Source organism: Pristiophorus japonicus, chromosome 9 (genome assembly GCF_044704955.1).
Source record: "Pristiophorus japonicus isolate sPriJap1 chromosome 9, sPriJap1.hap1, whole genome shotgun sequence".
In the NCBI taxonomy this organism is placed as follows: domain Eukaryota; kingdom Metazoa; phylum Chordata; class Chondrichthyes; family Pristiophoridae; genus Pristiophorus; species Pristiophorus japonicus.
In genome coordinates this window covers 201405626-201530734 of record NC_091985.1, presented here as the reverse complement: position 1 = coordinate 201530734, position 125109 = coordinate 201405626, and the positions used below count along the sequence as shown (strand labels likewise).

Here is a 125109-nt window from a genome sequence, read left to right as displayed (position 1 = left end):
CCCCTCAGTATAGCTCGCTCTCTCTCTCCCCAGTCTAGCTCTCTCTCTCCCTGCCAGTCTCGCTCTCTCAGTACCCCACACCGTCTCGTTCTCTCTCTCCCCGCTGCAGTCTCGCTCTCCTCTCTCCGCCGCCCACCCCCACCACGGTATCGCTCTCTTTCTCCACCCCCTGTCTCCCTCTCTCTCCACCCTCCATCTCCCTCTCTCTCTCCACACCCCGTCTCCCTCTCTATCTTCCCCCAAGTCTCCCTCTCTCTCTCGCCCTCAGTCTCCCTCTCTCTCTCGCCCCCAGTCTCCCTCTCTCTCTTGCCCTAGTCTCCCGCTCTCTCTCGCCCACAGTCTCCCGCGCTCTCTCGCTCCGAGTCTCCCGCTCTCTCTCACCCCCAGTCTCCCACTTTCTCTCGCCCCCCAGTCTCCCTCTCTCGCTCACCCCCAGTCTCCCTCTCTCTCTCACCCTCCAGTCTCTCTCTCTCTCCACCGCCCCAGTCTCTCTCTCTCTATCTCTCTCCCCCCATCCCCCAGTCCCTCTCTCCCTCTCTCTTTCTCTCTCACCAAGTCTCTATCTCTCTCTTTCCCCACCCCCAGTCCCCCTCTCTCTCCCCCAGTCTCTCTCCTCTCCAACCCCCCAGTCTCTCTCTCTCTCTCTCTCCCCCTAGTCTCTCCCTCTCTCTACCCCCCAGTCTCTCCCTCTCTCCCCATCCCAGTCTCCTGTCTCTCCCCCCCACCTCAGTCTCCTTTCTCTCCCCGCCTAGTCTCCCTGTTTTTCCCCTCTAGTCTCCCTTTCTCTACCCCCAGTCTCCCTCTCTCTCTCTCCCTGCTAGTCTCGTTCTCTCAGTACCCCACACCGTCTCGTCTCTCTCTCCCCGCTGCAGTCTCGCTCTCTCTCTCCGCCGCCCACCCCCACCACGGTATCGCTCTCTTTCTCCACCCCCTGTCTCCCTCTCTCTCCACCCTCCATCTCCCTCTCTCTCTCCACACCCCGTCTCCCTCTCTATCTTCCCCAAGTCTCCCTCTCTCTCTCGCCCTCAGTCTCCCTCTCTCTCTCGCCCCCAGTCTCCCTCTCTCTCTTGCCCCTAGTCTCCCGCTCTCTCTCGCCCACAGTCTCCCGCGCTCTCTCGCTCCGATTCTCCCGCTCTCTATCACCCCCAGTCTCCCACTTTCTCTCGCCCCCAGTCACCCTCTCTCTCTCGCCCCCAGTCTCCCTCTCTCTCTCGCCCCCAGTCTCTCTCTCTCTCCACCACCCCAGTTTCTCTCTCTCTATCTCTCTCCCCCCATCCCCCAGTCCCTCTCTCCCTCTCTGTTTCTCTCTCACCTAGTCTCTCTCTCTCTCTTTCCCCACACCCAGTCCCCCTCTCTCCCCCCCAGTCTCTCTCTCTCTCCAACCCCCTAGTCTCTCTCTCTCTCTCTCTCTCCCCATGTCTCTCCCTCTCTCTACCCACCAGTCTCACCCTCTCTCCCCATCCCAGTCTCCCTGTTTTTCCCCTCTAGTCTCCCTTTCTCTCCCCCGCCCAGTCTCCCTGTTTTTCCCTCTCGTCTCCCTTTCTCTAACCCCCCAGTCTCCCTCTCTCTCTCTCTCCCCCCAGTCTCTCTCTCTCTTTCTCTCCCAGTCTATCTCTCTCTCCACCCAGTCTCTCTATCTCTCCCCCCAGCCTCTCTCACTCTCTCTCCCCCCAGTCTCTCACTCTCTCATCCTCAGTCTCTCTCTCTCATCCCCAGTCTATCTGTCTTTCACCCCCCCCCCAGCCTCTCGCTCTCTCTCTCCCCCCAGTCTCTCTCTCTGCCCCCAATCTCTCTCTCTCTCTCACTCACTCAGTCTCTCTCTCTCTCATCCCAGTCTCTCTCTCGCTCTCAACCGCAATCTATCTCTCTCTCTCCACCCAATCTCTCTCTCTCTGCCCCCAGTGTGTGTATCTCTCTCTCTCTCTCTCTCCCAGTCTCTCTCACTCTCTCGCTCTCTCTCTCATTCTCTCTCTCCACCAGTCTCTCTCTCTCTCTTTCTCTCCCCCCAGTCTCTCTCTCTCTCTCTCTCTCCCCCAGTCTCTCTCTCTCTCTCCCCAATCTCTCTCTCTTTCTCTCCCTCCCCCCGTGTCTCTCTCTCACTCTCTCTCTCCTCCCCCCAGTTTCTCTCTCTCTCTCCCCCAATCTCTCTCTCCCCCCCAATCTCTCTCTCTCTCTCCCTCCCCTCAGTCTCTCTCTCTCTCTCTCTCTCTCTCTCTCTCTCTCTCTCTCTCTCTCTCTCTCTCTCTCTCTCTCTCTCTCTCTCCCCAGTCTCTCTCTCTCTCTCTCTCTCCAACCCAGTCTCTTCTATATCTCTCCTCCCCCCACCCCTACCCCAGTCGCACTCTCTCTCTCTCTCTCTCAAAAGAACATAAGAACATAAGAATTAGGAACAGGAGTAGGCCATCTTGCCCCTTGAGCCTGCTCCGCCATTCAACAAGATGATTGCTGATCTGGCCGTGGACTCAGCTCCACTTACTGGCCCGCTCCCGTAACCCTTAATTCCCTTATTGGTTAAAAATCAATCTATTGTGATTTTAATACATTCAATGAGCTAGCCTCAACTGCTTCCTTGGGCAGAGAATTCCACAGATTCACAACCCTCTGGGAGAAGCAATTCCCTCTCAACTCGGTATTAAATTGGCTCCCCCGTATTTTGAAGCTGTGCCCCCTAGTTCTCGTCTCCCCGGCCAGTGGAAACAACCTCTCTGCCTCTATCTCATCTATCCCTTTCATTATCTTAAATGTTTCTAAAAGATCACCCCTCATCCTTCTGAACTCCAACAAGTAAAGACCCAGTTTACTCAATCTATCATCATAAGGTAACCCCCTCATCTCCGGAATCAGCCTAGTGAATCGTTTCTGTACCCCCTCCAAAGCTAGTATATCCTTCCTTAAGTAAGGTGACCAAAACTGCACGCAGTACTCCAGGTATAGCCTCACCAATACCCTATACAGTTGCAGCAGGACCTCCCTGCTTTTGTACTCCATCCCTCTCGCAATTAAGGCCAACATCCCATTCGTCTTCCTGATTACCTGCTGCACCTGCAAACTAACTTTTTGGTGTTCATGCACAAGGACGCCCAGGTCCTTCTGCACCGTAGCATGTTGTAATTTCTCCCCATTCAAATAATATTCCCTTTTACTGTTTTTTTTCCCAAGGTGGATGACCTCACACTTTCCGACATTGTATTCCATCTGCCAAATCTTAGCCCATTCGCTTAACCTATCTAAATCTCTTTGCAGCCTCTCTGTGTCCTCTACACAACCCACTTTCCCACTAATCTTTGTGACATCTGCAAATTTTGTTACACTACACTCTGTCCCCTCTTCCAGGTCAATTATGTATATTGTAAACAGTTGTGGTCCCAGCACCGATCCCTGTGGCACAACACTAACCACCGATTTCCAACCCAAAAAGGACCCATTTATCCCGATTCTCTTCTTTCTGTTAGCCAGCTTATTCTCTATCCATGCCAATACATTTCTTCTGACTCTGCGTACCTTTATCTTCTGCAGTAACCTTTTGTGTGGCACCTTATCGAATGCCTTTTGGAAATCTAAATACACTACATCCATCGGTACATCTCTATCCTCCATGCTCGTTATATCCTCAAAGAATTCCAGTGAATTAGTTTGTTAGTGTTTGTGTTTTATCAGAAGAATCACTCAACACTCAGAGTCGGTTCCAACGCCAATGCGGCCTTTATTAACGCCAGCGGGGAGGAAGCCTCAGGACTGGATCCAGGCACTCCTCTCCGCAGAACAAAGGGTTTCATGGATCTTTATATACTATCCAATCATATAGATTATGAATTCAATTAGACCAATAGATAGAGTTTGTTTCTAAACATAAAGTGGCTCATGTGTTGCTAAGAGATGTGTTGCTAAGAGATGTGTTGCTAAGAGATGTGTTGCTAAGAGATGTGTTGCTAAGGAGTGTGTTGCTAAGAACGACTCATGTATCCTGAAACATGGTCCAGGCTCCCCTTATCTTATTGTCCTTGGGTGCTGTCTTTGGGAAGCCTCCTTATCTTAATCCTGTTACAGAGTCGTATTGTTCTTACATTCACAGAACATTCTCCTTCGGAGGCCAGGCTGATTAGAGACATCTGCAGAATTTGTGTGTGGGAAACAACAATTATCAGTTTCCAGGAATGCGGTCCATTTCAGCTAACATAAATCCCTTGAGGCTTCACGGGTAGCCATGTTATGGTATTAGAGTTACATTTAGTTCTAACCTTATACTACAGGTGTAGTTCTAACCTTATGCTACAGGTGTAGTTCTAACCTTATGCTACAGGTGTAGTTCTAACCTTATGCTACAGGTGCCGCTGCCCTAGGGGAGAATTTTCGCTATAACATAGTTAAACATGATTTCCCCTTCATGAATCCATGTTGCGTCTGCTTGCTTGCACTATTCCTATCTAGATGCCCTGCTATTTCTTCCTTAATGATAGCTTCAAGCATTTCCCCACTACAGATGTTAAACTAACCGGCCTATATTTACCTGCCTTTTGTCTGCCCCCTTTTTTAAACAGAGACGTTCCATTAGTTGCTTTCCAATCCGCTGGTACCTCCCCAGAGTCCAGAGAATTTTGGTAGATTATAACAAATGCATCTGCTATAACTTCCGCCATCTCTTTTAATACCCTGGGATGCATTTCATCAGGAACAGGCGACTTGTCTACCTTGAATCCCATTAGCCTGTCCAGCACTACCCCCCTACCGATAGTGATTGTCTCGAGGTCCTCCCTTCCCACATTCCTGTGACCAGCAATTTTTGGAATGGTTTTTGTGTCTTCCACTGTGAAGACAGAAGCAAAATAATTGTTTAAGGTCTCAGCCATTTCCACATTTCCCATTATTAAATCCCCCTTCTCATCTTCTAAGGGACCAACATTTACTTTAGTCACTCTTTTCCGTTTTATATATCTGCAAAAGCTTTTACTATCTGTTTTTATGTTTTGCGCAAGTTGACTTTCGTATTCTATCTTTCCTTTATTTATTGCTTTCTTAGTCATTCTTTGCTGTCGTTTAAAATGTTCCCAATCTTCTAGTTTCCCAGTAACCTTGGCCATCTTATACGCATTGGTTTTTAATTTGATAATCTCCTTTATTTCCTTGGTTATCCACAGCTGGTTATCCCTTCTCCTACCGCCCTTCTTTTTCACTGGAATATATTTTTGTTGAGCACTATGAAAGAGCTCCTTAAAAGTCCTTCACTGTTCCTCAATTGTGCCACCATTTAGTCTGTGTTTCCAGTCTACTTTAGCCAACTCTGCCCTCATCCCACTGTAGTCCCCTTTGTTTAAGCATAGTACGCTCGTTTGAGACACTACTTCCTCATTCTCCAACTGTATTACAAATTTAACCATGCTGTGATCACTCATTCCGGGAGGATCTTTTACTCGGAGATCATTTATTATTCCTGTCTCATTACACAGGACCAGATCTAAGATCGCTTGCTGCCTTGTAGGTTCTGTAATATACTGTTCTAAGAAACAATCCCGTATGCATTCTATGAATTCCTCCTCAAGGCTACCCTGTGCGATTTGATTTGACCAATCGATATGTAGGTTAAAATCCCCCATGATTACTGTCGTTCCTTTTTCACATGCCTCCATTATTTCCTTGATTATTGCCCGCCCCACCGTGAAGTTATCATTTGTGGGCCTATAAACTATGCCCACCAGTGACTTTTTCCCCTTACTATCTCTAATCTCCACCCACAATGATTGAACATTTTGTTCATTAGAACCAATATCGTCTCTCACAATTGCCCTGATATCTTCCTTTATTAACAGAGCTACCCCACCTCTTTTCCCTTCTTGTCTATTTTTCCGAATTGTCAGATATCCCTGTATGTTTAATTCCCAGTCTTGGCCACCCTGCAACCACGTTTCTGTAATGGCCACCAAATCATACCCATTTGTAATGAATAGTGCCGTCAACTCATTTACTTTATTTCGAATGCTGCGTGCGTTTTGGTAGAGTGTTTTAATACTAGTTTTTAAACCATGATTTTTAGCTTTGACCCCTCCTCAAGCCCCTTTATATTCATATATATTGTCCCTTCCTATCACCTTGTGGTTTACACTTACCCCAGTGCTACTCTGCTCTGTTGCCTCCTGCCTTTTACATTCTTTCTTGGGATCCTGTTCATCTGAGCTCTCACGCATTCTAACTAGCTGAGCCCTCTCCTGTGTTCCGAATACTTCTTGCATTGAGGCACCGAGCTTTAATGCTTGTCTTTCTATTACACTTTGATCCTTTAAAATTTTGCTGTACAGTGGCCCTTTTTGTTTTTTGCCTTCGGTTTCTCTGCCCTCCACTTTTACTCATCTCCTTTCTATCTTTTGCTTTCGTCTCCTTTTTGTTTCCCTCTGTCTCCCTGCATTGGTTCCCATCCCCTTGCCATATTAGTTTAACTCTCCCCAACAGCACTCGCAAACACTCCCCCTCGGACATTGGTTCCGGTCCTGCCTAGGTGCAGACAGTCCGGTTTGTACTGGTCCCACCTCCCCCAGAACTGGTTCCAATGCCCCAGGAATTTGAATCCCTCCCTGCTGCACCACTGCTCAAGCCATGTATTTCATTTGAGCTATCCTGCGATTCCTACTCTGACTAGCACGTGGCACTGGTAGCAATCCCGAGATTACTACTTTTGAGGTCCTACATTTGAATTTAGCTCCAATCTCTGTAAATTCGTCTCGTAGGACCTCATCCCTTTTTTTACCTATATCGTTGGTACCAATGTGCACCACGCCAACTGGCTGATCACCCTTCCTTTTCAGAATGTCCTGCACCCGCTCCGAGACACCAGAGAGGCAACATACCATCCTGGAGTCTCGGTTGCGGCCGCAGAAACGCCTATCTATTCCCCTTTCAATCGAATCCCCTATCACTGTCGCTCTCCCACTCCTTTTCCTGCCCTCCTGTACAGCAGAGCCAGTCTCTCTCTCTCTCTCTCACTCTCCCCCCAGTCTCTCTCTCCCTCTCCTCCCCAATCTCTCTCTCCACCCAGTCTGTCCCTCTCCACCCAGTCTCTCTCTCTCTCCGCCAAGTCTCTTTCTCTCTCCGCCCAGTCTCTCTCTCTCTCTCTCTCTCCCCCCGCCAGTCTCTCTCTTTCTCTCTCCCCCAGTCTCTCTCTCTCTCACTCTCTCTCTCCCCCCAGTCTCTCTCTCTCTCTCTCTCTCTCCCCCCCGTCTCTCTCTCTCCCCCCCCCCCCAGTCTCTCTCTCTCTCCCCCCCAGACTCTCTCTCTCCTCCCCCAGTCTCTCTCTCTCCCCCGCCCCTGTCTCTCTCCCACTCTCGCCCCAGTCTCTCTCTCTCCCTCCAGTCCCTCTCTCTCTCGCCCCAGTCTCTCTCTCTCGCCCCAGTCTCTCTCTCTCTCTCTCTCTCTCCCCGCCCAGTCTCTCTCTCTCTTTCACCCCAGTCTCTCTTTCTCCCCCAGTCTCTCTCTCCCTCCTCCCTCACCCCAGTCTCCACCTCTCTCCCCCCCCCAGTCTCCCACTCTCCACCCAGCCTCCCTCTCTCTCCCACCCAGCCTCCCTCTCTCTCCCACCCAGCCTCCCTCTCTCTCCCCTCCAGTCTCCCTCTCTCTCTCCCCCAATCTCTCTTCCCCATCCCCCCAGGCTCTCTCCCACACATCTCTCTCCACACTGCCCCCGAGTCTCTGTCTCCCAGCCCAGTATCTCTCTCCCCCTCCAGTCGCTCTTTCTCTTTCCCCCATCATTCTCTCTCCCCCGTCTCTCTTTCTCTCACTCTCCCCCAGTCTCTCACAATTCCCCACTGTCTCTCCCTCTCTCTCTCTCTCTCCTCCCTCCGGTCTGTCTCTCTCTCTCCCCCCCCCCCCAAGACTCTCTCTCTCTCTCTCCCCCCCCGGTCTCTCTCTTTCTCCCCCCCCCCGCCCACAGTTTCTTTTCCTTTACTGCCTCTTTCTCTCTCCCCCCACAGTCTCTCTCACTCCCCCAGTCCCACTTCCCCACACCCCAGTCGCTCTATCCACACCAGTCTCTCTCCATCTGCCCCCCACCCAGTTTCTCTCTCTCCTCAACCAGTCTCACTCTATCTCTCCCCCCAATCTCGCTCTCTCTCTCTCTCCAATCTCGCTCTCTCTCTCTCACCCACAGTCTCGCTCTCTCTCCCACCCCCAGTCTCACTCTCTCCCCCGTCTCTCTCTCTCTCTCCGCCCCAGTCTTGCTCGCTCTCTCTCTCACCCCCTTAGTCTCGCTCTCTCTCTCTCGTCCCCCAGTCTCGCTCTCTCTCTTGTCCCCCAGTCTCGCTCTCTCTCTTGTCCCCCAGTCTCGCTCTCTCTCTCGTCCCCCAGTCTCGCTCTCTCTCTCGTCCCCCAGTCTCGCTCTCTCTCCCGCCCCCAGTCTCGCTCTCTCCCACCCCCAGTCTCGCTCCCTCCCATCCCCATCTCTCACTCTTTCTCTCCGACCCAGTCTTGCTCGCTCTCTCTCTTGCCCCCCAGTCTCGATCTCTCCCCCCACAAGTCTCGCTCTCTCCAGCCCCCCCCCCAGTCTCGCTCTCTCCCCCCCCAGTCTCGCTCTCTCCCCCCCCAGTCTCGCTCTCTCTCACCCACAGTCTCGCTCTCTCCCACCCCCAGTCTCGCTCTCTCCACCCCCAGTCTCGTTCTCTCCCTCCCCAGTCTCCCTCTCTCCCACCCCCAGTCTCCATCTCTCCCACCCCCAGTCTCCATCTCTCTCACCCCCAGTCTCACTCTCTCTCTCCCACCAGTCTCTCTCTCTCTCTCACCCCACAACACCCCCGAATCTCTGTCTCTCAGCCCAATCCCTCTCTGCCCCTCCAGTCTCTCTTTCTGTTCCATCTCAGTCTCTCTCTCTCTCCCCCGTCTCTCGCTCTTGCCCCCAGTCTCTCTCTCTCCCCACCAGTCTCTCTCTCTCTCTACCACCCCCAGTCACTCTCTCCCTCAGTCACTCTCTCGTTCTCTCTCACCCCCCAGCCCCAGTCAGTCTCTCTCTCTCCCCCCTAGTCAGTCTCTCTATCCCTTCCCGCCAGTCAGTCTCTCTCTCTCTCTCTCTCTCTCACCCCGCTCAGTCTCTCTCTCTCTCTCTCTCCCCCCGCTCAGTCTCTCTCTCTCTCCCCCAAACAAGTATCTCTCTCTCTCTCTCTCTCCCTCCCCGCCAGTCTCCCTCTCTCTCTCCCGAAGTCTCCCTCTCTGCCCCGCAGTCTTTCTCTCTTCCCCGCAGACTCTCTCTCTTCCCTGCTGTCTCTCCCTCTCTCTCTCCCCCCAGTCTCTCTCTCTCACCCCACCCCCCCCCCCCGCCAGTCTCTCTCTCTCTCCTCCCCAGTCTCTCTCTCTCTCTTTCTCCCCGCCAGTCTCTCTTTCTCTCTCTCTTCCCACCCCTCAGTCTCTCTCTCTCCCATCCCAGTCTCTCTTTCTCTTTCTCTCTCCCACCCCCAGTCTCTCTCTCTCTCTCTCTCTCCCCCTCCTGAATCTCTCTCTCTCTCCCCCCCCAGTCTGTATCCCCAAACTCTCTCTCCCCACTCCCTCCGAATCTCTGTCTCCCAGCCCAGTCTTTCTCCCCCTCCAATCTCTCTCCCCCTGCCCCCGAGTATCGCTCTCTCTCCCCACTCTCACCCCCACCACAGACTCTATCTCTCTCTCTCTCTCTCCCCCCAGTCTCTCTCTCTCTCTCCCTCTCTCTCCCCCAGTCTCTCCCGCCAGTCTCTCCCTCTCTCTCTCCCTCTCCCCCCCAGTCTCACTCTCTCCCCCCCTCCCCATTCTCACTCTCTCTTCCCCCCATTCTCTCTCTCTCTCCCTCCCCCAGTCTCTCTCTCTCCCACCCCCCAGTCTCTCTCTGTCTCCCCCCAGTCTCCCTCTCTCCCACCCCCAGTCTCTCTCTTCCTCCCAGTCTCCCTCTCTCTCCCAGCCCCCCAGTCTCCCTCTCTCCCACCCACAGTCTCTCTCTCCCCCCCCCCCCCAGTCTGCCTCTCTCTCCCCCCAGTCTCTCTCTCTCTCCCCCCCAGTCTATCTTCCCCATCCCCCAGTCACTCTCCCCCAACTCTCTCTCCCACTCCCCCCGGATCTCTGTCTCCCAGCCCAGTCTCTCTCTCTCCCCTCCAGTCTCTCGTTCTCTTCCCCCCACTCAGTCCCTCTCTCTTGCCCACCGCCCCCCCCCCACATAGTCTCTCTCTCTCGCTCTCTCCCCTCAAGTCTCTCACTCTCTCTCTGCCACACCAGACTCTCTCTCTCTCCCCAGTCTCTCTCTTTCTTCCCGCCAGCTGCCACTGTCTCTCTCCCTCCACCGCCTCTTTCTATTACTCCCCCAGTCTCTCTTCCCTATGCCCCCAGTCTCTCTCTCCACCCCAGTCTCTCTCTCTGCCCCCACCCCAGTCTCTCTCTCTCTCTCTCCACCCAAGTCTCCCTCTCTTCCCCCCCCAGTCTCTCTCTCTCTCTCTCTCTTTCTCCCCCTCCCCCAGTCTCCCTCTCTCTCCCCTCCCAGTCTCTCTCTCTCCCCCCCCAGTCTCCCTCTCTATGCCCCCCCAGTCTCCCTCTCTCTCTCCCCGCCAGTATCTCTCTCTCCCCCAAGTTTCTCTCGCTCTCCTCTGCAGTCTCTCTTTCCCATCCCCGCAATCTCTCCGAATCTCTGTCTCCCAACCCAGTTTCTCTCTCCCACTCCAGTCTCTCTTTCTCTTCCCCCCCCCCCACCCCCTGAGTCTCTCTCTCCCCATCTCTCTCTCTTGCCCCCCCCAGACTCTCTCTCTCTCTCTCTCTCTCTCTCTCTGTCCACACCAAGCTCTCTCTCTCCCCCAGTCTCTCTCTTTCTCCCGCCCTCTCCAGTCTCTCTCCCTCCACTGCCTCTTTCTCTCTTGCCCCAGTCTCTCTCACTCGCCCAGTCTCTTTTCCCTATTGCCCCCGTCTCTCTCTCCATCCCAGTCTCTCTCTCCCCCCCTCTCCACAGTCTCTCTCCCTCCACTGCCTATTTCTCTCTTGCCCCAGTCTCTCTCACTCGCCCAGTCTCTTTTTCCTATGGCCCCAGTCTCTCTCTCCATCCCAGTCTCTCTCTCTCTCTCTGCCCCCAATCTCTCTCTCTCTCTTTCTCCCCCCGTCTCTCTCTCTCTCTCTCCACCCCCCAGTCTCTCTCTCTCTCTCCTCCCCCCAGTCTTTCTCTCTCTCCTCCCCCAAGTCTCCCTCTCTCTCCCCACCAGTCTCCCCCTCTCTCCCCACCAGTCTCCGCCTCTCTCCCCACCAATCTCTCTTCCCCATCCACCCCAGTCTCTCTCCCTCTCCCTCTCCCCCCCGCCAATCTCTCTCTCTCTCTCTCCCCCCACTCCAGTCTCTCTCTCTCCCCCCCCCCAGTCTCTCTCTCTCTCCACCCCCCAGTCGCTCTCTCTCTCTCTCCACACCCCAGACTTTCTCTCTCTCCCTCCTCCCCCCAGTCTCCCTCTCTCTCCCCACCAGTCTCCCTCTCTCTCCCCACCAATCTCTCTTCCCCATCCCCCCCAGTCTCTCTCCCCCATCCCCCCCAGTCTCTCTCCCCCAACTCTCTCTCCCCACTCTCCCTTGTAAAGTCCTGTCCCCTCAGTACAGATTCACATGAGGCATGTAGTGAAGTCAAGGTCACTCTGGACCTGCACCTTTATTTCACAGCTCTGGAATGCTGCACTTGCCTGAGACCTGTCCTTATATACCTGTCTGGAACAGGTATCCCAGTGTCTCCTGCAAGTGCATCCCTGGTGTTAAGTTATGCTGGAGGTTACAGGTAATATCCTATTACAGTCATGTATAGCATGTTAGGATACAGTTATATATAATAATGTACGATACATGACATCACCCTCCCCCAAGGTCTTATTGTCTTTATAGGTTCAGTCTCGCAGGTTGTCTACGCTTTCGCATGGAGTGTCTGAGTTGTGGTTCAGTTGTTTGCCTTGGTGTCTGTTTTTCTTTGGGTGTGGTTGCTGGTATCTCGCCTGGGCTGTCTGTTTCGATTGCTGTGATTGTTGTTGACTCGCCTGGGCCGTCTGTTGGCATTGCCCTTTCCTCAGGTTGTTCCCTCTGTCCACTAGGTGTGGTGCGAGTTCCACATTGTAGTCTGCCTCTGGTTCCACAGTGTTGTTGGTAAATCTGCTTTTGACTTGGTCTACATGCCTCCGGCAGGTTTGGTCATTGTCCATTTGTACTACCAGTAGCCTGTTTCCTTCCTTGCCCGTTACTGTCCCTGCAAGCCATTTGGGACCCCTGCCATAGTTTAGTACAAACACTTTGTCCCCTATCTCATTCCATCTCCCCCTCGAATTTCTGTCATGGTACTCAGTCAGCTTACGGCGCTTTGCCTCAACGATTTCGTACATGTCTGGGAGGATTAACGAGAGCCTTGTTTTTAAAGTCCTGTTCATCAACAGTTGTGCAGGGGGAGTCCCAGTCAATGAGTGCGAACGAGATCTGTATGCCAGCAGCAGTCGCGATAGGCGACCCTGCAGCATGGGACCTTGGATTTTAAGCATGCTTTGTTTAATGATTTGCACTGCTCTCTCCGCCTGGCCGTTGGAGGCCAGCTTGAACGGTGCCGTCTTAACGTGATTTATGCCGTGGTCAATTATAAAATCTTGGAATTCTGCGCTGGTGAAGCACGGACCATTGTCACTGACCAATATATCAGGGATTCCATGCGTTGCAAACATGGTTGCGAGGCTCTCCACAGTGGTGGAGGTTGTGCTCGAGCTTAAAATGGTGCATTTGATCCACTTTGAAAATGCATGTACAACTACGAGGAACATTTTGCCCATGAATGGGCCCGCATAGTCTACGTTCATCCGCGACCACGGTTTGGTAGGCCAGGACCAGGGGCTCAGGGTAGCCTCTCTGGGGGCATTGCTGAGTTGGGCATAAATGGTGCACAGTCGGACGCAGAGCTCCACGTCTGCGTCAATACCAAGCTCTCGGTGGAGCTCCCGGACAAATGCCTCTCTGCCTCATAGCCTCATAGAGGCATGACTACTCAGCTGCCCCACATCAGGCAGTCCGCTTGTAGTGATAGCTCATGCATGCGCCTGTGAAAGGGTTTGATTTCCTCGGGGAAGGCATCGCGAGCCTCTGCCCAGTCACCGGTTAGGACACATCTTTTTACTAAGGATAACGTGGGGTCGCTGGCCGTCCAGGCTCTGATTTGGTGAGCCGTCATGAGCGAACCTGTGGACTTAAAGGCATTGATTGCCATGACTATCTCACAGTCCTTTTTGTCAGACCCTTCCGTGGTCGCCAGGGGTAGCCTGCTGAGCGCATCGGCACAGTTGTCTGTGCCTGATGGTATAGTCGTAGGACGCCAGCATGAGTGCCCACCGTTGAATTCATGCCGAGGCACTGGTGTTTATTGCCTTGCTCTCGGATAGGAGGGACGTGAGGGGCTTGTGGTCGGTTTCTAACGCGAACTTGGCCCCAAAAAGGTATTGGTGCATCTTTTTGACGCCGTACACGCATGCGAGCACCTCCTTCTCTACCATTCCGTACCCGTGCTCCGCCTGTGAAAGTGACCTGGAGGCATAAGCTATAGGTTGTAATTTACCCGCACTATTGACATGTTGTAAAACGCACCCGACCCCATACGCTGACGCATCACATATGAGAACTAGCTTTTTACCTGGATCAAAGAAAGTCAAAACACTGTTGGAACACAGAAGGTTGCGTGCCTTATTGAAGGCGCATTCCAGGGTGTCCCCCCAAAACCAATCGCACCCCTTCCTGAGTAGCACATGGAGAGGCTCCAGCAGCATGCTTAAGTTCTGCATAAAGTTCCCAAAGTAATTGAGTAGCCAGAGAAAGGCGCGCAGTTCCGAGACATTTTGGGGCCTGCGTGCCAGGCGAATTACTTCGGTTTTGGACGATGTTGGGTGGATTCCGTCAGTGGCAATTCTTCTGCCCAAAAATTCAATCTCGGGTGCGAGAAATAGGCACTTGGATTTCTTAACTCTTAGGCCTACCCGATCCAACCACTTTAGTACTTCCTCCAAATTACGGAGATGGGAGTCGGTGTCCCTGCCCATGATAAATATGTCGTCTTGAAATACAACTGTCCTCGGGATGGACTTGAGCAGACTCTCCATGTTGCGCTGGAATATGGCAGCTGCCGACCTGATGCCGAACGGGCATCGATTGTACATGAAAAGGCCTCGATGTGTGTTGATGGTGGTGAGTAGCTTGGATTCCTCGGTCAATTCTTGCATCATATACGCAGATGTGAGGTCTAGTTTTGAGAAAAGTTTGCCTCCAGCCAATGTGGCAAATAAGTCCTCCGCTCTGGGCAGCGGGTACTTGTCCTGTAAGGAGACTCTGTTTATGGTAGATTTGTAGTCCCCACAGATTCGTACGGATCCATCAGGCTTCGTGACTGGGACGATGGGACTTGCCCAGTCGCTAAATTCCACAGGTGATATAATGCCTTCCCGCAGAAGCCTGTCTAGTTCGTGTTCAATCTTTTCCCTCATCACATAGGGTACAGCTCTGGCCTTGTGTTGGACCGGTCTAGCATCCTGTGTGATGTAGATTTTGACTTTGGCACCTTTGAAAGTGACCACACCTGGCTGAAAGAGATGTTCAAATCGCTTTATAACGGTTGAGCAGGAGCTCCGTTCCTCTAATGACATGGCATGGACATCATCCCATTTCTAGTTTAGTTTTGCCAGCCAACTTCTCCCCCAGCAGTGCTGGGGGATCTCCGGGGACAATTCACGGGTGAAGTCGGTTCACTATCCCTTTGTGTGTGATGGAGAGCATCGCGCTGCCGAGGACTGGTGCGATTTCTTTGGTATAGGTCCTTAGTTTGGTGTCGACCCTTGTGAGTTTTGGTCTGTCTCTTTTATGCAGCCACAGTTGTTCAAATTGTTGAGCGCCCATGAGAGATTGACTCGCTCCCGTATCCAGCTCCATGTTGACAGGTATCCCGTTGAGTAGGACCCTCATAATTATAGGAGGCGTTTTGTTGTAGGAGCAGCGGCCATTGATCGTGTTGACCCGCTGTATATCGGTGTCCCGGGTACTGTCCCCACCATCTTCTGATCTGCTTTCTGACCCATCTGATTCGTGTACCAGCTGAGCTGCCGTTTTTTGCACATGCGGGCCAAATGCCCTGTATATTCACAGTTCCTGCAAACAGCCTGCTGAAATCGACATCTCCTTGATGATTGCCCAGCTCCACACCTCCAACACAGACCACTTCCATTGTTTCCAAAGAATGAGCTGCGTCTGGCTGATCTCACTTGAGCTTCTCTCAGTTTGTAGTTGATTGCTCGCATTGTGGGTTGATGAGGTGTGAACGGCCGTTCCTGTGGCCCTTGATGGCTTCTGGCGCCACTGCCTGCTGTCGAGGGCCTGCTCTCCCGCTTTTGTCTGTGTGTGTGGGTAGCAGCTTGTATCACGCTGTGAACCCCTTGTTCCGATATTTCGTTAGTTGTCGTATCTGCATTGTAAATCAACCTCGTTTCTTCTTCCTCTGCCAAGAATGTCTGTGCAACCAGTGCTGCTGCCTCTAAGGTCAGGTCCCTGGTCTCTATGAGCTTTCGGAATATGCCTGCGTGGCTTATTCCTTCAATGAAAAAGTCTCTCAGCATTTCTCTCCTCAGTTCATCGAAGAACTCACATAAACTAGCCAACTCCGAAGTCGGGTATGCTCTGGCCCACACAGTGTCTTAAGTTGTAGAACCTGTGTCTGGCCATGTGTAGGCTGCTCGCTGGCTTCAGGTGGTCTCTTACCAGTGTGCTCTATTCTTCAAACGACTTGCTTGCTGGTTTCTTGGGTGCCAGCAGATCCTTCATTAAAGCGTATGTTTTCGAGCCACAGCTGGTCAAGAGATGGGCTCTTCTCTTGTCTGCTTTGTCGTCTCCTAACCAGTCTTTGGTTACAAAGCTTTGCTGGAGCCTTTCGATAAAGTCCTCCCAATTGTCTCCAGCATTGTACTTTTCATCTGATCCATTGTTCGCCACTCTGTGGATTCTGTAATCCCGTAACTTGTCGCCACTGTAATGTCCTGTCCCCTCAGTACAGATTCACACGAGGCATGTAGTGAAGTCTAGGTCACTCTGGACTGGCACCTTTATTTCACAGCTCTGGAATGCTGCACTTGCCTGAGACCTGTCCTTATATACCTGTCTAAGACAGGTATCCCGGTGTCTCCTGCAAGTGCGCCCCTGGTGGTAAGGTATGCTTGTGGTTACAGGTCATACCTTATTACAGTCATGTATAGCATGTTAGTTATATATAATAATGTAAGATACATGACACCCCTGAATCTCTGTCTCCCAGCCCAGTCCCTTTCTCTTCCACCCCCAGTCTGTCTCTCACCCTGTCTCTCTCGCTCTCGCATCCCCCCACCCCCCCCCGCAATCTCCCTCTCTCTCCCACCAATCTCCCTCTCTCTCTCCCACCAGTCTCCCTCTCTCTCTCCCACCAGTCTCCCTCTCTCGCTCTCTCCCACCAGTCTCCCTCTCTCTCTCCCCCACCAGTCAATCTCTCTCTCTCCCCCACCAGTCAACCTCTCTCTCTCCCCCACCAGTCAATCTCTCTCTCTCCCCCACCAGTCAACCTCTCTCTCTCCCCCACCAGTCAATCTCTCTCTCGCCCCCCCCCCCCAGTCACTCACTCTCACTGCCCCCCCAATCTCTCTCTCTTTACCCCAGTCTCTCTCTCTCTCTGCCCACACCAGGCTCTCTCTCTCTCTGCCCACACCAGGCTCTCTCTTTCTCCCTCCCCCCAGTCTCTCTCCCTCAACCGCCTCTTTCTCTCTTGCCCTCAGTCTCTCTCACTCCCCCAGTGCTCTCTTCCCCACGCCCCCAGTCTCTCTCTCCACACTAGTCTCTCTCTCCACACCAGTCTCTCTCTCTCTCTCTCTCTGCCCCCCAGTCTCTCTCTCCCCCCGCCCCCCAGAGTCTTGCTCTCTCTCTCCCCCCGAGTCTCGCTCTCACTCGTCCACCCCAGTCTCGCTCTCTCTCCTCCCCAGTCTCGCTCTCTCTCCTCCCCAGTCTCGCTATCTCTCTTCTCCCTCCCAGTCTCGCTCTCGCTCCCCCCTCCAGTCTCGCTCTCTTTCCACCCCTCAGTCTCGCTCTCACTCGTCCCCCGCACAGTCTCGCTCACTCCCTCCAGTCTTGATCTCTCTCCTCCCCAGTCTCGCTCTCTCTCCCCCCCAGTATTTCTCTCTCCCCCTCAACCCTCTCTCTCCCTTCCCGCCTTCCTCTCTCTCTCTCCATTCCCGCCTCTCTCTCTCTCCCCTCCCGCCCCTCTCTCTCTCACTATCTCTCTCTCTCTCTCCCCTCCTGCCTCTCTCTCTCTCTCTCTCTCTCTCTCCCCTCCCACCTCTCTCTCTCTCTCTCCTCCTGCCCCTCTCTCTCTCTCTCTCCTCCTGCCTCTCTCTCTCTCTCTCCCCTCCTGCCTCTCTCTCTCTCTCTTTCTCCCCTCCCGCCTCTCTCTCTCTCTCTCCCCCCTCCCGCTTCTCTCTCTCTCTCTCTCTCCCCTTCCGCCTCTGTCTCTCCCCTCCCCCTACTCCTCCCAGTCTCTCTCTCTCTCTCTCTCTCCTCCACCAGTCTCTCCCTCTCGCTCCTCCAGCAGTCTCTCTCACTCTCTCCTCCACCAGTCTCTCTCACTCTCTCCTCCACCAGTCTCTCTCACTCTCTCCTCCACCAGTCTCTCTCACTCTCTCCTCCACCAGTCTCTCTCACTCTCTCCGCCTCCCAGTCTCTCTCACTCTCTCCGCCTCCCAGTCTCTCTCACTCTCTCCGCCTCCCAGTCTCTCTCACTCTCTCCGCCTCCCAGTCTCTCACTCTCTCCGCCTCCCAGTCTCTCACTCTCTCTGCCTCCCAGTCTCTCACTCTCTCTGCCTCCCAGTCTCTCACTCTCTCCGCCTCCCAGTCTCTCACTCTCTCCGCCTCCCATTCTCTCACTCTCTCCGCCTCCCAGTCTCTCACTCTCTCCGCCTCCCAGTCTCTCACTCTCTGCCCACCCCCAGCCTCTCTCTCTTTCTCCACGCCCAGCCTCTCTCTTTCTCTCACACCTCCCCCCCTGTCCCAGCCTCTCTCTATCCCCTTCAGCCTCTCTCTCTCGATCTCTCTCTCCCCTCCAGCCTCGCTCTCTCTCCCCCTCGGCCTCTCTTTCTCGCTCTTCCCCCCCACGATCAGTCTCTCTTTCTCACCCTCCTCCTCCTCCCAGACTCTCTCTCTCTCTCTCTCTCCTCCTTCTGCCAGTCTCTCTTCTCCTCCTCCCAGTCTCACTCGCCCCACCCCCGCCTCTTTCTTCCCCCCCACCGCCTCTCTCTCCCCCCCACCGCCTCTCTCCCCCACCACGCCTTTCTCTCTCCTCCCAGTCTCTCTCCCCCACCCCCACTCTCTCTCCCCGATGCCTCTCTCTCTACCCCCCCCGCAGTCTTTCTCCCCCCCCGTCTCTCTCCCCTCCTCCCCTCCAGCATCTCTCTCTCTGTCTGTCTCTCTCTCTCTCTCTCTCTCTCTCCCACCAGTCTCTCTCAATCCCTCCCCACCCTCAACAGCCTCTCTCTCTTCCTCCAACCCCAACTCTCATTCTGCCGCCCCCCTCAAGCCTCTCTCTTTCCCCCCGCCCCCAGCCTCTCTCTCGCCTCCCACCAAGCCTCTCTCTCTCCTCCAGTCTCTCTACCCACAATATCTCTCTCCCTATCCCCAATCTCTCTCCCTCCCCAGTCACTCTCAATCCCTCCCTCCTCCCACAGCCTCTCTCTCTCCCTCCACCTCCAACTCTCACTCTGACCCCCCTCAATCCTCTCTCTTGCACCCCAGCTCCTCTTTCTCTCCTGCCTCCCCTTAAGCCTCTCTCTTTCCCCCACGCCTCTCTCTCTCTCCTCCCCCAAGCCTCTCTCCCACCAATATCTCTCTCACTCCCCCAATCACTCTACCTCCGCAGTCTCTCTCTCCCCCACCCCCCAGCCTCTCTCTCTCTATCTCCTCCCACCCACCAGCCTCTCTCTCTCTCTTTCTCTCCCCCTCCCGCCTCTCTCTCTCCCCCTCCCGCCTCTCTCTCTCTCTCCCCCCCCCCGCCTCTCTCTCTCTCTCTCTCTCTCTCTCTCCCCCTCCCGCCTCTCTCTCTCTCTCTCTCCCCTCCCACCTCTCTCTCTCCCACCCCCAGCCTCTCTCTCCTCACCCCCTCAGTCTCTTTCTCTCCCCACCACCCCCCCAGTCTCTCTCTCTTTGTTCCCCACCCCCCCAGTCTCTCTCTCTCTGCTCCCCACCACCAGTCTCCTTCTCTCTGCTCCCCACCCCCAGTCTCCCTCTCTCTGCTCCCCACCCCCAGTCTCCCTCTCTCTGCTCCCCACCCCCAGTCTCTCTCTCTGCTCCCCACCCCCAGTCTCTCTCTCTCTCTGCTCCCCGCCCCCAGTCTCTCTCTCTCTGCTCCCCACCCCCAGTCTCTCTCTCTCTGCTCCCCACCCCTAGTCTCTCTCGCTCTCTGCTCCCCACCCCGTCTCTCTCTCTCTCTGCTCCCCACCCCCAGTCTCTCTCTCTCTCTGCTCCCCACCCCCAGTCTCTCTCTCTGCTCCCCACCTCCAGTCTCTCTCTCTGCTCCTCACCCCCAGTCTCTCTCTCTCTGATCCCCACACCCTGTCTCTCTCTTTCTCACCTTCTCCCAGTTGTTGTGTATCTGTAAAGCATGCACTTCCATGTTCTGCCACCAAGGAGCTCATCCCCTGAAGTCCCTGGGGATACCAGCATCCCTTGGGAGCACTGTATATAAGCCTGCCCCAAAGGCCTGTTCCTCACTCTGGAGTGTCTTATTAAAGACTAAGGTCACTGTTACTTTAACCTCCCAGTGTGCAGCCTCATCTGTGTTAGGGACACAATACCACCCCCATCCCACCAGTCTCTCTCCCCCCCGCTGCCCCCCCAGTCTCTCTCTTTGCCCCCCCAGCCTCTCACTCTCCCAATACCACCCAGCCTCTCCTCCCCAGTCTCTCTCTCCCCCGCCCGTTACACTCTCTCTTCCCCCCACCCCTGTTTCTCTCTCTCTTCCCCCCCACCCAGTCTCTCCCCCCCCACCCCCAGTCTCTCTCTCTCTCTCTTTCCCCGCCCCCCCCGCCCCTGCCCCAGTCTCTCTCTCTCCCAAGTCTCTCTCTCTGTTGTGCGAGGCCACTTGGGGAAGATTGACCATCATATGGTGGAATTCTACATTAGGATGGAGAATGAAACAGTTAATTCAGAGACCATGGTCCAGAACTTAAAGAAGGATATTTTTGAAGGTATGAGGCGTGAATTGCTCGGATAGATTGGCGAATGATACTTAAGGGGTTGACAGTGGATGGGCAATGGCAGACGTTTAGAGGCAGCATGGATGAACTGCAACAATTGTACATCCCTGTCTGGCGTAAAAATAAAAAAGGGAAGGTGGCTCAACCGTGGCTATCAAGGGAAATTGGGGATAGTATTAAAGCCAAAGAAGTGACATACAAATTGGCCAGAAATAGCAGCGAACCCAGCGACTGGGAGAAATTTAGAACTCAGCAGAGGATGACAAACGGGGTTTGATTAGGGCAGGGAAAATAGAATACGAGAGGAAGCTTGCAGGGAACATTAAGACAGACTGCAAAAGCTTCTACAGATATGTAAAGAGAAAAAGGTTAGTAAAGACAAACGTAGGTCCCCTACAGTCAGAATCAGGGGAAGTCATAACGGGGAACAAAGAAATGGCAGACCAATTGAACAAGTACTTTGGTTCGGTATTCACTAAGGAGGACACAAACAACCTTCCGGATATAAAAGGGGTCAGAGGGTCTAGTAAGAAGGAGGAACTGAAGGAAATCCTTATTAGTCGGGAAATTGTGTTGGGGAAATTGATGGGATTGAAGGCCGATAAATCCCCAGGGCCTGATGGACTGCATCCCAGAGTACTTAAGGAGGTGGCCTTAGAAATAGCGGATGCATTGACAGTCATTTTCCAACATTCCATAGACTCTGAATCAGTTCCTATGGAGCGGAGGGTAGCCAATGCAACCCCACTTTTTAAAAAAGGAGGGAGAGAGAAAACAAGGAATTATAGACCGGTCAGCCTGACATCGGTAGTGGGTAAAATGATGGAATCAATTATTAAGGATGTCATAGCAGCGCATTTGGAAAGAGGTGACATGATAGGTCCAAGTCAGCATGGATTTGTGAAAGGGAAATCATGCTTGACAAATCTTCTGGAATTTTTTGAGGATGTTTCCAGTAGAGTGGACAAGGCAGAACTAGTTGATGTGGTGTATTTGGACATTCAGAAGGCTTTCGACAAGGTCCCACACAAGAGATTAACGTGCAAAGTTAAAGCACATGGGATTGGGGGTAATGTGCTGACGTGGATTGAGAACTGGTTGGCAGACAGGAAGCAAAGAGTAGGAGTAAATGGGTACTTTTCAGAATGGCAGGCAGTGACTAGTGGGGTACCGCAAGGTTCTGTGCTGGGGCCCCAGCTGCTTACATTGTACATTAATGATTTAGACGAGGGGATTAAATGTAGTATCTCCAAATTTGCAGATGACACTAAGTTGGGTGGCAGTGTGAGCTGCGAGGAGGATGCTATGAGGCTGCAGAATTACTTGGATAAGTTAGGTGAGTGGGCAAATGCATGGCAGATGAAGTATAATGTGGATAAATGTGAGGTTATCCACTTTGGTGGTAAAAACAGAGAGACAGACTATTATCTGAATGGTAACAGATTCGGAAAAGGGAAGGTGTAACGAGACCTGGATGTCATGGTACATCAGTCATTGAAGGTTGGCATGCAGGTACAGCAGGCGGTTAAGAAAGCAAATGGCATGTTGGCTTTCATAGCGAGGGGATTTGAGTACAGGGGCAGGGAGGTGTTGCTACAGTTGTACAGGGCCTTGGTGAGGTCACACCTGGAGTATTGTGCACAGTTTTGGTCTCCTAACTTGAGGAAGGACATTCTTGCTATTGAGGGAGTGCAGCGAAGGTTCACCAGACTGATTCCCGGGATGTCGGGACTGACATATCAAGAAAGACTGGATGAACTGGGCTTGTATTCACTGGAGTTCAGAAGAATGAGAGGTGATCTCATAGAAATGTTTAACATTCTGACGGGTTTAGACAGGTTAGATGCAGGAAGAATGTTCCCAATGTTGGGGAAGTCCAGAACCAGGGGTCACAGTCTGAGGATAAGGGGTGAGCCATTTAGGACCGAGATGAAGAGAAACTTCTTCACCCAGAGTGGTGAACCTGTGGAATTCTCTACCACAGAAAGTTGTTGAGGCCAATTCACTAAATATATTCAAAAAGGAGTTAGATGTAGTCCTTACTACTAGGGGGAATCAAGGGGTATGGCGAGAAAGCAGGAATGGGCTACTGAAGTTGCATGTTCAGCCATGAACTCATTGAGTGGCGGTGCAGGCTCAAAGGGCCGAATGGCCTACTCCTGCACCTATTTTCTATGTTTCTCTCCCCCCCCCAGTCTCTCTCTGTCTCTCTCCCACCATCTCTCTCTCACCACCGTCTCTCTCTCTCCCTCCCTCGAGTCTCTCTCTCCCCCACCTGTCTCTCTCTCTCTCTCTGCCCCTCTCGTCTCTCTCTCTCCCCCCAGTCTCTTTCTCTCCTTCCCTCCCAAGCCTCTCTCTCTCTCGTTTCCCAGTTTTTCCCCACCTCACCCCTCCCCCCCATAAGCCTCTCTTTCTCCCCCCATCCCCATCTCTCTCTCTCCCTCTCCCCCAGCCTCTCTCTCTCTCCCGCCAGTCTCACACTCTGTCCCACCACCGCCAATTTTTCACTCTTCCCCACCCCCAGCCTCTCTCTCCCCCTTCCACCCCCAGCCACTCTCTCTCCCTCCCACCCCCAGCTTCTCTCTCTCTCTATCCCCAAGCTCCCACTCTGTCGCCCCCCCCAAGCCTCTCTCCCTCTCTTCTCCCCCCCCCAAGTCTCTCTCTCCCTTTCCAGTCTCTCTTTCCCCCCACAGTCTCTTTCTCTCTTCTCTCCTCCCTCCCCCCACCCACCCCCCAGCCTCTCTCCACCCGCTCCAGTCTCTCTCTCTCTCTCTCGCCAGTCTCTCTCTCACCCCCCACCTCCCATCTCCCACCTCCCCCGGTCTCTCTCTCTCCCCCCCTCCCCCCAGTGTCTCACTCTTCCCCCATCTCTTTCCCTCCGCCCAGTCTCTCTCTCTGTCTCCCCGCAGCCTCTGTGTCTCCCTCCCACCCCTGCCTCTCTTTCTCACTCCCACCCCCAGCCTCTCTCCCTCCCAGCTCTCACTCTGCCCTCCCCCAAGCTTCTCTCTTCTCCCCACAAGCCTTTCTCTCTCCCCCACTCCAGTCGCCCTCTCTCTGCACCCCCCCAGTCTCTCTCTCTCCACCCGCCCCCAGTCCCACGCTCCCTGCAACCTCTCTCTCTCCCCCCTAGCCTCTGTCTCTCCCTCTCCCCACAACTTTCACTCTACCCCCCACAAAGCCTCTCTCTCTCTCTCTCTCCTCCCACCCCCTCTCTACCCCATCCCAAGCCTCTCTCTCCTCTCCCGCCTCTCTCTTTCTCTCCCCTCCCGCCTCTCTCTCTCTCCCCTCCCACCTCTCTCTCTCTCCCCTCCCCCTAGACCTCCCAGTCTCGCTCTGTCTCCTACTCCTCCCAGCCTCTCTCTCCGCCCCCCCAGTCTCTCTCTCTCTCTCTCCTGCCAGCCTCTCTCTCTCTCCTCCTCCACCCCCCCAGATTCACTCTCTCGCTCTCTCTCCACCAGCCTCTCCCTCTCTCCCTCCCCATCCTCTCTCTTTCTCTCTCCCACCGGCCTCTCGTTCTCTCTCCCCCAGCTCTCACTGCCCCCAAAAGCCTGTCTCTTCCCCCCCAACAAACCTCTCTCTCTCTCTCCGCCCCCCGCCAAGCCTCGCTCTCCCCCTCCAGTCTCTCTCTCTGACCCCCCCTCAAATATCTCTCTTCCCCCCCCACGCCTCTCTCCCCCCAGTCTCTCTCTCTCCCCCCCACCCCTAAGTCTCTCTCTCTCTCCCCACCCCCAGCCTCTCTCTCTCTCTCCACCCCCAGCCTCTCTCTCTCTCCCCTTCAGCCTCTCTCTCTCTCTCTTCCCTCTCGCCTCTCTCTCCCCCTCATCCTCTCTCCCCCCTCAGCCTCTCAATCTCTCCCCCCTCAGCCCCAGTCTATCACTCTCACCCTCCTCCTCCTCCTCCCAGTCTCTCCCTCGCCTCCTCCTCCCAGACTCCCTCTTCCTCCTTCCAGTCTCTCACCTCTTCCTCCCACACCCGCCTGTCTCTCTCTCCAACCCCCCCATCTCTCTCTCTCTCTCCCCTCCCAGTCTCTCTCCTCCACCCCCAGCCCCTCACACTCCCCCACCCCCCGCCTCTCTCTCTCCCCCCAGCCTCTCTCTCTCTCTCTCTCTGCCCCCCCAGCCTCTCTCCCTCCCTCCAAACCTAGCTCTCACTCTGCCACCGCCCACCCCCGTCAGGCCTCTCTCTCTCTCTCCCCTGCAAGCCTCTCTCTCTCCCCCCCAGTCTCTCTCGCTCCCCCATTTCTCTCTTCCACCCCCCGTATCTCTCCCCCCAACCTTTCTCTCTCTCTCTCCCCTCTCAGCCCCCCTCACTCTCTCTCTCTCCCTCCCCCAGTCTCTCTCTCTCCTCCTCTCAGTCTCTCTCTCTCCTCCTCCTCTCAGTCTCTCTCTCTCCTCCTCCTCTCAGTCTCTCTCACTCTCCTCCTCCTCTCAGTCTCTCTCTCTCCTCCTCCTCCTCTCAGTCTCTCTCTCTCCTCCTCCTCTCAGTCTCTCTCTCTCTCTCTCTTCCTCACAGTCTCTCTCTCTCCACCTCCTCCCCCCAGCTTATCTCTCTCACCCCCCAGACTCTCTCTTTCTCTTCCCTCCCAGCTCTCACTCTGCCCCCTCTCAAGCCTCTCTCTTCCCCCTCCCAAGCCTCTCTCCCCCTTCAGTCTCTCTCTCCACCTTCAGTCTCTCTCCCTCCCTCACCACCCCCCAGCCTCGCTCTCTCCCTTCACGCCTCTCTCTTTCCCCCTCAGTCTCTCTCTCTCTTCCCCCCCCCACCAGCATGCAATCTCTATCTCTCCCCCTCCTCCTCCCAGTCTCTCTCTCTCCTCCTCCTCCCAGTCTCTCTCTCTCTCCTCCTCCTCCTCCCAGTCTCTCTCTCTCCCCTCCTTCCAGTCTCTCTCTCCCCCCCACCCTCCTCCCAATCTCTCTCTCCCCCCAATCTCTCTCTCTCCCCTCCCAGCTTCTCCCTCGCCCCCAGTCTCTCTGTCTCTCCTCCTCCTCCCAGTCTCTCTGTCTCACCTCCTCCTCCCAGTCTCTCTGTCTCCCTCTCTCCTCCTCCCACTCTCCCCCTCTCTCCTCCTCCCAGTCTCTCTCTCTCTCCCTCCCTCTTCCCAGTCTCTCTCTCTCTCCCTCTTCCCAGTCTCTCTCTCTCTCCCTCCCTCCCTCTTCCCAGTCTCTCTCTCTCTCCCTTCCTCTTCCCAGTCTCTCTCTCTCTCCCCCTTTCCAGTCTCTCTCTCTCTCTCTCCCCCTCTTCCCAGTCTCTCTCTCTCTCCCCCTCTTCCCAGTCTCACTCTCTCTCCCCCTGTTCCCAGTTTCTCTCTCTCTCCCCCTCTTCCCAGTCTCTCCCTCTTCCCAGTCTCTCTCTCCCCCTCTTCCCAGTCTCTCTCTCCTCCTCCCAGTCGCTCTCTCTCTCCTCCTCCCAGTCTCTCTCTCTCTCTCCTCCTCCCAGTCTCTCTCTCTCTCTCCTCCTCCCAGTCTCTCTCTCTCTCTCCTCCCAATCTCTCTCTCTCTCTCTTCCTCCCAGTCTCTCTCTCTCTCTCTCCTCCTCCTCCCAGTCGCTCTCTCCCGCCGCCCCCCCCCGCCTCTCTCTCTCTCTCCCCCCCTGCCTCTCTCTCTCTCTTCCCCCGCCTCCGCCTCTCTCTCCTCATCCACCCCCCCAGCCTCTCTCCCGCCAGCCTCTCTCTCCCCCCAGCCTTTCTCTCTCTCCCCCCCCAGCTCACACTCTGCCCCACCCCCTCAAGCCTCTCTCTTCCCCCCCTCACCCCCCCAACAAGCCTCTCTCTCCGCCCCCCCCAGTCTCTCTCTCTCTCCCCTCCTTTTTTCTCCCCCACCAGCCTCTCTCTCTCCCCCTCACGCCTGTCTCCCCCTCCTCCTCCTCTAATTCTCTCGCACTCCTCCTCCTCCCAGTCTCTATCTTCGCCCCCCCACCTCTCTCTCTCCCCCCCGCCTCTCTCTCTCTCCCCCCCGCCTCTCTCTCTCTCTCTCCCCCCACAGTCTCTATCTCCCTCTCGCCTTTCTCTCTCCTCTCTCTCTCCCCCCTCAGCCTCTCTCTCTCCCCCCTCAGCCTCTCTCACTCCCACCAGTCTTTCTCTCTCTCCTCCTCGCCCCCAGCCTCTCTCCCTTGCTCTCTCCCCCACCAGCCTCTCTCTCTCTCTCTGCCCCCATCCTCTCTCTCTCTCCCCCAGCCTCTCTCGCTCCCTCTGTCCGCTAGTATGTCTCTCACCCTCCACACCACCCCCCTCCAAAGCCTCTCTCTCTCCCTCCACCCCCAGTTCCCACTCTGCCCCAGTGCGTCAAGCCTCTCTCTTCCATCACCCCCCACCCCAAGCATCTCTGTCTCCCCACCCCGCAAGCCTCTCTCTCGCCCCCCTCTCCCTCTCTCCCCCCAGCCTCTCTCTCTCTCTCTCTCCCCACCAGCCTCTCTCTCACCCCACTCCAGTCTCTCTCTCCTCCTCCCAGTCTCTCTCTCTCTCTCCTTCTCCTGCTCCCACTCTCTCTCTCTCTCTCTCTCTCTCTCTCCTGCTCCAGTCTCTCTCTCTCTCTCTCCTGCTCCAGTCTCTCTCTCTCTCACTCCTCCCCAGTCTCTCTCTCTCACTCCTCCGCATCTCACTCCCCCTCATGCCTCTCTCCTCCCCAGTCTCTCGCCTCTCTGTCTCTCCCCCCTCAGCCTCCCTCTGTCTCTCCCACTCCCCCACCAGTCTTTCTCTCTAACCCCCAGTCTTTCTCTCTTCCCCCCTCCGTCTTGATCTCCTCCATGCAGCCTCTCTCTCTCTCTCGCTCTATCCCCCCAGCCTGCCTCTCCCGCCCCCCACTCCAGCCTCTCTCTCCCTCCACCCCCAGCTCTCACTCTGCCCCCACCACCGTCAAGCTTCTCTCACCGCCCCCCCAAGCCTCTCTCTCTGCCCCCCAAGCCTCTCTCTCTCTCTCTCTCCACCCCCCAAGCTTCTCTCTCTCTTCCTCCAGTCTCTTACCCTCCCCCCAGCCTCTCTCTCTCTCCACACCCCCATTCTCTCTCTCACCCCACCTCCAGTCTCTCTGCCCCCACCCCCATTCTCTCTCTTGCCTCCTCCCCCAATCTCTCTCTCTCTCTCCCCCCACCCCCCAGTCTCTTCCCACCCACCTCCTAGTCTCTCCCCCCCCCCATCCCCCAGTCTCTTTCTCTCTCTCTCCCCACTCCAGTCTCTCTCTCCCTCTCCCCCTTCCAGTCTCTCTCTCTCTCCACCCCCCCAGCCTCTCTCTCTCCCCCACAATCTCTCTTTCTCTCCCCCCAGTCTCTTCCTCTCTCCCCCCCATCTCACTCTCTCTCTCCCCCTCCCAGTCTGTCTCTCCCCGCCCCCTTCACTCTCTCTCTCCTCACCCAGCCTCTCTCTTTCTCTCTCTCTCCAACCCCCCCCAGAGCTCGCACTCTGCCCCCTCTCAAGCCTCTCTCTTCCCCTCCAGTCTCTCTCTCTCTCTCTCCATCCCCCCAGCCTCTCTCTCCCCGCACCCCCCCCCCCCCCGGCAGTCTCGCTATCTCTCCGAACTCACGGCCACTCTCTCTCCTCTCTCTCCCCCCAGCCTCTCACTCTCTCTCCCCCCCAGCCTCTCCCTCTCTCTTTCTCCCCACCCCCAGCCTCTCCCTCTCTCTTTCTCCCCACCCCCAGCCTCTCTCTCTCTCCCCAGTCTCGCTCTTTCTCTCTCCCCTAGCCCCTCTCTCTCTCTGCCCCCCCAGTCTCTCTCTCTCTCTCTCCCCCTGCCCCCCCAGTCGCTCTCTCTCTCTCTCCCCCTGCCCCACCCAGACTCTCTCTCTCTCCCCTGCCCCCCCAGTCTCTCTCTCTCTCCCCTCAGTCTCTCTCTCTCTCCCCCCCCAAGCCCCTCTCTCTCTCCCCCCCAAGCCACTCTCTCTCTCTCCCCCCCAAGCCCCTCTCTCTCTCCCCCCCCAAGCCTCTCTCTCTCTCCCCCCAAGCCCCTCTCTCTCTCCCCCCCAGCCCCTCTCTCTCCCTCCCCCCCAAGCCCCTCTCTCTCTACCCCCAAGCCCCTCTCTCTCTCTTCCCCCCCCAAGCCCCTCTCCCTCTCTCATCCCCCCAAGCCCCTCTCCCTCTCTCCCCCCCAAGCCCCTCTCCCTCTCCCCCCCAAGCCCCTCTCTCTCTCTCCCCCCCAAGCCCCTCTCTCTCTCTCCCCCCCAAGCCCCTCTCTCTCTCTCCCCCTCCCCCCGCCCAAGCCCCTCTCTCTCTCTCCCCCCCCCCGCCCAAGCCCCTCTCTCTCTCTCCCCCTCCCCCCGCCCAAGCCCCTCTCTCTCTCTTCCCCCGCCCAAGCCCCTCTCTCCCCCCGCCCCCCAAACCAGTCTCTCTCTCCCCAGTCTCTCTCTCACTGTCAGGCCCAGGACCACCAGTGTCGGCTCTCGGCCTCCCCACACCGGCCGGGGGTGAGAGAGACAGAGCCTCAGGTCCTCCTTCTCGGCACCCCCTGCATGGAATGATTCGGCCGGGAGGGGGCAGAGCTTGTCGCCCGGTGGTCAAAAAAGTGCAGTCCGGGCAGTGGGAGGCGGGGCTGGACAGATGGCTGTCTGTGAAAGAAAAGTGCAGTAGAAATAGTTACTTCAATATAATGTACCATTTAATTTAACATCACACGATAACAATTCCATTAAGTTACAAAACATAATCCTGAAGGCAATGATACAAAGGTACTGTGTCATAAAGTCGGAACCGTTTCCAAGTGTCAGTCATTGTACAAAGCCACTTAGAGCGGGTGAAAGCAAATCTGTTCATTGGCCCCTCAGTTTCCTTAAGACGTTTCGCAGGTTATCAGGCCTTTTCACAATCTCTTGGTCAGAAACCGCATTCCCAGCTAATTCCCATTCATTGAGTCAGTATTAAGTGCACATGGTTTCCTTTCCATGGTAACACCACTATCTGTCCTCGTTTTAGTTTCACGAAAAAGGAAAGTTGAGGGTGAGAAACACTGATGCTCAAGAGCACCCGCACAGAATGGCGGGAATCCCAGCTGGCTCTTTTCCAATGTTTCCCCTCCTTGTGCCGACCAATCCTGGAGACTGATTCCACAGGTGCACTGTTCTCAGGAAACTTCCCGGTAGGATACTCTCCATGGGTAACTCCAGACATTGGATGTTGGTCCTTATTGGGCGGTGGGATCCATTCCCGCTGAGCAGACCCTGTCCCCATCCTGAACCCACACAGGTTCACTTCCCAGCAGGGTCATTGGCACTGATACTGAGCGGGACCCCTGGGTAATGTTACTCTTTAACCCAGGAATACTGAGTGCAATTGTCAGTGTCGCACTGCGGCCCAGACTGAGCCCCACCCTGGGCCCTTCCTGTCTGTTTATTTCCCCAGTGCCCCATTGGGGAACATTCAGCCCTCGGATATCCTGCAGAAGCAGCGCTGTGGGGCGGGGCGGCTGAGTCATGTGACCGTGTGGCTGGGCCTCTGACCTCACAATGGGAGATGATGCATGCTCAGCTTGAGCGGGAAACCCTAAAAGGGCCGTTAGGATTTAAACCTGGAGCGCGGGGGGGTTAAACGGGAGGTGCAGAAAATCAGCCCAAAATAATCATATAATGATGTTTCTAAATAGAAATGTTCACACTTCCACTCTCAGTCCGCATCTTGTATCCTGCAGCGACTTCAGTTGATTCCTTCCGGTTAAACTGAACTGATTTCCCCCTAGCCTGAAACAGATTAAAGATTACATAGAAAATAAACAGATTGCACAACAGTGTAAACAACAGCAAGACTGGGATTATTATTTCAATAATAAATACAGAAAAAAATTGTCCATAAAAGCGACTGAATCCCATTTGTATTTTATTTATTACTTTAAACATTGACACAAGCACTCACCAGATACACTCCAGACTGCTACAGGTCAGTGTGAGGTGGCGGAGAGCGGAGACAGATTGGTCTGTGAAGGAGTTTGATGCCAGGTTCAGATCGATCAGTAAGCGATTTGTACTGAGCGCGGAGGTGAGATCCTCTGTGCAAGAATCTGTGAGACTGTTATTGTCCAGCCTGGAGATCAGAGAGGGAAATAACAGGTATCAGAGTAAATCCCCAGTGTTTATTAATAATACGATTGTTAATACTCATAACAATATACAGTGTTTATTAAAATCAAGAATCCTGATAATAATAATATACAGTGTTATACATCCAATTATTATAAACACAATCTCAGAGTCAGGTACTTACCCAAGTTTCTGTATTTTACAGTCCGGTTTCCCCAGAGCCGCAGACAGTAGTTTCACTCCTGAATCTCCCAGTTTTTTATAACTCAGTTTCAGGATCGTCAGCGACTGGTTTGTACAGAGAGCGGAGGCGAGATCCCCGGAAGAAGAAGCTGTGAGACCAACAGCAGCAAACCTGGGGATGGGAGAGAGAGAGAGAGAGAGAGCGCAATATCGGGAATTAGGGTAAATATCCAGTGTTTGTTGGCAACAATATTACTGATACTAATAATATTATAGTGTCAGAGATCCAATTATTATAAACACAATCTCACACAGTCTGGTACTTACCATAGTTCCTGTATATTACAGTCTGGGTTTCTCAGAGCTACAAGCAGGAGTTTCGCTCCTGAATCTCCCAGTTTATTTTTACTCAGGTTCAGAAAGTTCAGTGAGCAGTTTGTACTGAGAGCGGAAGCGAGATCCTTGGTACAAGAAGCTGTGAGACTGTTATTGTCCAGCCTGGGGATCAGAGAGAGAAATAACAGGAATCAGAGTAAATCCCCAGTGTTTATTAATAACACTATTACTGATAATAATAGTAATGTACAGTGTCAGACATCCAGTTATTATAATCACAATCTCACACAGTCTGGTACTTACTCCAGTTCCTGTATTTTACATTCCGGGTTCCTCAGAGTCGCAGATAGTAGTTTCACTCCTGAATCTCCCAGTTTATTACAACCCAGGTCCAGAATTGTCAGTGATCGGTTTGTCCTGAGAGCGAAAGCGAGGTCCTCGGCACAAGAAGCTGTGAGCCCAACATTATCTAGCCTGGGGATCAGAGAGAGAAATAACAGGAATCAGAGTAAATCCCCAGTGTTTATTAATAACACTATCACCGATAGTGATAATAAAATATATGTTTGTATTAATATAACTGATATTAATAAACTGTACATTAGTTAGTATCTGTACTAGTGTTAATAAACGCTGTGCATTATTAGTAACAGTGTTACAGAAACTAATAATAATGACATTATTTCTGATACCAGAAGATCTCACAAAGTCTGGTACTTACTCCAGTTTCTGTATTTTACAGTCCCGGTTCCTCAGAGCCGCAGATAGTAGTTTAACTCCTGAATCTCCCAGTTCATTGTCACTCAGTCTAAACACAAACAGACAGAGAATGAAAAACAAAGTGATTAAACCCCAGGTCTGATACAAATTCTGGCACTCGAATATTACAGGGAGCACAGAAAATGTCAGGAAATTAATAACCAGAATTTGCTGTCACTCTGAATCTCACTCTGTCCAATTCCCCATATATTCAGGGACTGGCAGTAAATATATTTATAAAATAGAGTGCTGTCTGTGTGCAACATTTAAATGTCCTTCAGTCCAGTCTCATTCCCTGATGATCAGAATTACCCTCCAGGAGCTGTGACCGGACCTGTCATGTTTGGGGAAACTTGTCTCATTTCGGCAGCTCCTTAAATCCCGGGTTTTATGGGAGTGGGGCGATTTTCCCAGAATTAAATGAAAAAGCGGAGATTCCTTGTACTTTATAGTCAGTGCATTATATTAGTCTGTGTAATATCTCGGGGTGAGTTATAGTGTGAAATGGCACTCACTGCTGCTGTAAAATCCGTCCCCAGGATTTTCTATAAGAATGAAAGTTTATTCTGTCCCATTACAAGGTTTAAATATCCCTGTGCTCCTAGTTTATAGGGGAGGGGAGTCTCTCACTTAATTCCCAATTAAACCGGCTTGACATTTATTTCAGGTGTAACTGGCCCGACAGTTTCTGGGGAATATTCGGAAGTTTCCTCCCCGAGCGGGACCTCTTACACAAGGGGCGGATTATGTGGAATTCCTGGGCTCACTGCCCCCGAATTACCCAAGGTCCCACCGCTGGCCGGTGTGTGTCTCTACTCTGGGGCTAATACTACCAACCCGCTATATTTGAAACAAGAATTCCGTCTGCTTTAACTCCCAAATGCCGCAAAGCTTCACCTGGGCTACGAGCGTGGGGCTTGAATCCACAACCTTTTGATCAGAGGTGCGAGTGCTGTCAGGTGAGTGAAGAGATGGTGGATGTATTGGAGAGTGTGAAGGGCTGGGTCCCTGATGAGTTGAGATAAGGTACCGATGCCCTACGGTAAAGCTCAGCTCGTCCACTGGTGGCTCTCTGCCTAAAAGCTGTGTTTTGCTCTGATTTACTGAATGTTTGGTGTTTCTGCTTCCCTCTCCTACACCCGCTGACTGTCGCTTGCTGCTGCACCTCAGGAATAGGTTGGGAGGCTCCAACATGGACTGCTGCAGTTGGTTTGAGCCTACGTGTGAGTAACAGTAAGAAGGAGCTTCTTCAATAGATGTATTTTCGGCAGGGAGAAAAACAGCAATAAATACAATTGATTTCAATTAAGTTATCAGTATCTTTAAGTGATCTGTGTTTGTTGATTTAATAAAGCCTATACAGTCCCTACTTTTCACAACGATCTGTTTTAAATTCTCACGTGCTTGGGGAATTAATAATCGATCTGATTTTTCATCATATTTGTGTTGGATCTACTGCTCTCTGGTCTAACTAAACTGTTTTCTTCCTTCATTTCGTAACAAATCAGTGATTGTTCTACAATTGACCCCACAGTTAGACACAAATAAACAGTTACCTCAACACCTGGCATTTGTGCAGTACGGGTCCCAGCCGCTGGAGTCCTTCACACTGAATACAGCACTCCCGTAGATCGAGGTCGTTTACTGTATCACAGAGTCCAATGACATGAGACAGGACCGCACAGTCAATCGGGGTCAGTCGCAACCCGACAAATGTAAGTGTTTCCATATACCCCACTGTAGTCCGAGCCAGGGCTTTATTCTGAGACTCAAACAGGTAGTGGAATGTGTTCAGGAGGTTTCTTTTACCAGTTTCACTCTCTATGTTCCCAATCTGTCCTTCAACCTTCTCCTTCACCCAATCAATCACTCGGCAGGTGGTTTGATGAAGAAATGGGCCCAGAAACTCCTCCAGGGGCCGTGCTGACTGAGGGGAGGAGAGACCAGCAACAAACCGGAGAAATATCTCAAATCGCCCATCGTCCTTGCTGTGTGATTCACGGAGGAGTTTCAGGATGTCCCCGGGATCGGGAGTCAGGAATTGTGCAAGTCCGGCTACAAACTCTTGGATGGTGAGGTGCGGGAATGTGTACACCACGCTCTGGGCAGAATCATCTCTCTCCAAAAGCTCCATCATGAACCCAGACAGGAACTAGGAAGGTTGCAGATTGTACTTGATCAAATCTCCATCTCTAAACACAATCTTCTTCTCAGAGACTCCTGTGAAGGCCATCTCACCGATCTTCAGCAACACATCTCGGGGGCTTTCAATCTCTCGGCCATGGTTTTTCAGAATGTTGTAAATATAGTAGGAATATAGTTGGGTGATGGTCTTGGGAACTCGCTGATGTCTCCTGTCCCTTTGTGTAAAGAAGGGACCCAGTGCCAGACCGAGGATCCAGCAGTAGGAAGGGTTGTAACACATAGTGTACAGGATGTCGTTCTCCTCCACGTGTTTGAAAACAGCTGCTGCCACCGCCTGATCTTCAAAAAACTTGCGGAAATATTCCTTCCGTTCTTCACCAACAAATCGCAGGATTTCAGCCCAGACACTGATCTCAGCCTTTTCCAATAAATGTAATGCAGTGGGGCGGCTGGTCACTAGCACTGAACATTCTGGGAGCAGCTTGGGCTGTATTAAACTGTACACAATGTCAGACACTTCACACCAGTCTTCGGGATCTGTGCACCGGTGTTGAGGTTCTGTATTTCTCCGATTGTCAGCAAAATCGATCGTGTCCTTGAATTCATCCAAACCATCGAATATAAACAGCAATCCCTCTGGGTTCTTCCAGAGCTCTCCCAGAATATTCCCAAAGTAAGGATACAGATCCAGTATCAGATTCCTCAGGTTTATTCTACAGTTAATGGCATTCAAATCCCGGAATTTAAAATTGAAAACAAATTGAAAGTGTGGGTATATTTTCCCAGTGGCCCAATCATAAAAAATCTTTTGTATCATTGTTGTTTTTCCAATCCCCGGGACTCCGCTCACTGTTGCTGAACTCCCGGATTTGGATTGCTGGAAGAAACTCCTCATTTTCTGGATCAAACTGCCCCTCCTGGAAAAACAGCTCTAGAACAATTGATCAGTTCGGATTTTCTCCAGTTCTCTCCGGAGATGTTTCTCTCTCCACTCTTCATGGTCTCGCCCTCTTGCCAGCAGTTCATGTTCTACAAGTGTCCGATCTCGAACAGTAGAAATGATCGTTAGCTCAGCGTATCGATCAACCAGCTGGAAAATCCTAACCTTCTCCTTTATTAGAATAGTGTTCACTCTCATTGCTTTAGTTTGTACCTGGAGTGTTTCCTTATGTTTCCGTTGAACATCTTCAATTAGAACAAACAGAAATTGGTTCTCAATGTTAGTTGTCAAAAATAGCTCCAACGTACTACTCTGCTTTTCAGAAATTTTATCGAGGCCTATAAAAGGCCAGGAGCAGCAGTCGGGAGCGGGAGGTCGAGGATTGAGGCCTATAAAAGGCCGGGAGCAGCAGTCGGGAATGGGAGGTCGAGGATCGAGGCCTATAAAACGCCAGGAGCAACAGTCAGAAGCGGGAGGTCGAGGATCGAGGCCTATAAAAGGCCGGGAGCAACAGTCGGGAGCAGCAGTCAGGAGCGGGAGGTCGAGGATCGAGGCCGATAAAAGGCCAGGAGCAGCAGTCAGGAACGGGAGGTCGAGGATCGAGGCCTATAAAAGGCCAGGAGCAACAGTCGGGAGCGGCAGTCAGGAGCGGGAGGTCGAGGATCGAGGCCTATAAAAGGCCAGGAGCAGCAGTCGGGAGCGGCAGTCAGGAGCGGGAGGTCGAGGATAGAGGCCTATAAAAGGCCAGGAGCAGCAGTCGGGAACGGCATTCGGTGCAGGAACAAAAGTAAACAAAGAAATAAAAAGAAATAGAAGTGTGATGTCACAGCCAGTAAGTGGTGGATTGGTGAGTATTTTATCTTTTACTTTTTCTTTTCTGATCAGTAAGAAACCTTTGGCATTGTTGCCAAATTAACTTAATTTAAGGGTTAAGTCATGGCAGGAGAGCCCAGACCTGTTTCATGCTCCTTCTGTGCTATGTGGGAAATCAGGGACACTGCTATGTGCGGGAAGTGTGTCCAGCTGCAGCTCCTGTCAGATCGCATTGAGGCACTGGAGCTGCGCATGGATTCACTCTGGAACATCCACAATGCTGAGGATGTCATGAATAACACGATTAGTGAATTAGTCACACTACAGGTAAAGGTTACAAAGGCAGATAGGGAATGGGTGACCATCAGGCAGAGTAGGAGTAGGAAGGTAGTGCAGGAGTCCCGTGTGGTCATCTCCCTCCAAAACAGATATACCGCTTTGGATACTGTTGGGGGAGATGGCTCATCAAGGGAAGGCAGCAGCTGCCAAGTTCATGGCACCATGGGTGGCTCGGCTGCACAGGAGAGCAGAAAAAAGTGTGGGAGAGCTATAGTGGTAGGGGATTCTATTGTAAGGGGAATGGATAGGCGTTTCTGCGGCCACAATCGAGACTCCAGGATGGTATGTTGCCTCCCTGGTGCAAGGGTCATGGATGTCTCGGAGCGGTTGCAGGGCATTCTGGAGGGGGAGGGTGAACAGCCAGTTGTCGTGGTGCACATAGGTAAAAAATGGGAGGAGGTCTTACAGGCTGAATTTAGGGAGCTAGGAACTAAATTAAAAAGTAGAACCTCAAAAGTAGTAATCTCAGGATTGCTACCAGTGCCACGTGCTAGTCAGAGTAGAAATAGCAGGATAGTTAAGATGAATACGTGGCATGAGGAATGGTGCAAGAGGGAGGGATTCAAATTCCTAAAACATTAGAACCTGTTCTGGGGGAGGTGGAACCAGTACAAACCGGATGGTCTGCACTTGGGCAGGACCAGAACCGATGTCCTGGGGGGGAGGGGGGAGGGAGTGTTTGCTAGTGTTGTTGGGGAGGGTTTAAACTAATATGGCAGGGGGATGGGAACCTATGCAGGGAGACAGAGGGAAGTAAAATGGGGGCAGAAGCAAAAGGTAGAAAGGAGATAAGGAAAAGTGGAGGGCAGAGAAAATCAAAGGCAAAAATCAGAAAGGGCCACATTACAACATAATTCTAAAAGGACAAAGAGTGTTGAAAAAACAAGCCTGAAGGCTCTGTGTCTCAATGCGAGGAGCATTCGTAATAAGGTTGATGAATTAACTGCGCAGACAGCTGTTAACAGATATGATGTAATTGGGATTATGGTGACATGGCTCCATGGTGACCAAGGCTGGGAACTCAACATCCAGGGTATTCAATATTCAGGAAGGATATACGGAAAGGAAAAGGAGGTGGGGTAGCATTGCTGGTTAAAGAGGAGATTAACGCAATAGTAAGGAAGGACATTGGCTTGGATGATGTGGAATCTGTATGGGTAGAGCTGCGGAACACCAAAGGGCAGAAAACGCTAGTGGGAGTTGTGTACAGACCACCAAACAGTAGTAGTGAGTTTGGGGATGGCATCAAACAGGAAATTAGGGATGCGTGCAATAAAGGTACAGCAGTTATCATGGGTGACTTTAATCTACATATAGATTGGACTAACAAAACTGGTAGCAATACCGTGGACGAGGATTTCCTGGAGTGTATAAGGGATGGTTTTCTAGACCAATATATCGAGGAACCAACTAAAAAGCTGGCCATCCTAGACTGGTTGTAGTGTAATGAGAGGATTAATTAGCAATCTTGTTGTGCGAGGCCCCTTGGGGAAGAGTGACCATAATATGGTAGAATTCTTTATTAAGATGGAGAGTGACACAGTTAATTCAGAGACTAGGGTCCTGAACTTAAAGAAAGGTAACTTCGATGGTATGAGATGTGAATTGGCTAGGATAGACTGGCGAATGATACTTAAAGTTGATGGTGGATAGGCAATGGCAGACATTTAAAGATCACATGGATGAACTTCAACAATTGTATATTGCTGTTTGGTGTCAAAATAAAACGGGGAAGGTGGCTCAACTGTGGCTAACAAGGGAAATTAGGGAAAGTGTTAAATCCAAGGAAGAGGCATATAAATTGGCCAGAAAAAGCAGCAAACCTGAGGACTGGGAGAAATTTAGAATTCAGCAGAGGAGGACAAAGGGTTTAATTAGGAGGGGGAAAAGAGTGTATGAGAGTAAGCTTGCAGGGAACATAAAAACTGACTGCAAAAGCTTCTATAGATATGTGAAGAGAAAAAGATTAGTGAAGACAAATGTAGGTCCCTTGCAATCAGAATCTGGTGAATTTATAATGAGGAACAAAGAAATGGCAGACCAATTGAACAAATACTTTGGTTCTGTCTTCACTAAGGAAGACACAAATAACCTTCCGGAAATACTAGGGGATCGAGGCTCTAGCAAGAAGGAAGAACTGAAGGAAATCCTTATTAGTCAGAAAATTGTGTTAGGGAAATTGATGGGACTGAATGCCGATAAATCCCCAGGGCCTGATAAGTACACTGGGATGCAGACTAAGGAAGTGGCCCTAGAAATAGTGGATGCATTGGTGGTCATTTTCCAACAATCTAGACTCTGGATCAGTTCCTATGGATTGGAGGGTAGCTAATGTAACACCACTTTTTAAAAAAGGAGGGAGAGAAAACAGGGAATTATAGACCAGTTAGCCTGACATCGGTAGTGGGGAAACTGTTGGAATCAATTATTAAAGATGTCATTGCAGCACATTTGGAAAGCAGTGACAGGATTGGTCCAAGTCAGCATGGATTTATGAAAGGGAAATCATGATTGACAAATCTTCTAGAATTTTTTGAGAATGTAACACGTAGAACAGACAAGGGAGAACCAGTGGATATGGTGTATTTGGACTTTCAACAGGCTTTTGACAAGGCCCCATACCAGAGATTAGTGTGCAATTTTAAAGCACATTCTATTGGGGATAATGTATTGACGCGGATAGAGAACTGGTTGGCAGACAGAAAACAAAGAGTAGGGTCCTTTTCAGAATGACAGGCAATGACTAGTGGGGTACCGCAAGGTTCAGTGCTGGGGCCCCAGCTATTTACAATATACATTAATGATTTAGATGAAGGAATTGTATGTAATATCTCCAAGTTTGCAGATGACACCAAGCCGGGAGGCAGTGTGAGCTGCGAGGAGGATGCTAAGAGGCTGCAGGGTGATTTGGACAGTCTAGGTGAGTGGGCAAATGCATGGCAGATGGTGTATAATGTATATAAATGTGAGGTTATCCACTTTGGTGGCAAAAACAGGAAGGCAGAATATTATCTGAATGGTGCCAGATTAGGAAAAGGGGAGGTGCAACGAGACCTGGGTGTCATGGTACATCAGACATTGAAAGTTGGCATGCAGGTATAGCAGGCGGCGAAGAAGGCAAATGGCATGTTGGCCTTCATAGCTAGGGGATTTGAGTATAGGAGCAGGGAGGTCTTACTGCAGTTGTACAGGGCCTTGGTGAGGCCACATCTTGAATATTGTGTAAAGTTTTGGTCTCCTAATCTGAGGAAGGACATTCTTGCTATTGAGGGAGTGCAACGAAGGTTCACCAGACTGATTCCCGGGATGGCAGGACTGACATATCAAGAAAGACTGGATCGACTAGGCTTATATTCACTGGAATTTAGAAGAATGAGAGGGGAGCTCATAGAAACATATAAAATTCTGACGGGATTGGACAGGTTAGATGCAGGAAGAATGTTCCCGATGTTGGGGAAGTCCAGAACCAGGGGTCACAGTCTATGGATAAGGGGTAAGCCATTTAGGACCGAGATGAGGAGAAACTTCTTCACGCAGAGAATTGTGAACCTGTGTAATTCTCTACCACAGAAAGTTGTTGAGGCCAGTTCGTTAGATATATTCAAAAGGAGTTAGATGTGGCCCTTACAGCTAAAGGGATCAAGGGGTATGGAGAGAAAGCAGGAATGGGGTACTGAAGTTGCATGATTATATTGAATGGTGGTGCAGGCTCGAAGGGCCAAATGGCCTGCTCCTGTACCTATTTTCTATGTTTCTATGTTTACAGGCATCTCATTACAAACCACTTGCAATTCTGGTATATGGTTGTAGTGGTTATAATGGATAAATGATTGAACCGCCCTCCCTAGCAGTGATGAGCTTTTGTATAAAGAACAAACAGAGCATTGGGCAGCAGTAAGAGAGGGACAGGCTAACAATGCGCGGATGTTCCCAAATTATTGAATCAGGTCTTGGGTGGGCACTCGGGGAATTCTATACAGTTCTGATGAATCAAAAATTCCTAGAAATTTGCAGCATGGAAGGAGGCCATTTCGGCCCATCGTGTCCACGCTGGCCAACAAAGTGCTATCCAGCCTAATCCCACTTTCCAGCTCTTTGTCCGTAGCCCTGTAGGTTACGGCACTTGGAAGCACATTCAAATACTTTTTAAATTATAAGAGGCTTTCTGCCTCTCCCACCCTTTCAGGCAGAGTAAAATACCCCCAGAAGACATTTCCCCTCAAATCCCCTCTAAACGTCCTACCAATTACTTTAAATCTTTGTCCCCTGGTTTATGACCCCTCTGCTAAGGGAACTAGGTCCTGCCTATCCATTCTATCTAAGCCCCTCATAACTTTATAGACCTCAATAAGGTCACCCCTCAGCCTCCTCTGTTGCAAAGAACGCAAACCCAGCTAATCCAATCTTTCCTCATAGCAACAATTCTCCAGTCCAGGCAGCATCCTCATAAATCTCCTCTGGACCCTCTCTAGTGCAATCACATCTTTGCTGTAATGTGGAGACTGGAACTGCACGCAGTACTCTAGCTGTGGCCTAACTAGTGTTTTATAGAATTCAATCATAACCTCCCTGCTCCTGTATTATATGCCTCAGCTAATAAAGGCAAGTGTTCCGTACACCTTCTTAACTACCTTATCAACCTCTCCTGCTACCTTCATGGATCTGTGGACATGCAATTTGTTCCTCTACACTTCTCAATGTCCTACCATTTAATGTGTATTCTCTTGACTTGTTTGCCCTCCCCAAATGCATTACCTCACACTTCACCAGATTGAATTCCAATTGCCATTGTTCTGCCCAGCTGACCAGTTCATTGGTATCTTCCTGCAGTCTACAGCTTTCTTATTCATTAACAACCACACAACCAATTTTAGTATCATCTGCAAACTTCTTAATCATACCTCCTACATTCAAGTCTAAATCATTGACATATAGCACAAAAAACAAAGGTCCTAGTACTGAGCCCTGCGGAACCTCATTGGAAACAGTCTTCCAGTCACAAAAGCAACCATCAAGCCTTACCCTTTGCTTCTGCCACTGAGCCAGTTTTGGATCCAACTTGCCACTTTGCTCTGGATCCCATGGGCTTTTACTTTCGTGACCAGTCTGCCATGTGGTACCTAATCGAAAGCTTTGCTAAAATCCATATATAAAATCCATCAAAAGCACTACCCTCATCGACCCGCCTTGTTACCGCCTCAAAAAATTCAATCGAAGTTAGTCCATACAAATCCATGCTGACTCTCCTTGATTAATCTGTGTCTTTCCAAATTAAGATTTATCCTGTTCTTCAGAATGTTTTCAATAATTTTACCACTACAGAGGTTAGGCTGAGTGGCCTGTAATTACTCGGTCTATCCCTTCCTCTATTTTTAAACAATGGTGCCACGTTAGCAGTCTTCCAGTCCTCTGGCACAACACCTGTAGTTAGAGAGGATTGGAAAATGATGGTCAGAGCCTCTGCTATTTCTCTTTTGCTTCGCTTAACAGCCTGGGATACATTTCATCCGGGCCTGGGCATTTATCCATTTTCAAAGCTGCTAGACCCCTTATTACTTCCTCTCTCGTGATGTTTATTTCATCTAATATTTCACACTCCTCCTCCCTAATTGCAATGTCTGCATTGCCACTCTCTTTTGCGAAGTTATCCTTTTGCTCTTATGGTATTTATAAAACATCCTTGGATTTTCCTAGATTGTACTTGCCATAATTTTTTCATGCTATCCGTTTGCTTTCCTAATTTCCTTCTTATTTGCACCACTGCACTTTCTATACACCACTAGAGTTTCTGCAGTATTGAACCCTCTGTATCTGTCATAAGCCTCCCTTTTTTTCTTTATACTACCCTGTATGGCCCTTGACATTCAGGGGGCTCTAGATTTGTTAGTCCTACCTGTTTTCTTTAAGGGAACTTACTTGTTCTGAACCCTCTGGATTGCCTCACTGAAGATGTCCCACTGCTCCGACATTGATTTACCTTCAAGTAGCTGTTTCCAGTCCGCTATGGCTAAATCACCTCTCAGCTTAGAAAAATTGTCTTTTCCACAACTGAGAACTTTTATTCCTCGTCCATTTTTGTCCTTTTCCATTACTACCCTAAATCTAAGTGAATTATGATCACTAGCACCAAAATGCTCTCCCACGGATACCCCTTCCACCTGCCTAGCTTCATTCCCTAAAACTAAGTCCAGAACAGGCCCCACCCATCTTGTTGGGCTTGGTACATACTGGCTAAAAAAGTTCTCCTGAATGCATTTTATGAATCCCCCCCCCCCACCCCGCTCTATACATTTCACACTAATGTTTTCTTAGTTAATATTGGGGTAGTTGAAATCCCCTACTATTACTGCCCTTTAGATTTTGAACTTCTTAGAAATTTGCCTACATTTTTGCTTTTCTATGTCCCTCTGACTATTTGGGGGTCTATAGTACATTCCCAGCAGTGTGATCACCCCTTTTTGTTTTCAATTTGACCCATATTTGACGATCCTTCCAACATATCATCCCTACTCACCGCTATAATTGCTTCTTTGATCAATACTGCGACCTCCCCTCCTTTTTTACACCCCTCTCAATCCCGTCTGAAAACCCTGTAACCAGGAATGTTGAGCTGCCATATCTTCCCTTTTTTCAGCCATGTCTCAGTAATAGCTATAATATCATACTCCCAAGTGACTATCTGTGCTATGAGCACATCTGCCTCACCTTGCATTGAACTATCATCATCATCATAGGCGGTCCATCGACCGAGGATGACTTGCTTTCACAAGAGTTCACAGATGTTTCAATGAAGGACCTGATGTTCCAGTCCTAAACTCCAATTGAAGGGGTGGAAAATGCCTGTGCATCGATTTTTTTAAGGTGTGGTGACCGTTGCACAGAAGCCACCACACGGGCTTGGCAGAGCTAGGCCTTTATTCTGTGCCAAGGATTAACCAGGACAACTGGAGACCTGCTGTGCTGCATGGACCTAGTGCGCACACATATTGCAGTGTGGGAAGGCCCGTGCTGCCCCTGGGCCCTCGGCTCTTCTGAGTCCCATACCCTCATTTGCTGTGCCTGCACCATGATTTCCCACTGCACCTCTGCACCATTGAAGTATATACCATTTAATACTGCCAAACTTCATTGTTGTCTATTTTCTAGCCCTCGTTTCCTCTGTTCTTCAAATTTACTTTCTACTTTTCTGCTTTGAAATTCCAGCTTTGCTTCTCTCCCTGCTGAATCCCCTGCCAAGCTAGTTTAAACCCTCCTCAACAGCACAAGTAAACCCTCCATGTGAGGATATTGGTCGTGGCTCTGTTGAGGTGCAAACTCGTCCAGCTTGTACAGGTCCCACCTCCCCCAGAAACGGTCCCAATGTCTCAGGAATCTAGAGTCCTCCCTCCTGCACCATTATTCCGGCCACGTCCTATGCTCCTATTTCTGTACACACTAGCACATAGCACCGGGCATAATCCAGAGGTTACTAACATTGAGGTCCAGCTTTTTAATCTCTCTCCTAGCTCCCTAAAATCTGCCTGCAGGACCTCATCCCTTTTTGTCATTGGTACCGATATAGACCACAATCTCTGGCTGTTCACCCTCTCCCCCTAGAATGCCCTGCAGCCGCTCGGTGACATACTTGACCCTGGCACCATACCATCCTGGAGTCACATCTGCGGCCGCAGAAATGTCTCTCTGCACCCCTAACTATCGAATTCCCGTCCCCTATTGCTCTTCCACTCTACTTCACAGGGTTATGTCACAGGGATATGTTACTGTAATTGTGAAGGTTAAAAACAGGATTAACTACAATAACCTGACAATGACCCAGTAACATCGTAACTTACATTTGGAAATTATCAATGAGCGAGATTTAGTTAACAGCCTAACTGTGTGTGAACATTTACATAAGAACATAAGAAATAGGAGCAGGAGTAGGCCATTTGGCCCCTTGATCCTGCTCCGCCATTCAATACGATCATGGCTGATTTGATCATGGACTCAGCTCCACTTCCCTGCCCCCCTCCCCATAACGCTTTACTCCCTTGTCGCTCAAACATCTGTACCTCCGCCTTAAATAGATTCAATGACCCAGCCTCCACAGCTTTCTGGGGCAGAGAATTCCACAGACTTACAACCCTCTCAGAGAAGAAATTTCTCCTCATCTCAGTTTTAAATGGGTGGCCCCTTATTCTAAGACTATGGGCTAGAACCCCCACTTTCGTGCTTATTGCCCAAAAATGGACATTATTTCCGGTGTGGGCAGTAAAACAGAGTTTTCAGATCGCCAACTTCTCGCCCACTCTCAAAACACCTAGTTTACATTTTTGAAAATGTGCATAACCACGAGCGATATCAAAGGGGTGGTAGCGTAAATTTTTTCTGACCTTCTGCCGTAAAGTGTAGCCGCCCTTAGCAACGGCATGGCAACGCTCGATTCCCACGATTCTGGAGATCAAGAGTCATCATGACATGCGCAGAAGAGGAGACAGAGAGAGAGGGAGCTCAGAGGCACTGAAAGTGTGTGTGGCTGTGGTGTGTGCTTGTTTGGCTGTTGTGGGAGGCACGACGGAGATTCACCAGCAGAAAAAAGCCCACTAAGCACCAAGAATATAGTTGGGACAGAGTTTTTGTCCAACAAATAATATATAAAATGGAAGAGATGGAGGAGACCCTGGAGCTGGTAGCCAGGAACACTGGTGGCAGAAGGCTCCCAGTGGTCCCAGAGCGCAGCACTCCACCTCTAGGTTCAGCACCATCACTGCGAACAACAGGTGCGAGCAAGGACCAAGATCCTGCTTCTGCATCAGAGAATGTTGCCCCCTCAGCACCCCCCGCTCCTGTACCCATCCCACCAACACATCTGCCTTCATCCCCCCCAAAGAGGCACCGCCTGAGGAGCTCTTCGGACAGACACCGTGGAGCGAGGAGGGGAAGGCATAGCGGTGGGGAGAAGAAAGAGAGGGTGAAAGGAAAGTGAGGTGCATGTGTGCAGGTGATGGCTGTGTTATATCTCCATCTGGGTGTTTGCAATTTGTTGCAATGTATGGGGGCTGGGGACCACGCTCCTGCTTTGCCTTTGTATTCTGTGTTGTTGGACATGTTGACCATGTGATTTATGTCAATGGTGGAAAGAGTGGGATGTGGGTAGGGGTTGGATGCTATTGCCTCCATCACTTCTGATTTTAGACCAATGTTGGTATTAAACTTTTGTTATTGAACATAACCTTGTTGCGCATTGTCTCAGATAGCTGGACCGTTACACACTGGTGATTCCTTATCGTGAAAGGGTTAAATACACCTTATCAATCAACGTAAACTTTAACTGGCACCAAGTGGATGGGCACCATTGATGTCTGAGCTACACACACACAGCAGTGTGTCAGCGTTGCCACACACATCAGCGCTCTTACAGGCAAATCTTTCCGATATCAGCTCCTCACGTAAGAGTGGGATTTAACAAATGCCAGCTGGCGTCCGTCCTGGTTAGTTCCACTTTTTGTGGCGGTTTTTTTGGATGGGCGATATTCTGGGCGATGTGTGCGCGAGTTGGTGAAATTGACGGAGGGCGATCTCCATGGCCGCGAGTTTGGGTACATATGCTCTTTACGACAAAAGACAGAGGGCGGGCGTTATTATTTAATCTCGGCATTAAGTGCAGGAGGAATGTAACGCTGGGCGATAATATGGGCGTTGAAATCGCCCATTCTGCTGATTGTGCCCCCAAAAAAAAGTGCGGGTGGTAATATTTTTCCTCGGCATTAAGCACATGGGGAAAATAACGCTCGGTGATAAGTCTCCTAAAAAAGCCCATCAGTTTCTATTTTGTGCCAAAAGTGGCGATATCTGGGCATTATACATCATTTCAGCGGTTAAATGCGTGTTAAGTGGGCGTTAAGCAGGCAAAAAAAGAGGAGGTTCTAACCCTATGCCCACTAGTTTTAGTTTTCCCGATGAGTGGAAATATCCTCTCTGCATCCACCTTGTCGAGCCCCCTCATTATCTTATGTTTCAATAAGATCACCTCTCATTTTTTGAACTCCAAGATGTCTAGGTCCAACCTATCCTCATAAGTCAACCCCCCATCTCCGGAATCAACCTAGTGAACCTTCTCTGAACAGCCTCCAATTCAAGTATATCCTTCCTTAAATACAGAGACCAAAACTGTACACAGTACTCCAGGTGTGGCCTCACCAATACCCTGTACAGTGTTTATACTCTATCCCCCTTGCAATAAAGGCCAACATTCCATTTGCCTTTCTGATTACTTGCAGTACCTTCATACTAATTTTTTGTGTTTCATGCACAAGGATCCCCATGTCTCTCTGTACTGCAGCACTTTGCAATTTTTTTTCATTTAAATTATAATTTTCTTTTCTATTATTTTTGCCAAAGTGGATAAACTCACATTTTCCCACATTATAATCCATATGCCAAATTTTTGCCCACTCACTTAGCCGGTCTATATCCCTTTGCAGATTTTTCATGTCCTCCTCACAATTTGCTTTCCCACCCATCTTTGTATCATGAGCAAACTTAGCTACATTATACTCGGTCCCTTCATCCTAGTCATTAATATAGATTGCAAATAGTTGAGGACCCAGTACCGATCCCTGCTGAACCTCACTAGTCACTGTTTGCCAACCAGAAAATGACCCATTTATCCCGACTTTCTGTTGTCTTGTTAGTTAACCAATCCTCTATCCATGCTAATATATTACCCCCAATCCCGTGAGCTTCTATATTGTGCAGTAACCTCTTATGTGGCAGCTTATCGAATGTTTTCTGGAAATCCAAATACACCACATCCACTGGTTCCCCCTTAACCACCCTGCTCGTTACATCCTCAAAGAACTCCAGCAAATTTGTCAAACATGATTTCCCTTTCATAAAACCTCGCTAACTCTGCTTGATTGAATCATACTTTTCCAAATATCCCGCTACTGCTTCCTTAATAATGGAGTCCGTCATTTTCCCAAAGACAGATGTTCGGCTAACTGGTCTATAGTTTCCTACTTTTTGTCTGCCTTCTTTTTTAATAGGGGCATTATATTTGCGGTTTTCCAATCCTCTAGGACCACCCCACAATCCAGTTGAATTTTGGTAGATTGCATCCACTATCTCTGCGGCCACTTCTTTTGAGATCCTACGATATAAGCCATCAGGTCCAGTGGACTTTTCTGGCTTTAGTCCCATTATTTTACTGAGCACTACTTCTTTAATGATAGTGATTGAATTACGTTCATCCCTCCTTATAGCCACTTGATTATCCATTATTGGGATGTTTTTAGTGTCTTCTACCGTGAAGACCAATCCAAATATTCATTCAACATCTCTGCCATTTCCCTGTTCTCCATTATTAATTCCCCAGTCTCATTCCCTAGGGGACCAACATTTACTTTAGCCACTCTTTTCCTTTTACGTACCTGTAGAAACTCTTACTATCTGTTTTTATATTTCGTGCTAGTTTACTTTCATAATTTATCTTCCCTCTCTATAATTTTTGTAGTTGTTCTTTGCTGGCTTTTAAAGGTTTCCCAATCCTCTGGCCTCCCATTCATCTTGGCCACTTTGTATGCCCTTGTTTTCAATTTGATACCATCCCTTATTTCCTTAGTTCGGCACGGAATATTATCCCTATCTTAGTCTTTCCTTCTCATTGGGATATATTTTCTTGAGAGTTGTGAAATATCTTCTTAAATGTCTGCTACTGCTCATCAACCGTTCCACTCTTTAATCTATTTTCCCAGTCCACTTTAGCCAAATCTGCCTTCATACCTTTGTAGTCTCCTTTATTTAAACTTAGGACAACGATTTGAGATCCAACTTTCTCACCTTCCAACTGAATTTGAAATTCAACCATGTTATGTTCACTCGTTCCTAGAGGATCCTTTACTAGGAGATAATTTATTAATCCTGTCTCATTACACAATACCAGATCTAAGACATCCTGCTCCCTGGTTGGTTCCGTAACGTACTGTTCAAGGAAACTATCCCAGATACACTCTATGAACTCTTCCTCAAGGCTACCCTGGCCAATTTGCTTTGTCCAATCAATATGCAGGTTAAAATCACCCATTATTGCCATTCATTTTTTACAAGCCTCCATTATTTCTTGATTTATACTCCATCCAACAGTGTAGCGACTGTTATGGGGCCTATTGACTATGACCACCAGCGACTTTTCCTCCTTATTATTCCTTATCTCCACCCAAACTGATTCAACATCTTGATCTTCTGAGCCAATATCGTTTCTCAATAACGCACTGATCACATCCTTTATTAACAGTGCTACCCCACCTCCTTTTCCTTTCTGTCTGTCCTTCCTAATTGTCAAATACCCCTGAATATTTAATTCCCAGTCCTGGTTACCTTGCAACCACGTCTCTGTAACGGCTATCAGATCATACCCATTTGAATCCATTTGTGCCATTAACTCATCTATTTTGTTACGAATGCAATACCGATCATAACATGATCGAGGTCAACGTAGAATCTGAAAGAGAGAAATGCAAAACAGCAACTATGATTCTAGATTTAGATAAGGCTGACTTCAACGGGATGAGACACAGACTATCCACAGTAAACTGGGCAAAATCTGTTAATGCTAAAACGACAGAAGTTCAGCGGGAATTGTTCAAAAAATAATACAAGGTAACACGTTTATTATCCTGAGGGGCAAGAGATCTACTTTGAAAAAAATCAGCCATGTGCCACTAAAGAGGTAAAGGGCAGCATAAAATTAATTTGAAAAAGCTTTCAAAAAAATGCAAAAAATAGTAGAGATCCTGGCGAATGGGAAAGATACAATGATCTGCAAACCGTCACAAAACAGATGGTAAAAGCTAAAAAAATGGTGCATGAAAATAAACTTTCAAGGTACATCAAAATCAACAGAAAGAATTTCTAAAATGTTATTAGGAGAAAGAGGGTATTCAGGAGAAATATTGGTCCCTTCAAAACTGAAAGCGGTGATATTGTAAATGATAATAAGGAAATGGCAGACATGTTATATAATTGCCTTGCATCAGTATTCACAGCATGACAGGAATCCCAAGGAAACTAATATTGAATTGGGGACAGGGATTCAATAAAATTAACATAAGTAAAATGACAGTAATGAATAAATTAATGGCACAAAAGAGTGGCAAATCCCCAAGACCAGATGATTTCCATCCCAGGATTTTAAAGGAGAAGATGAGCACGTTGCAGATGCCCGAACTACAATCTTCCAAAGTTTTCTCGATTCTGAATCGTTCCTTTAAATTGGAAAATTGTGCATGTCACTCCGCTATTTAAGGCGAAAGAGGGAAACAATAGAATTATAGACCAGTTAGCCTTACATCTGTTGTTGGAAAATTGCTCGAGTCTATAGATTAAGGATAGGGTGACAGAACAGAGCGAGCCAGCATGGTTTTGTGAAAGGTAGTTCATGCCTCATGAACCTGATTGAATCTTTTGATGTGGTGACTAAAGTAGCGGACAGTGGAATATCTATCGATGTTATTTATATGGCGTTAGAACCTCCACTTTTTTTTTTGCATGCTGAACACCCACTTAACGCCCATTTTACCACTGAAATGATGTATAACGCCCATATTGCGCCCATTTTGGCACAAAATGGAAACTGATGGCCATTTTTCGGAAACTTATCACCGAGTGTTACTTTCCCATGTGCTTAATGCCGAGAAAAAATATTACCGCCCGCCCACTTTTTTTTGGGTGGAATCAGGAGAATGGGCGAACTCAATGCCCATAATATCGGCCAGAGTTACTTTCCGCACGGAAATAAGGCCGAGATTCAATAATATCACCCGGCGACTGTTTTTTGTCGTAAACAGCACTTTTACCCAAACTAGCGGTCATGGAGATCGGCCATCGTTAATTTCACTACCTCGCACACATATCACCCACAATATCGCTCGCTCAAAAAACCGCCCACAAAATGTGGAACTACATTATGGACGCGTTATGGACGCCATGTTCTAGATCACACGTCATGTCTTTTAAAAGGCTGCCGTGCTTCAACCTCGGCGGAGTTCGGATGTACGCTGCAGGTCGTTGGAGTTGATGTGAGCATCTCTAAAAACATCTTGACCTTACTGTGACGGATTGGAATTGAAGAGGTGTGATCATCGGGACATTCCTTGTTTGTGTGCAATCGGTGGCAAAGAGAGCTACTGCAATGGGGCCTGTCCTTTTTCACCCTCTCTTCGTGACCAAATAGATGCAGCACAGTCGACATCACCGAAGGAACACTGCACTGCTTTATGTGCCCAATGAACAAAGTGACAGACTGATGAGGAGGACCAGACGTTACACCCCCCACAAGTACAAGGAGTAGAATTCTTACCTCGACTTGCCCGACACCACCTGCCTTCAGAGACTGCGCTTCCACAAAGAGGTTCTCACTGGGGTATGCCAGCTGATAAGGGCAGACCTGTCACCTGCCAGCACCATCAGAACTGCATTGTCCATTGAGGTCAAGTCACTGCGGCACTGTCGTTCTATGCAATGGGTTCTTTTCAGGTCACAGCTGGTGACATTTGCGAACTTTCTCAGCATGCCACATATCGCTGCATAAGACAGATCACTGAAGCCCTGTACGCACGCCAGAGGGACTTGATCAGCTTCCCTATGACCAGGGAGGCACAGAGTGAGAGGCGCTAGGTTTCTCCAGAATTGAAAGCTTTCCCAAGGTGCAGGGAGCAATATTCTGTACTCACATCACGATGCGGGCACCTTTTCAGGATGCTGAGGTTTTCAGGAACCGCAAGGGATTCCACTTCCTGAATTTCCAGCTGGTTGTCGACCACCAGCAAATTATACTGGCAGTGAATGCTCAATTTCCTGGCAGCAGCCATGATGCGCACATCCTGACTTGTTTAACAATGAGCGACAAGGTCAATGCTGGATGCTTTGTGACAAAGGATATGACCTCATCACTTGGCTGATGACTCCCTCTGCAGGACACCCACACCGAGGCCGAGAGGTGATACAACGAGAGCCACAGAGCAACTCGCAATATCGTGGAGAAAACCATTGGAGTGCTGAAGCAGTGTTTTAGATGCTTGGACCACTCCGGAGGCGAGCTCCAATACCACCCTGAGCATGTAGCTCAATTCATGGTGGTCTGCTCCATGCTACACAACTTGGCTACCAGGAGGGGACAAGAATTGCCTGATGACTCTGACAGTCCACCTCACCAGAGAGAGGAAGAGGTAGATGAGGAGGCGGATGCTGACATCGGCCGAGACGATCAGGCTGAAGCCATGCCCCCGCCCCCCTGTAGACTGCATGAAAGGGCGCATGGTGGCATGATAGCTGCAAGAGCCTTACGTCAGGAGCTCATCAATGATCGCTTTGTATGAAAGAACATTGGCGTTATTTCCAAGGCTGACACACTGCTGGGTGTGCAGGTCATATATCAATGGTGAGCATCACCGTGGTGACACTGAAAGTTTACGTTGATTGAAGTTAAGTGTGATTATACCCTTTGATGGTAAGGAATCACCAGTGTGTAATGGTGCAGCTATCTGAGTCCATGAGCTGCAAGGTTTTGTAAAATAAAAACCATTTAAACTGAATATTAGGCTGAAATCATCAGTATTTCTGTACAAATCAGCCCTCCCCCCCCCCCCCCCGCCTTCTCCTCCCCACCTCTATCCCTTCCCCTCCTGACTCCAAGACGCCTGGCCGAGGTGCTCCTCAGGCGATGCTTCATTGGGGGGGGGGGGGGGAATGGGTGACGGCCGAAGCGCTGCTTGGACGGATATGGGAGAGGACTGTCCTGAGGTGGGAACGTGCTCCGAGCCATAAGCAAGATGTTGCTGCTGGCTCTCATGTGTGGTTGGCAATGGGGGTGCGTCACCTTGGGGTGCATTGCGATGGTTCTGGGATCACTGGGAGCCCTCTGCCACAAGTGTTCCTGCCTACCAGCTCCAGGGTCTCCTCCAGCCCTTCCATTTTATATATTATTTGTTGAACAAAAACTCGGGGCCAACTATGTTCTTGATGCTGAGTGGGCTTTTTGCTGCTGGTGAATCTCAGTCAGGCCTCCCACAATAGCCAGACAAGCACACACCACAGCCACACACACTTTCCGTGCCTCTGAGCTCCCTCTTTCTATGTCTCCTCTTCTGCGCATGTCATGATGACCCTTGACCTCCTGAATCGCGGGAATCGAGCGTTGCCATGCCGTTGCTAAGGACAGCAACACTTTACGGCAGAAGGTCAGCAAAATTTAACGCTACCACCCATTTGATATCGCTCGCGGTAACGCCCATTTTCAAAAATATAAACTAGGTGTTTTGAGAATGGGCGCGAAGTCAGCAATCTGAAAACCCTTTTTTACCACCCACGCAGAAGCACAAAACTGGGGATTCAAGCCCATGGTCTTGCAAAAGGCATTTGATAAAGTCCCACATAAGAGACTGTTATCTAAGATAGAAGCCCATGGAATGAGGACCATTTATTGACTTGGTTAGGAAATTGGCTGGGCGACAGAAGACATGCAGTAGGGATAATGGGTAGGTATTCTAATTGGCAGGATGTAACTAGTGGTATCCTGCAGGGATCTGTGTTGGGGCCTCAACTATTCACAGTATTTATTAACGAATTAGGTGATAGCAAAAAAGTTATATATCTAAATTTACCGATGAAACAAAGGTTGGTGGCATTGCAGGCAGTGTAGGTGAAAGCATAAATACAAAGGGATATCGACAGATTACTGTTGCAAATGGATTTCAATATTGGCAAATGTCATCCACTTTGGACATAAAGAATATTGAACTGGGTACTTTCTAAAATGGTGAAAAATTAAAACAATGGAAGTGAAAAGAGACTTGGGGATCCAGGTACATATATCCCTAAAATGTCATGAATAGGTACAGAAAATATGAGAATGGCTAATGGAATGCTGGCCTTTAAATGTAGAGGACTAGAATACAATGGGGTAGAAGTTATGCTGCAGCTGTACAAAACCCTGGTGAGACTGAGTACTGTGAGTAGTTCTGGACACCACACCTTAGGAAAGATATATTGGCTTTGGAGGGAGTGCAGCGAGGGTTTGTAAGAAATCATGAATTGGAAGAAATAACTTGAGACCAAAAAGTCTGTTCAGACTGGTGTTAGAATTGAAGGGTTTATTCCAGGGTACAATAGCTGAAGCGACTTGAACAGCGTGAACATAAGTAACCGATAACAGGCAGCTCCAAACATCTGAAGGCCAAGAATGGCATGTCTGACTCCAACCTTGGGAGGATGTGAAGAGGAGGGTTTCTCCAAAGAGTTGAGACAAAGAACCCGACAGATCATAGGTTAAATGGACCTGCCAATATCCTACTCCAGGCCCACGCCTAAAAAGAGAATAAAAGAAAGACCCAGAAGGCATTTCAGGGCAGATGGTGAAGATAAGAACTGTTCGTACCAGCAGCCATCTGTCCGATCGGGACTAATAACAGCTACTTGTCACGGTTGTATGTTTACTATGTCTATCCTGATTTGGTGCTGTGTTTGATTATATTTGAATTGCTGCTCCCTTACTAGTATGCCTTATAACTCGTAAGACCCTTTGGATATCAGTGTATGACCTGTGATCCTAAGTCTTACAGTGGCGTCAGAAGTGGGATTGACAATGTTGGGAGTTGTATGGTGGTGGTGCACCGGTGGCACTTAGTCGCTTAGACTGAGATAGTTTACTCCCTGAAAGAAAGTAGAGGGAGGGAGCGTGTCAAGTAGGTGAGACTTAACACAAACTGGATGGTGCTTATTATTGAGAAAAAGTCACGAGCAGGAGAGAAGAGGTGGAGACAATGAGGGAAAAGATCTAAGTTACATTTCAGGCCATCTGAGAACACAGCAAAGGAAGGAAACAAACTGGGAATTAGAAATAAGTTGCTGAGACAACAATTAAAAAAAGAAAAAATGGAACCGGCACAGAAGTTTTAGCTTTTGTGCTGAGAGAAATAAAACACAAGATTTGCTAAGTGGAATGTATGGAGTTTGTGTGAACATGTCTTAAAGTGCGACAGTTTCCCTGATTGTTTTGACTATGATTTACGGAGCTATGAAAAAAGATAAGCAAAAGATAGCCTTGAAGTCACAGTTGCCAGTATTTTGATTTAAAATAGTTTGCAGTAAACAAAATTGCTATTACCTTATATAGTTCAAATTAAAAATGCGTGGTCTCGTTTTAAATCAATTTGAACATTTAAAAAAGCACCGTCTTCTTTAGTGTCCCCTGTATGAATGTAAGCTAAGGGAAGCTCTACCCTCTTTTTCCTTTTGTGTAGAACATATGATGTTTATTGAATTGTAAAAACCCGACTTACATTGTGACCACAGTTAAAATCTGGCTATTTTAAATTATATGAGTTTATAGTTCAATACAAGAAATTCTCACATTTAAAATGTCATTGGCAGTATTTGAATTAGAAGTTTAGAAACAATTGGAGTTTAATCTAAAAGGCTGTCTTTTGCGATGGGAACATTTTATTTAAAGCTAATAATGACAGCTTTACTAATGATTTCTGCTGTTTTAACATATTTTTAATTTGTAATCAAGTTTTGAAGGCACAAAGACTTGGGTAAAATGTTTCTATCGGGAAAGATATTTTTTTAATTATGTAACGTGAAAAAATTGTGTGCGTCTGACAATATTTGCTCCACCTTCATACAAACCTACAAAGGAGGTAACCCTTTCCGCTGACAGCTGGTTTTTCTTGGTTCACAAGCAACTTTAGCATTGCTGAATGAAATTTTAAAGATATTGTACATTATTAAGTTTCTTAATTGTAAGTGAATGTTATTCCACGTGCCAGAAGGAAACTAAAATGTAATGGGTTGTGAAGAATTTTTTTTTTTAATGTGTTAATGACTTGGACCAAGTGAGAACATTTGATCGATGTTTTCTATCTTTAATATTGTACTAGACAGTAAAGCTCCTCCGGGTATCATGAATGAGATATGAATGGTAATTAATGCGGTGTAAAATGGAGGGAGGAAGTGAATGAGATTGAAACAGGAGAATTGACTTTTCCTAACATTCTAGTGAAAGTCAGGGAAGTGTAGTTAAAAATAGTAAACCCTCAGCTTTCTCTTGGAGACATTTGTGTCATTGCCATGTAGCTTTTAAGAAAACTGAATTTGATGGCCTGTACACCACCCAAGATATCAGGACCATGCAGTGGGAGATAAGCAAAGAGCTGCAGACAACTACGATCTTTTGATAGATCGCCTGAAAGCCGTGGAATGGCTTCTATCGATGGCACGTGCAGCATGAGATACCAGTATGAGTGTGGAAATGAATTTGCACTGAAGGACGGGTCTTAGACATGCTCAGTGACTTGACAACAACAAGATATGAAATGGTTAATGTGGATCAGGAGAGTGAGATAGCATTTAAAGCATTGACACATAATTTATCGGAAACTATCTAATTACTGAAACAATCAGCATGGAGTTAAACACACTGGTACCTGTTAGAGGGATTGAAATTGAAGTTGAAGTGGGGAGTTACATGAATTTTGAATTGGGACAATTGAAAGCTGGGGAAAAATAAATTTAGCAAGAATTATCCACAAGGTGGATACGAGTAAAACTGAGATCTGGACAATCTTTTAAGTCCATGAATTATTGATTAGATGTTAAACTGTAGTGTCACTTTAAATGATTGAGACTGAATTTAATTGTGACTGTAATTATTGCATTTTGTAGGTAACACAGCATGGGAACCGCTAGTATGAATCCAATATGAGGTGGTTTTGGCGGTGCCTCCTGTATCACTATTACCAGAATTACCATGCTTGAAGGGTCTAACAGGACCTGTCCCAATGGGCTTAATATATCAGCACATCCTTAGGTTCGTATTATTTCACATGCTCTGGTACTTCTCCAAATTGTATTGGTAGTGTATTTAATACATGTCTATGGATAACCAGCACTAAAAAACAAAATAACTGAGCACACCAAACGAAAAGATCAGAAGCAACGTAGAGGAGACCCCAGGCAGAGTAAGATCAGGAAAGATAGAAGAAACAAAGGATACCCCAGGCGGGAAGAATTGGAACACCGGAACAATTAATTGAACTTGAGTAAGGGGTCGGAGGTTGTTCCTCCCCTCAAAGATTGAACTGTAAGAAAGGGGGCATTTTAATTCCTGAGTCTCCCTACTACGTAACACCCAAGTGGAGAATGCAACAAACACATAACTTAGCAATAGCTCGAGCAATCAAAAGCCAGTTGTGAGAAGTCATTAGGATATTTCCTTCTCAAAGAAGGGAATGTATGAAATCATGAATTAGGAGAAATAACTTGAGACCCAAAAGTCTCTTCAGACTGGTGTTAGAATTGAAGGATTCATTCCAGGGTACAATAGCTGAAGTGACTTGAACAATGTGAACATAAATAACTGATAACAGGCAGCTCCAAACATCCGAAGGCCAAGAATGGCATGTCTGACACCAACCTTGGGAGGATGTGAAGAGGAGGGTTTCTCCCAAGAGTTGAAACAAAGAACCCAACAAAGAACCCAACATATCATAGGTTAAATGGTCCTTCCAATATCCTACATCTGGCCCAACCCCAAAAAAAGAGTAAAAGAAAGGCCCACAAGGCGTTTTAGGCAGACGGTGAAGATATGTTCGTACCAGTAGCCGTCTGTCCGATCGGGACTAATAACAGTTACTTGTCAAGGTCGTGTGTCTACTATGTCTATCCTGATTGCTTGTTGTGTTTGACTATATTTGAACTGCTGCTCCCTTAATAAAATGCCTTATAACTCCTAAGGCTCTTTGGGTGTGTGACATGTGATACTAAATCCAGAATAATACCTGGATTTCAAAGGTTAAGTTACATGGGGAGATTACACAAATTAGGGTTGTATTCCCTAGAATTTAGAAGGTTGAACTGATCAAAATTTTCAAGATATTAAGGCGTACAGATAGGGTAGATAGAGATAAGCTATTTCGGCTGGTTGGGGATTCAAGGACTAGGAGATCTAGTCTAAAAGCTAAAGCCAGACCATTCAAGAATGAAATTAGGAAACACTTCTACACAAAAATGGTGGTATACGTTTGTAATGCTCTTCCGCAAACTGCAATTGATGATGGATCAATTGTTAATTTTAAACTGGAGATGGATAGCATTTTGTTAACCAAAGGTATTAAGGAATATGTGCCAAAGGCACGAATATGGAGTTAGGTGGAAGATCATCCATGATCTCATCAAATAGCGGAACAGGCTCAAAGGGCTCAATGGTTTACTCCTGTTCCTGTGTTCCTAAAAATGTCTCGAGATGCTTAACAGATGCATAATCATAAAAATCTAAACACCAAGCCCAATAAAGAGATATTGAATGGGAGACCAATAGCGTGATCAAAGAAGTAGAATTTTAGGAGTGAAAAAGGCAACAAATAGAGGTGTAGAGGTTTAGAGAGGGAAATCAAGAGTTTAGGGCCTAGGCAGCTGAGTACACAACTGCCAATGGTGGAGTTGTGAAAATTGGCGATACGCAAGAGGCCAAAATTGAGGAGTGCAGAGATTTCTGAAGCTGGAGGAGGTTACAGAGATAGGGATTGGTGTGGTCAAGTAGGAATTTGATAACAGGGTTAATCATTTTAAAATCAAGGTTTTGCTGGAGGGGAGTCAAAGTAAGTCAGCAAGCAGATAGGTGATGGGTGAATGGGACTGTTCTGATCGGCACGGCAGAGTTTTGGATAAGCTCAAGTTCACAGAGGATGGAAGGTCGATGGCTGGCAAGCAAGGAGAACATTGGAATAGTTGGGGCTGGAGATAACAAATGCAGAAGATGAGCTGAGGCATATTATCTACAGACAGGCAATGTTAGAGGTGGAAGTAGGTGGTTTTGTTGATGGAGACAATATGGGAGTGAAAGGTCAACTCAGGATCTAATAGGAGGCATTGGTTTCAAACAGTCTGGTTCAGTCTCACTCAGTTGCCATGGAGAGGAATGCAGACCTCGGCTAGGTGTTTATGGCTGCTACCAATGAAAATGGTTTGGACTTCCCAATATTAATTGGAGCAGATCTTTGCTTATCCAATACTGGATTTCAGAAAAGCAGCGCTTTGAATCAGAGACAGTGGAAAGGTCGAGAGAGGTGTTGGTGAGATAGAACTGGTTGGCGTTAGTGGAGCCTGACATTGTGTTTTCAAATGTTGTCACCAAGGGGCAGCATGTCGATGGGAAATATAAGGGGCCCAAGGATAGATTCTTGGGGGTTTCAAGCTTTAACAGTGCAGGAGATTCTCTTGCTATGAATGAATGAATGGGAATGGAATGGAATTAAGAAATATGATTATGGTCGTCAGGTATTTATGAACACAAAAAATAGAAGCAGGGATAAGCCATTCAGCAATAGATCTTTTACATCAACTCCATCTTCCCGCACTATCCCCATATCCTTGATTTGCTTAATAACCAAAAATCTATTGATCTCTGCCTTGTCTCTGACTGCCAACTGAGTAATGCTGAACCGCTGCACTCCCACTGTTGCTAGGGAGGGAATTGCAGGATTTTGACCCAGCGACAATGAAGGAACGGTGATATACTTCCGAGTCAGGGTGGTGTGAAACCTGGGGGGGGAACTTGTAGGTGATGATGTTCCTGGTGCTTTGTACTTCTAGGTGATAGAGGTCACGGGTTGGGAGGTGCTGCTGAAGAAACCTTGGCGAGTTGCTGCAGTGCATCTTATAGATGGTACACACTGCAGCCACGGTGCACTGGTGGTGGAGGAAGTGACTATTTTAGGTGGTGGATGGGGTGCCAATCAAGCGGGTTTCTTTGTTTTGGATGGTGTCGAGCTTCTTGGGTGTTGTTGGAGCTGCACTCATCCAAACAAGTGAAGTATATTCCATCATACTCCTGACTTGTGCCTTGTAGATGGTGGAAAGGCTTTGGGGAGTCAGAAGGCGAGACACTTGCCACAGAATACCCAGCTTCTGATCTTCTCTTGTTGCCACAGTATTTATATGGCTGGTCCAGTTAAGTTTTTGGTCAATGGTCACCCCCAAGATATTGATGGCGGGTGATTCGACGATGGTAGTGCTGTTGAATATCGTGGGGAGGTGGTTAGACTCTCGCTTGTCAGAGGTAGTTATTACCTGACACTTGTGTGGAGCGAATGTTACTTGCCACTTATCAGCCCAAGCCTGAATGCCATCCAGGTCTTGCTGCACCCGACCATGGACTGCTTCCTTATCTGAGGAGTTGGAAATGACACTCAACACTGCAGTCATCCGCAAACATTCCCACTTCTGACCTTATGATGGAGGGAAGCTCATTGATAAAGCAACTGGAGAAGGTGCGGCCGAGGACACTGACATGAGGAGCTCCTGCAGCGATGTCCTGGGGCTGGAATGATTGACCTCCAACAAACACAACCATCTTCCTTTGTGCTAGGTATGATTCCAGCCAGTGGAGAGTGTTCCCCCTGATTCCCATTGACTTCAGTTTTAATTGGAATCCTTGATGCTACACTCGCTCAAATGCTGCCTTGTTGTCAAGGGCAGTCAGTCCCATCTCAACTTTGTAATTCAGCTCTTTTGTCCATGTTTGGACTAACGCTGTAATGAGGTCTGGAGCCCAGAGGTCCCAGCGGAACCCAAACTAAGCATCGTGATTAAGTGCCTTTTGATAGCATTGTCTACGACATATTCCATCATTTTGATGATGATTGAGATTAGACTGATGAGGCGGTAAATGGACAGATTTGATTTGACATGCTTTCCTGTCTCCACTCACAATCCCCCCAACCCAGTCTGGTCAACATTCGTTGCACTTCCTCTGAGGCAAGTATATCCTTCATTAGGTAGGACACCAAAACTGTACACGGTACTCCACGTGTGGTCTCACCAAGGCCCTATATAATTGCAGTATGACTTCTTCACTCTTATACTCAAATCCGTTTGTAATAAAGTTCAACATACTATTTGCTTACCTAACTGTACCTGCACGTTAACTTTCAGTAATTCGTGCACAAGGACATACAGGTTCCTCTGAATATCAACAATTCTAAATTTCTTACCATTTAATAAATCTTCTGCTTTTCTATGTTTTCTACCAAATTTTATACATTCACATTTATCCATGTTATATTCCTTTGCCATGTTCTTGGTCACTCACTTATCATGTCCATATCCTTTTGCAGCCTATTTGCATCCTCTTCATAATGCACTTTCCCATTTAGTATCGTCAATAAACTTGGATGAGGAAAGTTCAAGGAAATTGGATTGGGTTCTTTACTGAAGAGACTTCAGAATCTTGAAATTGTAGTGATTATCATTTTAATGGAATTAACAACATTGATACAGGAAATAGGTTCACTGTGAAGGGAATTATGTAATAACAGAAAGTTCCAATGAGGAGATAAGGAGTAAGATGGAATTGGAGTTCAGTAACAGAAAATGGGATCACGTTAGGAAGGGAATGACATTTGTGGGCAGTGTAAACGGGGCAGAGAGACAATTAGATGTGTTTCTGTGGATACACCGAACAGATGGGCAGGTGAGATCACCACAGTTGGTGAAACAAACTTCTTTGGATCAAGTGAATTAATTCTGCTTCTAAGAATTTTTCTCTTGCATTACTGTTTCAGAAAATGTTAACAGTGTTTGAGTGCTGTGCGTGGCCTATTATTCGATTGTGCCTAAAAATGGGCACATAGTGAACACCTCTTGCGTTGGCTTAGACAGCAGGCAATATTTGTGCTGCCTGCTGATTCTAATGTATATGTGTTGCAGTTAGCACTACTCTTGCTATTCCCTGGCTTGTGCTTACTTCCACGGGATGGGTATGGGGGTGGAATAGGAGGAAGTGGTAGATATCGGGCCTCCCTGATGGCACTTAAAGGCAATCAGCACCTGGTAAATGTATTCTCTGGCTACAGACACTGGAGGAGGGATATCGTCTATCCATTACTGGGCAGGAAACCTGTATCAATGGTGGGAAAAGGTGGTCGAGTATGTCAGTGCCATGGGTTAGCTCCCAGGATATGCCTGCAGTTCGGTAATGAGCTCAGTAGAATTTTCAATGTAAGGATACAGCTGTTTAACCTCTGCTCACACATCCACCATCTCCAGCCTCACTGCTCATTATACTCACAATACTCCTCTCCCCTCTCCTACAATCGCTGCATCACATTTCATTACACCACTATCGTAAGTCTCCATACCTAAAATTTTACAAACTGGCTACCAGCTACTCCGCATGACATCATTATCATCTAAACACCTCGCCAGAGTGTCAGTAGCACATTCCCTTCGTTCGTCCAGAAGAAGTCCACATGGCCATGAGCTAGCAAGCTGCCACCAGAAGAAGCAGAACCTCTTTTTTACATTCTCTCCAACTGCAAAGAAATCACTGGCGGAAGCAGAGGCAAGGCCATGGCGACTGGCTTCGCTGAAGGAAAGGATGCACAGGATTTTTTTCAAACCTTACTTTTTTTCACTACTTATTTCTATTTGACCCTACAGTGTACCTGAAACTACAGAGGCTTTCACCACTCACTCATCTCTCTACTCTTGCTTTAAGATAAAAGGTGATGTTTGACCATCTCTTTCCTTTCAGCTACTGAACCGGTTGACAGTCCTCTGCCAGTGGAGGAAGAGAAGGCTGGCCTTCCTGAAGATCCATCATTACTCGATCTAACCCTCGAAAACACCAACTCAGTTGCCTTGGCCTTGGCTCCATGAGAAAGAAACCTGCTGTCCTCCCTCAGGACGTCAGGATACCTGCTCCCCCAGCGGCCTATGCTCTTGTTAGTGCCATACGGCCATCTGGATCAGGCAGCTCTAGCCCACCTCAACACTTCGCAGTTTGCAGCCATGCATTCTGGCCGCAGAGCTGCTGGAGGTCACCAATTACAGCCATCTGATATGTCCACAATGGACACAGCAGCGTTCCATCTCCCATCTGTAGTCACTGTGAAACACCTTACAGGAACAAGAGGTTAGGGAAATGAGCACACAATACAAGTACAAGTACAACGGGCTGGTACAGGGTTGATTCTTAATTATTTCTGTTAACTGTTACATGGAGATGCAATTGTGTTGTCTGATAAAAGTGTTTATTCTTCTAGATATGTTATTGGCGTTTATATTTGTAGTGCAGTGAGGGCAAGGCCCATTAGATTGACTGAAGGAAGGCCATGGGATGGTGGTAGTAAGCACGGTGGTAAGGACTGTGGGACATTTGGTGTATTGTATCAATCCCACCCATATCCCCCTTACCCGTCCCACGCCTACTTCCATCTATGTGCACCCCTGAAAAATACTCTTTCCCAATTTACTTACAACTACACTTTCAAAATCCAAGCTATTGGCCCTCCAATCACCACGACATTTCTGCAGCTACCGATCTACTACAGCGCACTATCACTACCACTTTTGATGTCCTAACCCCCATTATAACCATTACTCTCTCACCCTGGCCAGTCACCCTGCTATGACACTGATCTGCGCTCTAACAAGTTGAAGGGACGCAGACTTTAACTGACATTCGGCTGGACCACATGAAGCATTATTGGGTCCTGCTCTCGTCTGCCAAAACTATTCACTATTCCAAGAGCATTCTGGACCGCAAAAAGAACCCCGGCTTCTTTGCTTCATTGTAAACCGTCCACTTGAACCCCACTTCCCTGTTTTCTCCTGCGATTAGTTGCCTCTGCCACTTCCCTCATTACCCAGCTAACTGGAGCAAACTTCCTCCAAGGATTTCCCCTGCCCAAGCCCCTTTCTCCAGTTTCTCTGATCTCACCTCATGCCCTCTACAAGCTTATATTGTCTATGAGACCCACAACCTGTTCCATCGACCCTATTCCCACTACACCGCTGAACACCAAATTTATTTTATTGGCTCCCATATCAGCTGACATTGTTACCGGTTCTCTCTGGTCAGGTAATGTCCCCGTCTCCTTCAAATCTGCCGTCATCACCCCTCTCCTCAAAAAAAACCAACCCTTGACCCATCCGTCCTTGCAAACTACCGCCCCCATCTCCGACGAGGTCCTACGAAACGAATTTAAGGAGCTAGGAGCTAAATTAAAAAGTAGGACCTCAAAAGTAGTAATCTCGGGATTGCTACCAGTGCCACGTGATAGTCAGAGTAGGAATCGCAGGATAGCGCAGATGAATACGTGGCTTGAGCAGTGGTGCAGCAGGGAGGGATTCAAATTCCTGGGGCATTGAAACCGGTTCTGGGGGAGGTGGGACCAGTACAAACCAGACGGTCTGCACCTGGGCAGGACCGGAACCAATGTCCTAGGGGAGTGTTTGCTAGTGCTGTTGGGGAGGATTTAAACTAATATGGCAGGGGGATGGGAACCAATGCAGGGAGACAGAGGGAAACAAAAAGGAGGCAAAAGCAAAAGACAGAAAGGAGATGAGGAAAAGTGGAGGGCAGAGAAACCCAAGGCAAAGAACAAAAAGGGCCACTGTAAAGCAAAATTCTAAAAGGACAATGGGTGTTAAAAAAACAAGCCTGAAGGCTTTGTGTCTTAATGCAAGGAGTATCCGCAATAAGGTTGATGAATTAACTGTGCAAATAGATGTTAACAAATATGATGTGATTGGGATTACGGAGACGTGGCTCCAGGATGATCAGGGCTGGGAACTCAACATCCAGGGGTATTCAACATTCAGGAAAGATAGAATAAAAGGAAAATGAGGTGGGGTAGCATTGCTGGTTAAGGAGGAAATTAAGGCAATAGTTCGGAAGGACATTAGCTTGGAAGATGTGGAATCTATATGGTTGGAGCTGCAGAATACCAAAGGGCAAAAAACGTTAGTGGGAATTGTGTACATACCACCAAACAGTTGTTGGGGAGGGCATCAAACATGAAATTAGGGGTGCGTGCAATAAAGGTGCAGCAGTTATAATGGGTGACTTTAATATCCACATAGATTGGGTTAACCAAACTGGAAGCAATACGGTGGAGGAGGATTTCCTGGAGTGCATAAGGGATGGTTTTTTAGACCAATATGTCAAGGAACCAACTAGGGGGGATGCCATCTTAGACTGGGTGTTGTGTAATGAGAGAGGATTAATTAGCAATCTCGTTGTGCGAAGCCCCTTGGGGAAGAGTGACCATAATATGGTGGAATTCTGCATTAGGATGGAGAATGAAACAGTTAATTCAGAGACCATAGTCCAGAACTTAAAGAAGGGTAAATTTGAAGGTATGAGGCGTGAATTGGCTAGGATAGATTGGCGAATGATACTGAAGGGGTTGACTGTGGATGGGCAATGGCAGACATTTAGAGACCGCATGGATGAACTACAACAATTGTACATTCCTGTCTGGCGTAAAAATAAAAAAGGGAAGGTGGCTCAACCGTGGCTATCAAGGGAAATCAGGGATAGTATTAAAGCCAAGGAAGTTGCATATAAATTGGCCAGAAATAGCACCGAACCCGGGGACTGGGAGAAATTTAGAACTCAGCAGAGGAGGACAAAGGTTTTGATTAGGGCAGGGAAAATGGAGTACGAGAAGAAGCTTGCAGGGAACATTAAGACGGATTGCAAAAGTTTCCATAGATATGTAAAGATAAAAAGGTTAGTAAAGACAAACGCAGGTCCCCTGCAGTCAGAATCAGGGGAAGTCATAACGGGGAACAAAGAAATGGCAGACCAATTGAACAAGTACTTTGGTTCAGTATTCACTGAGGAGGACACAAACAACCTTCCGGATATAAAAGGGGTCGGAGGGTCCAGTAAGGAGGTAGAACTGAGGGAAATCCTTATTAGTCGGGAAATTGTGTTGGGGAAATTGATGGGATTGAAGGCCGATAAATCCCCAGGGCCTGATGGACTGCATCCCAGAGTACTTAAGGTGGTGGCCTTGGAAATAGTGGATGCATTGACAGTCATTTTCCAACATTCCATTGACTCTGGATCAGTTCCTATGGAGTGGAGGGTAGCCAATGTAACCCCACTTTTTAAAAAAGGAGGGAGAGAGATAACAGGGAATTATAGACCGGTCAGCCTGACATCGGTAGTGGGTAAAATGATGGAATCAATTATTAAGGATGTCATAGCAGTGCATTTGGAAAGAGGTGATATGATAGGTCCAAGTCAGCATGGATTTGTGAAAGGGAAATCATGCTTGACAAATCTTCTGGAATTTCTTGAGGATGTTTCCAGTAATTTCTTGAGGATGTTTTCAGTAGAGTGGACAAGGGAGAACCAGTTGATGTGGTATATTTGGACTTTCAGAAGGCTTTCGACAAGGTCCCACACAAGAGATTAATGTGCAAAGTTAAAGCACATGGGATTGGGGGTAGTTTGCTGACATGGATTGAGAACTGGTTGTCAGACAGGAAGCAAAGAGTAGGAGTAAATGGGGACTTTTCAGAATGGCAGGCAGTGACTAGTGGGGTACCGCAAGGTTCTGTCCTGTGGCCCCAGCTGTTTGCACTGTACATTAATGATTTAGACGAGGGGATTAAATGTAGTATCTCCAAATTTGTGGATGACACTAAGTTGGGTGGCAGTGTGAGCTGCGAGGAGGATGCTATGAGTCTGCAGAGCGACTTGGATAGGTTAGGTGAGTGGGCAAATGCATGGCAGATGAAGTATAATGTGGATAAATGTGAGGTTATCCACTTTGGTGGTAAAAACAGAGAGACAGACTATTATCTGAATGGTGACAGATTAGGAAAAGGGGAGGTGTAACAAGACCTGGGTGTCATGGTACATCAGTCATTGAAGGTTGGCATGCAGGTACAGCAGGCGGTTAAGAAAGCAAATGGCATGTTGGCCTTCATAGCGAGGGGATTTGAGTACAGGGGCAGGGAGGTGTTGCTACAGTTGTACAGGGCCTTGGTGAGGCCACACCTGGAGTATTGTGTACAGTTTTGGTCTCCTAACCTGAGGAAGGACATTCTTGCTATTGAGGGAGTGCAGCGAAGGTTCACCAGGCTGATTCCCGGGATGGCAGGATTGACCTATCAAGAAAGACTGGATCAACTGGGCTTGTATTCACTGGAGTTCAAAAGAATGAGAGGGGACCTCATAAAAACGTTTAAAATTCTGACAGGGTTCGACAGGTTAGATGCAGGAAGAATGGTCCCAATGTTGGGGAAGTCCAGAACCAGGGGACACAGTCTCAGGATAAGGGGTAAGCCATTTAGGACCGAGATGAGGAGGAATTTCTTCACCCAGAGAGTGGTGAACCTGTGGAATTCTCTACCACAGAAAGTTGTTGAGGCCAATTCACTAAATATATTCAAAAAGGAGTTAGATGAAGTCCTTACTAGTAGGGGGATCAAGGGGTATGCCGAGAAAGCAGGAATGGGGTACTGAAGTTGCATGTTCAGCCATGAACTCATTGAATGGCGGTGCAGGCTAGAAGGGCTGAATGGCCTACTCCTGCACCTATCTTCTATGTTTCTATGTTTCTATGTTTCCTCTCAAAATTCTTTAAACGAGTTGCCACCTCCCAAATCCGTGCCCATCCATCCCGCAAATTTATGTTTGAATCCCTCCTATCAGGTTTCTGCCCCTGCTGCAGTACCAAAACAGCTCTCATCAAAGTCACAAATGGCATCCTATCTGACTGTGACAAAGGTAAACTATCCCTACTCGTCCTTCTTGACTTTCTGCATCCTTTGATATAGTTGACCACACCGTCCTCCTCCAATGCCTCGCCACCATCGTCCATCTGTGTGGGACTGCACTCACCCTTATCTTATCTAATTATAGCCAGAGAATCACCAACAATGGCTTCTCTTTCCACTCCCGCTTCACTACCTCAGGTATCCCCCAAGGATCTATCCTTCGCCCATCCTATTTCTCATCTACATGCTGCCCCTTGGCGATACATCCAAAAACACCGCGGCAATTTCCCCATATATGCTGCCGACACATATTCTAACTCAGCACCACCTGTCTCGACACGTCCACTGATTCCCTAAAATGTCAGACAGTTTCTCCGAGTTCCAGTACTGGATGAGCAGACATTTCCTCCAATTAAATATTGGTAAGGCACTAGCCACTGACTCCATCCCTCTCCCCAGCAGCTGTCTGAGGCTGAACCAGCCTTTTCGCAACCATGGAGTCATATTTAACCCCGGAATGAGCATCTGACCACATAACCGCCCCATCACTACCATGACCTATTTCCACTTCTGGAACATAGCCCGACTCCGCCCCTGCCTCAGCTCAGCTGCTGCTAAAACCCTCACACATGCCTTTTTTACCTCCAGGCTTTACCATTCCAACATAGTTCTGGCTGTTCTCCCAAATATTACCCTTCGTACACTGGAGGTCATCCAAAATTCAGCTGCGCGTGTCCCAACTCGCACCAAATCCCATTGACCCATCATCCTTGTGCTACAGGGCTCCCGGTTAAGCAACCCCTAGATTTAAAATTTCTCATCCTTGTTTTCAAATCTCTCCATGGCCTCATCCCTCCCTATCTTGGAAGTGCGTGATCGAATATCTAGGCTGATGGCTAAGTGTTACACTCACTGGTACATCATCCACGTGAGTCATCCAAGGAACCGCCAATAAATTCATTTTCAGCCCATTAATGGCTGTATTAGACCGACTGACCATTCGGGGTTTTATCCCGGTTAGTGATGTTCACTGGCAGCAAAGGCCCGTCGCATGAACAGCTGGACAAACCGCTGGTGTAATGACAGCATCTGTACATTTAAAGATAATCCCAAACCTGGTGTGAATTGTAACATCATCCCACACATTTCAATGACACCTGTCAGTATCAATGACAAGTGAAAATGAAGTTGAATTCTGTTAGCCTACCTATGTATTTTTCATTCCCAGATTCCAGAAATCTCTAAACCAATGATCAATTATAAAGCCTTTGATAATCAAAACCGAAATAAATGTTTTTAAATGTTTACCTACCTTTCAGCTTGCTGGGAACTTCGGATAAATCTTCTGTCGCGTTCATGTTATCAAATGGATCAGCACCTATTTAAATCAAGGAATTTTCATAAAATCATTGCTCTGAATTAATTTAGTGAAATATGTCATTTTAAATCTTGAACTGTTTCCAATGTGTGTGTGATTATACGGTACCATGCTGCTGTATTTCTTTCAGTATTTTGTCCAACTTTGGTACCACATGGCGCATTTTCACAAAGGATTCCCACATCACCATTCAGGCCGCAGAACCTTTCTCCATCACCAGATTTAGGAGAAGTTTGGAACTGCCCGCCCGGTCTCCTTTCTCCATGGGCTCAATGATTTTCTATAAAGAATAATAATAATTATATTGAGGAGCGAAGTGAAGGGACTGCAGTGAAGATAAACTGAGATATTTCTCATATAGCATTTGGGCGGGAAGATTGCCTGGGTGGAGCAGGAAGACGAAAGCAAGGCGGAGTTAGTTTCCTGTCTGTAAAGGTGCCTGCCTACTTTCAGTCACCTACACTCTCACATTACTCCGCCCCTCACCACCCGGTAACAGAGCCTGCTTTCAGTCACCTACACTCTCACATTACTCCGCCCCTCACCACCCGGTAACAGAGCCTGCTTTCAGTCCCGTACACTCTCACATTACTCCACCCCTCACCATCCGGTAACAGAGCCTGCTTTCAGTCCCGTACACTCTCACATTACTCCCCACACCCCCATCCCCCGCTGACAGAGCCTGCATTCTTTCGGCTCAATAGACTCTCAAAATATCCCCTCCTCCTGCCCCTTCCACACTGATCTCTGGCACAACTGTACGCTGTTTGCGTTCAAATATCCATAAACAATCTCGGAGCAATGTGTAGCATCACCAACCATCTTTAGCAATTTGAATACAGAAAGGTATCTCTTTGCTGCTGAGTTCACCCTGACACTCTCTCTTTAACGAGAAGGGAAATCGGGAGCGGTGTAAAATTGGCGTTGATTCACCATGAGCCCAATTCACAACAAGAACAGAAGAAATCTGAGCACGGTATGCCATTCGGAATCTTGGGCCTGTTCTGTCATTCATGAGGATCATGGCTGATCTTCTACCTCAACTCCACTTCCATGCACTATTCAATATTCCTTGATTTCATCAATATCCAAAAAAAATCTATCGATCTCTGTCTTGAAAATACTCAACACCTGAGCGTTCACAGCCTTTGGAATAGAGAATTCCAAAGATACACCACCCTCTGAATGAAGCAATTTCTCCTCATTTCAGTCCAAAATGGCCAACTCCTTATTCTGAGATGGTGACCCTTACTTCTTGATTCCCCAGCCAGGGGAAACATCCTCCCTGCATCTACCTGTCAAGGCCTGTAAGAATTTTGTAGGTTTCAATGAGATCACCTCTCATTCGTTTCAACTCGAGAGAATATAGGCCTAGTCGACTCCATCTCTCCTCCTAGGACAATCCCGCCATCCCAGCAATCAGTCTGGTGATCTTTCGTTGCACTCCCTCTATGGCAAGGTAAGGAGAGCAGAAATGTATACACTACTCCAGGTGTGGTCTCACCAGGATCATATATAATTGCAGTAAGACGTATTTACTCTTAAACACAAATCCACTTGTAACACTGGCCAACATTCCATTTGCTTTCTTAATTGCTTGCTCGACCTGCGTGTTGACTTTCAGTGATTTGTGTACATGGACGACCAGGTCCCTCCCACCAACGTTTCCCAATATCTCACCATTTAAAAAATACTCTGTATTTCTAAGTTTTGCTATTAAAGTGGATAACTTCACATTTCTCCACATTTGCCATATTCTTGCCCACTCACTTAGCTTGTCTATATCCCCTTGAAGCCGCTTTGCATCCGCCTCACAATTTACATTCCAACCTAGCTTTGTTTCATCAGCAAATTTGGATATATTAGATTTGGTCCCCTCTTCCAAATCATTGATATAGATTGTGAATAACTGAGGCCCACACACTGAACCTTGCGGTGTAAATTCCTGGATTCTTTTACCTCAATCTGGTTCAGTAAAATTACTGAGTCGAATACCTCTTGTGCTTTGAACAAAGCAGTCTTTATTACCGGCCAGTAAGACCTATCAGACAGAAGATATACTCTCTGGATAGAGCATACACACTCCCTACAGATAGGTGAAGTTACATCGTAAAGCGTCAACAGTTATACAGTTTTGAAATCAGATAACAAAATACAATTAGATTGACATTCTAACTCAGCCACTCATTAGTCAATCTATATGAGATGTTTTTTATGAAAGCTCAAGCATTGCCTCTAAATGTTTCAATCTAGTGGTGTGACTATTAACTGAGACCTTGCAATTTCTGCAGATTTATTTCATGTTACAATTAGATGTTATTGGCAGGATTAGTGACTTGACACCTTGAGAAAGACTGTTAGCTATGCTGATGTTGCACTATTTGCAATCTGACATTCTCCCAGCTATTCTTCCATGGCTTATACATTTTCATATATCCCGTTTACTTTACTGTCCTTAATTCCATATATTCCATTCAGATATCCACATTCTCTCCTTTTATCATTCTATGATAACATTTAGGATCATTCTAGGAGTATTGCATTCATCCGTTCGCACTCCCTTTCCAGAATCATATTATTGTTGAGTAATTCTCTAGTTTGTTGGATCATAACCCGGGAACCCTTGACCACAAGAGGGTCTGCTAACCTTGTCATCATTACTTTACAGCAGAGGTTAAGGCAACCAACAATCAAACAGCAGGTAATTATTATTACGATGAGAACAATTGCCCCATGTATTAGATAGGATCTCCAAGATCCACCCAGAAACCAATCAAACCTGCTAAGTTCTTTTGCTGGTGTGGATAACTTCTTCACCTCCCTCCTTATGTGATCGGCAAGGTGGGTTATGTTTTCTGAACTATCAGGAATGTAAGTGCAACATTCAGATCCTATCAGGGCACACATTCCCCCTTTCTCAGCTAACAGGTAATCGAGGGCCATTCGGTTTTGTAATGCTACGGTTCTTATCGCTACCATTTCAGCTGTGATGCCCTCCAGAGCCTCAGCAGTGCGGTTAGCTACCTGTTGCAATATCGTTTCTTTGAATCCATCTAACAGTCTCAGTTAGGGTCAGTGGAACGGTGCGCAAAGGAATTCCCCCTTTGGAATGTATAGGGATATGTGAACACACCCAGCATCTAGTGAAGTGCCCTTTTCCGCATAAACGTAAGACATATACAAAAAGGTGTTTACATGGAGCTCTCGCCTTTGTCTTCCTTCCCGTGCGCCAAAACTGTCATATATCAACACTATTATGCAGACAGTGGCATACAGACACAGTCTCATCTTATAAATAGTCCAATTATTTAGCTGATAAAAAGAGTTCTGTTTTCCCGTTTCCCTTCTTCAGGTCTCCGTCAGTGTATTTGGCTGTCTTACGGGTAAAAGTTCAAACTGATCCTCCTTCAACTGCCTTGTTCAGCTATGGAGAAGAGGAAGTCTGGAACAGAAACAGGAGTTAGAATAACCAGTAAAATAGGTTCGTTAGAGGGTGGTGAGCTTGCAGTGGTGCAGGTGAACCCAGGCACTTTTCCCCTCAACCTTGGCTGCAGTGGGGGTAGTGAGTGACACCTAAAAAGGCCCCTCCCATTGTGGCTCTAATCACTTCCGAATCCATACTTCCCTGGTGCCACGAGGGACAAATCGGGTAAAAATGGGAGGTCGAGGTGAGCATCTTGAACCTGGTTGTGAACTAGTCGCAGAGTCTGAGTCAGAGAAAGAACATAGGTGGTCATCAGTCGAGCTGAGATCTCATATCTAGGAACAATTTCCCTCATTAACACCTTAACAACAGTCTGAGTCTTATTGTCCAGGTTAGGGTAGGCTTCAATCCATCTGCTAAACACATCTACTATTACTAACACATATTTGTAACACTGAACTTTTTGCAACTCAATGCAGTCCAACTGAAATGTCTCAAAGGGACCTTCGGGTAGGGGCGTTTTACCCCAATCACAGGGGACTCCCTTCCCTGGATTATGTTGCTGGCCAACCAGGCAACGACTACTGATGTTCTGGGTGAGCGCCTGGAGTCTGGGTGCCCCCAAGTAGCCAAAAGTGTGTCACTCGTGGTCCTTGCTCCACAATGAGTAGCAAAATGCATACATTCAATAACTCATAGAGCCAACTTGTCAGACATGCAAGTCTGTTCCGCGGGAGTGGTCCAGAGTTTAGAAACATTGTCATAAGTACATGCATAATATTTCCACAACAGTTTATCTTTTTCAGGAGCGTCCTCCTGTGCTTTTATAACATCTTGGATGGTTGGCATTGTTTTTTTTTTCCGAGGCTAACTTATCCTTCGCAGGATTTTTAGTCTGACTCATAATTTTGGGCACTACCATCTGTTGGTCACGAGAGGCCTGTTTGGCCTCTTGGTCAGGACAACGATTCCCTATATCAACCAGAGAATTTCCGGTAGTATGGGCGATACATTTGACAATGGCAATGCGTTTGGGGAACATGAGGGCTTGCAACAAATCAGATACTAACTGTTTATGAGATATCGCATTCCCCTGTGAGGTTAGGAATCCCCTATTTTTCCATAATTGTCCGAAATCATGGGCCACCCCAAAGGCATACCTATAGTCGGTATAGATATTGACTTTGAGATCTTTGGCCAAGATACAGGCTCGGGTGAGGGCGAATAGTTCAGCTTGTTGAGCAGAATAGGCGGTTTCAAAAGCGGCAGATTCCAAGACCTGATTCTCCTGGTTTACTATGGCGTATCCTGAGATTCATGTATCTTCTGGATTAATAGAAGTACTTCCGTCAACATACATAAACAATCATGACTGGGTTCTTCCTCATCTTGGGTTGGCTCAGTAAGAATACAGTCTGGATCTTCCATTGGTACATTAACTAAATCTTCCCTGACTGATGTGGCCTCTTAAATTAAAGATAAGCAATCATGACTGGGTTCTTCCTCATCTTGGGGTGGCTCAGTAAGGAAACAGGCCGGATTAATTGCAGTACAGTGCCGAAAGGTCAGTTTAGGATTGCCTGTGATTTCAGTGGGTTCTGTCGGATAGAGGGCCAGTCCACATTGCCCTTCACTGGGATCTCAATCGGATCAATGGGAGTATAACCCACTTGGGAGGGGTCCTCTGCCCACACGAGGATCCACATAGTCAGGTATGTCCGAGCCAGTATGATGCTGTAGAGTCGTTAAGACCTTCTCGGGGTCCCCATGAAATTGGACTGTTCGGCCATGTTTTACGATTTGCACATCCCGGCTGGTAGGGTCAGCCTCATCTATGGCCTTGTGTACCATAACTCCCAAATCTTTAGCATGGTGAGGGGCTAATACTTCACGAGCAATATATGGTGCCATTGTTAGGGGCTGTTTCCACAGATTCTTATCCACTTCCACAAAATCTGCCTCTCTTTCCAGTCCAGTCACTCTAGCCCTTAATAGAATTCCCTTCACTTCCCCTTTGTGATCCTGATAAAAGTTCTGCAGGTCCTGATTCTTTCCACTGGGATCGTATGCTATGGTCACGTGATAGAGTGCCTGCGGCAGGTCCAGAGACCACCACTGAGGGGTTCTTGTGGTATAATACTGCCGCTTAAGGGTTTCCTGTTTTACAATAATCCCATCATCTCCACACTCCAAATGCAACTGGAATTTGCAAAGGAGGTCTCTAGCCATCAAGTTACAGTCCAGATTGGTTGTGATAACAACTCGATGTTCCACCGATTCTTCCTGGTAACCTATTTTAACCGGTTCTGACACTGGGAATGTCGAGATTTGTCCCAGGAATCCTGAAAGTTCCTGTGTTTCAGTAGAGGCAGGGAGTTTAAGCTTTGATTGTACAGAAGACATGAAGGCTCCCGTATCTATCAAAAAGGGTCTCCACTCATTCAGAATGGGTTCGTCGTCCGGGGAGGATCCCTGCACAATCAAGCTGTGTAGTCAATTGGGGGACAATTGACCAAAGGGGTTGTTCTGGGAGAAGTTAGTGTAAGATCCTCCTCTCCCCCCTTGCCCCCCTCCTCTTCCTCCTCTTCCTTTTCCATGCTGACGGTAGGGGCAATTTTTATTCCAATGTCCTTCCTGCCCACAATTAAAACAGTCAATTCCTCTTACCCAGTCCCGGCCTCTTCCCATATCATGCTGGGTAAAATAGGGAGGTTTATTAGCAGGGTTCGGGCCGTTTGGTTGTTTAGTATAACCGTATCCTTGCTTATCCATCCAATCCTGTATGCCACACTACGGTTCTATTGATCCTTCCTCCCGAGATGGCTCTTCCTTTCTAGTCACGTATTCAGTCTTGACCCGGGTTGGGGGCGCACCTCCCCCCTCCCCTTTCTTTTCCTGATCTAACTGTCCTCTCCATCTGTCCGGATAGCGTGAGCAATCAAATAGTTGTTTGAAGATCACAGACATCTATAGAGAGGTGGTCTGCAGCTTGTTGTGCATCAGGGTTTGGCATTGGTCTGACAGGGAATTGGTGTCGGGACTTTGGGATCTTGGAAATCATTTCTAGGCCGGAGGATGTTTCAGAGCTGTCTGACTGCTTGACAGTTCTGCGTCTCGATCGGCGGGGGTGTTTGCTATGTCTTTCACAACTTGGACTGGTAGATTGACTAGAAGATTTATGGGACTGTTTGTGATATCGAGATATAGTTCTGCCCTTTTGAGTGTGAGATCTGGTCCTTTCGGCTATATTGCTTGTAAATTGGGGATCCGAATCGCTATCAGAGGATGAGGAGTCAGTTTGGGTTTGTTGCTTTGGTGGTATGGGGTTATTTTTAACTCCTCTCGCCGGAGTGTAAGGTGGAGGGTGTTGGGAAGAGGACTGGAGCAAGGGGCCAGGGGGTGCAGGAGGCGCCGTTGGGCGTTGAGTCAGTGACCACTCATCAATTTCATCATCAGCCTCGGTTAACACAATGCCAGCCATTTTAAATCGTAATTGGTCAATACCTTTCTCAGAGGTCCCAGAGGATCTCTTAGTAAGTTTCTCGTGCGCACATTCTTTTTTTTTAAAGGCGTCTACAGTTTTAACATGTGTTCCCTCTGTCAATGCAAGTCCTAATTTAATAGCATTTGTTTGCCAACTTGACAGAAGTGATGCATCTTTTAATTAATTTTTTTTTAACAATCCCTGTGCTTTTTTTTTACTACCTCTACGCTTCTAGTGCCACCTAGAGGCCATTGATCATCTCCCAATAATTTGTTCAGGGCTCCTGATAATTTTCTAAAGTCTTCAGCTCTTTCAGGGAATTCCTCACGTAACTTTTGTAGCGGACTATCCGCATCCATGGTTTTATCCAACTGAGTACCCATTTTCACGCTGCCCCTCGTATTACCGTGTCATTACGCGTTCGTGTCGTTGTGCAATTTAAACAAACTTAAAAATAGACACAGACTTTACAGAAACTAACACTGACTTTTAACCAACTCCAAACAAACAAACTTTACTAATGCTAACACTGATCCGCGTCATCGCGCGATTTAGAACACTTAAGATTCCCACGTCGTCCCGCAGTTCACGTCGCCGCGCAATCCGTATTGCCTCGCAGTTCACGTCGCCACGCAACCCGCGTCGACCCGTGGCTCACGTCGCCGCGCGATTAGAATACTTAAGACTTAAAACACAAGATAAACAAGGACTTCTAACACTGATCCGCGTCGCCGCGCGATTAGAATACTTAAGACTTAAAACACAAGATAAACAAGGACTTCTAACACTGATCCGCGTCGCCGCGCGGTTCGCGTCGCCGCGTGATTTAAAACACTTAAGATTCCCGTGTCGCCACGCGGTTCACGTCGCCGCGCGATTAGAATACTTAAGACTTCAAACACAAGGTAAACAAAGACTCTACTAATCTAACACTGATCCGCGTTGCCGCGTGATTTAAAACACTTAAGATTCCCGCGTCGCCGCACGGTTCGCGTCGCCACGCGATTAGAATAATTAAGACTTTAAAACACTTAAAACTAACAAAGACTTACTGACACTAGCACTGACTCTCGCGGCTGCTGTGCCTTCGCGTCGGCCCACGTTTACTCGGGTGCATGCTGCCGCACGTCCCACGTCACCACGTGTTCACGCTGCCGTGCATCTGCGTCAGCCCTCCTTTACTCGGCCGCACTCTTGCACCGCTGCGCGTCTGCGTCACTACGCGTCCGCGTCAGCCCTTCTCCTCTCGGCCGCACGCTCGCGCCTTGCGCGTCTCGCGTCGTTTGTGCGTCTGCGCCGCTGCGCGTTCGCGTCGGCCCTACCTTCCGAGTTGCTGCGGGTGTTTTTTTTTAAATTCAATCAGAGCCTAGACGGGCCAAGTGATATACAAGGTCGACGTCGTACCTGAGTTGAACACCTATCCTCTATTTAAATCCCCATTTTATTCCCTGTGAGCCTAAGTTTCTAAATTTGATTTCTTATGAGCCTCAATTAATTTCTTTCAGTCTCCAAATTTCCCTATCCTTTCACGTTACTGCGCAGTTTAAATTCAATCAGAGCCTAGACGGGCCAAGTGATATACAAGGTCGACGTCGTACCTGAGTTGAACACCTATTTCTAATTTAAATCCCCATTTTATTCCCTGTGAGCCTAATTTTCTAAATTTGATTTCTTATGAGCCTTAATTAATTTCTTTTTTTTTTAACAAACCTATCCTTTGTGCATTTCCTGGCTCCGTAACTTATCATCCGAATATACGTAATTCAATAAGGTTCACACTCTTAAACTTCCCACATACAGGACAACACTACGAAGGGTTAAAACAAACTTTCATTCTGTTTGAGATAAAACAAACCACAACTCCCCGGCTTTTTTTTTTAACAGTAAAAATCACAGAAGCATTTCTCATTTAAACAGACATTCACAAGAGTCTCTTTTCTTTCCTATTAATTTTTGGATCTATGATTGATCATCCATCCCTATCTAGCTCTAACTATCTTTCCAAGTCGCCGCTTGGTTTGTGTCATCGCGCAATTTCCCTAACTCTATCCCTATTCTAAGTTTGAAAGGTATTCACCAGATTGTCCTGGATCTCGTTCAGACACTACCTGAGAACCAGCGAGTGGCTAAACTTTCCTCAGACTTTTGAAACCGGGGGAAACTGGAGCAGTATTGAAATCATACTCACTCCAGTGGCCACTTTCCCCTCGTCTCGTCCAAGGCTAGTCTGGCTCTTAATTCGCAAGTTTTCGGCAGTCGTCCGTTGAGATCCCACTTCTGACACCAAATGTAAATTCCTGTATTCTTTTACCTCAATCTGGTTCAGTAAAATTACTGAGTCGAATACCTCTTGTGCTTTGAACAAAGCAGTCTTTATTACCGGCCAGTAAGACATATCAGACAGAAGATATACTCTCTGGATAGAGCATACACACTCCCTACAGATAGGTGAAGTTACATCGTAAAGCGTCAACAGTTATACAGTTTTGAAATCAGATAACAAAATACAATTAGATTGACATTCTAACTCAGCCACTCATTAGTCAATCTATATGAGATGTTTTTTATGAAAGCTCAAGCATTGCCTCTAAATGTTTCAATCTAGTGGTGTGACTATTAACTGAGACCTTGCAATTCTGCAGATTTATTTCATGTTACAATTAGATGTTATTGGCAGGATTAGTGACTTGAAACCTTGAGAAAGACTGTTAGCTATGCTGATGTTGCACTATTTGCAATCTGACATTCTCCCAGCTATTCTTTCATGGCTTATACATTTTCATATATCCCGTTTACTTTACTGTCCTTAATTCCATATATTCCGTTCAGATATCCATGTACATGGACGACCAGGTCCCTCCCACCAACGTTTCCCAATATCTCACCATTTAAAAAATACTCTGTATTTCTAAGTTTTGCTATTAAAGTGGATAACTTCACATTTCTCCACATTTGCCATATTCTTGCCCACTCACTTAGCTTGTCTATATCCCCTTGAAGCCGCTTTGCATCCGCCTCACAATTTACATTCCAACCTAGCTTTGTTTCATCAGCAAATTTGGATATATTAGATTTGGTCCCCTCTTCCAAATCATTGATATAGATTGTGAATAACTGAGGCCCAAACACTGAACCTTGCGGTACCCCACTAATTACAGCCTGCCAACCCAAAAAGGACCCGTTTATTCCTACTTTCTGCTTTCTTTCCATTAACCAATCCTCATTCCATGCTAGTGTATTGTCCCAATTCCATGAGCCCCAATTTTGTTTAAGGCACCTTATCGAATGCCTTCTGAAAATCCACACACGCCACATCCAATGATTCCCATGGCGAAGATCAATGGCACCCCATATTTGCCTAGTTTATTGAATTCAATACTTTTGATTCAGTTCAACAGCAGAAATAAGGTAGTTCATTTATTTTAAATGAATATTGGTTGCAAATGTTGACACCAACTTCGACAGTCTGTTTGCAATGGATGAATGACGTTTTTCAGCAGAATATTTCACAAAAAGTTATAAATATTTGCACAATTTTTTTTTTACTCCTTCTCAGGAAGTGTAGATACTCTGAGGTCCATGAAATATCAATGATTCGTGCACTGAAGCAGTGGGATAAATCGATTCATCCATGGGAATATATGTGGCCATTTTAACCAGAAGGGCTGCTCCTGCTAAGATCATGTACAGCCATCCCACCAGGGACTGTACTTCATGTTTTAATCTCTGTTGTGTTCGGAACACAGGTGAGACTGCACACAGGGAGGTTAAAGTAACAGTGACCTCAGTCTTTAATAAGACACTCCAGAGTGAGTAACAGGCCTTAGGGACCGGCTTATATACAGTGCTCCCAAGGGATGCTGGGATCCCTTGGCACTTCAGGGGATGCGCTCCCTGGTGGCGGAACATGGGAGTGCATGCTTTACAGATACACAACATCACTCCCCGCCAAAGTCAAAGTGAAAACTAGTTACAAGGTGAGGCAGTCAGGAGCCTTTCTTTTCCTGGTGGACCGCCTCGGTACAAAAATGGCTGTGCCCTCGCTGGGCTGGTGTGTTGTTGGCCCTACAGGGTTGCTGGGTGAGCTTGGCCGTACTGGGCTGTTGGGCATGATGGGTTCGATTTCCTGGTCCAGCGTGGTGTCGTTGATCCTTTGGGTATGTGTTGGGGGCTCGAAAAGGTGGTGTCTGCTGTGGCTTGTTCAGGGCAGTCTGTGAACCGCAGCCTCGTTTGATCCAGGTGCTTCCTGCAAATTTGTCCATTGTCTAGTTTGACTACAAACACCCTAATCCCTTCTTTAGCTATCACCATGCCTGCGATCCACTTGGGACCATGTCCATAGTTTAGCACATACACAGATCAATTTCCCGTGACATAGTGGCGCGACCATCATTTACATTTTGTTGCTGCCGCCTGCTCTCTACCTGATCATGCAGGTTGGGGTGAACCAGCGAGACTATGGTTTTAAGTGTCCTTTTCATGAGTAGCTTAGCAGGGGGCACCCCTGTGAGCGACTGGGGTCTCGTGCGGTAGCTGAGCAGTACTCGGGACAGGCAGGTTTGGAGTGAGCCTTCTGTGACTCGTTTGAGGCTCTGTTTGATTGTTTGTACTGCCCGCTCTGCCTGCCCATTGGAGGCTGGTTTAAACCGGGCCGAGGTGACATGTCTGATACCATTGTGGGTCAGGAATTCTTTAAATTCGGCACTGGTGAAACATGGCCCGTTGTCACTGACCAGTATGCCAGGCAGGCCGTGGGTGGCAAACATGGCCCTCAGGCTTTCAATGGTGGCGGTGGCAGTGCTTCCCAACATTATTTCACATTCAATCCATTTTACCGAGAAATGGGCCCGCATAGTCGACATGGATCCTAAACCATGGTCTGGAGGGCCAGGACCACAAACTTAGTGGTACCCCTCTGGGCGCATTGCTCAACTGAGCACACACGCTGCATTGCCGTACACAGGACTCTAAATCAGAGTCGACACCGGGCCACCACACGTGGGATCTGGTTATTGCTTTCATCATTACTATACCTGGGTGTGTGCTGTGGAGATCCAAGATGAACGTCTCCCTGCCCTTTTTGGGTAGCACTACGTGGTTACCCCACAACAGGCAGTCTGCCTGAATGGACAGCTCGTCCGTTCGCAGCTGGAATGTCTTGATTAGCTCTTGCATTTCAACGGGGATGCTGGCCCAGCTCCCATGCAGTACACAGTTTTTTTTACTAGGGACATCAGAGGATCTTGGCTGGTCCAAGTCCAAATCTGATGGGCCGAGACAGGTGGTTTATCATTTTCAAACGCTTCCATGACCATCAACAAGTCTGCGGGCTGCGCCACCATCAACAAGTTTGCAGGCTGCGCTATTTCCACCCCCGTGGTGGGCAATGGTAGCCAACTGAGAGCATCTGCACAGTTCTCGATGCCTGGCCTGTGGCAGATAGTATAGTTATACGCTAATAGCGCGAGTGCCCACCTTTGTATGCGGGCTGAGGCATTAATATTTATCCCCTTGTTTTCAGCAAACAGGGATATGAGGGGCTTGTGATCGGTTTCCAGCTCAAATTTGAGGCCAAACAGGTACTGATGCATTTTCTTTACCCCGAGCACACACGCTAATGCCTCTTTCTCAATCATGCTGCAGGCCCTCTCGTCCTCCTGGAAGCATAGGCGACAGGTTGCAACTTCCCTGCAATGTTAGCTTGTTGTATTACACACCCTACTCCGTACGATGATGCATCACGTGCTAGCATGAGTCTTTTGCACGGGTTATACAATACAAGCAGCTTGTTGGAGCATTAAATGTTTCTGACTTTCTCAAAAGCAATTACTTGCTTTTTTTCCCCCCATACCCAGTTCTCATCTTTATGCAATAACACATGTAGGGGCTCTAAGAGGGTGCTTAACCCGGTAGGAGGTTATCAAAATAGTTGAGGAGTCCCAGGAACGACTGCAGCTCCGTGACGTTCGGTGGCCTGGGTGCGTTCCTGATAGCCTCTGTCTTGTTGTCTGTGGGCCGAATGCCGTCCGCCATGATCTTTCTCCCCCAAAACTCAATTTCTGTTGCCATGAAGATGCATTTCGACCTCTTCAGCCGCAGCCCGACGCGATCCAGTCGTTGGAGGACCTCCTCCAGGTTTTGTAGGTGCTCGGCGGTGTCCCGACCCGTGACCAAACTGTCGTCCTGAAAAAGCACTGTGCGTGGTACCGACTTGAGTAGGCTCTCCATGTTTCTCTGGAAGATCGCTGCAGCTGACCGAATTCCAAACGGGCATTTGTTGTAGATGAACAGTCCATTGTGTGTGTTAATGCAGGTGAGGCCCTTCAAAGACTCCTCCAGCTCCTGCGCCATGTAGGCCGAAGTCAGGTCGAGCTTGGTGAATGTCTTGCCTCCTGCCAGCATCGCAAATAGGTCGTCTGCCTTAGGTAGTGGGTATTAGTCGCGAGAAACGATTAATAGTTACTTTATAATCGCCACAAATCCTGACCATGCCATCACTTTTGAGTACTGGAACAATCGGGCTGGCCCACTCGCTGAATTCCACTGGGGAGATGATGCCCTCGCATTGCAGCCTGTCCAGCTCGATTTCCACTCTCTCGCTCATCATACGAGGTACCGCTCATGCCTTGTGGTGAATGGGTCGTGCCTCTAGGACCAAGTGGATCGCATCTTTGCCCCGGAAAAGCTTCCAATGCCTGGCTCAAAAAGGGAAGGAAATTTGTTAAGAACCTGGGTACATGCGGCCTCATCGACATGTGATAGCGCTCGGATGTCATCCCAGTTCCAGCGAATTTTACCCAGCCAGCTCCTTCCAAGCAGTGTGGGGCCATCGCCCGGGTCAATCCAGAGTGGCAGTTCGTGCACCGTGCCCTCGTAGGTGACCTTGACCATGGCGCTGCCCAGGACAGTGATAAGTCTTTGGTGTACGTTCTCAGTTTCGTGTGAATGGGGCTCAGGGCTGGTCTGAGTGCCTTGTTACACCGCAGTCTCTCAAACATCTTTTTACTCATGATGGTTGGCTAGCACCAGTGTCCAGTTCCATGGCTATGGGTAAGCCATTCAATTTTACGTTTAGCATTATAGGTGGACATTTCGTCGAAAATGTGTGCACCCCATGTACTTCAGCATCTGCCTCCTCTCTCTGAGGCTCAATATTGCTTTGGTCCACCATGAACCAATCTTCCTCTGCCACATTGTGGTTAGCAGGTTTTGCAGAGCTTGCAGCTCATCTGCAAGCTCATTGGAGGTGCCCCATTGTTCCACATCTCATGCAAACATACCCTTTGAAGCGGCATGAATAGGCTGAATGGAAGCCTCCACAATGTTAACAAGGTGTGAATTGCCTTAGAATAATCCCTTGTTACGGACTCTGAGTCATCTGGGTCACCTGAGGCCTGCTGGCAGTTGCATACTCGTGGTTTCTGCCCTGTATATTTCTGTTCGCAAACACAGTTCCAGTTAATTTATAAACATTGCTAGCACTTGTGTACTGAGAGATTTGTTTGGTGATATCATTGATGGACATAAACGCCTGTGCTATCGCAATGGCCTTACTGAGGGTCAGTGTCTCTACATTCAAAAGTTTTCATCGGATGGTCTCGTGGCCAATGCCCAGTACAAATAGGCCTCTGAGCATTTGTTCCAGGTAGCCATCAAACTCACATTGCCCTACAAGTCACCTTAGCTCGGCGACATAGCTTGCCACTTCCTGACCTTCAGATCACTGGTACGTATAGAACCGATATCTTACCATCAGCACACTCCCCCTCGGGTTAAGATGCTCCCGAACCAGTGTACACAGCTCCTCATACGACTTATCGGTGGGTTTCACCGGGGCAAGAAGATTCTTCATGAGGCTGTAGGTCGGTGCCCCGCAGACCGTGAGGAGGACCGCTCTCCTTTTTGCAGCGCTTCCTTCTCCATCCAGCTCGTTGGCTACAAAGTACTGGTCTAACCGTTCGACATAGGCTTCCCAGTCCTCACCCTCCGAGAACTTCTCCAGGATGCCCACAGTTTGCTGCATCTTTGCATTGGATTCATGTACTCGTCGCCAGTTGTTGTGTTCCTAACACAGATGAGACTGCACACAGAGAGATTAAAGTAACAGTAACCTCAGTCTTTATTAAGACACTCCAGAGTGAGGAACAGGCCTTAGGGGCTGGCTTATATACAGTGCTCCCAAGGGATGCTGGGATTCCTTGGGACTTCAGGGGATGCGCTCCCTGGTGGCGGAACATGGGAGTGCATGCTTTACAGATACACAACAATCTCCACATCCCAATCTCCGCATATTAATATGAACACAGCTGTCTCTGACCCATTCAAATACTGTCAACGGAAATACTAAATATTTGTTGATTATGGTTCAAATCACACTCCAGAGACTGGAGCACAATCAATCTAGGCTGACACTCCAGTGCAGTGCTGAAGGAGTGCTGCACCATTGGAGCTGCCGTCTTTTGAATGAGATGTTAAACCGAGGCACTGTCTGCTCTCTCAGGTGGATGTGAAAGATCCCATGATTCTATTTCGAACAAGAGCAGGGGAGTTATCCCTGCTGTCCTGGCCAATATTTATCCCTAAATCAACATAACAAAAACAGATTTTCTGGTCAGTAGCGCATTACTTTTTGCGAGAGCTTGCTTGTGCGCAAATTGGCTGCCGTGTTTCCTGCATTATAACAGTGACTACACTCAAAAAGTACTGGCTGTAAAGTGCTTTGTGCTATCCAGTGTTCGTGAAAGGCGCTATATAAATCCAAGTCTTTCAAGTCTTCCTTTTTCATTGACATCGCCACTAATTACGTGTGTTTGGCAAATTTGTTTTATGTATTTCTTCTGCTGTAGCAACATGTATTTTTTTTCACTCTATACTTATTTCGCTAATCCACAGTTCCATTCAAACTTGACACCCATGTTTTTGTGAGACTTTTTGGATATATTATTGATGCTTTTGATACTGGACGGGCTGCTACACAGTCAATTTAGTGTGAATTGGAGGTGGCCATTAGTTGCGTCTGAGACTTTTATCATGTCTCTTACAGATCACAGTAGAATTTGGGAAAACAGTATAAGGTCAAGGAGGGATCTGTACAGGATGTGTTCCTAAAATGTGTACAGGATAGGTTTCATGATTAAAACATCTTCAGCCCAACGAGGAAGAATGCCATGCTGGATCTAGTTCCTGGAAATACAGTGTGGAATATGAAGCATGCTTCAGTGGGAGAACATTTGGGCAACAATGACCACAATGACAGCAGGTTTTATATAGCAATGGAAATGGAAAATGAATAATCTAAGTTAAGCTGCTTATTTCAGTGAGCTGTAAATGGATCGTTTGGATTGGAAACAGGATTAAAATGAGTAATGGGAGGCTTTCAAACAGGAACTAGCAGAGGTAAAATCTAGACACGCTATGAGCGGGAAACAAAATTTATCCTAAGCTGAATCTCCCTGGATAGAGCAATAAAAGGAGATTAAAATTGAACAGAGAAATATGGTTTTGATAATCTCATTCATAATACCAGAGAGAATCAAGAATACAAAAAGTGCAGTGAATAACTGAAAACAGAAAGAGCACCGTATGAGAAAATATCATTGGGTAAAATAAGAAGGAATGCTAATTTAATTTCTAAATATTTAGGGCCCAAGTTTCCACAGGATAAAAAACGGGCGCCCCTCCGAGCTCGGCGCCCGTTTTTCGCGCCTAAAACGGCGCCAGAAAAAAAACGCGCTATTCTCGAGCGCTTTGCAGCTCCTTGTCTGTTTGGCGTGACGCCCAGGGGGGCGGAGCCTACACTCGCGCCGATTTTGTAAGTGGGAGGGGGCGGGTACTATTTAAATTAGTTTTTTTCCTGCCGGCAACACTGCGCGTGCGCGTTGGAGCGTTCGCGCATGCTCAGTGTGAAAAAAAACATTGGCACTCGGCCATTTTTGTAGTTCTTTGTAGCTGTTTAATTTTTGAACATTTTTAAATAAAATCACATTGCCATCAGCACTGAGGCTACCCTTCTCACTGTCTCCTTCCCCTCCCTCCCCTTCGCGGCAACAAACGGCTGTCTCCTTCCCCTCCCTCCCCTCCGCAGCAACAAATGGCTGTCTCCTTCCCCTCCCTCCCCTCCACAACAACAACCCGCTGTCTCCTTCCCCACCCTCCCCTCCACAACAACAACCCGCTGTCTCCTTCCCCTCCCTCCCCTCCGCGGCAACAAATCGCTGTCTCCTTCCCCTCCACAACAACAACCTGCTGTCTCCTTCCCCTCCCTCCCCTCCGCGGCAACAAATCGCTGTCTCCTTCCCCTCCCTCCCCTCCGCGGCAACAAACCGCCATCTCCTTCCCCTCCCTCCCCTCCACAACAACAAACCGCTTTCTCCTCCCCCCCACTCCCGCTCAGCGACACGAACGGCTTTCTCCCCTCCCGCTCAGCGGCACGAACAGCTTTCCTCCCTGTCCCCCCCTCCCGCTCAGCGGCACGAACAGCTTTCCTCCCTGTCCCCCCCTCCCGCTCAGCGGCACGAACGGCTTTCTCCCCTCCCGCTCAGCGGCACGAACGGCTGCAGAATTCTCCCTGGCTGAAGCACTTTCACACAGGTAGGAAGATGGTTTATTTAATCTTTTCTTGACTTATAAATGTTTATAAAGGTTGGATTTATTTGTATAATATTTGTAGAAGTATAAATAAGGATTTATTGTAGAATTTAATGAGTTCCCTTCACCCCCTCCCCCCCCCCCACCTCGTTCTGGACGCCTAATTTGTAACCTGCGCCTGATTTTTTTAATGTGTAGAACATGTTTTTTCAGTTCTACAAAAATCTTCACTTGCTCCATTCTACTTTAGTTTGGAGTACGTTTTCACTGTGGAAACTTTGAAATCAGGTGTCAGTGGCCGGACACACGCCCCCTTTTGAAGAAAAAATTCTGTTCCAAAGTAGAACTGTTCTACCTGACTAGAACTGCAGAAAAAAAAAAGTGGAGAATTGCGATTTCTAAGATAGTCCGTTCTCCACCCCCGACACCCAGCTCCCCCGACACCCAGTCCCCCCGCCCCCGACACCCAGTTCCCCTCCCAACACCTAGTTCCACCTCCCGCGACACCCAGTTTCCCCCCCACCGAGAAACACAAGCCCCCCCGACACAAACCCCCACAGCCCCCCCCACCCGACACATAGTTCTCCCCCCGACACACAGCTCCCCCCCCCCAGACAACCAGTCGCCCCACCCCACCCCCACCCTGACACACAGTCACCCCGACGCACAATTCACCCAGGCACCAAGTTCTCTTGGACACTGGCTCTTCAAAAAATTGAGCACAGTGTAAAATGGACTCCTGATTTGCTATGAGCCCATTTCATGACACTGACGAAAATCAATGCCACCCCATATTCACCCAGGTTATTAAAGTCAATACTTTTGATTCAGTTGAACAGCACGAGCAGGGTAGCTAATTTATTTGAGTGAATATTCGTTACCAGTTGGTTAACCATTTAACAGTAACTTTGCCAGTTTATTTGAACTGCTTGAATGATGTTCTTCCTTCTGGATGAAAGATGCTGGTCAGCAGAATCTTTGCGGAACCGGAGATTAATATTCGCAGTCAAAAATGTTACTGCTTCTCGGGAATTGCAGCCACTCTGAGGTGGCTCTAACCAAATTCTTCCAATCGTCGTTGAACATGTGAGTGATGCCAGCAGGTTGGAGATTTGCAAATGTTACAGCCCCGTTCTAACAAAGGGAGAAGGATAAATCCAGCAACTATAGGCCACTCAGCTCAACGTCGATAGTGGAGAAACTTTTAGACACAATAATCCAAGACAAAATATTCACTTGAAAAAACATGGTGAATAAATTACAGCCAGCATAGATTTATTAAAGGCAAATCGTGGCTGACTAAATTGATTGAGTTCTTTAATGAAGTAGCAGTTGACAAGGGTAATGTGATAGAAGTTGTGAATATGGACTTGCAAAAGGCATTTGACCAAGTACCACATAATAGACATATTATCAACTTTGAAGACCATGGGTTAAATGGGGAGTGGCAGCGTTGATAGAACAATATTTAAGAACATAAGAAATAGGAGCAGGAGTAGGCCATATGCACCCTCGAGCCTGCTCGGCCATTTAATACGATCATGGCTGATCCGATCATGGACTCAGGCCCACTTCCCTGCCCGCACCTCATAACTCCTTATTCCTTTATCGGTTAAGAAACTGTCTATTTCTGTCTTAAATTTATTCAATGACCTAGCTTCCACAGTTCTCTGAGGCAGCGAATTCCACAGATTTACAACCCTCAGAGAAGAAATTTCTCCTCATCTCAGTTTTAAATGGACGGTCCCTTATTCTAAGATCGTGCCCTTAGTTCTAGTCTCCCCCATCAGTGGAAACATCCTCTCTGCATCCACCTTGTCAAGCACCTCATAATCTTATACGTTTCAATAAGATCACCTCTCATTCTTCTAAATTCCAATGAGTAGAGGCCCAACCTATTCAATCTTTCCTCATAAGTCAACCCCTTCATCTCCGGAATCAACCGAGTGAACCTTCTCTGAACTGCCTCCAAAGCAAGTATATATTTTCTTAAATATGGAAACCAAAACGGGTGGCCTCACCAATACACTGTATAACTGTGGTAAGACTTCCCTGCTTTTTTATTTCATCCACTGCAATAAAGGCCAAGATTCCATTGGCCTTCCTGATCACTTGCTGTACCTGCATACTAACCTTTTGTGTTTCATGCACAGGACCCCCAGGTCTCACTGTATTGCAGCACTTTACAATCTTTCTTCATTTAAATAATAATTTGCTCCTCGATTTGTTTCTGTCAAAGGGATGCATAACCTCACACTTTCCAACATTATACTCCATCTGTCAAATGTTTGCCCACTCACTTAGCCTGTCTATGTCCTTTTGCAGGTTTTTTGCGTCCTCCTCACACATTGCTTTTCCTCCCATCTTTGTATCATCAGCAAACTTGGCTATGTTACACTCGGTCCCTTCTTCCAAGTCGTTAATATAGATTGTAAATAGTTGGAGTCCCAGCACTGATCCCTGTGGCACCCCACTAGTTATTGATGGTGAACCATTTATCCTGCCTCTCTGTTCTCTGTTAGTTAGCCAATCCTCTACCCATGCTAATATATTACCCCCAACCCTGTGAAGTTTTATCTTGTGCAGTAACCTTTTATGTGGCACTTTGTCAAATGCCTTCTGGAAGTCCAAATATACCACATCCACTGGTTCCCCTTTATCCACCCTGTCCATTAAAATCCCATCCTAAAATAATTCCAGCAAATTTTTCAAACATGACTTCATAAATCCATGCTGACTCTGCCTGACCGAATTATGCTTTTCCAAATGTCCTGCTACTGTTTCTTTAATAATGGACTCCAACATTTTCCCAATCACAGATATTAGGCTAACTGGTCTATAGTTTCCTGCTTTTTGTCTGCCTTCTTTTTTAAATAGTGACGTTACATTTGCAGTTTTCCAATCCGCTGGGACCTCGCCAGAATCCAGAGAATTTTGGTAAATTACAACTAATGCATCCACTATCCCTGCCGCTACTTCTCTTAAGACCCTAGGTTGCAAGCCATCAGATCTAGGGGATTTATCTGCCTTTAGTCCCATTATCTTACTGAGTACCACATCCTTAGTGATTGTAATTGTGTTAAGTTTCTCCCCCACCCCCCACCCCATCCCACCCATGACTATCCACTGGGATATTTTTAGTGTCCTCCATGGTAAGGACTGATACAAAATATTTAAGGGATGCAAAGCAGAGAGTAGTGGTGAACAGTTGTTTTTCATACAGGAGGGAAGAGTGCAGTGGTGTCCCCCAGGACTCAGTATTAGGATGACTGCACTTTGATATTTATTAATGACCGGGACTTGGGTATACAGAGCATAATTTTAAAATTTGCAGATTGCACGAAACACAGAAAGGTAGCAAACAGTGAGGAGGATAATAGCAGACTTCACGAGGACATACACAGACTGGTGAAATGGGCAGACACATGGCAGGTGACATTTAATGCAGAGAAGTGGGAAGTGGTACTGTTTGGAAGGAACAATGAGGAGAGACAATAAAAACTAAACTGCACAATATTAAAGGGGGTGAAAGAACAGAGAAACCTCGGGGTTTATGTTGAGAATTATATGAAGTTGGTTGATAAGTGGAGAAGGCTGTTATAAAGCATATAGGTTTTGGGTTTTATAAATAGAGGCACGGAACACAATAGCAAGGAAGTTATGCTAAACATTATAAATTAGGAGTTTTTAGTCTAATTCTGGGCACCAAACTTTATAGGATGTAACTTTATAGCCTTGGAGAGGGTGCAGAGGAGATGTGCTAGAATAGTACCAGGGATGAGGGACTTCCTTCTACATGGGCGGGATGGAACTATTCCACGGACTGTCCGTTTCACACCCCTGATCTCAGTCTATAAATAGGGTCACTTTCAGCAATTCTTTGGTATCCCGTGCTGATAACTCGCACAGATCGGTTGCTATTCACAGACTTGAAGGATGTTCTATTTCTAGATCAGAAAATTGAGGGCTCCTTAGAATAGAGAAGATTAACAGGTTAATCTAGTTGTCTCTTGTCTCTCTTTGAGAGAGTGCTACTAAAATTCTTGGTTTCCTTTGAATTAATTCCACAAAGGGTCTATAGAGGCTTTCATGATGATGAGAGGGTTTTGATCGAGTAGATAGTGAGAAACTATTCCCTGTGGCGAGTGGGTCAATAAACAGAGGTCACAGATTTAAAATCAGTGGCAATAAATCTAGAGGGGAGATGAGGAGAATTTTTTTCACTCAGATCTGTCGGGATCTATAACGCTCGAACTGAAAAGGTGATGCAAGCTGCTGCTATAAATAATTTAAAAGGGAGTTAGACAGGTACTTGAGGATAAGGGACTTACAGGGCTATGGACAAATAGTGGGGATGTGTGGCTAAGCACGGCTGCTCTTTCAAAGAGCCACGACATGGCCTCCTTCTGTGCTGCAAGTTTCTAGGATTCTACTATGTATAAACCTATAATTTGCTTGACCATCCTGGAAATCTTCATGGAACCAACAAGTTGATTTAGCTCTGGTATCTGAATCAATATCATTTGGAATGATCTATTTTGTTGACCCGACACTACCCACAATTTTTTTTTTGCGTTGTTTGGGTCCAATACTTGTTCACTGGTTCAGCATTTTATTTAAAAAATCATTCCTTTACTCCGTAGATAATTTTTTAATCATCTCACAGTTCTTCGATTTACCTTAAATAGTGTGTAGGACACACAACTCATGAACTTCCCTAAAACTCCGACTAGTTGTCTCTTGTCTCTCTTTGAGAGAGTGCTACTAAAATTCTTGATTTCCTTTGAATTAATTCCACAAAGAGTCTTATCGTATCCATTACCCTGTCCTTTGTACAGAGACTGATGTTCCTGCAGAGTATTTTCACGTTTGTGTTGTTGTTTCAGTTTTAACGCTTTCTTTCCTAATTGGTCTGTTTCTCTTCAGTAATATTCTATGATTTATGATCTAATATCCTGCTACTTCTGTGATGTTTAAATAATCGAAACTCATTCTGTGTCCTTCCCACTCACCTGATGTTCTTTTCCACTGAAATGCCCCTCATATATTAACAACGAGCTGACTCCGTTCACCCCTCCTTCCATCGCCTGTTCCAGTCTGTCCCGGTAGAATTTCGTCAACTGGAACAGCTGGTAATCGTTGGAATTTGTCAAGAACTCGGTGATTGTCGAGCTCGGATCTGTGAACACAAATGGAGAAAAGTGATACGTCCTTACTATACAGTATAAATGCACACGAGGCCCATGCTTGAGAGGTCAGTCTGTGACCTGTCCTTTATTCCTTAGCACTCCAAGTGATGAAGGTGGGTGGAGCTTCCCCTTTTGTACCCGAAGGCCCAGGTTAGGAGTGTCTCCCACCTAGTGGTCATTGTTCTCACAGTGTACAACTTAGGTCAGATTATACATGGGTTACAATGCTGGTTGAATACATGACATTACCTCCCCCCCCAAAGTCTTATTGGGATTACAGGTTGAGTCTCTCTGGTGGTTTACGCTCTCTTGTAGAGCGCCCGAGTTGGGGCTCCAGTTGTTGGGCGCTGGCCTGAGTGTCTGCTGTTTGCGGTGCCTCAGGCCTATCCAGACTGTCCACAGTGATTGGGCTCTCCTCCACTTGGTTCCGGTGTTCGGCCACCTGTGATGGAGTGAACTCTATATCGTGTTCTTCCTCTGCTTCTTCTATGGGGCTGCTGAACCTCCTTTTAGTTTAATCCACGTGTTTGCGGCAGATTTGTCCATTGGTAAGTTTAACTACCAGAATCCTATTTCCCTCTTTGGCAATCACAGTGCCTGCGAGCCATTTGGGCCCTGCAGCGTAATTAAGGACAAAAACAGAATCATTTACATCAATACATCGCGCCCTCGCATTCCTGTCATGGTAGTCATATTGTGGCTGGCGCCTGCTCTCGACAATTTCTTTCATGGTGGGGTGTATAAGGAGTAACCAGGCTTTGAGCGTCCTATTCATTAGCAGCTCTGCGGTTGGAACCCCTGTGAGCGAGTGTGGTCGGGATCTATAGGCCAACAGGAGGCGTGATAAGCGTCTTTGTAGGGAACCCCCTTGGATTCTGAGCATCCCCTGTTTGATTATCTGCACTGCTCGTTCTGCCTGGCCGTTTGAGGCCGACTTGAACGGTGCCGTTCTGACATGGTTGATTCCATTGCCTGCCATGAAGTCCTGGAATTCAGTGCTTGTGAAGCACGGGCCATTGTCGCTGACCAAGACGTCCGGTAGACCGTGGACGGTGAACATTGCCCGTAGACTTTCTACCATGGCAGAGGATGTGCTTGAATTTAAAGTGTCACACTCGATCCATTTGGAGTAGGCATCTACTACAACCAAAAACATTTTTCCCATGAAAGGACCTGCGTAGTCCACATGGATGCGTGACCAAGGCTTGGAGGGCCATGGTCAGGGGCTAAGGGGGGCTTCCCTGGCCGCATGGCCCAGCTGGGCATACGTGTTGCACCTGCGAACACAAAGTTCCAGATCTGCGTCTATCCCTGCCACCAAACTTGTGACCTGGCAATTGCCTTCATCATGACAATGCCCGGGTGCTCATTGTGGAGTTCTCTGATGAACACCTCTCTGCCCATCTGGGGCATGACTACACAGTTTCCCCACAGTAGGCAATCGGCCTGAATCGAGAGTTCATCCCTGCGCCTGTGAAATGGTTTAAATTCCTCAGGGCATGCCCTGTACGTGGCTGCCCAGTCCCCATTCAGGACACATTTCTTGACTAGAGACAATAGCGGGTCTTTATTTGTTCAGACATTAATCTGACGGGCTGTCACGGTTGAGCCTTCGCTTCCGAAAGCTTCAACAGCCATGACCATCTCAGCAGCATGCTCGATAGCCCCTTCAGTGGTGGCTAGTGGGAGCCTGCTGAGTGCATCGGCGCAGTTTTCGGAGCCCGGTCTGTGCGAATTGTATAGTCATAGGCTGCTAACGTGAGTGCCCACCTCTGTATGCGGGCTGAAGCATTTGCATTTATGGCCTTGTTGTCAGCCAAAAGGGACGTTAGGGGTTTGTGATCTGTCTCTAGCTCAAATTTCCTGCCAAACAGGTACTGGTGCATTTTCTTTACAGCATATACACATGCGAGCGCCTCCTTTTCTACCATCCCGTAACCCCTTTCTGCCTGGGACAGACTCCTGGAGGCAAAAGCTACCGGCTGTAACTGACCCTGGACATTGACATGCTGCAACACACACCCGACACCATAGGACGTTAACACAAGTTTCTTACATGGGTCGTATAGTGTTAACAGAGTGTTGGAACATAACAAATTGCGTGCTTTATTAAAAGCCATTTCCTGGCTGTCCCCTCAGACCCATTCGCGCCTTTGCATAGGAGCACGTGTAGCGGCTCTAGCAGTGTGCTCAATTTGGGAAGAAAGTTACCAAAATAGTTCAGGAGCCCCAGGAATGAACGCAGCTCCGTCGTGTTACAGGGTCTGGGTGCTCTCTGGATCGCTTCCGTTTTGAACGCAGTAGGGCTGATCCCGTCTGCTGCTACCCTCATCCCCAGGAATTCTACCTCTGGAGCTATGAAGACACACTTCGCCTTTTTCAGTCGCAGCCCTACCCGGTCCAGTCTGCGTAGCACCTCCTCCAGGTTGTGGAGGTGTTCTTCAGTATCGTAACCCGTGATGAGGATGTCGTCCTGAAAAACCACCGTCCCTGGAATCGACTTGAGGAGGCTTTCCATATTTCGTTGGAAGATCGCGGCGGCCGAGCGAATCCCGAACGGACATCTGTTGTACTCAAACAACCCCTTGTGTGTCGTGATGGTGGTCAGCTTCTTCAATTCACTCGCCAGCTCCTGGGTCATGTAAGCTGAGGTCAGGTCCAATTTTGAAAACAGTTAGCCACCAGATAGCGTCGCAAAGAGGTCCTCCACTCTCGGTAGCGGGTATTGGTCTTGGAGTGACACCCAAGTGTGGTGGCCTTGTAATCATCACATATCCTGACCGACCCATCCGCCTTGAGCACCAGCACAATCAGGCTCGCATCAGTCATTGAATTCGACTGGCGAGATGATGCCTTCCCTCAGCAGGCGGTCCAATTCGCCTTCTATCTTTTCCCACATCATGTACGGCACCGCTCTGGCCTTGTGGTGTACTGGCCTGGCGTCCGGGTTTATGTGAATCACTACCTTGGCCCCCATGAAAGTACCGATGCCGGGTTGAAATAGTGAGTTAAATTTGTCCAGGATCTGTGAGCATGATACTCGCTCCACAGAGGAAATTGCATTGATATCGCCCCATTTCCAGTTCATGACAGCAAGCCAACTTCTCCCCAGTAATGTGGGACCGTCCCCTGGGACAATCCAGAGTGGCAACCTGTTCTCCGAGTCTTTGTGGGTCACGACAACCGTAGCGCTGCCTAGCACCGGAATGATCTGCTTTGTGTAAGTCCATAGCAGTGTGTCAATCGGCGATAATTTTGGCCTCCTGGCCTTGGACGCCCACAACTTTTCAAACTGTTTGATACCCATCAGAGACTGGCTGGCCCCCGTGTCTAGCTCCATTGATACTGGGATGCCATTGAGGAGCACTTTCATCATTATAGGTGGCGTCCTGGTGTATGAACTGTATACGTGCTCCACATGAACTCGCTGAACTTCAGCTTCCAGCGATTTCCCGCAGCGTTCATTTCTGCAGGTATTTTGCTCATCTCTGCAAACTCCGGCTGAGTGTGTGCCTCCACACCTCCAACATGAGCTGTTGTTGGAAACAAAAGGTCCCTTGCCAATCGATCGTCCCTGACTGCCCCTGTTATTGTCCTTGAGTGCGCCATTAACAGGTGTTGATGGCCCCATTACTGGCCGCATTGTCCCTTGCAATGGCATGAATCGCCATTCAGCTTGCCATTATCTCTGTCAAACTCCCCCTCTGGGTTCGACTACATGTTGGGGCATGCCCGACTGCCCTTGTCTGCCTGGAGAACTGTGTGCTGCTTTAACAATGTTGAATCTCTGTCCCAATCATTCCGTAACACAGTACCTCTCGTCTGTTCTGCTCGTGGCCATGCTCGCGTGGTTAAAATCCCAGTTTCTCATCGCCATTGATAGGTCCTTACTATACAGTATAAATGCACACGAGGCCCATGCTTGAGAGAAGGTCAGTCTGTGACCTGTCCTTTATTCCTTAGCACTCCAAGTGATGAAAGTGGGTGGAGATTCCCTTTTTGTACCTGAAGGCCCAGGTTAGACGTGTCTCCCACCTAGTGGTCATGATTCTCAGTGTACAACTTAGGTCAGATTATACATGGGTTACAATGCTGGTTGAATATATGACAAAAAGTAAACACAATATCCACTTTATACCCTAGCTGCAACATTTCGTGTTGTGCCAAAGGCTGAAATCTGCTGTAAGCCATATTATCTAACACGTTCTGAAAACACATATACAACGCAGGTGCTACAGTCAATCGATCTATATCATCCATTCTTTAACAAATGCGAACAAATTAGTCAACGGCAACTTGCCTACAGCTAATCCGTTCCAGCCTCCTCTGATCATCCACTGTATCTCAACGTCCATTAATTCAACCTTAAATTACGGACTCACTCAGTCTGCCCATAATAACCGTAGATAAGTCTTCTAGTTACCCGATCTATCCTTTCTTGAACAGATATGTTATTTGGTCTCCTTAAGTGCTCCTTAAGTATATTGTTTATATCGAAAATGGATTGATCAATTGTGGAGTGTATGTCCTTTGTTATTTGAGTTAACAGCCTGGAGTGCATTATCTCTGGGCCCAGTGACTTATCCATCCTGACAATTTTTTTCAAATCCATATCCTTCTCTACATTTAATTCTAACTATGATCCCACATCCTCATCTAGTCAACTACATTCACACAACCTTCATCATTTTTAGAAACTGTTAGAAATATTTGATATGTCCAAAAAAGATCATCTTTCAGAGATAAATTCCCCCCTTCATTCCCAGTGATAGAATCTAGAATCTTGAATTAATAAGAACATAAGAACATAAGGAATAGGAACAGGAGTAGGCCATACAGCCTCTCGAGCTTGCTCCGCCATTCAATAAGATCATGGCTGATCTGATCATGGACTCAGCTCCACTTCCATGCCCGCTCCCCATAACCCTTTATCGTTTAAGAAAGTGTATTTCTGTCTTAAATTAATTCAATATCCCAGCTTCCACAGCTCTCTGGGGCAGCGAATTCCACAGATTTACAACCCTCTGAGAGAAGAAATTTCTCCTCATCTCAGTTTTCAATGGGCGCCCCCTATTCTAAGACCATGCCCTCTAGTTCTAGTTTCCCCCATCAGCGGAAACATCCTCTCTGCATCCACCTTGTCAAGCCCCCTCAATCTTATATGTTTTGATAAGATCACCTCTCATTCTTCTGAGTTCCAATGAGTAGAGGCCCAACCTATTCAACCTTTCCTCATAAGTCAATCCCCTCATCACCGGAATCAACATAGTGAACTTTCTCTGAACTGCCTCCAAAACAAGTATATCCTTTCATAAATATGGAAACCAAAACTGCACGCAATATTCCAGGTGTGGCCTCACCAATACCCTGTATAACTGTAGCAAGATATCCTTGCTTTTATACAACATTCCCTTTGCAATAAAGGCCAAGATTCCATTTGCCTTCCTGATCACTTGCTGTAGCTGCATACTAACCTTTTGTGTTTCATACACAAGGACCCCTAGGTCCCGCTGAACTGCAGCACTTTGCAATCATTCTCTATTTAAATAATAACTTGATCTTTGATTTTTTTCTGCCAAATATTATACTCCATCTGCCAAATTTTTGCCCACTCACTTAGCCTGTCTATGTCCTTTTGCAGATTTTGTGTGTCCTCCTCACACATTGCTTTTCCTCCCATCTTTGTATCATCAGCAAACTTGGCTACGTTACACTCAGTCCCTTCTTCCAAGTCGTTAATATAGATTGTAAATAGTTGGAGTCCCAGCACTGATCCCTGTGGCAACCTACTAGTTATTGATTGCCAACCCGAGAATGAACCATTTATCCTGACTCTCTGTTCTCTGTTAGTTAGCCAATCCTCTACCCATGCTAATATATTACCCCCAATCCTGAGAAGTTTTATCTTGTGCAGTAACCTTTTATCTGGCACCGTTGATGAACAGTGGCAGACATTTAAGGAGATATTTCATAACTCTCAACAAAAAAATATATCCCAATGATAAGGAAAGACTGTAGGAGAAGGGATAACCATCCGTGGCTAACTAAGGAAATAAGGGATGGCATCAAATTGAAAATAAGGGCATAAAATGTGGCCAAGACTAGTGGGAGGCCTGAGGATTGGGAAACTTTTAAAAGCCAGCAAAGAATGACTAAAAAAATAATAAAGAGAGTGAAAATAGATTATGAAAGTAAATTAGCACAAAATATAAAAACAGATGGTAAGAGTTTCTATTAAGTACATAAAAATGAAAAGAGTGGCTAAAGTAAATGTTGTTCCCCTAGAGGATGAGACTGAGAAATTAATAATGGGGTACAGGCAAATGGCAGAGAATTTGAACAAATATTTTGTATCGGTCTTCAAGAGAGAAGACACTAAAACATCCCAATAGTGGATAATCAGGAGGCATAGGGAGGGAGGAACTTAATATAATCACAATCACGAAATAAGTAGTACTCGGTAAAATAATGGGGCTAAAGGCGGACAAGTCCCCTGGATCTGATGGCTTGCATCCTAGGGACCTAAAAGAAGTGGCCGCAGAGATAGTGGATGCATTGATTATAATCTACCAAAATTCCCTGGATTCTGGGGAGGTCCCAACAGATTGGAAAACCGCAAATGTAACGCCCCTATTTAAAAAAGGAGGCAGACAGAAAGCAGGAAACTATAGACCAGTAAACCTAACATCTGTCATTGAGAAAATGTTGAGAAATTATTAAGGAAGCAGCAGCAGGATATTTGGAAAAGCATAATTCAATCAAGCAGAGTCAGCATGGTTTTATGAAAGGGAAATCATGTTTGACAAATTTGCTGGCGTTATTTAAGGATGGAACGAGCAGGGTAGATAAGGGGAACCAGTGGATGTGGTGTATTTGGATTTCCAGAAGACATTCGATAAAGTGCCATATAAAAGGTTACTGCACAAGATAAAAGTTCACGGAGTTGGGGTAATATATTAGCATGGATAGAGGGTTGGTGTAAGGGATAAATTGTAAGGTTGCAAATAGGGGGTCAGAATTATGCTGCAGGTAGTGAATTTATCAGTATTAGGAGGGTCTGTATAATTGCCTATGTATGTAACACTTGTTTATATAGGTATAGCACACATACGCATTAAACTATAACTTAACCTTAGTTACACTTGAACAGCCGAAGTCAGCAGTTTTGTTTAAAGGTCCCTGAGGAAGAGATAAAGAAGCCAGAACAAACCACCCTAGGCGTCTGATAGACTAGGGCAGAGGGCAAAATGGAACAAAGCAATGTTGAGATATGGACAGTTGTATGTACCACTCAGAGCCCGTCTTATAAGAGTTTACAAATCAATGTAACTTCACTGATAACAATAGACCTATCGATGATTTTGTAGGAGGATAGCACCTCTCCAAAACCTGTATAAATTGTTCTTGAAAACTCTTGTATTTCGGAGGTTCCTCGACTGAACCTTCCCGTGCATTGCTCGTAATAAAACCAGTAAACCTGAGGTTTTGTTTGTTTACTTCTGTGGTCATTATACAGTGGGAAGCTGGGTGAGGTGTCGATTAACTATATCAGTTAGTCCACTTTGAGGGAGAGAAGCCTCCTTTTTACCCCAACATTTGGCATCACGAATAGGATGCAGACCCTCTGACCTGGATGATGTGACAGCTGAATGGCAGTGAGTATGTTTTGTACCATCTGCAGCTGTAGCATTGACGGGGAAGGAGGTAATCTGTATAAAGAATTAGAAGGGGTAATCTGTAGAACAAGTTATAGCAAACCATGGAAGGACGAAAACCAAGGGTGGGATAGATGTATTGCCTGAAAATGAAGGAATACAACCTAAGGGGGAGAGGACCCCAGCAATCATTAGAGGAAAAATAAAGTCTATGTCCCAAAGCGTGACACAGTAAAAACACAGAGAAGCCGGTATTGATCGTGCACAGCACAAACAAGAAGGAATGTAAACTAAAAAGGGGGGCTGAGTCCCCAGGATCCTAGGAAAACTGGCTAATGGGATAAAATGTTAGTTGAGAATAATGGAAAATTAATACAAAGAAAAATGCTGGAAAAACAAAAGATAAAAATGAGACCTTAAAAGCTGCAGCTGCTGGAAAGAGAAACAAAGATGATTAGGAAAATGGAGTGGAGGAAGATCATCAAAATACAAAACCTAATTTGAAGAAAGGAGATTTAATTTGGCTGTGAAAAAGATATTGGTTTAAATATAAAAACTTACGAGTTAAACCCGACACAGAAATTTTGTGCCGAGAAAGAGAAACAAAGATGTTTAACTATGGACCAGAGGAAGGTCATCAAAAAAAAAAATTAAGTTCGGATTCAAAAGGGAAAGAAAAATCTAAGTTATGCAAACTCAGCAAAAGAAGGAAAAAACCGGGAATTAGAGAATTCTTAAAAAAGATGGAACCAGCACGGAAGTTTAGATTTTGTGTCGAGAGAAATAAAACACAAGATTTGCTCAGTGAACGGGACCGTAAAAACGAAATGCTAGAATGTATATAGCTTGTGGGAAGATTGGATTTCAGTAAACAACATAGCTATTAAAAATGTGTGGTCTCATTTTAAATCAATGAACAGGGAAATCTTGAGGCAGGATTAAAGTCGCATGAAGGGACCATGTAGTGGGACCGCCCGTAGTCGGATCACAGAATGGTGTCGGGGAAAGAATTAGACTGGGGTGAAGAAGGCACCCTTCCTAGATTCTATGCAGGCGACCAGAAGGGCTTAATCGACAAGATGCTTAAGGACGGATGGGATCCAGAGAAGGGTCCCACCGACCGAAATGATCCTGGGAAAACTTGGAGATAGATTTTACTGGACCATTACCCAGCAACAAAGGGAAGACATACATCCTGCCTAGTTATAACAGACCAGTTTATGAAGTGGGTAGAGGCTTTCACCACTAGAAATTGTTCAGCAGAAACCGTGGCCAGGATCCTAGCTGAAGAAATAATGCATCTACAGTAGACTTAAATCAAGGTACACACTTCACAGGGAAGATAATGTAACAGGCTTGCGCTTTACTAGGGATCAGGCAAAAATATCCTATATCAAAGAGACTGGAAAGGGATGTTATAGACAGGATACCCCGAGTTCTAATGAAGCTCAAGGCAACCCCCAGTCGGACGACAGGACTGACACACTTTGAACTAAAAAAAGACAGGATGTGGAAATTTGTATTGGAACTCTAAGCAGTTACATGATTTAAAGACAGAGGCTAGAGATAGCAAATCAAGGACTTAGAGAACGACACTAAGGAACAGAAGGTCCAAACACACCAAATAGGCAATCAGGTGATTACACCAGAGAGGTCTGGGCTTGCACCCAACTGCACCAGACTCTATCCGGTAATAATGATAAGTTATGGTAGTTATAAGGAGTATCGGCAAGTGGAAACACCGGACCCAGTTAAAAAAGCTTGGTCACTTAACTAACCGGTGACAATCGGGAAATATTGTTTTTTGCAGGACTCTCGTGCTCATGGAAACAATGTGGGGTAACGCAGCCTCATATCAAGGACAACAGGTTGAGGGACGGCAAGGCCTGTATTACAGGGACTCGGTCGACATTGGTTTAATAAAGAATCAAAATCACTGATGGTGATGGAGGGAGCAACAGTAGACTTAAATAATGGGCATAAAACAACGTAACGAGGAAACGAAACAACATTGGGGATGGGCCAGAAATACGGGACCAATAATTTGTGGGAATAAGACCATGGTGTGTTTTATAATCAGGAGGGACACAGATACTGCACCCGGGGGAAGGCAGATTTCATTCAACATCGATGAATGGTGGTGGAGAGATATCTCCCGAGATAGAAACATAGAAAATAGGTGCAGGAGTAGTCCATTCGGCCCTTCAAGCCAACACTGCCATTCAATAAAATCATGGCTGATCATTCCCTCAGTACACCTTTCCCGCTTTCGCACCATACCCCTTGATCCCTTTAGCCATAAGGGCCATATCTAACTCCCTCTTGAATATATCCAATGAACTGGCATCAACAGCTCTCTGCGGCAGGGAATTCCAAAGGTTAACAACTCTTTGAGTGAAGAAGTTTCTCCTCATCTCGGTCCGAAATGGCCTGCTCCTTATCCTAAGACTGTGTCCCCTGGTTCTGGACTTCCCCAACATCGGGAATATTCTTCCCGCATCTAACCTGTCCAGTCCCGTCAGAATCTTATATGTTTCTATGAGATCCCCTCTCATCCTTCTAAACTCCAGTGTATAAAGGCCCAGTTGATCGAGTCTCTCCTCATATATCAGTCCAGCCATCCCTGGAATCAGTCTGGTGAACCTTTGCTGCACTCCCTCAATAGCAAGAACATCCTTCCTCAGATTAGGAGACCAAAACCAAAAGGAGAACACAATATTCCAGGCGAGATCTCACCAAGGCCCGGTACAACTGCAGTAATACCTCCCTGCGCCTATACTCAAATCCCATAGCTTTGAAGGCCAACATACCATTTGCCTTCTTCACCGCCTGCTGTACGGTGAACTTTCAATGACTGATGTACCATGACACCCAGGTCTTATTCCACCTCCCCTTTTCCGAATCTGCTGCCATTCAGATAATATTCTGCCTTCGTGTTTTTGCCACCAAAGTGGATAACCTCACATTTATCCACATTATACTGCATCTGCCATGCATTTGCCCACTCACCTAACCTGTCTAAGTCACCTTGCAGGCCCTTAGCGTCCTCCTCACAGCTCACACCGCCACCCAGTTTAGTGCCATCTGCAAACTTGGAGATATTACAATCAATTCCTTCATCTAAATCATTAATGTATATTGTAAAGAGCTGGGGTCCAAGCACTGAGCCCTGCAGCACTCCACTAGTCACTGCCTGCCATTCTGAAAAGGACCCGTTTATCCCGACTCTCTGCTTCCTATCTGCCAACCAGTTCTCTATCCACGTCAGTACATTACCCCCAATACCATGTGTTTTGATTTTGCACACCAATCTCTTGTGTGGGACATTATCAAAAGCGTTTTGAAAGTCCAAATACACCACATCCACTGGTTCTCCCTTGTCCACTCTACTAGTTACATCCTCAAAAAATTCCAGAAGATTTGTCAAGCATGATTTCCCTTTCATAAATCCATGCTGACTTGGACTGATCCTGTCACTGCTTTCCAAATGGGCTGCTATTTCATTCTTAATGATTGATTCCAACATTTTCCCCACTACTGATGTCAGGCTAACCAGTCTATAATTCCCTGTTTTCTCTCTCCCTCCTTTTTTAAAAAGTGGCGTTACATTAGCTACCCTCCAGTCCATAGGAACTGATCCAGAGTCGATAAACTGTTGGAAAATGATCACCAATGCATCCACTATTTCTAGGGGCACTTCCTTAAGTACTCTGGGATGCAGACTATCAGGCCCCGGGGATTTATCGACCTTCAATCCCATCAATTTCCCGAACACAATTTCCCGCCGAATAAGGATATCCTTCAGTTCCTCCTTCTCACTAGACCCTCAGTCCCCTAGTACATCCAGAAGGTTATTTGTGTCTTCCTTCGTGAAGATAGAACCAAAGTATTTGTTCAATTGGTCTGCCATTTCTTTGTTACTCTTTATAAATGCACCTGAATCCGACTGCAAGGGACCTACGCTTATCTTCACTAATCTTTTTCTCTTCACATCTCTATATAAGTTTTTGCAGTCAGTTTTTATGTTCCCGGCAAGCTTCCTCTTGTACTCTATTTTCCCCCTCTTAATTAAACCCTTAGTCCTCCTCTGCTGAATTCTAAACTTCTCCTAGTCCTCAGGTTTGCTGCTTTTTCTGGCCAATTGATATGCCTCTTCCTTGGATTTAACACTGTCCTAAATTTCCCTTGTTAGCCACGGTTGAGCCACCTTCCCCGTTTTATTTTTACTCCAGACAGGGATGTATAATTGTTGAAATTCATCCATGTGATCTTTAAATGTTTGCCATTGCCTATCCACCGTCAACCCTTTAAGTATCATTTCCCAGTCTATTCTAGGCAATTCACGTCTCATACCGTCGAAGTTACTTTTCCTTAAGTTCAGGAATCTAGTTTCTAAATTAACTGTGTCACTCTCCATCTTAATAAAGAATTCGACCATATTATGGTCACTCTTCCCCAAAAGACCTTGCACAACAAGATTGCTAATTAGTCCCTTCTCATTACACATCACCCAGTCTAGGATGGCCAGCTCTCTAGTTGGTTGCTCGACATATTGGTCTAGAAAACCATCCCTAATACACTCCAGGAAATCCTCCTCCACCGCATTGCTACCAGTTTGGTTAGCCCAATCAATATGTAGATTAAAGTCGCCCATGATAACTGCTGTACCTTTATTGCACACATCCCTTATTTCTTGTTTGATGCTGTCCACCACCTCATTACTAATGTTTGGTGGTCTGTACATAACTCCCACTAGAGTTTTCTGCCTTTTGGTATTCCGCAGCTCCACCCATACCGATTCCACATCATCCAAGCTAATGTCCCTCCTTACTAATGCATTAATTTCCTCTTTAACCAGCAACGCCACCCCACCTCCTTTTCCTTTCTGTCTATCCTTCCTAAATGTTGAATACCCCTGGATGTTGAGTTCCCAGCCTTGGTCACCCTGGAGCCATGTCTCCGTGATGCCAATTATATCATAACCGTTAACTGCTATCTGCGCAGTTAATTCGTCCACCTTATTCCGAATACTCCTCGCATTGAGGCCCAGAGCCTTCAACCTTGCCTTTTTAATACACTTTGCCCATTTAGAATTTTGCTGTAATGTGTCCCTTTATGTTTTTTGCCTTGGGTTTCTCTGCCCTCCACTTTTACTATTCTCCTTTTTATCTTTTGCTTCTGCCTCCATTTTATTTCCCTCTGTCTCCCTGCATAGGTTTCCATCCCCCTGCCATATTAGTTTAACTCCTCCCCAACAGCACTAGCAAACACTCCCCATAGCACATTGGTTTCGGTCCTGCCCAGATGCAGACCATCCGGTTTGTACTGGTCCCACCTCCCCCAGAACCGGTTCCAATGTCCCAGGAATTTGAATCCCTCCCTTCTGCACCACCCCTCAAGCCACGTATTCATCTGAGCTATCCTGCAATTCCTATTCTGACCTGCACATGGCACTGGTAGCAATCCTGAGATTACTACTTTTGAGGTCCTACTTTTTAATTTAGCTCCTAGCTCCCTAAATTCGTCTCATAGGACATCATCCCGTTTTTTGCCAATATCGTTGGTACCTATATGCACCACGACAACTGGCTGTTCACCCTCCCATTTCAGAATGTCCTGCACCCGCTCCAGGACTTCCTTGACCCTTGCACCAGGGAGGTAACGTCCCATCCTGGAGTCTCAGTTGCGACCGCAGAAACGCCTATCTATTCCCCTTACAATTTAATCCCCTATCACTATAGCTCTCCCACTCTTTTTCCAGCCCTCCTGTGCAGCAGAGCCACCCACGGTGCCATGAACTTGGTTGCTGCTGCGCTCCCCTGATGAGTCATCGCCCTCAACAGTACCCAAAGCGGTGTATCTGTTTTACAGGGGAATGACCGCAGGGGACCCCTGCACTACCTTCCTTGCACTGCTCTTCCTGTTGCTCACCCATTCCCTATCTGACTATGTACACTTCACCTGCGGTAAGACCAACTCGCTTATCGTGCTATTCACGTCATCCTCAGCATCGTCGATGCTCCAGAGTGAATTCACCCGCAGCTCCAGTGCTGCAATGCCGTCTGTCAGGTGCTGCAGGTGGATGCACTTCCCGCACACGTAGTCGTCAGGGACACTGGAAGCGTCCCTGACTTCCCACATATGACAGGAGGAGCATAACACGTGTCCGAGCTCTCCTGCCATGACTTAACCCTTAGATTAACTTAATTTGGCAACAACAATGCTAAAGGTTACTTACTGATAAAGCCCACCAACACAGCCCCCACCCATTACTTTAGCAACAGTGAGCACTACCAAGGCCTCGACCATCACACCCCCAGCGCCACAAACGTGTCCAACTATGAACGCTTGGAGCAAACAAGAAATTGATGGCAGCCAAGGATAATAGTTCGGGGTACGTCAGCGAATAATTACTGTATTCCTAAGTTTAACCACCCCCAACTTCTGCGGGTTAAACACTATAAGCCTGTATCAAAACCTGACCCTGCGAGCACTTAAAGGCCCTGAATCAAAAACCATGAAGTTTAATGTGGAAAGAGGGTCAGGTAAAAAAAATGGGACCGGGAAAAAAGAGGGATACTCAAATGGTACACAGCGGGATACGCGGCAGGATACTTGCCGGGAGTTGCGACGGTAAACACTATAGACCTACACACAATAGATAATCGAGTTAACGCTGTAGCATGAACCTTACAGAGATTGCTGGAAAAGGATGAGGATAATGAAAAGATACAGGCACAACTGGGTAATGGCGCAGAAAGGGAAGTATTACAAGTGACCCACACATTGCGAGACCACACCAGAACCATAAATTCGATGAATGGAGCAGAACGGAATTTAAGTAAAACCAGACAGACAGAACTAGTATGTACAGGATATGGAGCATAGTTGCTCAATGGAATACAACATAAACTAGAGCAGCTTCAGAATGGAAAGGTGCCGGATTGGCTAATACTTGATGTATTTACCAACTGGACCTTGGATAAAAACATGACTCATGCCTGCAAGGTGCGGAGAAACAGTCATGCTTGGTTCCCAAAGGCCAGATGTGTAACCGGACATTTAAATATAATAGGTTTTGTATTATCTATACCACAGTATGATGTGACAAAGGGAGATCCTTTATACCAAACAATGTAGGAGAAATAAGAAATCAAACTCGCGTGCGGTACCATGACAAACCAGAAATGTAACTGAAAAGAACAACAGTACGAAGAGTCTCAGCATAGATGATTGTTATAAAAATAACCAAGTTGCTTTATGTCAAGATCCACTACGAATGATCAAAGATGACTGTGGATATAACCAAGTATTTTGAGTATCAGCCCCCTAACACAGGACTAAATTATTGCTGTTCTAGAAAGAAATGGAGATTGATGTGTGAGGACCATGGCAACTGAGATGAAGAAAGGAACACCTCATGCACCATTATGGATACTGACTTCTGCTTTACACCGCTTGACGAGACACAGATATAAACGGGATAATTGTAACCCCTGAGCTTAAGGAGGAAAGATCGATGGGACAATGATGGACATTACCTGAGGAGGTTATACGAAGACCATCGGGCCACAAGGAAAACCGATACTCGAACTGAAAGAGGAATAAACTCAACAGAATTGGACACCATTCGACAACATAGATACCCCAGGCGGGGCAGAAATTCGGCAGAATAGAGAAGACCCCAAGTGGAGGTAAGATAGAAGAAACAGAGGATACCCCAGGCGGGGTATAATTCAAACACCGAGAAAATGTTGGCTAAAAAGGACTTATACACGAACTATGTTGGACTCAAGATACTGGTTGTAGTGCAAGGGAACTCATCTTGCTAGTATTATCCTGTAAAAAGGTGTAACCGACGTAAGAGGCAGGCCCTAGCTCGTACTATAGTTAAAACATTGAATAAAGGGAAATCAGACAGTGCGGCAGAAAGGACTTATTTACTATAACCTTGATGGGAAAGCCAACAGGTAGGTCCTGCAGCTCGGGAAGTAGCGCTACCCTAGCGAAAGGACAACCCTGGAAGCTCACCTGTGAGGTATTAATTGGAAAATGGCCTATCTTGGGCATATAGCCAAGGGCCATTAGGGGGGAATTGGCAGGGGTAAATTGTAAGGTTGCAAATAGGAGGTCAGAATTATGCTGAAGGTAGTGAATTTATCAGTATTAGGAGGATCTGTATAATTGCCTATGTATGTAACACTTGCTTATATAGGTATAGCACACATACGCATTAAACTATAACTTAACCTTAGTTACACTTGAACAGCCGAAGTCAGCAGTTTTGTTTAAAGGTCCCTGAGGAAGAGATAAAGAAGCCAGTCCAAACCACCCTAGGCGTCTGATAGACTGGGGCAGAGGGCAAAATGGAACAAAACAATGATGAGATATGGACAGTTGCATGTACCACTCAGAGCCCGTCTGATAAGAGTCGACAAATCAATGTAACTTCACTGATAAAATAGACCTATCGATGATTTTGTAGGAGGATAGCCCCTCTCCAAAACCTATATAAATTGTACTTGAAAACTCTTGTATTTCGGAGGTTCCACAACTGAACTTCCCCGTGCATTGCTCATAATAAAACCGGTAAACCTGAGGTTCTGTTTGTTTACTTCCGTTGTCATTTTACAGTGGGAAGCTGGGCGAGGTATTGATTAACTATATCAGTTAGTCCACCTTGAGGGAAAGAAGCCTACTTTTTACCCCAACAATTGGCTAATTAACCGAAAACAGAGAGTCAGGATAAACGGGTTATTTTCCGGTTGGCAAACAATAACAGTTATCAGTGCTGGGGCTTCAACTATTTACAATCTATATTAATGACTTGGATGAGGGGACCGGGTGCAATGTAGCCACGTTTGCTGATGATACAAAGATGGATGGGAAAGCAAATTGTGAGGAGGACACAAAAAATCTGCGAAGGGATATAGACAGGCTCAGTGAGTGGGCAAAAATTTGGCAGATGGAGTATGATGCGACAAAGTATGAGGTTATGCACCTTGGAAGAAAAAATAGAAAAGAAAATTATAATTTAAATGGAGAAAAATTGCAAAGTGCTGCAGTACAGAGGGACCTGGGGGTCCTTGTGCATGAAACACAAAAAGTTCGTATGCAAGTACAGCAAGTAATCAGGAAGGCAAATGGAATTATGGCCTTTATTCAAGGGGGGGGTGGTGGGGTAGAGTATAAAAGCAGAAAAATCCTGCTACAACTGTACAGGGTATTGGTGAGACCACACCTGGAGTACTGCGTACAGTTTTGGTCTCCGTAGCTAAGAAAGGATATACTTGCTTTGGAGGCTGTTCAGGGAAGGTTCATTAGGTTGATTCCGGAGATCAGTGGTTGGCTTATGAATATAGGTTGAGTAGGCTGGGCCTATACTCATTGGAGTATAGAAAAATGAGAGGTGATCTTATCGAAACATAAGAGATAATGAGGGGGCTTGACAAAGTGGATGCAGAGAGGATATTTCCACTCATAGGGAAAACTAAAATTAGGGGGCATTGTCTCAGAATAAGGGACTGCCCACTTAAAACAGAGATGAGGAGGAATTTCTCCTCTCGGAGAGTTGTAAATCTGTGAGATTCTCTGCCTCAGAGAGCTGTGGATGCTGGGTCATTGAATATATTTAAGACAGAGGTAGACAGATATTTGAGCGATAAGTGAATAAAGGGTTATGGGGAGCGGGCAGGGAAGTGGAGCTGAGTCCATGATCAGATCAGCCATGATCTTATTAAATGACAAAGCAGGCTTGAGAGGGTCAAATGGCCTAATCCTGCTGCTAATTATTATGTTCTGTTATGTATGCAACCCTCAGTAACCTGTATCATACCGCCACCAGAGGGCATACCTGTTGGAGTCCCAAGGGATCCCAGCATCCCTTGGGAGCACTGGAGATAAGCAGGCCTCCCATGCTGTGCCAGAACTCTGGAATTTGAATAAAGGAGCTAAGGTCACACTTACTCATGTTTATTCAATTACATTACTTTATTGTGAGCATAACACTCTCCTAAGCCTCTTCTGTTCCAAAGAAAACAGACCCAGCATCTCCAATCCTTCCTCATAGCCAACATTCTCCAGTCCAAGCAATATTCTTTTGAATCTCCATTGCATCCTTTCCAGTGCAAATCACTTCTTTCCTGTAACATGGTGACCAGAATGAAGCTGCCCATGCCCGCATGGATAACATACAGTTTAGGGCTGATATGTGGCAAATAATATTCACGTCAATCAAGTGTCAGGCAATGACCATCTCCAACAAGAGAAAGCACAGCCATATGACATAACAGTCCATTACATTACCATCTCCAATTCCCCACATCAACCAAAATAGAAGTGGACCAGCCACATAAATCCCCCATGTCAACTGGAGCAGGTCAGAAGCTAAGTATTTTGCGGTGAGTGGCTCACCGAGTGACTCCCCAAATTGCCTCCCCCACCTACAACACACGTCAGGTGTGTGATGGAGTACTGTCCATTTTCTGGACGAGTGCAATTGCAACAACACTGAAGACACTCAACACCATCCAGGACAAAGAACTATGCTTGTTTAGCACCCCATCCATTGGTTTAAACATTCACTCCCTCCACCATTGGCTTACCGTGGTTGCAGATTGCTGTCTACACAATGCACTCCAGTAAGTTGGCAAGGCATCTTCGACAGCACCTCCCATGCTGACGACATCCACTACCTAGAAGGACAAGAATGCCAGGTGCGTGCGAACGCTTATGCCTCCAAGTTCTACAACCCTAACTTTAACATATATCACCAAACCTTGGAACTCCCTACCAACAGCAGTGTGGGAGCACCAACACCACATGGATTGCAGCAAGAAAGTGGCCCACTATCAACTATTCAAGGCCAACTTGGCATGCGGAATAAATGCTGTGCTTGCACTCACGTCTCGAAAATGAATTAAAAAAAACGTATTTCTAGTTGTGTGCTTGGTTTTGACTGGGACAATTTTCTGCTCTTCTTTCCTTCACAGAAAAGGTCACACCCGTTCTAAGATGTTCTTCTCTCTGGAAGCAGATATCTCTGTCGTTCCCCTCTCACCCTCGTCCCACTCAGCATGGCCTCCTGCTCCCTGATGTCACACTGCTGCTCAGGAAGACCATTCTCTGAGTCACTGTCTCTATCCACATTACAGTTCACAATGCCATGTATCTATTGGACAGTTCCAGTACTCAGGAGCTCCCTCCACCTGTGACAGCGATGCCCCTCTCGATGGACTCTCACTTCCCTCTCTCTCCTCAGTCCCTGTCCTGTTCCTTCATCCTCTGTTAGCTGCAGGTTCTTACTCAAAATCTGGACCCTTTGTCAGGACATAAATTATACTGTCAATCATTTTATGTACATACCTGTATCTGTTCTCATTCTTGTTGAGTATTTTGGATCTTCTTCTCTGTTAAGTCCTTCAGCCATGGTGGTGACAGGTGTTCCCAGATTCTGATGCTCTGTAATAAATGTACTATTAATAGGAGGGTTAGACGGAAATACTAGAATGAGAAGAAGAACATGATATCCAGTCCCTCCTGCCCCATCAGTACAACAGCTATTAGCTCTGGGATCAAGCATTTCCTGAGTGTTACGATCAATTCTCCACATCAGGTGTGACACAGACAGCAGCCCAGTGAGATCCAGTGAGTCCTGCTGATCTCCACAACCCAGTTCCAGACGGGCTCCCGTCGGCCGAGACTCCACACTGGGAGCGCCCATTGGTAAGATTTACTCACAGCGCAGGCCCAAACCAGCCTTATTCCTGAGATAGAGAATATTCTGCAGGGAAGGAGCGGTTGATCGTTGATGAATTCAATGATCCTTCACTTGGTTTTAAACAGTCTGGTGCTATTATTTTTTTTATTTACATATTTATATTGAATATTTTTGATTGGCGTTTTGATATTAAGTTCTGGTATTTTCTGAATATAATATCTATTCACATACACAGTATATAGCTGGGTGTTATCCCTCTGGTCTATATGGGCAATGGGATTGGCCGTGTGTTCATTGAGATGTGAGATGGTGCTTCTATTTGCATATATTTACCGTATCTCTTATGGTGTTAGCACCTGACTAATGAGCACTGTAGCTGGTGGAGGATCATTTACTGCTGTTCTACTCATTAAAACTAATGTCTAATGTTATGAATCATGTAACTTTAAACAGTGAGGTGATGCACAGCATTGATTTATGATATATTTTCAGTTTCTTTCAATCTCAGGAATGCTCATACATACACATGTGGTAGATTTGACTGCTGTTTTACAATCATAATTCCTCACTCGTGCGCGTGTCTCGCTGTGTGTGCGCCCAAACACGTGCATCCAATTAAATTATCAGACAGCGTCCTTTCCATTCCCCACTGTGGAAATGTAAAAGCGATTCAGTCTTGGATCAGTCATTTCTCCTGACTATAACTGAAGTTATTCTCCGGCATTAACTTATAACCAAGTTGGAGGTCTTGTAAGATTCACTGATCTGCTGTTTCACTCAGGCTGACACTGGTGTAATAAAAACACTACAGCAACAACTTGAATTTCCATCGAGATACGTCACAGGGCGCTTCACAGAAGCCAAATACGACAAAGGATGGCTGCAGACTAAAGAAGCTAGAAAGAGGCGTCGACAAAATGTTGGTCAAAGAAGCAAGTTTTAAGAGCATTATAAAGGAGGAGAGGGAGCTGGAGAGGTTTAGGGATGAGAATTGCTGAGCATGGGGACAGGAAACCGAAGGGTCAGCTGCCAAAGATGAGGTGAGGGGAGCGTGAAATGCCACAAGAGGCCAGAGTTGCAGGAATAGAGAGATCTTGCTGGTGTGGAATTGTAGGGCTGAAGGAGGTTACAGAGACAAGGAGGGATGAGACAATGGAGGGATTTAAATGACGATGGGGGTTTTACTTTAGCGGTGCTGGGGGAATCGAGAGCCAATGCAGGTTCATAACTACATGGTTGATCGGTTAGCAGAGTTTTGAAGCTCTTTGACACGCTTTATGTCCACTGGCCCAACCCCACACCCCACTGACCCAGCCCCACATCCCACATCCCACATCCCAATGGCCCAGCCACGCATCCCACATCCCACATCCCGCTAACCCGGCCCCACACCCCGCTGACCCGGCCCCACACCCCACACCCCACACCCCACATCCCACTGACCCGGCCCCACACCCCGCTGACCCGGCCCCACACCCCGCTGATCCGGCCCCACACCCCACACCCCACACCCCACTGACCCGGCCCCACACCCCACTGACCCGGCCCCACATCCCACTGACCCAGCCCCGCACCCCGCCCCACATCCCACCGACCCAGCCCCACAGGAGTTAATACCCATTTAGAGACAGTTTATTAATACAGGAGTTTATACCCATTTAGGGACAGTTTATTAATCCAGGAATTTATACCCATTTAGGGACAGTTTATTAATATTGGAGTTTATACCCATTTAGGGACAGTTTATTAATATTGGAGTTTATACCCATTTAGGGACAGTTTATTAATCCAGGAGTTTATACCAATTTAGGGACAGTTTATTAATATTGGAGTTTATACCCATTTAGGGACAGTTTATTAATCCAGGAGTTTATACCCATTTAGGGACAGTTTATTAATCCAGGAGTTTATACCCATTTAGGGACAGTTTATTAATATTGGAGTGTATACCCATTTAGGGACAGTTTATTAATGCTGCATGTTAGAACCATTTAATATCAGTTTAATAATGTTAGAGGGTACACGCATTTGAATTCAGCATATGAATGCTGGAAGTTATACCCATTTGCGGCCAGTTTATTAACTTTTGTTCATTCATGGGATGTGGGTGGCCCTGGCAAGGCCAGCATTTATTGCCCATCCACATTGCCTTTGACAAGGTGGACGTGAGCCACCTTTTTGGACGGCTGCAGTGGTGAAGATTCTCCCACGGTGCTGTTAGGAAGGGAGTTACTAATTCTGGAGGTGATATCCATTTGGGTATAGATTATTAATGCTGCCGGTTATACCCATTTTCAGAAAGTGTATTAATGCTTGCGGTTATTGCCATTTAATGCAAATTTATTCAAGCTGGAGTACATACTCATTTCATGGTAATGTTTTAATGTCGGAGACTACTAATTCGTGGTCAGTTTCTTAATGCTGAAGGTCATACACATTTCATTTAGTTTAGTAATTCCGGCAGTTATATAATTTGGAGTTATATCAAAACAGGAGGCGACGCCATCTGGGGTCAGTTTATTTATGCTGGAGGTTATAACCATTCGGGTTTAATTTATTAATACTGGAAGTTCTACACATTTTAATTTAATTCATTAATGTTCGATGTTGTACTAATTCGACGTGAATGTATTAAAAGGCTGGAGCTTTGCCCTTTGGACACTTTCCCTCTAAAATGTGCCTGAAGTCTGTTTCTCGCTAAAGGGAGCAGCCTCTGTTTTTTCCCAGCCATTTGACAATAACTACCTCATTAACATGAACTTTTTCCCAGCAAAAACAAGCGTTCTTGCTCCATTCTCCTAATTAATTCACCCCCTTTTCTAACAGACTGAAACTGACATTGTCGCGATAAACTGTAATTAATGATGATAATTTACTGGGCACATGTTTTATCTCCATAGTTGCTCCGATTCTGTGACTGGATTGCGTTCAGTCCGGCCTCAGGTAACCAGAGACTGATTTTCCAGGTGCTCGGCAGAGAGCGATAATCGGCCAGTGTGAATATTTACTGAGCTGTGTGTTCGGTCTGAATTTCTGATCCTGCCTTTGATCAGTTAAATTAAAAATGTGCTGGACACAGAACGGTTCAGTGAGTAAAAAGACCGGGTGCTACAGTAAAAATACACACTCACCTAAAAGTATCCAGGTTCCATTCCCTGTCTGAGTGAACTGCAAATTCTAAAATGTAAAGGAGGAGCCTCTGTAGTAAAATGTGGTAAATCCCCAGACATCGTGTTCCTGCTTTCCGCTCTTAAAATGTGTCTGTGGGGAGGCTGGTGGAGCCCAGGGGTGTGTAAAGCCCTCAAATGCCTGGTGAGAAATGGACTGGTCACAGTCTGAGCCCAGACTCACAGAATAGCTGCATCCCCGACGCTGGGGAACACCTCAGACCGCGGGAAATGGGCTTTAGAGAGGAAAAGTAAAAGGACAAAAGAATAAAACACAGAAATGAATCTTAGAAGTTACATTAACCTTACCTCGATCCCACAAGGATTTTCTGTTGCTTTATATCCGTGTAGATTTTACAAATGATATCCTCCTTATTTCATTACAACCAATCAGATAGATATTCGTGGTTGTGACAAATAGTGAATGTGATCTACTCCTTGTTTTGTGAGATTCAAAGTTTCGCCCTCTGTGTGAAAGCTGCTGCCAGCCCTCAGGATGGATTTCAACTCAAACATTGCTGAGTCGCTTCAGTACAGGGAGCGGCCTTTCGAGTCAAATCAAATCCAACCGATTTGACAATTCTCTGCCTCTTCAACTGTGAAGAAAGTGAATTATAAATTTTAGTTCAGCTCTTGTTCCAGGGAAGATCAGTAAATCAGACACATTTGCTAAAGGTCCCGGGGCCTTCCTACGTTTTGGTTACTTGTACAGCAAATTACGTTTTAAAGATCAGTAATTCGTTTCTTCCTATCTGTGAGAAAAGTATTTTTAGCCCTAAAACTAAATTCCGTCTTAAAATCTCCTGAAGTTTATGTCTCTGAAGGGAGCGACCGCTCGGATCTTTTTCAGCCAGTGTGACAATAATTGCCTCATTAATAAAATGAACGTTTTTCAGTAAAAACAACAGTCACTACTTTATTCTCCTACCTAATTCACATCTGCTCCTCAGTTTGATCTCAGCAAGTGACAAATAGTGAATGTGATCCACTCCTTGTTTTGTGAGATTCAAAGTTCCGCCCTCTGTGTGAAAGCTGCTGCCAGCCTCAGGATGCATTTCAACTCAAACATTGCTCAGTCGCTTCAGTACAGGGAGTCAAATCAAATCCAACGGGTTTGACAATTCTCTGCCTCTTCAACTGTGAAGAAAGTGAATTATAACTCTTGACTGAGTTGAACTGACATTTCTCGGTTATACAGCACTTCATTATTATAATTAATTGGGCACAACTTTTATCTCCGCAGTTGCTCCTATCCTGTCAATGGAGCAATCTCAAAATCAGAGGTAGGCAGTTCAGTCGGAAAATCAGGACGTACTTTTACACACAAAGGCTAGTGTAAATATGGAATTCCTTCCCCAAAAATTGTGGATTCTGTGTCGATTAAATTATTCAAGAATGAGATGGACAGATTTTTATTAATTAAGGATGTCGAGAGAAGTGAATCAAAGGCAGGTAGATGAAGTACAGATAAACTGTTATTTCACGTGATGTGGACACACTTGTGAGTACAACACTGGCACATAGAAACATAGAAAATAGGTGCAGGAGTAGGCCATTCGGCCCTTCGAGCCTGCACCACCATTCAATGAGTTCATGGCTGAACATGCAAATTCAGTACCCCATTCCTGCTTTCTCACCATACCCCTTGATTCCCCTAGTAGTAAGGACTACACCTAACTCCTTTTTGAATATATTTAGTGAATTGGCCTCAACAACTTTCTGTGGTAGAGAATTCCACAGGTTCACCACTCTCTGGGTGAAGAAGTTTCTCCTCACCTCGGTCTTAAATGGCTTACCCCTTATCCTTGGACTGTGACCCCTGGTTCTGGACTGCCCCAACATTGGGAACATTCTTCCTGCATCTAACCTGTCTAAACCCATCAGAATTTTAAATGTTTCTATGAGATCCCCTCTCATTCTTCTGAACTCCAGTGAATACAAGCCCAGTTAATCCAGTCTTTCTTGATATGTCAGTCCCGCCATCCCGGGAATCAGTCTGGTGAACCTTCGCTGCACTCCCTCAATAGCAAGAATGTCCTTCCTCAAGTTAGGAGACCAAAACTGTACACAATACTCCAGGTGTGGCCTCACCAAGGCCCTGTACAACTTAATGATCATGTGGAAACCCAGCGACCACCGGCAGAACATGTACCACGATCGCGCGGCTGTTTCCCGTGACATTGTAGTAACACCTCCCTGTCCCTCGCTATGAAGGCCAACATGCCATTTCCTTCTTCTTTCTAGATCCTCTGACCCCTTTTATATCCGGAAGGTTGTTTGTATCCTCCTTAGTGAATACCGAACCAAAGTACTTGTTCAATTGGTCTGACATTTCTTTGTTCCCCGTTATGACTTCCCCTGATTCTGACTGCAGGGGACCTACGTTTGTCTTTACTAATCTTTTTTTCTTTACATATCAATAGAAGCTTTTGCAGTCGATTTTAATGTTCACTGCAAGCTTCCTCTCATACTCTATTTTCCCTGCCCTATTCAAGCCCTTTGTCCTCCTCTACTGAGTTCTAAATTTCTCCCAGTCCCTGGGTTCGCTGCTATTTCTGGCCAATTTGTATGCCACTTCCTTGGCTTTAATACTATCCCCGATTTCCCTTGAAAGCCACGGTTGAGCCACCTTCCCTTTTTTATTTTTACGCCAGATAGGGATGTACAATTCCTGTAGTTCATCCATGCCGTCTCTAAATGTCTGCCATTGCCCATCCACTGTCAACCCTTTAAGTATCATTCGCCAATCTATCCTAGCCAATTCACGTCTCATACATTCAAAGTTACCCTTCTTTAAGTTCTGCACCATGGTCTCTGAATTAACTGTTTCATTCTCCATCCTAATGTAGAATTCCACCATATTATGGTCACTCGTCCCCAAGGGGCCTAGAACAACAATATTGCTAATTAATCTTCTCTCATTACACAACACCCAGTCTAAGATGGCCTCCCCCTAGTTGATTCCTCGATATATTGGTCTAGAAAACCATCCCTTATATGCACTCCAGGAAATCCTCCTCCACCGTATTGCTTCCAGTTTGGTTAGCCCAATCTATATGCATATTAAAGTCACCCATGATAACTGCTGCACATTTATTGCAATGCACCCCAAATTTCCTGTTTGATACCCTCCCCAACATCACTACTACTGTTTGGAGGTCTGTACACAACTCCCACTAGCGTTTTCTGTCCTTTGGTTATCCGTTGCTCCACCCATACCGATTCTACATCATCCAAGCTAATGTCTTTCCTTACAATTGCATTAATTTCCTCTTTAACCAGCAACGCCACCCCGCCTCCTTTTCCTTTCTGTCTATCCTTCCTAAATGTTGAATACCCTTGGCGGTCCCTGGAACCAGGATGACTTGCTTCCACATGGGTTCACAGATGTTTCAATGAAGGCCCCGATCTTTCATAAGAACATAAGAATTAGCAACAGGAGTAGGCCATCTAGCTCCTCGAGCCTGCTCCGTCACTCAACAAGATCATGGCTGATCTGGCCGTGGACTCAGCTCCACTTATCCGCCCGCTCACCATAACCCTTAATTCCTTTATTGGTTAAAAATCTATCTATCTGTGATTTGAATACATTCAATGAGCTAGCCTCAACTGCTTCCCTGGGCAGAGAATTCCACAGATTCACAACCCTCTGGGAGAAGAAATTCCTTCTCAACTCGGTTTTAAATTGGCTTCCCCGTATTTTGAGGCTGTGCCCCCTAGTTCTAGTCTCCCCAACCAGTGGAAACAACCTCTCTGCCTCTATCTTGTCTATCCCTTTCATTATTTTAAATGTTTCTATAAGATCACCCCTCATCCTTCTGAACTCCAACGAGTAAAGACCCAGTCTACTCAATCTATCATCATAAGGTAACCCCCTCATCTCCGGAATCAACCGAGTGAATCGTCTCTGTACCCCCTCCAAAGCTAGTATATCCTTCCTTAAGTAAGGTGACCAAACTGCACGCAGTACTCCAGGTGCGGCCTCACCAATACCCTGTACAGTTGCAGCAGGACCTCTCTGCTTTTGTACTCCATCCCTCTCGCAATGAAGGCCAACATTCCATTCGCCTTCCTGATTACCTGCTGCACCTGCAAATTAACTTTTTGGGATTCATGCACAAGGACCCCCAGGTCCCTCTGCACCGCAGCATGTTGTAATTTCTCCCCATTCAAATAATATTCCCTTTTACTATTCCCCCCCCCCCCCCCCCCAAGGAGGATGACCTCACATTTTCCGACATTGTATTCCATCTGCCAAACCTTAGCCCATTCGCTTAACCTATCTCAATCTTTTTGCAGCCTCTCTCTGTCCTCTACAGTCCTGAACTCTAATTGAAAGGGTGGAAGATGCCTGGAGCCATAAGGTAATTAAATGGAGGACCGGGCGTGCGGGGCTGAATGGCCTCCTCCTGTTCCTATCTTCCTCCATTTAATCAGATGCTGAATAATAAGTTCCAGCATTTGGTAAATGTAAAGATTAACCCGAGTCTCTGGACAATGACTTCAGCACTAGAGGATATCAACGTCCCCTTTAAACGGATGTGAATGTCTGTTTTTATTTAAGGCTGAGCTCCATCTATTGTGAACGTTACAGAATTCCAGGACAGTAAAGATCAGATAATCAGTGCTGGTGAATCGAGGGTAAACTTTGCAAAGTATAGTTTGCTAAACTCACGCACTGTCCCGCCCTGTGTCCAGTCAGAACTAAACAGTGAGGAGCTCAACATTACTGATTTTCGAACTGCCCACTTGATGAACTGATGTGTCCAGTAGCTTGTATCGCAAACAATATCCCCAACTCCGAGTTAAAATAATAATATTCGTGTTAAAACGATAAACAGTGAGACAAGTCATAACAACGAGTTCGCTGGCACCAAGTAAGAGCCTCCACCTCTGCCGGGTGAGTCCCAGCAGTTCTCCCACACCCACCTGGTGGGACAAGACAACACTTGCTCGGAAGCTTATTGTTTCGGAGTGAGCAACACAGTGTAGTCCTTCTAATTGATCTGCTTTTTCCTGCCAGTTCTGTATGGGGTCCCACAGTGTATCAGGATCCTGCCAGGTGTGTATGGTGTCTCACAGTGTATCAGAATCCTGCCAGTTCTGTATGGGGTCTCACAGTGTATCAGAATCCTGCCAGTTCTGTATGGGGTCCCACAGTGTATCAGGATCCTGCCAGGTGTGTATGGTGTCCCACAGTGTATCAGAATCCTGCCAGTTCTGTATGGGGTCTCACAGTGTATCAGAATCCTGCCAGTTCTGTATGGGGTCCCACAGTGTATCAGGATCCTGCCAGGTGTGTATGGTGTCCCACAGTGTATCAGAATCCTGCCAGTTCTGTATGGGGTCTCACAGTGTATCAGGATCCTGCCAGTGTGTTTGGATTTTCATAATGTATTGGGATCCTGCCAGGGCTGTATGGGGTTCAGTGTGTCAGGTGTGTATGGGGTTTCACAATACACCTTGATCCTGTCAGGTGTATACGGAGTTTCACAGTGCATCAGGATCCTGCCAGGTGTGTATGGGGGTTCAGTGTGTCAGGTGTGTATGGGGGTTCATTGTGCATAAGGACCCTGCCAGGGCTGTATGGGGGTTCAGTGTGTCAGGTGTGTATGGGGGTTCAGTGTGCATCAGGATCCTGCCAGGTGTGTATGTGGTTTCACAGTGTATCAGGATCCTGCCAGGTGTATATGGAGTTTCACAGTGCATCAGAATCCTGTCAGGTATGTCTGGGGGTTCACTGTGCATCAGGATCCTGCCAGGTCTGTATGGGGGTTCAGTGTGTCAGGTGTGTATGGGGTTTCAGTGTATCAGGATCCTGCCAGGTGTGTATGGGGTTTCACATTGTATCAGGATCCTGCCAGTTCTGTGTGGGGTCCCATAGTGTATCAGAATCCAACCATTCTGTATGGATTTTCCAGTGTGTCTTGGGATCCTGCCAGGGCTGTATAGGGGTTCAGTGTGTCTGGTGTGTATAGGGTTTCACAGTATATCATGATTCTTGCAGGTCTGCATGTGGTTTCAAAGTGTATCAGGATGCTGACAGGTGTGTATGGGTTTCACAATATATCGCGATCCTGCCAGATGTACACAACGTTTCACAAGTGTGACAATTGTTAACATTTACACCAACGTGCAGGCCAAAACCAGTGTTTTTCCTTCGGCAGGTTACATTCTATCGAGGGAATTATGATAATTAAAGGGAATTAAAGGAGCAGGGGTCCCGTCACTGATAATAAAACAAGTAACCACTAAAATTAACAGATAGGAGTATTGCTAGAATACGATATTGTTGATATTAATCATGTGTCTTATTATACAAATGTAATTAATATAGACGTAAATGCAAGTTGTTGTGACTGTTGTGTGTTTCTATGAACCAGTGTCAGCGTGAGTGAAACAGCAGATACCTGACATTTACAAGGTCTCAAACTTGGTAATAAATTAATGCTGGAGTGTAATGTCAGGTGACGCAATTCCAACTAAACGTCTGGCTGCCCATCTACCCTTCTCGTACTCAATGCTGGCTGATATTGTAAACGGTTCTATCTCCACAGGGACTGTACTCTCTTTCAAATCTGAAACATCTCTCCTCTCAGCAAAAAACATCATTAACCCTTCTGTATTTGAAAACTATCACCAACTTCCAACCTCTCTTTCCTCTCATCCTCTCCAAAGTCCTGAACGCATTGTCAGCTCCCAAATCCCCCAGAGAGAACTGGAAAAAATCCGAACTGATTAATTGTTCTAGAGCAGTTTATCCTGGAGAAAATCCAATTCTTGGAGTTCAGCAGCAGTGAGCGGAGTCCCGGGGATTGGAAAAACAATAACGGTACAAAAGATTGTTTATGACTGGGCCACTGGGAAAATATACCCACACTTTCAATTTGTTTTCAATTTAAATTCTGGGATTTGAACACCACTAACTGTAGAATAAACCGGAGGAATCTGATTCTGGATCTGATCCTTACTTTCAGATTATTCTGAGAGCGCTCTGGAAGAACCCAGAGGGATTGCTGTTTATATTCGATGGTTTGGATGAATTCAAGGGCCGTATGGATTTTGCTGACAATCGGAGAAATACAGAACCTCAGCACCGGTGCACAGATCCCGAAGACTGGTGTGAAGTGTCTGACATTGTGTACAGTTTAATACAGCACAAGCTGCTCCCAGGATGTTCAGTGCTAGTGACCAGCCGCCCCACTGCATTACATTATTGGAAAAGGCTGAGATCAGTGTCCGGGCTGAAATCCTGGGATTTGTGGGTGAAGAACGGAAGGAATATTTCAACTTTTGAAGATCAAGCGGTGGCAGCAGCTGTGTTCAAAAACTTGGACGAGAACGAGATCCTGTACACCATGTGCTACAACCCTTCCTACTGCTAGATTCTCGTTCTTTCACTGGACCCCTTCTTTAAAGAGACAGGAATCAGCAGCGAGTTCCCAAGACCATCACCCAACTATATGCCTACTATATTTACAACATTCTGAAAAACCATGGCCGAGAGATTGAAAGCCCCCCAGAGATGAATTAATGACGATGATGAGATGGCCTTCACAGGAGTCTCTGAGAAGAAGATTGTGTTTAGAAATGGAGATTTGATCAAGTACAATCTGCAACCTTCCCAGTTCCTGTCTGGGTTCATGATGGAACTTTTGGAGAGAGATGATTCTGCTCAGAGCGTGGTGTACACGTTCCCACACCTCACCTTCCAAGAGTTTGTAGCCGCACTCGCACAATTCCTGACTCTCGATCCTGGGGACATCCTGAAACTCCTCCGTGAAGCTCACAGTAAGCAAGATAGGCGATTTGAGATATTTCTCTGGTTTGTTGCTGGTCTCTCCTCACCAGAGTCAGCTCGGCCCCTGGAGGAGTTTCTGGGTAAATTTCTTCATCGAACCACCTGCCGAGTGAGTGACTGGGTGAAGAAGGTTGAAGGACAGATTGGGAACATAGAGAGTGAAACTGGTAAAAGGAACCTCCTGAACACATTCCACTACCTGTTTGAGTCCCAGAATAAAGCACTGGCTCGGGCCACAGTGAGATCTGTGGAAAGACTTACATTTGAGGAATTGCAACTGACCCCCATTGACTGTGCGGTCCTGTCTCGTGTCATTGGACTCTGTGATACTGTAAAAGAACTCCATCTACAGGACTGCTTCAGTCAGCGTGAAGGATTCCAGCAGCTGGTACCCATACTGCACAAATGCCGGGTGTTGAGGTAACTGTTTATTTGTCTCTAACTGTTGGGTGAATTGTAGAACAATCACAGATTGTGTTGTTGCTCCGTAACGAAGGGAAACAAACAGTTGTTAACCCAGAGAGAAGCAGATTCAACACACATGACCAATAATAAGAGGATTGGTTAGTAATTTCCTAAGGACTGCAGAATCTAGAACGGATCCTTGTGAACAAGTAGGGATCAACTGGGCCTTTATTCACCAGAGTTTAGAAGGATGAGAGGGGATCTCATAGAAATGTATAAGATTCTGACGGGACTGGACAGGTTAGATGCGGGAAGAATGTTCCCGATGTTGGGGAAGTCCAGAATCAGGGGACATAGTCTCAGGATAAGGGGTAGGCCATTTAGGACTGAGATGAGGAGAAACTTCTTCACTCAGAGAGTTGTTAACCAATGGAATTCCCTGCCGCAGAGAGTTGTTGATGCCAGTTCATTGGATATATTCAAGAAGGAGTTAGATATGGCCCTTATGGCTGAGGGGATCAAGGGATATGGAGAGAAAGCAGGAAAGGGGTACTGAAGGAATGATCAGCCATGATCTTATTGAATGACGATGCAGGCTCGAAGGGCTGAATGGCCTACTCCTGCACCTATTTCCTGTGTTTCTATGTTTCTATAATCCGCCAGCAAAGATAAAATTAATTTAAAATGTTTTCCACATCCACCATTTCAACTAGAAACGGGACAGAACCCAGAGTTTAAATCTCTAACAGTTCGATATTTACTCCAATACTGTGCAGGGTGTGTCTTGTCAAGGGGGAGATTTCCTGGATTGGGAATATTGGGGAATTGGGACTTCTTTCAGCTGTGAATGTTTACAATTGTTCACAGTCCTGAACATGAAGACCAGAATGATATTCAGGATCTTCAATCTTCCGGTAAAAAGTTTCCAATCTAACGTGTTGTAGGGAATTAGCCCCAGAGTACAGTGGCCCTCCAAACTGTGGTCTCTGATCCACATGAAATATGCGGGCCCATTTCTAGGCAAAATGATTTTGGTTGTCATGGACGCTTACTCAAAATGGATTGAATGTGCAATAACGTCTGCAAGCACGTCGACGGCCACTATTGAAAGCCTACGAACCCATATTTGCTATGCACGGCCTGCCTGAGGTCCTAGTCAGCGACAATGGGCCGTGTTTCACCAGTGCTGAATTCAAGGAAGTCATGACCCGCAATGGGATTAAGCACGTCACATCTGCCCTGTTCAAGCCCGCATCCAACGGCCAGGCAGTTCAGACCATCAAGCAAAGCCTGAAACGCATGTTAGAAGGCTCCCTGCAGACCCGACTATCCCGAATGCCGCTCAGCTACCACACCAGACTCCACTCTCTCACCGGAGATCCCCCAGCCGAGCTGCTCATGAAAAGGGCACTCAAAACAAGACTCTCTCTTGTCCACCCTGATCTCCATGATCACGTCGTGGGCAGACGGCATCAACAAAGTGTGTACCATGACCGCTCAAATTTGTCACGCGATATTGAGATCAATGATCCTGTGTTTGTACTCAATTATGGACATGGTCCCAAATGGCTCGCTAGCACGGTCATAGCCAAAGAGGGGAGTAGGGTGTTTCAGGTCAAATTGGCCAATGGCCTAACATGCAGAAAACATTTGGACCAAATCAACTTGCGGTTCACCAACAGCTACGAACAACCCAAAGAAGACACCACCAACTTTGACCCACACACACACACACACGGCAACTGACATCATGGTTGACCACGAAGCCGAACTCACCATCCCCAGCAGCCCAGTGAAGAAACAACCAACTCACCCACATACGCATTCGTACCGAGATGATCGACAAGGGAGCGAAAATAAGTGTACTGTTGACTTCATGGGGGGAGTGATGTTATGTATTTAACCCCTTGTAACCACCAGAGGGCCTACCTGTTGGAGTCCCAAGGGATCCCAGCATCCCTTGGGAGCACAGTATATAAGCAGGGCACCCATGAGGTACCTCCACTCTGAAGTCTTATTAAAGGAGCTAAGGTCATTATACAAAATACTCAGTTTCATCCTTTATTATGAGCGTATCAGTTATAAACTGGGATTGTTGTTGGTTGCTGTTTAAATGTTTTAACAGACCAGTTTTTTCTATTCGGTAATATTCCACTAGTGTACCGTGGCTGCAGTGTGTACCATCTACAAGATGCAGAAACGACCCAAGGCTTCCAGCACCTAGAAGGACAAGGGCAGCAGGCGCAAGGGAACACCATCATCTCCAAGTTTCACACCATTCTGACTGGGAAATAGATCACTGTTCCTTCATGGTCGCTGGTTCACAATCCTGTAACTCCCTATCTAACAGCACTATGGGAATATAGTCACTAAACGGACTGCAGTTGTTCAAGGAGGTGGCTCACCACCATCTTCTCACCGGTGTTATGTATGTAACTATGTAATACTTGCCACCAGAGGGCGCGACTGTTGGAGTCCTAATGGTCACCTGCACACATGTGCAGGGCCAGTATAAAAGGTTGACTGCCATGTTGTTTAGGCACGCTGGAGTTGTAATAAAGACGACTAAGGTCACACTAAGTTTAGCTCACAGTACTCACCTCGTGGAGTTCTTCTACACAATTGGCGACAAGTAATAGAATACGAACCTTCACGCAACCATGGCTGCCGTTGGAATATTAGAGAGATTCGTAGAGGGTGATGATTGGGAAGCCCTCATCGAGCATCTCGACCAGTACTTCATGGCCAACGAGCTGGAAGGAGACACTAATGCGGTCAAGTGCAGGGCGGTTCTCCTCACCAGCTGTGGGCCTAAAATATACGGCCTCATCAAGAATCTGTTTGCACCGACAAAACCAATGGAGAAGGAATATACAGAGTTGTGCACTCTAGTTCGGGACCACCTCAAGTCGAAGGAGAGTATCCTCATGGCCAGGTATCGTTTTTACACGCACCATCGCTCCGGGGACCAGGACGTGGTGGATTATGTCGCCGACCTGAGATGCCTCGCGGGACCTTGCGATTTTGGAGCTGCGTTGGGGGAAATGCTATGGGACTTTTTCATGCTGGGCACCAGCCACGAGGTCATTCTTCGAAAGCTGCTGGCTGCCGAAACCCTAGACCTAAGCAGGGCCTTTGCGATCGCCCAGGCATGCATGGCCATGGACGATAACACCAAACAGATATCTTCTCAACATCGAAGCTCACCGACAAGTGCATAAAATGATGTTGCCAGCAGGCTGAATTGCATATGGCAGGGCCTATACGTCTGCGGCTGCAACACCCGTGATGACTCAGAGTCTGCCATCGGGGGTCAATGTGAATCCATTAGCAATGTGTTGGCGCTGCGGGGGTAATCATCGGGCCCATCAATGTCGGTTCAAGCACTACGTGTGCAAAGGCTGCGCAACAATGGGGCACCTCCAGCAAATGTGCAAACGTGCTGCGACACACCACGTGGCAGATGATGATTGATCTGGCACCGATCACGCAGCACAGGCAACTCAACCCAAGGAAGAAGTGTATGGAGTACATACCTTCACCACCAAGAGCCCTCCTATAATGCTGGAAGTCAAATTAAATGGAGTTCCAGTATCTATGGAGTTGGACACAGGTGCAAGTCAGTCAATAATGAGCCAGTAGGCTTTCGAGAAACTGTAGGACAATAAGGCACAAAGGCCCAAACTGAGCCTGATTAATGCAAAGCTGCGTACCGACACCAGTCCTTGGAAGTGCGGCAGTGAAGGTATCGTATGATGGAGCTGTGCATGACGTATCACTGTGGATTATTCCAGGCAATGGCCCAACGCTCTACGGCAGAAGCTGGCTCGAAAAGATTAGATGGAATTGGAACGACATCAAAGCACTATCTTGAGTGGATGACGCCTCGTGTGCTCAAGTGCTGAGCAAGTTTCCCTCGCTATTCGAACCAGGCATCGGCAACTTCACAGGCTCCAAGGTACAGATCCATCTAGGCCCCGATGCATGGCCCGTCCATCACAAGGCTCAGGCAGTT

The 125109-nt window shown here is 47.1% G+C and overlaps 1 pseudogene; it reads right to left on the bottom strand.

Moving 5' to 3' along the window:
- Positions 1–28805: 28805 nt before the first annotated feature.
- On the bottom strand, positions 28806–113260 carry LOC139273439 (NACHT, LRR and PYD domains-containing protein 3-like; annotated as a pseudogene).
- Positions 113261–125109: the final 11849 nt, after the last annotated feature.